At 40.4% G+C, this 144,179-nt stretch overlaps 1 protein-coding gene and 1 long non-coding RNA gene across 3 annotated transcripts; both read left to right on the top strand.

Moving 5' to 3' along the window:
* The first annotated feature begins 28,382 nt into the window (after nt 1-28,382).
* SLC7A11 (solute carrier family 7 member 11) lies at nt 28,383-104,268 on the top strand. Of its 2 annotated transcripts, XM_073341134.1 has the most exons (13): nt 28,383-28,982; nt 31,961-32,087; nt 36,748-36,863; nt 45,958-46,083; nt 53,963-54,062; nt 59,415-59,459; nt 89,995-90,118; nt 91,357-91,460; nt 92,208-92,304; nt 95,352-95,501; nt 97,318-97,495; nt 102,136-102,226; nt 102,640-104,268. In XM_073341134.1, the coding sequence occupies exons 1-12, from the start codon at nt 28,706-28,708 to the stop codon at nt 102,201-102,203; spliced, it is 1,512 nt and encodes a 503-aa protein (XP_073197235.1). In that variant the 5' UTR covers nt 28,383-28,705; the 3' UTR covers nt 102,204-102,226; nt 102,640-104,268. The 2 variants fall into 2 exon arrangements, with proteins under 2 accessions (XP_073197235.1, XP_073197234.1); XM_073341133.1 differs by lacking the exon at nt 102,640-104,268 and having other exon boundaries at nt 102,136-102,616.
* Nucleotides 104,269-123,538: 19,270 nt separating this feature from the next.
* Nucleotides 123,539-125,164, top strand: LOC140909962 (uncharacterized). The gene is made up of 3 exons (XR_012158391.1): nt 123,539-123,723; nt 124,448-124,552; nt 124,701-125,164. It is a non-coding gene; the product is annotated as an uncharacterized lncRNA (long non-coding RNA).
* Nucleotides 125,165-144,179: the final 19,015 nt, after the last annotated feature.

Below are 144,179 nucleotides of genomic sequence, written 5' to 3'. Positions count from 1 at the left end.
AATTACATCTATTTTCAAATTGATTAATATTTATGCCAAAGTAAAAATGTTCTCTCCTCCTCCTAGATACAAAATCGTTCTTTCCCTATGCAGGACATATGGGTGGGCGGTGGGAACTGTGTGTTACTAAATGTGGCAGTGTATTAAACTTTCAGGGCTCCATTCCACAAGGTTCTAAGTGAAGCTGGGCAATCATTTTCAGTGAAAAAATGGGAAAAATAATAATGAAACATTTGCAAAACATGCTTCTATTTTTTGACCAGCTCTGGCTCTGAGCACTCCTGTGAGGCTTTGAGTAACCTCAACTCCCACTGGCTCCTTAACACCAAATGGGAGTTGAGGGCACTAAGTTCTAAGGTTAATTAATAATATTACTTCAAACATTATTAGTGTCTTCCATCTGAGAATCTCAAACTCCTTGACTAATGTTAATTTATTAAGCTTCAGAGCATTGTATCAAGTAGGGATTTAGAAAGGTAATTTTATCCTCCTCTGAAATGCAACAGTCTCTGCAATGGAGTGCAGTAGTTGTTTAAGATTGCACAGCAACACTGGACAGCAGTTTCAGACAGAAAGTGAAAAAGAATATTATATCCACTGCAAACTAGAGGGAGGGAGGGATTGCAATTACCTGAGTAGGATTTTAGCCAGGACACTGGTTTAACATTGCTTCTGTAACAAAATGCCACTGGATCTTTAAGACTATAGTTGGTCAGGACTTTGATTTATGGCACCTTTTAAAGATAAGCTACTGTACGTAATGCTTGTGGTGTGCTTTTCTGAATTATAGATGGTGGCATTTTCGGAGTTTCTAAGGAATCTGATGAGCTTGGATACTTTGTGTGGCACAGACCTTATCACCAGCCGGCCAGTTTCAGTTTTCTGTTTTAATGTGTCACGCTTTCTTCTCTCCGTTTTACGTGGGGACTGCCACTGAGGTAATGAGCTAGTGCCATTGCTAACACCACACAAGTGAGTGGGAATTCAGTAAGATTTTCTTATGACTCTCCACATTCTTCAGGTAAGCAGGCACTGTTTCTTCCTAAATTGCTCCTGTGCAGTAATCAGCATATCCGTGACCTTGCAAAATGAATGAAAGCATACATACCCATTCATCTTCAACAGGCTTCCATTTTCCCACTAAGAACAGAAGCCTTGCTGGGCCCAGATTATAGTGACCAGGTACCATGATAACTCTGGGTTCAATCATTTAATGAGCTGTTCAAGGAGCAAACATGAAGGTTACTTTTTTCTGGACGTGTCAAACTGCCACATTAATTTAGAGTAAGATAGCAGGAATTTGCATTTTGTTGTAGATACACTGTTTCTTTCATCCTCCACTGGGATTTTGCTATCCTTAGATAATAATTTTATTCCCTTATTTATTTTCATGGGGAGGTTCTTTGCATCTTCCATGATACTCATATAAATAAAGTTACACATGTATGTCCAGCTAGGAATTTTTGGAATCTTGTTTTTTTTCTTTTTCTCAGTTAAATCCCTAAAGAGGCAATACCTTTCCCTTGTATCCATGTTGGAAAAACTTGTTAGAATGGAATTACAACTGCAAATCTGAAAAATTACTTTTTACATTGTTACCAGATGAATATTAGAATTAAACTCTTAAAGCTTAGCTTTGGACTTAAAAGGAAACTATGCGTTTTGTTCAGTGCTGATTTTTGAAAATACACAGCAGGAAGAACTTCATGAGTTGTATAGACCACGAAACAAATTTAAAAAGAAAGTCTACTGTATAATTGTTTTGCCTCGGTGAGACTGCTGCTGCCATCGACTGTCTAACAATACACCCAAGTCCTATATCAAAGCAGGATGGAAGCTGGTTGACAGACTCCCAGTAACCTAGGGCTACCAGTATTAGTGGCAGCATTATATGATGTCATTATCTAGCAAGAAAACCATTTCCTAAAAATTACCAAATGTACTAAACACTTTGTAATTAAAAGCTACCCATAATATATAGGGTAAGAAGTGCTTCTGGCACAGTAGTACAAATTGTTGTGCTTCAATAGCTTTCTGAAAGGAAACTTCTGCTTCCATGGAATTCAACTGAGTCTGATTGCCTGGTCTATCACTCATTGTATGCTCCAATTTGCCTTTGTCCTTTACATACTGGATATTTCTTTATTATTACTGTAGACCTAGCACTGGCCACTGTCGGAAGACAGGATACTGGGCTAGATAGACGTTTGGTCTGACCATTCTTATGTTCTTATTAGAATTGCTGAACTTTGAAACTCAAATTGCAATATAGTGACTGAAATTAATCCATCATCTTTTGTGGCTTCCTCTTCTGTGTTTTTGTTTGCCATTCATTCTGAGACTTTCTCACACATTTCAAGGTCAGGGTCACACCCTTGGGTCCTGGCAGCTCAAGAACTATGTGTATGTCCCTGTCAAATGTATTAAAAATGACCAGCTGCTATGCTGCAAAACTGTGAATGGGGGATGCTATGAAAAAGAAAGAGAAGCAGTTGGTAATTAATTATCCCTTGATTGGTAAATAGAAGAGCCACGATACAGATAAAGTGGAGAAAGCCTAGAAAATCAGACTGAAAAGAGATCAATATTGTTTAAATTAATACAGTTCATGATCATTATCAATAATTCAGTAAAATTTTGCTATTGGTTTTAAATATGATTGAATATATGACAAACAGGGAGCTGGTAACTGTAATCTATAAAGCAGTTATAAATAGCTTACCATGTTAATCTTGGCTCTCAGATCTGTGTGGGTATGACTGCACAAAGGAGTGTATAATGCCATCATATGCAGTTTCCAACCAAAAGAACAAGATACAAGATAAATGATGACAGAGAATGTAGTATACAGTTGTGTATCATGTTATGCACTGATCTTGTACCGATTTCCTTCCCACACATCCATTAGAGATTGAGAGAGTTTCCAGCAGAGAAGCAGCATAGAAGTGTGTCATTGCACAGTAGACCTAAAGTGGTGACCACTCTAACTGATCTACACTATGCTGTATTGTCAGTGTAGGGTATCAAAACAGTTAGACATCAACACAGAAGGAACCAAGGTTTAAAGTGAGGATCTACTTTGAAAAGCAACTAGGTAAAAGTGGCATTTTATTACTCAGAACACCAGTTTTATGGGTGTATTCAAAGTCATATGTGCTATCTTTACTGACAAAAAATAAAATAAGATTTTTTTTTTTTTTTACTCCTGCCAGCCTTGCAGAAGCGATACATCTCTGGCAAAGTGAGCTTTTTTGTCACTCATGATCAACCTAACTAAAAAAAGGTTCAGCTTGCCATCTGTACAACCCCATTGTCTCAAATTCTGTGTATACTTGGGTAACTCTACTGAAGGAGATGAGTATAATTGATGGCACAATTTGAGGACAATGAGGTTGCACAAGAATAACTGTTGGAAGAACACTGCTTGATTTTCAGATCCAAGAACTGTTTGCAAGGATGGTAATTAGGAAATAAATATGTATTTTTTGTGTGTAAACTTTGATTTGGAAATTACTGAGAAACAATAAAATTGGAGCTCAATGATGCAATTTTTGTAGAGTTACTTTTCAGAGCAGAGCCACAGTTTAGTTAAGGGACACAGACACAGCCAAAAAAAAAAAAAAGTTACAGTTCTGAGAAGGGTCTGAGGTGGATTGGTCACTTGCAAATAAAGCAGGGTCTATACAAATGCCGGTTGCTTGACACAGATGGAGTGTTGTATCAATTTTTCCCATTCCCAAAGTGTTTTCCTGAATTTTCCTGCAGGTTTTATGACACCATGCTATTAGGAATGGTGCTATAAGGCATCTGAATGGGAGGGGCCCAGAATCAGTAGTAGCAGCTTCTGTATGCATTTTAGGTTGGCCTGTGTCATGAAATAAAAATTCTTCCCTGAACCCTCAAAGGAACCAATATAATATTTTATATACATCTAATCTGCCACTATAGTAATTTCCATATTATTCTCCTAATACTGTACCCCTGCTCTCAACATAAAGGAGCAGTTTGCTCCCAGGATAAATAAATCACATTACTGAGTAGATGATTTAGTCACTTAGCTTCTTGTAGGAGTTGCAGAAGTGGGATTCAGGAGGAATTTGAAAAAGGAGAGGAGAGGATGGTGGGTTTTTTTTGGAGCTGCTCAGGAAGGATGTTCTTTGCATAGGCTTACTCTTGAACTTCCTATTTGCCCTGGCAACTTTTACATGTTGAGCAGAAGTTCTCATTGGTAATGCTGAGCTCGTTTACACTGAGATATCGCAGCTACAGTAGCTTAGAATTTGTCTGTGTTGGTTATAGCTGGCCTTTGCTTACATGGAATTTCATCTAGCATTATGTTACCCCATTTCCTAGTAGTGTTAGGTCCTTGGGAATTTCCCCATACCCCTCACTTGTCATCAACAAATTTTGCCAGTTCAATGTTTGCCCCTTCTCCCCGTTCGTTAGCACACATGGTGAACAACAACAGGCCTATTACAACTCCATGGGCCACTGCACTACTTATAATTTTCCATGCTGAAAAGTGCTCTCTTCATCAGTTTTTAATTCATGATAGGACTTTATGACTCACTTCTTGGTTATTAAGGCTCCTTAATTGCCTCAAATGAGTGGCTTCATAAAAATTCTTTTGTAAATCTAAATCTTTTCTATCTGCCACCTCTCTCTTCTCTTTAGAACCAAATAATTGTAGTCTGGATGATGAAAGAGAACTGCAGCAAGATCTTTCTTATACACTCTCTAATAATTTTCTAGTACCTGCAGCTTTATATATACAATGGCTGTTTTTACTACCACTGTACAGTAGACTCACACTGTATATATACAGTATATGTATATACAGCACTATAAGTTAAATATTTAAAAGGAGTATACTTTTGTTTACTCATTATAACCACGTTCCTTCTTTAAAAACAAAATCTTTGCTGCCATAGGGGACTGACAGTGATGAATTTATTTTCATTATCTCATCATACGTCTTGCCTCTCACTACCTCCTCTTGTTTTTACAAATCACGATACTCGCTTGTGCTAAAACAACTGTGATAGGATTTTCTAATGGACCTAACTCATTAACAAGCTGGTGCAGGAGGGGCAGCTTTTTGTAACTCGGTTGGCTGGTAGGGAGAGGGGAGTTAGAACAATGACTTTGTCTACACTTGGAGCTAAGGGTTGTGATTCCCAGCTCAAGTGGGTATGCTTGTATTAGGTCTCACTGAGCTAGAGTACTAAAAATAGTAGTGTAGACATGTGCTAGCTGCCCCAAGTAAACCCCTCCCCCCAAGGTACCATGGGTATGTACTTGGAGTGGCCAGCTTGTGCTGCCATTCACGAATGCCCATGCCGCTATTTTTAGTAAGCTGGCTCAATGAATGCGAGTGTGAGTATGGTGTCTCCAGCTGGGAATCACACCCCAGCTCCCAGTGTGGATGTAGCCAATGACTTCCCTCCATTGCAACCACTTTTGGGTGGCTTGTGCCCTAAGGTTGGCTAGTTCTGATTACAGGGATAGCAATTGTGCCTGGCCATTATGCAGCAAGGGGGGATGAGAGATAATGTCTTGCACCCTTCTACCTTCTGCTACAATCTGGCCCTTGGTATTAGACAGTGGTGCCATTCTATTGCACAGCGGTACATTTGTGTATTATGAGAGTCTTGCCACAGGTCAGGTTTTTACATCAATAGCATGCTAAAGCCTTGACACACACCAAAGTACACACAATTACTTGCAGTGATATTTAACATCCATGGGAAAAGCTCCTGTTAGAAAGATGGAGCTTAAAAATGACCAGTGACCGCCAATGTCCTTTGACTCTCCATCTGGCTGCACTGAGTTTGAAGCTGGGATGCTTGATTCTTGATAAGAAAGGGGTCTACACAACCTTTTGTCGTGAGCACCCTTTATGGCCCAGAAGGAATTTGTGGATGTGTCTGAAAGGCGCAGGAATGCAGGGGTGGATCAGAAGGACAAAGAGAGGAGGGAGGAAAATGCTGTGGCTTTTAATGGTTTCCTACTTTTTCCTGTGGCAGAAGGGCTATCAAAGCACTTTTCTTCCACCACCAGCAACAGCAGTCAACCTGTTTCATCATTTGTTTCACATCAAAATGATCACTGGGATATTATTTGACAGACTAAACCATTTGGTTTTTTTTTTTTAAAGTACAGTGCATTATTTGAATTGGTGGGCCTGATTCTCATTTACACTACCGCCTCTTTACACCATTTGGGCAATGTAAAGGTGCTTTGGAGTGGGTGTAAATGTGATTCGTTCTCACTTGCCCAAGCAGTGTGAAGGGGTCTTAGTGAGATAAAATCCGATATTTTTTTATTCTGAATGAATATGTCTTATTATGCTCTTGTTTGCGGGTGCGCACGCAAGCACACACACTATATAAAATGTACACTAAATAGGGCTGCTAGGGTAATCATCTTAAATGACAGGGGATAACTGCTGTATTAAATTCCACATAGCTTATCTGCCATGCAAAACTACAGTGCATTACATGTAACTTGTCAGCATGTAAATTACAGCTGCCTCAGGCATCATCTTTTCCAATTTTTAAAAAAATTACTCATGCATAGTTGTATTAATTTCGAAAAGGGCTAGTGGTGAAAATGAGCCAGTTCTTGCTGGACAGCCACTCTGCATGCTCTGGTATCTGTCCACAAAGTTGATCTATCCTCTGGTCATCTCTGATGACATAGATTCATAGATATTAAGATCAGAAGGGACCATTATGATCATCTAGTCTGAGCTTCTGCACAATGCGGGCCACAGAATCTCACCCACCCACTCCTGCGATAAACCTCTCACCTATGTCTGAGCTATTGAAGTCCTCAAATCATGGTTTAAAGACATGTATCTGAAAGAAGAAATACTTTAGTGAATTCTCCTTCTTCAGTCTTGATGCCTGTTCCTGATGGGAAAGAGTGAAATGAAGGGATTGGAGATAATTACTAGGGTCTTGTGCTGGCTGACTATTCACTTTGTTCCATACATTTCGTATCATGACAGACAAAAGTGTGAGTAGCATGGATCTAGCTACAGTTGAGTGCAGTGGGAGGAGAGTAGGAAGTGCTTCAAATAATATGTCACTCTCTGCTAAATAACTGCAGTAGTTTTACTGGGATTGGGATGGTTCATCCTGCAAGCCTCCTCTGACAGGAGGAGATTCTTTATTCTGAATAGTATTTGAAGCTGGACAAAGCAGCTTCGTGCACCATGGGGACTTTTCATCTCCCCACAACTGGATCTCTATAATTTGATCTATGAAGAAGGGCTTTGGGATGGCCAGGAATCAGGCGGCTGGGTGAACAGGGTGACTGTTCTGAAGCTTTGTCCTTGCATTAGTCTATATAATTCATGTTCTTGGGAAATGAACCCTTGCCTAAGAGAGTGGTACACCAGCACTTCAACAGGAGCACCTTTATTCCTCCTGGCATCAAAGGTGCACTAGGGAGAAGAATCATTCCCCTTTTCACTCCAGGCTGCAGGAACAGTGGAATTTACATACTAGACTCAGTCCTTTCTGGGTTCAAACTCCTGACACTGACTTCAGCTAGAGCAAGATGGGATCCTGTGAGCCAGTTATTAATCATGAGACTTAGATATTTAAATGTGTCCAGGACACAGTTAAGGACACACAGCAATATAAAAAACTGCTCCATCAGTGGGTAAAAGTGCATAAATTAGTTTGGATTAACCTTTGCATTCACAAGTATATTAAGGGATTACATTGTTTTCATTCATTCTTGACTAACCTTAGGCAAGCAGCCTGAGTTTCAGGCCTTTGGTGGAGTTCTCAGGTCATCAAGACATTCTGGGAGCTACAGATAGTGAAGCACACACCTAACATTAAGCATGTGATAGTCTTTATTGTTGTTTTTATTATTTATACTTTACTAGTGCCTAGAGACTCAGTGATAGATCAGGGTTCCATTGTACTAGGCAACGTACATATGTATAACTAAAGTCAGTCCCTGATCCAAAGAGCTTACAGTCTAAGTCCCACTAAAATCAAGGGGGCTACTCATGTGCTTAAAGTTAAGCATGAGCTCAAGTGCTTTGCTGGATTGGTAAACGGCTGCAGCAATGGCGTCCTTGACAGTGGCTTTAATGAGAATAGAGGGGAATTGAGAGTCACGCAGGCAGTGCTGGGGACTGTTCTGCAGCCCCACCGGTTCCGGATTCACCTGAAGTATGGTATATATTATTTCCTCATTTAAAAATAAAAAGGAAAAGACATTCTTATTTGTTATTCATTGACTTAAAATGTAATGTAGTCATAGCCGTGGCGGTGCCAGGATGTTAAAGAGACAAGATGGGTGACCTCTGTGACCTGAAGAAGAGCTCTGTGTGCTCGAAAGCTTTCTCTCTCACCAACAGAAGTTGGTCCAATAAAAGACATAACTTCACCCACCTGATTACTCTTAAAAATGTAATGCAGTTTTAAAATTTCTCTATAGAAAAATGACCTATACTCTAAATAGGTAAAAGTTCATTTTAAATGAATGTTTTGTAACCATTTCCACTGCAAACAATTATGCCATAACCATAGGATTGTTTAAGGACATGGACCAAGCAATAAGAGCAATTTATATATAAATAAGTATATTGATCCTAACAGCCAATATGAGATGGACTGCTATCTATGTACAGCACAGCTAATTGCTTGATATCCATGTGTAAATATAATGGCTCGTACTGTACTTAACTCCACAGCTAGACACTAAGATTAACCAATGATTATCTGCGTGGACATGATCCTAGAATTCACGTAGTTGAGTGTACTGAATTTATCATGCATTTATTTATACATGCCCAGGGACTCTGGTCTGCAGATGAGCACAACTATGCTTCCCTCTTCCATTCATGCAGCCTGATTTTAGGGGTATGAGTGTAACATGCTGGCTAAATGTGGGGTACCTCTTTCAATGGCTCATCCACATACAGAATAAGAGCCTGTTACTGCTACAGTTCAGGTGGTCAGTGCTGTGGTCTGTGCTATTGATGCTGAAGGTCACAGGTTCATGCCTGCTGATGACCTATGGTTGAGGTTGTTCCACATCCTTTTGAACATCTGACTGTAACTAGCCACGCTATAAATCTCTCTTTGTAGCCTTTAGCAAAAATGAAGCTTAGTTTTATAGTTCCTAATTAGATTTCTCTGTTCCTGTATGAAGTTCCTTGTCTGGAATACTGTGACCAACAATAGAGCATGTAGTTTTCAATTTACAAAGTACCTGGTTCCAGAATGTGAACCTGTCACATATACAGCCTTAAATGCTTCTGACATATGACACATATCTGGGTGTGATTTTACTATTTTCTCAGTGAACAGGTTGGAAAGGTTCTGGGCTGGTAATCTGGTGAAGTGGTTTCTGTGTCTACAAACTGCTGTCTTTCCACATGCAGATTTAGGATTTCTGTGAGAATTGGAATTGCATTTGAATAGTTAATTAATGCCTTAAGCACAGTAAATCAACTGTCCATTGGAGAACCTTATATCCCACAGCTAAATTCTGAACCCATGGGAATAGCCAGACTACACTCCACGATATGACAAATGACGAAAAGAGAATTAATACATGATTAGAGCTAAAAACAATTTATCAGAAATGCCCCCCCCCCCACCTCAATAAATACCCAAATAAACCAATCCCTGGTATTCTGCCTTTACACTCATACTACCACAGCAGTGGGGGCAGAATTTCACCTACTAAATGTGCTGGTGAAACAGTTGTATTAATGTATGCTGTTATCTGCTGTGTCAATCTCCAGACCTCTAGTCCTTTGGCTTATTATTAGTATGGTACTTTTACATTCCAGCTTTTTTTAATGTTTGTTTTTGTTTCTAGGGCACAATCGCTCTATTGAATGGGTGCTTCCTGAAGCTTTTACTAAGAAGGTAAATAGAAACTTGTTTGAAGTTGTATGGGGGAAGTAGTTTAGAATGTGTAAGCTTTACCAAGGCTTCTTTCTTCAATGAACAACATAGCAGACCCATGGGTCTCATTTACCTTTGACTCTATCTCCATCTGGAGAAACTATTATGTAATGATGATAATGGGGCATACAATCCTCTTCTCACAGGCCCCATTCAGAAATTAATTCCCCCCATGCTCAGCAATTAAATCTGAGCACTACTTAACCGAAGAAATTAAAAGGTAAATGCTGAGATGTTTAAACAGATGCAGGTGTTAAAATACTTTTGTGAAAATATATTATGGTGGGGTTTTGTTTAAAATCAAAAATAAATAAAACTCTTGGTCTTTAAATTTTTCTACCATATCCCAAAACTTTTCAGACGCCCCAGAGCTTTGGGGATTTTTGGAGGCCCTGGGGATTTTTGGAGTTTCATATGCCCTGGAGCTTTATAGATTTTGCAGATTTTCAGAGGCCCTGCAGTTTGGGGATTTTGAGTATACCCGTAGAACCTGCCATAGAATTACATTTGTTCTCTTAAAGTAGTTACAATAATAACATATTTTTTAAATAACTGACTAGAAGCAGAAAAGATGGAGTAAGAATGCTAAAAGAAACTTCTCTTCCTGTATGTGCCAAAGTAAAAGAGTCTTACCTTCTGTGCCACATACAAGGCACACTTCTTCAACCTTGTCTTCTCTAAAATAAACAGCTAGCAACATGTACACTATCCCCCCTCCCCCATGCTCCTCTGCACCCAAAACAAAACTCTACACACACAATTCTCCCCCTGGAGAGGGGATGAGAGAAAGAAGGAACCACACATGACAGCTTGTTGGTCATATTGCTTAATGCACTTCTGGAAGCTGAGGGCAGTAAGAGAGTATGTAGAATAGAATAGGACTGACTCTTCTAAAAGTCCTGGTTAAAAAAGGCTATGCTCTTTGTTTGCTATGTCAGTTTCTTCCCTCTATATTAGTCAAAAGATTGGGGGTGAAATCCTGGATGTATTGAAACCAGTGGCAAAACCCTCATTGATTTCAGGAGAGGCAGAATTTCAACCGTGGACTCTACATGAGTAAAGCATGTTGGGAAGTTATTTGTTTAGGATATGTAATTCAGCCTTATGGACCCTTTCCTAGCAATACCACTGAACAAAAAGATTCTTTCTTTTGGAAAAGTATCAGTGACTCTGGATTAGGATATCATGTATCCAGGGCAGTGTTCTCAAACCAGAGTCCACCGATTATTAATGAAATCAGGACTGGGTCCTCTACCATATTCTTATGGACAGAACATTTCTGATCAAAGAAAGTTAAGGGAAATCATTTGAATGGTTACTAATCCCCCTTAGTCACTCATTTCCCCCTTTCAGTGATTTTAAAAAGTTTATACCTCTTTAATTTTTATTTTAGCATCTTTCAAAGGATTTAGACGGCATTGGACAGAAACTTTTGGATGAAAGGTGTGTATATTATGAAGTGCAAACCTAATTAATGAAACTATTCAATCCTGAAAAAATGGTTAGTACTACTAGTGACAATAGTTATTTCTCCTATTTTGTTGCTATTCTATACAAAAGTGAAATGATATAGCTGATCGGAATGATATTTACAGAAACTTGGCCAAATTCTGCTGATATTAAAGTAGCGTAATTGTAAATTAAGGCAAAAATTGGTCCATTGACTGCACTGGGTAGGTGATTTTGTATATTAGAAATCTTAGAAAGTTATGTTTTCCTGTTCTGGTTCTGTAGAGATAAGATTCTGAAGTTTAGTTTGATTGCCCTGAGACACTTCGGGTTTATTTCTGTTTGAAATGGTCTTGGATGTTAACCTGAATTTGTTCCTTTGACTGAATAGTTTTGTTGACATATTGGGGTCAGCAGAATGTGCAGATAAGCACACAGCAACTGAATGGGGTAAATGAACAGCTGTGACTTAAGATGTTGCAATAGCTCTTTAATTTAATACTATCTTTACTACACGGTACATACTTGTAGTGCACAGTTACATTGTGCTAACAGCATCTATTAAAAACATCATTTCCTTTATGCATTGCTCCCAAAAGGGAAAATGCCTATAGCGGGATGCAAATGAGACTTTATTCCAGAACAAGGAGGGAGAGGGGGAGCGGAGGAGAAAAAAAGAAATTGGAGTTAGCTCATAGACTGTTCATGTTAATCCTCTTTCTAATCACACATGACTTCAGCTGAAAAACCTCTCACATTTTTCAATCTGTTGCAGCAAAACAAGCTTAGTGACAAATCACTGGAACCTCTTAAGAACTTTTAAAGCATTTTCTGACACCCCTCTGTTTCATCTTCTGAATAAGCTGTCTGCCTCTGCTCAGAAGACCTAAGAGTAAATGATAAATGCTAACCCTGCTATTGTATCTTTCAAATAGTCTATTATACCATGACTAACACTTCAAAATTACACGCCAGAAATTGAACATAATTATTTTTTATGTAATTTGCAAAGAGAAAACTACACTGAGTTTTGCATTTTAAGGCCATATTTATAAATTTATGAAGTATATTCTAACGCACCACTAGAATCCTCTGATTCTGATTGCAGTGTTATTACAGAGGAAACCACTGCAGGTTCTTAAAAGAATAAAGTAGGACACAATCTTAAAGACCTTCTCTGTTGTAGCCGTAGAAGTAAGAAATAGAAAAGAACTATTACAGTAGTTTATTTAGTCTATCCCTTTGCCTTGCCCCAGACATTATCTTTTCTAGTGGTTATCCAGTCTAATTTTAAAGGTCTCAAGGAATGGTGTTTCCAATCAGATGTTCAAGGATTGAGACGGAGGGTTACTTCTGTGGCTATCTTTTGTGGGGATGCAGGTTTTTCTTTCATGACAGTTCTCTTAAACGGATCATGGAGGAAATACTGGCTCTATGAACACAGTTTTATAAAACAATTATGATGTATGGCCTGACAGTAAGCAGAAGCTGTGTCACAGTGATATTGCATCTTAAAAAGGAGCTTGTATCTTAGACAATTCATAAGAAAGATCTAATAGCTAGCCTGGAAAGTCAATGTTCAGGTGACTTTTTTCTGTAGTGAATTTCTCTGTCATATTTAAACACCCCAACTGACGAGGAAAAATAGATGGCAACTTTTTGTATGAAATGTTACTAAGAATAAACCTGCACTGTTTCATCATACGAGATTTACTATTTTTTCTTCGAGAGTATTTTGCCACCTGTTTGTGCCTATATTTATAATGCATTGGCATCGATTAACTTAATTGATGATTCATTTCCTGTGTTTGGAATACATAAAAAGTCTGGAAATGCCTAGAAAACCATTCAGCTCTATGTGGTACTCATCAGTTATTAGAACTTGGGTTTTGTTTCATTTGCATATTAGAGTTTGGGATTTGTTGCATATCTACATGGGAATGATGGTGAAACTCTCCAACAAGTGAAACAAGAAAAGTTAATCAGAATGGGTCTTTCCTACATAATTATTTGGGGTGATGTAATGCAGGATCATAGATGGAGTATTATTTCCTTAACATACTATCCTTGAATCTAATTTTGAGTAATGATTCTTATATTCCTTGATTCATCCATACCTGATCCCCGCACCATTGCCAGGATGGGGAGTATAACAGTATTTTAAACACTGCATTTTATAAATATAAATCTGGCTGCTTTTGATGGTTGCACAACTGATCCCTTGTGAACTCAAAGGATAGCATTTACTCATAAAATCCCTTTGTGTTGGAAATGAAGCAGAATTTGATTTTCCACTTTTAAATCTGTGTGTACAAATGACAGTGATCAAAAACATATGCAGAAAGGTGAACATGCATCAACAGAGCTGGCCCTGAAAAGAGGAAAGCCAACAAATGTTCATAATACTTGAACATTTACATGGTATGAAACACTTCTTGTCAAAAACTCTTAGCTGTATTTGAAATGGGCATTTTTTATTCCAGTGATAGATGTCTACAAATAGGTGTATAATTACACTTACATACACCTTCAGATTCCAACAGGTGGAACTTGAATAACAAATGCTATTGTACATATAAGGGGGACAATGATAGTAGAAACACTTAGGCAGGCTGGGTGTGGTCATCTACTTACAAACACAACTGTATTTTCACCATAATTAGTGGTCTAATTGAGCATCCAAATTTAGCTGATGCATTTGAACATGTAATTTATTCAAATGTACACTTGTTTGTAATCTGTTCCTGATGTTACGTTCTTAATTACTGAGTGAGAGGCTTGAATATGAATTCATTTAGAAAGTGTTCTTACGATAAATAGAAAGAGAAGAGAAACGATGTATTTAGCAACCCTGATAATATGGAAACAATTTAAATTTCTTCAGCAAATTAAGTGATTAAAAACCCTGCAGCACTGAGTCTCAGACCCTGGTTCAGCTGACTCAGGCTTATGTGTCTCAGACTGTGCAGGGCTATAAAATTGCAGTGTAGACATTCAGGGTTGGGCTGGAGCGCAGGCTCTGAGACACTCCTCACTTGAGACCCCTGCAGTGAATATCTGCACTGCAATGTTATAACCCTGTGGCTGGAGCCCAGGCTCTGAGAACCATCCCCACTCTACCGTGGGTCTCTGGGCCCTGGGCTCCAGCCTGAGCTCAAATGATTACACTGCAATTTTAGAGCCCTGCAGTCTGATACCACAAGTCCGAGTCAGCTGACCTGGGCCAGCTGTGACCATGCCTTGGGTCTTATTGCAATGTAGATGTATGCTCAGTGGTCACTGTGTGAAAGAAGAGTGCATCCTCACCAATTTAGTCTCCTATACACAGGGTTTGGGATAATGGACAAAGCTGAATGAAAATTTTCAGACAAACCGTTTATTCTCTGACTGCAGTTATGGTTGACCCCAAACTATTCCTGAATTTGACACAAATTTACTGGAGGCCTGTCTTCTAAACTTTATCCTGGTGGTTAGAGCACTCACCCAGAGTGTGGGAGACCTGGGTTCAATTCCGCCTGCCTCATCTGGAGAAGGGATTTGAACTTGAGGCTCTCACATTGCAGGCCCGTGTTATAGCCTCAGGGCTAGTCTGATGTAGGACTGGCTCAATCCTTCCAGTTGAAGCTGTTCCACTTTGAATAAATAGTCACTGCAGTAGGAACTTGAACTTGGTGCCCTAACCATCAGCCTACAAAGTCTTTCTCGGTCCCTTTGCCTGGCCCCACGACTATTCATCGTCATTCATAACATTTCAGTCAATCAGACATGGATTTTTTTCAATGTGCCAAATTGTTTTGTAATGTTTGGATTCAGTTCGACCCAAACCGATTTTTGTTTAAAATTATTGATTTTCTGAGCTGCCAACAAATCGAAAAATAAATTATTTCTCCAGCTCTAATAAATGATCTGGTTCTGCACAGAGCCTCTCTTCACAATTCTGCGACTCCCTCAGCATCGGAGGGATGCAGAGTTTTCTTGTGTGGACTCCCTGCTCTGTAGCACTCTCCCCAGCAGAAACATATAACAGCGACTGTATTTTGGGTGTTGTGTGCTCACAAAGGGGGCTTTAGGAGTCGTTTGCAATGGGTATCCTATTTATTTGTCAGTGAACGTATTCCAAATCTTCTTTTAGTGCTTTACAAAATCGAATTTAATTTTATTGAGCTAATCAACTCTAAACTAATCATACGCCCATGTGTTTGCAAAGCATTTTTATTATCTATATGTGTATACCTCAAGGATTTCCTAATTAGTTACTTGATCTTTTTCAAACTGAAAATAAATTTAAAAATCCCCAGACAATCCAATGCATCATCTGGTCAGCCAGTCCACTTTGTGTTGGACTTGTACTGCTGGTTTTAATCTATTTAAAATTTCTTGGGCTAGAGACCAGGTGTGAAATCCTGGCCCCATAGAAGTCAGTGGCAAAACTCTCATGTCTTCCTTTATGTTCCATACAGTGCTGAGCACAGTGATGACACCAAATAATAATACTAATAACCAAAGAAGCTCCATCAGCAGCCCTGGCTCTTGGCTTTGAAGGCAAAATTCAAGTCTATTTTGTTTCAACAAGCTCCTGCATCTCCATATTTAGATCTTTTCCTCTGTTCTGTTGTTTTTGTATTTAAAATCCACTCCACATCCTAATTTGTATTAATTGGTAATTGATCTTATGTTAGTAGACTGGCTGGAAGTAATCAGGTTTTCCTTTGTGCCAATCAACATGGCAACATATTTGAGCTGGTTGGATCTCTATTTTGATGAGGATGTTTTGTATTACTTTCATTGCAGTGAGCCAGTGCAGCTATCATTTACACAGTTTATTAGAGGAGACTGTCAAAGTGTGCAAAAGCAATTCCATAGCTGAAAATCATGAGTATCTCTACTTTTGCATTCTGTTTCTTCATATTACAGTTGACTCTCTAATTGATGCAGCAAATTCAAAAGATAGTATCACATAAATATGATCAGGTGTAACATTACATAGGTTTACTAGGTTAAAAGGAAACCTGCAATTATTTAGTTCAGTCTGGCAAATAATTCTTGACATTTAAGAAGCACTTTTCAGCAAGAATACACAGTGAAGCATTTTTTCAAAATAAAGGTCCAAATCCTTGGCTACAGCTGAGGCATGCACAAGACAACTCAAAGGGGAAGGTGGAGAGGTGACTTTAGGCCACCTTTTGCTCCCCAGTCCAAGACTGGCTGTGGGCTGGGCCTGTTCCCCAGTGTAATTTAAAGCAGCCTAAGGGTTGCACCAATTTGTACCTGTTCCGATACCACAGAGGTGTTCAGATACCATGGTGACGGGGTGTGGTCTGAGAACCTAAAAAGAAAGATAGCTGCCAACAGCATTAAGTAGCCAATAGGGCAGCCAGGGATTGCTTGACCCTGTAGATCACCAACATGGAATGGGACAGGCCCACGAGCCACTATGCCAGCTCTTCACCTATCAGAGGGTGGCCCATTCTACCAGCTCTAGGTCCAGTATCTGCCAGTGATTCAATAAAAAATAGCCATGCCCCAGGGCAGTATCTGGGTCAACGTTTTTAATGATATATTTTGCTTTTCAGTGCCATTGGGTGGTGGTGTCTGTCATGCTGAAAAGGGCTATTTCTCACCTCCATACTAGAAGTCTGAAATGCACTTGGCTTTTTACCTTTTTATTAATACCCTGAGTCACGCAGTCTCATCACTGCACACCCAGCCAGACACAATGGTCAGCCTGGGTGTTCTAACACTCTCTGTTACTTAAAGTTAAGCTACTGTATATAACTATGCTAACTGCACAATCAGATTTTTACTTAGGTTATTCCAATTTGCATTTCTGCTTCCAGCACAGCATCGTTTCTCACTTCTTAGTTCTTAACAGAGTCATTGTCAGGAGGTCATATTGTGCCCTGCATTGTGTTCAGTAAAGCCTTTATCATGAGAATAGGTATTAGAATGTTAATGCAAATGCATCCTGTTAAATAGAATAAAGCTCTCTACTACTTTGACCTTTCAATATTTTGCATTTTGTTTCATGTTGTTCATTCTACATAAATTAGCAAAGGAAGAGGACAGCTTATCAAAAACTCTCTCTCTTACCTGGCTGCAGTATCTATTGGGCATGCTTTAAATATTTTGACTGTGAAATCACTACAGTGCTTACTTATTCATAGGGGAAGAAAGAGATCTTTCCATTTAAAACAAAACAACCCACTGTTTCCTGTTGATCCTATGAAGTGATGAGCAGCCTCAACACCACTCTGTCTGCTCTTCTAAATAGGAGTCCAGGCTACTCGGAATCACCTGAGAAGTGCTCAGTACCTTGCAGGATAACTCCTATGTTACTTAATTTTTCAAATATTTCAACAGATTTGAATAAAGTCAATAGCCCAGTTCTTCACTCAATCACACTAAGGGAAATCAGAAAATCAATGGAGTTATGCCAACCTGACTTAAAGCAAGATCGGTTTCAGTTGGATTTGTCTAGCTAAACTCCCAGACAATGCTTGAAAAATATGTGGGTAGAGAAGCATTCACTGCTTTAAATAATCTGTAAATAATTCTTTTGCTAAGAAAAAGAGTTAATATTTCACTTTCTCTCAACTGACTGTTTTAGTGATTTACCCAATTACTTAAAGGCGTAATGTTGGACATTTCAAGTGAATACAGAATGAAGAGATCATAATTAGCTGGTCAGAATTTTCACACTGACATGTTTTTTCAACAGAACCCTGCTTTTTGACAAAATGAACTTTTTTGTGAAAAATTGTTTGTTTCCATCTAGAATTTTTGAGGTTTAATATTTTTTATGTTTATGAAAATCCAAAACATTTTGAGGAAAATTTGTTTGGTTGAAATAAATGGATTTGAATTACGATTAAAAATACCCTCAACAACTAATATGATATCTCATCTGAGCCTATATACTGCTGTTCACATGAATGTTTATACCAATTTCTTGTATTTAAAATAAATAAGAGCCCACAACTGCATCACCTGACTGGCAAACTGAGAGAATACTAGATCAGGTTTAATTCTTATTCAGTTTTATTTAAAACTCTGAAGAACAGGTTTTTTAAATAAATTGACCCGTCTTGCTCTAGGATATTTAATATTTGGATGCACCTGCTTAAGGCTGAGAAATCAAAGCTATTGGACTAGATTTATCCCCACTGATACAGGGGCATACTAGAGAGCAGCCAACCTCATACTAGAAGGTCTTTCAAAGAAGATCAGTGAGCAGTACATTGACTGCAGAATGAATTTATTGTGCATGCGTCTTGCATGATGCCATACTCGCATGGTCTTCAGACAGGAGCTATGTCAAATGCACCAAAAAAGAACTGAGTGTTGAGAAGCCCCACTTGGACAATAAGAGAAGTGTGAGAAGAAAGCATTAAGGAAGACTCCCCGCTCTCCTGCTGGTATTAGCTCATCTTAAGTGATCACTCTCCTTACAGTGTGTATGGTAACACCCCGGTTTCATTTTTTCTGTGTATATAAATCTCCCCACTGTATTTTCCACTGAATGCATCCGAAGAGGTGAGCTATAGCTCACGAAAGCTTAGGCTCAAATAAATTGGTTAGTCTCTAAGGTGCCACAAATCCTCCTTTTCTTTTTGTCAATATAGACTAACACGGCTGCTACTCTGAAACCTGAGATGTCAGTGTGGTTTTCTGCTTTTTAAGAATGTAACCCAGCCAGAGGGGTGATGTAGAAAGGGAAAACAAGCCTCTTTTATAACATGTTATATTTGTCCTAACTTATGTATAGTAGGTGGTGGATAGATTTTATGGGAAATAATGGCATCCTTTTCTTAACAGTTATAATGAGGAATGGGAAGAAAGAAAATGGACATCTTTCGATCCAGAGCAATTATCTGTATAGCTGCCTTTCATAGAGACTCAGTTAATTCAGGATTTGCTTAACTGCTGACAATTCCCCTTTTCACAGGCACCAGATTTTTAACAGATTATTTTAATAACAGAAGTAAGTGAACTGAGAAAGTGAATGAATTAAACCTCCCAGCATGTCTATGAGGTGGATAAGTATTATTAACTGTTCTCCAGTTACTTCAGTTGGATTACATCAGGGATGAATTTGAGCCATAATATATTTTACATGGATCCTATGTTTTTACAGGACAAGTCAAATAGAGGGTAAAGTAGGTATGTCCCATGGTTATATCTGATTGTGTAAATTGGCCTGTGATTCTTTACTGGAAGAACAATAAACGCAAACAGAAAAGTTATTAAACAACCAAGCCTACTGAACTAGAAATCAGGAACTTCTGAGTACTAATCCTGGCTCTGCCAATGTCTTTCTCTGGAACCTTTGAAATGTCACATGAAGCCATATTTTCAGAAGTGTTGACTAATTTTGTGTGGCCCAGCTTGGAGGTCTAGGCTCCTTTGAGTTAGATTTCTATCTGCTGGTTGGATATGCATTTTTTTGAAGCATTAAGTTACTTAGATTGAATATTTAAAATATATGCAGTAATATTTGAATTGTCTCTGTCTTTAATTTCTCTGAATCGTAAGGGTGTGTCATTTGTTCTCTTGATTATTTTGCTGTCTTGTTAGTATCAAAAACTAGATATAATTGTCTTTTAAAATTTTTTGCAAAAGTTTAATCCGGAGACGTTGTACTTAAATAGGAACTTATTTAGTCACTTGTTTGGATGCTCCCTCCTCGCAGGGTGTTAGAGTCTCGGCTCTATGTGTACACTGCAATTACACAGCCCCTTAGCCTGAGACCTGCAAATCTGAGTCAGCTGGCACTGGGCAGCCACAGCTTTTTAACTGAAGTGTTGATATACCTGTAGTGTTTTGGACACAGAACAGATTCTCTTGTGCTAGAGTCTGCCCACAACTCTAAGAGTTTGTGGATGAATTTTAAGCTTTCATTTAAAAAGAAAAAATGAAGGGTCTGATCTTTTGAGGGGCTGTGCACCTCCTGAGAGGTGCCATTCACACTCAACTCCCGTTGAAGACTCAGATTTTTCAGAGGGTTTTTTTGGAAGTTAAAAACTTGTTCCAGTCCGACAGACAAAAGCAACAGCAAATTTGTCTGCCCACATTTGCCTAGTCTGACTATTTCAATGCCAAGGTTGTCAAGTGTGACAAAGTGACAAAGTGTGACAAATATGAAACAAATATTAAAATAATTTTTTTAGCCATTGGGCCCTGCCTACTCTGATTTTTTTAAATCAAGTGAGCATGTCCCCAGAGAACTATATCTAAACCTGCAACATCTCTAAATTATACAGGAAAATCTTTTATTAAACAAAATTTCCTTAGTTATCCCCACACCGCCAATATTGAAGAGACTGGGGATTTCCTTGCCTTTTCAAATGTGCTCAGCTTCCCTTTTATGTCTGAATTACACCAGTAACAATTGCAGTGTTGAGCCTAAAAGGCTGGGCTAGTGACTCTTTTGTTTACTTGATGCAATAAAATGTTACACAAATCACCTAGTAGGAGGAACAAGGTGTGCCTACTACACCTAGGAATTAGGCAGATTTCCTGCCTTTCATAGGCATGCAGAGGGGAAAACACAAGTCCAGACTTGAATTTTAGGTCATTTATTTTGTGATATGTGGCTTGTCTCATTCATGTAAATGTTTCTTAAGTGTAGTTATTAGTGTGCCATTATTTGTGAACCCTGTGACTCAGATAGCCTCATTTGCACGTACATCTGCAAAACAGGTTTAAACAGACTATCCTCTAAAGTTTGAATTGACAATGCACCGTACAAATCATGCAATCTTTCTGTTCATGAAGGCCTGTTGAAGTCAATAGGAGCTCAGTGCAGGACTAACCACATTGGACTCTAATTTAGTCATCTTCAAAAATCAAGATTTTAGGCAAAAGTGCGTATAGGATTTGCCAGGCCTGTTGATTAAGAACTCATTGAAAAAGAATGAAAATAGATATATTTATAAATATTTCAATGTTCGTGGTAAGGTTCAGAAGGAAACTACTTTATGTTGTTGGTCTAGTTTATATATTAAAACTTTTGGATGTGAAATTAATATGCCATTCGGAATAAACCGATGGAAAACATGAAAATGCTGGTGCATCTTTCCCATTGCCACTTGGGGTGAACTCTTATTTTCAGAATGTCTCTTTTGGAAGAATGTTTCATTGGTGTAAAAAAATTTCAGCAACTTGATGAAGATCCTGCCTTAAAAAAACAAAACTAAAACCCAAATAAATAAACAAAAAAATCCCTGTATGAATTAAGGGGCTGTGTGAATGTTTTGAGTGATAAGCAATGTAAACCATATGTAGTCCAAAGAGATGAGCTCCCTGGAAAATGTGGCTGCATATAGTGTTGTGTTTGTGCAGTGATGCCATAATCCTTGGTTCACTTAGAACAGTTCAAATGAAAACTGTCAGCAGAAGATGCTCCAGGTGGCCACATCTGAATCAGGATAGCTCTGGCGAACAATGTGAGCTAACAGGCAGTAGTAATGTGTTTGTCACTGTTTCCTGCTATCATAAGAACATAAGAATAACCATACTGAGTCAGACCAAAGGTCCATCTAGCCCAGTATCCTGCTTTCCGACAGTGGTCAATGCCAGGTGCCCCAGGGGGAATGAACAGAACAGGAAATCATAAAGTGATCCATCCCCTGTCGCCCATTCCCAAACAGAGGCTAGGGACACCATCCTTGAAAATAGGCTCAGGGGGCAGAAAATTTGCAAAAAAGGACTAACAAATGTTTGCCAAAGTGGATGAAGGTAATAGCTTCAAGTACTCAGAGTGTGAATTGTGAAGAAGAAGTGTTCCTACATTTTGCTGACTTTCTTTCCTTTTTATAACGGACAGCAGTGAGAAGTGGGGCATGTAATAGCTCCCAATGTGAGTATTGTAAATGGCACAGACATTTAGAAAAGGATAGGAATACTTGTGGCACCTTAGAGACTAACCAATTTATTTGAGCATAAGCTTTCGTGAGCTACAGCTTACTTCATTGGATGCATACTGTGGAAAGTGTAGAAGATCTTTTATACACACAAAACATGAAAAAATACCTCCCCCCCACCCCGCTATCCTGCTGGCAATAGCTTATCTAAAGTGATCACTCTCCGTAGAGTGATAGTGGGGTGGGGGGGGTCCTGCTGGCAATAGCTTATCTAAAGTGATCACTCTCCGTAGAGTGATCACTTTAGATAAGCTATTGCCAGCAGGATAGCGGGGTGGGGGAGGTATTTTTTCATGCTTTGTGCGTATAAAAGATCTTCTACACTTTCCACAGTATGCATCCGATGAAGTGAGCTGTAGCTCACGAAAGCTTATGCTCAAATAAATTGGTTAGTCTCTAAGGTGCCACAAGTATTCCTATCCTTTTTGCGAATACAGACTAACACAGCTGTTACTCTGAAACCTGTCATTAGAAAAGGATGTTTGCTGCATCCAAACTTCCAGAAAAATTGGTGTCCAACAGTAATCCTTTATTCCCATTTCAGGATTTTCAGATATTCTTGAAGAAGTGTGACATGTACTAGATGAAACACTTACAAGCTTCAATAGTTGGCTTGTCAGAGGACTTAAGCATTAAAAAGGGCCCCTGTGATATTTACTCTTACCTGTGTGTAGGAGAATTTTTATTATCTGACTATGCTATCTAACAATGCAACTGAAGATTAGTCAAAGGACTAGATTGTGTCCCAAACTCACAGACTATAGCCTATGATGAGGGATGGCACATTGCTGTATTACCCCTGGAGCATCTCAGGAGGGAATAATTCTCAGCCTATGGAGGGTTTAAGGAGGATTCTAAATCTCACTTCTTTGCATGTGCACAAGTCACAATCTTGGCTGAAGCAAATGCAAGATAAGCAAGACAAATACGTGGAAAAATGTGAAGCCAAGAGCGTAATAATTGATTGTGTATTCTCTCCTAAACAGTAAATGTTAATCAGAGATTCCAGGGAAGGAGACAGAGAAATATAGGGCTGGAGTGGACCTCCTGTGGCAGGACTAAATACACCTAGACCATTCCTGACAGGTGTTTGTCTAACCTATTCTTAAAAATCTCCAATGACAGGGATTCCACAACCTCCCTTAGAAGCCTATTCCAGAGTTTAACTATTCTTATAGTTAGAAAATCTTTACTAATATCTAACCTAAATCTCACTGCAGATTAAGATGATTACTGCTTGTCCTACCTTCAGTGGACATAGAGAACAATTGATCACCAGCCTCTTTATAACAATCCTTAACATATTTGATGACTGTTATCAGGTCCCCCCATGGTCTTCTTTTCTCAAGACTGAACATGTCTAGTTTTTTAATCATTCCTCATAGGTCAGGTTTTCTTAACCTTTTATAATTTTGACTCTCCCCAATTTGTCCTTATCTTTCTTATAGTGCTGTGCCCAGAACTGAGCATAATACTCCCTCTGAGCACTCCCTCTGAGCAGATCAGGACAATTACCCTCCTTGTCTTACTTACAACACTCCTGTTAATACACCCCAGAATAATATTAGCCTTTTTTGCAACTGCATCACATTGTTGATTCATATTCATGTTGTGATCCACTATAACCCCAGATCCTTTTCTTCAGTATTACCATCTAGCCAGTTATTCCACATTTTGCAATTGTGCATTTGATTTTTCTTTCCTACTTGAAGTATTTTGCACTTATTTTTATTGAACTTCATTTTGATCTCAGACCAATTCTCTAATTTGTCAAGGTCCTTTTGAATTCTAATCCTGTCCTACAAAGTGCTTGAAACCCCTTCCAGCTTGGTGTCATCTGCACATTTTATAAGCATACTCTCCACTCCATTATCCAAGTAATTAATGATAATATTGAACAGTACCAGACCCAGGACTCCACTAGATACGTCCTCCCAGTATGAGAGGGAACCATACTCTTTGGGTCTGACCTTTCAACTAATTTTGCACCAACCTTATATTAATTTAATCTAGATCATATTTCTTTAGTTTGCTTATGTGACTATCATGTGGGACTCAGTCAAAAGCCTAATTAAAATCAAGACATATCACATTGACAGCTTTTTCCCCACCCACTAGGCCAGTACAAAAGATGAAATACAATATAAAAGGTATTTCCTTCAATCATGTATCATGTAATTCTAAAGAGTAAGGGCAGTAAGAGACATGTATATTTTGTTATTGGCTGCAAAAATATAAAATGAAATTTGGACTTCAAAATTTGGGAAGCACAGTATGTGAATGAAATAGGCATAGGAATAGTTCGCCTATTCCTGATTCCCCAGGTTTGTTTGCTGCCTGGGCCAATTTAGAGGCTCGAAATCAAACTTCGCCTTGTGTGTCCTCATTAAGGTGCTGTTGTTGTTAGTTAATGTTTATATAACAGGAGCCTTCAAAATGTGGTAGGTGTGGTATGGACATATAAGAATATAGAGTGTTGCAGCTAAGGACTGCACTATACTGCTCTGGAGAGCATGCAAACATGACTTTAAGACATCTTGAAATACTCCTCTACTCTGGGGCTGACTGTGCACCAGACTGGTCCACTGGCATTCAGTTAGATCATCCCATAGGCTACTCTAAATTACTCTGGCTCTAATAACTCCCCAAATGCTGATACAGTATTTGGGGAACCACAATCTCAACACAGGTTATAAATGCTGTTACTGGAAAATCTTCAAAAGTGAAGGCTTTGGTAAAGAAAAATAGAAAATCACCTGAAAGCTTAATTAAAAATAAACCCAAACCAATCAGTATCTATATATTTTTGGTGAAAACTGAAGATGTGGCCACTTTGTGCTGTAATTATGTATAGTATTGCCCTAACTCAGTGGTTGTCAACCTGTAGTCCGTGGAACCCTGGGGCGGGAGGGGGGGCGGGGGTTCACAGACTTTGCCTAAGGGGTCTGCAAAAGGTGACTATGATGATAAAGTTTCAGATCCCAGAAAAGGCATTCTGTTTTTCTGATCAATCAAAAATATGTGAATACCCCCCTACAGGTCAATACCTGGAAGTATTGTCATTACCATAGAAGCCCACAATTTAGTGCCCTTTCTCACGCTGCATCAAATTCCATGGTGAGCACGTGCAACATTTATAGTTGAATTCTGTTCAGTCAGTTTTCAGTCTAACTCTTCCATGGTAGGGGTCTACGGATCACAGGTTGAATTTCCGAAGGGTTCTGCACCTCTGTTAGGAATTGTTTAGGGGTCCACAAATGAAAAAGGTTGAAAACCACTGCCCTAACTCACACATGTCAGCCACAGGATGATCACTCCTGTGAATGGTGAACCTTCATTGATGTACAGTCAGAGATGGGAGCATGGCCAGAATGCTTCTATGACCATTGAATCCTGGCAGTTATATTGCTCTTTTGGGGCTACTGACAACCCATAGAATTTAAATCAGCCTTCAACATGGGCTCTGTATCAGGGTAGTGCAAAGACCACCCTTGCCGACCCCTCTTGAGCTAAGCAGGAGTCTATGAACTGCTGGAGTCAATGTTAGTAGCTAGGTTCCTACTGGCTAGAAGAGCCAGGATCAAATAAATATTGCCCTTTGTTTGACTCTGGCAGAGCAAGGACTTGAGCCTCAGTCTTCCACATCTTAGGTGACTGCCTTAATCATCAGGCTATTAGCTATTCCAGAGTGCTCTTTCTCTCTCTCTTGTTTTGATCAGAAATTCCTTCCTGGACTTAAGAAACCAATTCTTGACAAAAGTTTTGTTGAAATTGGCGCATTCCCTAGAAAAGTTTTAGATTTGGCACGTTGACATGTTCTGACTGAAAACCATTTCGTAAAAAAATTCCTGACTAGCTCTGCTGGTGATTGTTCAATACACAGCCTTTTAAAATTCATTTTAAGTTCATCAGACCAGCACAGATTTGTGGCTAATGCTTTGACCTGGCTTGGTTTGTGGATCAGGTCACTCACTTCAGGTGCTGGGAGAACTGCAGGTACGGCAAGAAGAGGGAACACCTTGAATTATTCTGTAGCAATTCCTCTAGCTCATATGTGAGTGGCATGCAATACTCTTTGGACAAAGAAACATTATGCTGTCTTATGGGGCCTGATCCAATTGACAAATATACATACATATCTTATTTGCATACTAACGTTTACCAATCTCCTAGCTCAGTAGGAGCTCTAAGTTAATTAGTTTGAGGACCCATTGTCTCACACTCCTTAATGTTTCTCTTCCTGACAACTATATTTCAAGAAACCCTTCAAGTAGCATTTCTTTAATGAATTATAATTTCAATATAATTCATTCTACTTTCACACAATGGTGCGCTGAAGAGAAGCATAAACCAGAGGAGAAATCAAATGAGCTGCTGTTGAACACAGGGAAGGGTATGGAGGAAGAAATAAGCCCTTTAAAAATATTATAGCCGTACAAATATATATCCAAATGCTAAAAACTATTTGTGTTTGTTCCTCTGTAGATTAAAAGCAGTCAGGCCTTTTATGCCTAGTTTTATCACAGTGCAAATTATTATAGACAAGTTATAACCCCTGAAAATATGGGGTTTTAAAAGCATTGACTCGGCTTTTACTACTGCAATATAAACAGCACTGTTATGATTAAGCGCTGTTATGATACTCTAATATTTACTGTTTCCAAAATACACTTAAAAGCACAGAAGTTGTGCTTAGAGCTCAGTGCCGCCTTCTGAAATGACAAAACGTTTAGCTAATATCTTTCCCTCCTATTCGGAGCTAATTAAGCAATAACAGTAAAGGGAGCATGCAAGGCAATAACTACTGCTCATTATGCTGATTGACCCCAAAGCCATGAGCAGCTGCAGTAGTTATGCTACACAGGATTTTTTTCCTTTGGCATATACTGTACGGGCTGTCCCGTGATGAGGTTGTAAGTGCTCAAGGACTATTGATTTTTTTTATGAAAGCGTCTTTTTTCTTTTACTTTTATTTTACTTTACTGTTTTGGTTTGAAATCAAGTAACTAGGCTGAGTTAGCAAGAAATCTAAGTACAGATTAGTTCATCCACTCAGGAAGGCACAATTGCAGGAGTGGCCAAACTTACTGACCCTCCAAGCTGCATATAATAGTCTTCAGAAGTTTGACAGCCACAATCCTCCCTGGAGGGCTAGACTCCCCTTTCTGCAGTATGGAAGTCCCTAGTCCCACCACCCCGCCGCAGGACAAAAGCCCCGAGCTCCCCTCGCTGAGTCTGTTAGGTGGAGAATAGAGGGATTGTAGGGGAGAGGGGCTCTGTGAGCCACACTTTAACTGTAAAAGAGACAAATGCAGCTCATGAGCCACAGTTTGGCCATGCCTACATTATTGTGACATGCAAATCAGATGGTGTCTCTGGTTTCTGAGACATTGTGATGTGACGATTTAGTGCTCTGAAATGTTGATATCATTCTATCATATCTTAAAAGAATTTGCTGTAAATATGAGCAAGAGTGCTTACCTGACTTGAAGGGGTATTTTCATTTGTGTGTTATTTACAAATATCCCAGAAACTCTGTACATGTGATAATTACTGTACTGTGGAAATAACCTAGATTTTTCACTAGTCTGATTTGGTTGTTGGTAGGCAACACAAGGTACCAAAAGCTTTATATGTAGTCTTTATGTAAAGGTATGTAGTCTTTGTGTACATTTCCAGGTAAGGGATAGATTTGGGAGAAACCAACCAACTAAAAAAGAAATGTTTAAACCCACAAAACCTGTATTAGTTTAAAAGTCTTTTGAGGAAAAAATTGGAATAGAACCAAAGGTGACACATCCTATTTGATTTTTTTTTCTTTCTGGCTAAAGAACTTTGTGTTTTAAATCAGGCTTGTGCATCCCTCACTACGAGTTCCTTTAAATATATGGGAGTGTGTTGACAGTAATATACTACCTTCTGATTGGTTAAACTTTCTTTCAAGTGAGAGCTTTGTTCTTCCTAAGAAGCTCAAATCAGTTGTGCAACATGCTGTTACTATTTGAAAATGCTGAGTAATGCCAGAGCCTTTTCTTATGGCTGATGCAAACCTGGAGAATTTGCATCATCATTCAGCAGACTAATTTGGTATGACAGGAGCTTAAATACAAGTCCATGAGGAAGCTGAGCTGGTTTCCAATGAGAGGGCAGCACCGGCTAACAACATAAAAGGACAGGTGTTACTAAGTAGTATTTATACAGCAGTGAATATTAAAATACACTTCAGAGTGTTATACCTGTGTGCAGGAGCAGCTTGAAAGGTAACAAAAGGCAGAGAAAGAGAGTGAGAACAGTTAGAAAGAGAGCACAAAGATTGAGGGGAAGAAACTTTGAGTGCTTGCCAGAAAGTTTTTTATTTTGTTTGTCTTGAGTGTGTGGTGGCACAGTAGCATGTTTAGGAAACCTGGTCTCTCCACAATCCCTAATGGAAGTTCTTTGCAGGAGCAATCTATTGGCAGGTTGCCCTCTCTGGACAGTAAAGAGCCAGCTCAAGAAGAAAAAGTGGTGCTGAAGAAGAAAGTAACTTTTCTGAGAGGGGTATCCATTATAATTGGCACTATCATTGGAGCAGGAATCTTCATCTCTCCCAAAGGGATCCTAAAGAACACAGGCAGTGTGGGAATGTCCTTGATTCTCTGGATGGTGTGTGGTATCCTCTCACTGTTTGGTAAGTTGATGAAAGTAAGTTTATAATTGATCCTTGGGGGCAGCTGGTGGATTTTTTCCCCCCTGCTATTGGATATCAAAGACCAATCTGATATGTGAGGACCAATAAGGCTACCAATATTTTTTGTTATTTGATAATGTCTGTAAATGGTACAGTACTATGCATTTGGCATTATCTCTTTCACAAGCATTGTGACACAAAACTGTACCTTTTAAAAAATATTATAAGACCAAATAATGTTTCTTATGAGTCCCTAAAGTAATAGGAGAGGAAGTATCCTTTGTTTCATTTGTGACTTTTTGTTCTAGCTGTAATGGTTCATTTACAGCACGCTTGCAAGGTGCTGGCTCTTGGGGATATGGGCCAATCAGTCTGAACACCTGTGAAATGTACAGACAGCTTGATCCAGTTCCCCACTGACTAGATTAAGCTCTGAATTGAATAGCTTCTGCTGGACAAAATATTTATTGGCAAGAGTGAGTGAGAGAAAACTTTGTTAGTTTTTTTCACTTTATTCACCAATTCACAATATCACTATGAAAGACCATGTCGCAAAAAGTTATGAAACTTAGTAGCTAACACTTACTAAGAGTGTTAGTTTTGACTGAGAGTTTTGACTGCTGCCGTAGATTTTCTGGCAGTCTACTTGTTTTCTGGCAGGTGATCTTGAGAGCAAGCACTGAGTAACACACATCTGCTTAAGACCATGTAAATGTCACCCTGTGTAAACTGGTTGTGGACTTAAAAGAGGCATCATCTCTTAAGAAGGACCATAAGACCCTAGCTAAATGTACAGTTGAAGAAAGTTAGGATCAATTTTGATTAGAAGCTAAACTTCTTATTTTGATGCCAAAGTCCCATGCACAACAAAAATCTACTGTGGAACTTTGGAGGTTCTGCCTTGACCGAAATCCTCCTCTACAAGTGAAGTGAGAGCTGACACATATCTTGGAACCTAGTTATGGGCTTCAGATTAAACTAGAGATAGAACTTGCCTCAACAAAGCACTGTACATTTTAATTTAGGTGAGTGTTATATGAGCAAGTGATTAAAGTGTAGTAAATTATGGAGATTTCCCCTACACTACATACTGTGATAAAATCTTATACAAAGTTCACCTATTTGATCAGTGAGGGTCTCTGTGAAACATGTATTACAACATTACAGTAGTTACCTCAGACTGATTCTATATTGTATCTCTCCAGATGCACTTGGCAAGAGAAAATCTGCCAATGGGTTCATTAAATGTGACTCTAAGTAGATTATCAGGTACCCTGAATAATCTTAAATAAAATTTACCCAACTTTATTTACCAAAGAAATGAGATATGCCTGATATTCTTCATTAAAACGTATGATTTAATGGGCTGCTGTCAGAATAAGAACAGAATGGAAGCCCTTTGAATTACAAATCCATCTCTAAATGATGTATTATTTGGTGGTTTTTGTATTGCAATAGCTATAGCAGATGTATGCATGTCTCTGCATAACCCTGGACATTTAAGGTGCTGTATGTTGTAAATGTGCTTTATATCTTATAATTACAATGGCATAAATTAATTAGGGAACACATAATTGATAACTGCATATATTTTATTGATCATAACACTAGACACCATATCACTTTATCATTGATTCCCAAAGGTTGCTCAAACACTGTGCACACACTAATGAATGGGTTGACTGAATTTGTTAGTGCTGGTAAATCTCTCCTTGACTGATGCTGTCCATATATGGAGGTGAGAATCTATTGGCTTTGTAATTGTGTGATGGCCTATTAAACACCCCAGCAGACACAAAGACTGGAGGGATGGTACATGGCTAAGAATATTTAATACAGGTCCATTGTTTTTCTAGCATGCTGCTCCATAAGGCTGAGGATGCATATTGTGTATGTGGCTACCTCAGGGAGCTTTCTGAGGGTCATCATTGTGCTGTGCAGTCCCTCCACAGTGGACCAAATGACTTTTGCATGACCAGACCTCCTAAAGTAATAACACAACACTGGTTTTCTTTTTATTTGATCCAGTGTAAACATATTGAAGAATGAAAGATTCCTCTTACTAGGGAAATGTGAAGTCATCTGGCAATACAGAAACCCATGAAGCTTCCCAGAGCTAGGAACAAATGCAGTAATGTGCGAGCACTGAACAACTTAATTTGAGGAGTGGGGGTGACACTAGTATGCAACACATCAATAGTCCTGGAGAGTGAAGTCTTGAATCAACAGTGCACACTTCCTGACATTGCTCCATCAATGTGCCTCAGAACTAGCAGTGAATGTGTAGTACAGTTTCCAGGCCCTTGTAATCTCAGCAGAGACTAAACCGATGATATTTCCTAGTGACAGGGCTTTGAGTATGTCTACTTTTGAAGCTGTGGGGGGATTCCCAAGAGATGTACTAGCTAGAATGCTAACAACCAAATGTAGCCACAGCAGAATGAACGTTGGGAGGGGCTCATTGTCAAAGATCCCGTTCCCTCCCATTGCTTGTTCTGCCATGGCTATACTCTGTTTTTAGTGTGCTAGCTCGATGAGACCTAGTATGAGTATGTGTCCTTGAGCTGGGAATCACCCACCCCTCTCCAAGTGTAGACACACCTTTTGTCATTGTTTGGTGGGTAGCCGGACAAGCTAGCATGACAAAGCACTTTCATCTGTCTGTTTGCTAGAGCTGGTTGAGTAATGAGAAACTGTATTAGCAAATTACCTATTCAGTGGGTTACAGAAAAATGTAATTGAATAAATTACACACAAATATTTGGCCACTTACAGGGCTAACTGAACTAATGCAAAACGTATTTACAAATAACGTATTTGAAGAAATATGTCCAAACTTGTCAGAAATAATTACTCAGTAAATAACTTGCTCTATTGTTTAGTCTGTTCCTAATGCTCATGTATCACAAAAGTTTTGAATAAACATTATTGGTTATGTCTTATGATACAACATTTCAATTTTAAATACATTTCCATAGGTGCACTGTGCTATGCTGAATTGGGAACATGTATCAAGAAATCCGGTGGACACTACACTTATATCCTGGAGGCGTTTGGCCCGTTACCGGCTTTTGTTAGAGTCTGGGTGGAACTGCTTATAATACGGTAAGTGTGCTGAGGGTTCTATTTACCTTCTCTGTCCACTGTCAATGCAGTTTCAAATACAAAGAGAAACCTCAGATCTGAGGGGGACAGAAATGTGTGTGGTGTGGTTTTTTTGGTTATTTTTTTAAAAATATTTCTGCTGCAGGATACTTACTGGTTCTATTTTGTTTGTCAGCACTGATTATTTGGTTTCAAGATATTTTTAAGAAAAATGATTTAAAATGGACTGGTTTTCATAAAAATTCAGCAACTTGATTTCAATTCTTCTGCAAAGCCTGCCAGGCTCACTGATGTCACTAATAGTGCTGATACCCACACACCATATTTAAAAATACTCTAAAGGACCTACCTTTTGAACTTGCAGTGTGTCATGTGTTGGCTGCCTACTTAGATTTGTGGAAGTGAACTCTGTCTTGGAATAATTGAGGAGGGATGCAAAGGTAGTTCTAAACTATCTTTCTACCTCCCTGAGAAGAGACAGGAATAGTCTCCTCGGGTATGTCTACACTACAGTGTAATCCAGGGTTATTGGAATTTGAGGTAGCAGACCCTGGTTTTGATAACCTAGGGGCTGAGCATCTACACTCATTTGTAACCCCAGGTTAGGAATTATTGAACCCTGGCTCTCAAAATGAGGCTTCAGCGCCTACCCAGCATTTTGAAAACCCGAATCTAATTACCATCCCAAAATGTGTCCACTCTAGCCCTTTGTTCATGGTGCAGTTTGGGAAAACTTGACTCTTCACCAAACTTGACTGTTCAGAGGACAAAGGCAGTCAGCACGTGGAATTGTGAGATATTTTTGATGGACTCCTAGAACATGAGTCCAGTGGGGCTACATCTGCAATGCAAAGCAATAGGGCTAAATGCTGGGTCCCAGCTTGACTCAGGCTGGGATGTTCCACCCCTGTGGGATCGTGGGATCCTGAGACCCTGGGTCCAAGCCCTGGGTCAGCATGATTTGTGTGTGGAAGGAAGGGGGATTAGACTTGAGCCTGAGTTTGACCCCTGGGCTTACCCTGTGATGTAAACATATCACTAGAGTACTGTTCAGCTGGCCGTGGCTCACCAGAGAACCATGTGCTCTGCTCATGCCCCTACATTTTCCCCCCTGTGAAGGTGTGGGAAATTTAGAGCTGGCTATGGCAGCTTTATACCACTTGGATATTACTCTAAAACAGGAGATTCCCCAGCTGCCCATGTAAAGCAGCTTTAAGGCTGTAAATACTTAACTTGGGCCAAGAATCTGCCTTATTGTGTTGTTTTGTGACTTTTGCTACAGGTGTATATGCTGTTGGAGCCTTAAAGTATAATATATATATATGTGTCTTTATGTCAAACCAAACCCACAATTTTAATCAGTTAAATCAGTTATCATATTCAAATTGATTATAGAAAGTTAGTCCCTTGAAATCTATTTGAACTATTTCTGTGAGTAGCTCAATCTATCTATATAGTTATGACAATTCACCTACATAAAATAAATGTAGGTCATTTGAAATCTGCCTGGCCTTAATAAGACTCACTTCCTCTCATGCAGCAAGCTAATCACAGTGCACATGCTTTATTTGATCTCACTTCCATACTTCCATAAAAATGGGCAAGGATCCAAATTCTAGTACAGACTGAGTTGGCTAAAAGCAATAATAATGCTAAGTCACTCTGAACCCAAAGTTTGTTTAAAATGTGTCAACATCCTGGTGACGTTACGAGAACTTTCATTATCGTCATAGCCTGTCCCACACCCAAATAAATATAAACTGTGCATGAGAATAAAGTCAAACCATCCTTGAATCGGGAATTCTCAGAAATAACTATGGGGGCGTACTTGTTATAACTTGTAGTTATCAGAACTACATTGCTGAAATTCTGTGTAGAGTTTTATTTCTGACTCCTATGGCTGTGAACGAATTGTTTGTTATTGTAGAAAGAACTAGTCCCCCAATATGTATTTATGTTCTAAGGAGTGACTTCTAAGGAGTCAGAAAAGTTACACACACATTCCTCAGCTGTGCCCTTTTTCCTCTGAAAGTCTGCAGGGTTGTGAAAACCACAGACTAGTGGAGCAGCCACAATAAAGAATAAACATTTCCTGCTCCCATATATCATTTCAGCCACAGTATTACAAATCCAAGCGACATTTCAATTCTGTGTGATAGGGATTAAACTGTGCTAGCAACGGTTATGTTTAAATGTGACTTTCACATGCACTTTCTCTAACCAGTGCATTCAGGGATATTTTCCCCTCCTCCCCCCCCACCCCGAGAACCATGTTAGACCTGTGTTATAAAGCCATGTCAGGAAAAAATACTACTTTCTACACAGGTCAGGGAAATCATGCTAGTAACACCCACAATGTTTAAACATGGTGGTTGCTAACAGGGCTTAAACCATAGGTTGGACAATGGCATACTGCAACCTATTTAGAGCTACGGGATGCGCTAGTGGTAATTTTCCTACTTCTATCCGCACATAGTCAGCTACTATCCCTTGTTTGCAAGGGATACATTCTCTTTCTACCTATTACTGAAAGCAAGAGAAGTGCACAAGGTGTATGTACTTTGCCAACTTTTCTTCACATTTGCAATACAATGCAAAGTGTATTCTTACTTTGATCCTCTGCTCTCTTATTTGTGGCCTGCAGCTGTTAGCACAATCCACAGAAAAATGAGAGCATATAAATGTTCATTAAGCCACGGTATTTATTGCAGGCACAATTTAGGAAAACCAGGGATGTAAAAATTATAGTGGTGCAGCTAACATTCACTCTGTCTTTAAGAGAATTAAAAAGAGGTCTGTGTGAAAAAGATTAGGTAAGGCTCTGGAAGAGAGCACTGGAATTGAAGAAGGAAGTTGTGTGTGGATACTCAAAAGATCTGGTCTGATGGTTGATCTATAGCTGTACAAACAACCTGATGCAAACTTACTCCTGTGTAAATTAGAAGTAACTCAGTTGAAGTTAATAGAGTGACATGTAAATGAGAAGAGAATCAGGCCCTGAGTGTCTGCTAAGCCATTAAACCCACATGTATGAGGGTGGGTGCTGGAGCAGTAAATGTGTACAAGAAGCAACCCTCCCTTAACCAGCACAGAACCTTTGTTAACAAGATAGTTTTGGCATTTGCTTGCTGGCAGTTTGATCCAACACAATCTATGATATTGTGTCTGAGTCACAACACTGAGAAAATATTTTTCTTTTCAGAGATGCAGCTCCCTTGTGGAATTTAACAGACAATAATAACCTCTCAATAGAATTTTTAAATTGTCTCATAAAATTTTATGGCAGGGATAATAGCTATTACATTCTAAAGGATGGTTTAAATCCCATAGACAGACTATTATTCTCTGTTTAAATTCTAGAGATTTTTACAGCAATTTCAATACAGTCTTGTTTAATTTCTGTTGGTTTCACCATTGTTATATTCTATAAGATCTCTCTGTAAAGATACTCTGGTAAGGATTGTTGAACAAGTTTAAATACAGAATTACCTAAACTTTCATCTATCCCCTGGACTGAACCAGACATTTACTGAACTTTGAATAAAAAGTATACTTAACTTTTTGTTTTGTTTGAATTTGCAAGCACTTTTGCACTTCCTGGTTTTGACCACAAGAGGAAATAAAAATATTAATCTGTATGGGCTGGGCCTTACTCCAGGGGAATCAGATCAAAGGTATCCCTGGCCCTTAGCTCCTTATTGTTTGTAACTAGGTGATGGAAGCACAAATAGCTGTCTGAGCAGGTAGAAATGATATTTCCGGAAACAGAATTCCTGGAACTCCACTATGTAGGCAACATGACTACATCTAACCTAGAGTAACAGGGCAAACTGGTGTCAAAACCTGGGTTAATGCTAAGACCTCTGGTTAACTTTCTCCCTTGTCTTAAAAAGAAGAGGAGGCACATCCCTTATTAAGCTGGTCTTGCATATATTGATGTGAGCTATCTCCTGCTCTTGAAATCACCTCACCCATCTCTGTAATATGTACTTTCTTCCTGCACATTTCATTGTGCAATAAGTGCTCTCTCACTTTCTTTGGGGAATATTCCCCAGTGTTGAAAAGGACCTGAAGCTTTTGACCAGGACAGGAAGCAGAAATCATTTACAGAAGCCTATTTACAATTACAATTTAGCGACACAGCTTCATCCCGATTAAATACGCTAGGACTTTGATATAAGTATTGGATATTTTTAGGATGCTTATCTGAATAAAGCAGAATCTCTGAACTTTGAAATTCTCTTGTGAAGAATGAGATGCATGCAAACGTTAAAATTCTATCCACATGAACTTCTATAAAGTTGGATTTAAATACCAGTTATCTGGTACCTGATCCAATTTGATTTAAAGAGAATGAATAAAGGACTGTGTCCATAAATCTCCAGTGCATGTCATTTCTGACTGTGCTACAACAGGTAAGTCAGCCCATGCTGATAAAAGTCATGATGATAGTTTAGTAGCACCTGAGCAAAGCATAAATGATTATATACCCCTGAGAACCTCCACTATATTCAGACACTATGATTTTACACAGCTATGAAGGACACACCACAGTTAAATTTATCTCAGTTTTGTGATAATGGAGATGATCCTGTGTGAACATTGTTTATCCACTGGTGTAGATTAACCATCATTTCTTGATTCTTTCTGTTTACCTTAGCCCTGCTGCCACAGCAGTGATATCCTTGGCATTTGGACGCTATATTTTGGAACCATTTTTTATCCAATGTGAAATTCCAGACCTAGCAATTAAGCTTATTACAGCTGTTGGCATCAGTAAGTATCAAATTTAAGTTTTGGAGAAAGGTGAAGGTGATGTTAAAGTAGAAAATAATTAAAATAAGTCAGACATTGAATAGGTAGTGCCTTGATGTGAACCATTACAGAATTACTGTGCATTCTGGGGGTGGGTCTCTCAGTCGCTCCTCTTGGAACTGTTTCATGTTGTATAAATAATTAAATATTAATTGTATGCAGTGGTGTTGTAGCCATGTTGGTCCCAGGATATTGGAGAGACAAGGTGGAAGAGGTAATATCTTTTATTGGACCAACTTCTGTTGGTGAGTGAAACAAGCTTTCGAGCTCACACAGAGCTGTACTTCAGGTCTATTTATTAGCATATGGGAGATGCAGGTTCAAGTCTTGGGTAAGTGCCCTAACCATCAGGCTATAGCAGTGGTGGGCAAACTACGGCCCACGGGCCACATCTGCCCCACCAGCCGTTTTAATCCGCCCTTCAAGCTCCTGCTGGCGAGGAAAGTCTGGGGCTTGCCCTGCTCTGGCGCTCCAGCCTGGGTGCAATGTCAGTGGCTGCGCGGCTTTTGGAGGCAGCGGCATATCCCCCTCCAGCTTCTATGCAGAGGGTAGCGTGAGGGCTCCACTCTGCATGGTGCCCCCGCCCCAAGCGCCACCCCAGCAGCTCCCATTGGCCAGGAACCATGGCCAATGGGAGCTTCAGGGACAGCAGCTGTGGATGGTGCAGTGTGTAGCAGAGCTCCCTGGCCATGTCTCTGCGTAGGAGCCAGAGCGGGGACATGCTGCTGCTGCTTCCGGGAGCTACTTGAGGTAAGCACCGCCCCGAGCCCGCAGCCCTGAGCCACACCCCTGCATGCCCCAACCCCCTGTCACAGACCTGATCCCGCTCCTGCCCTCTCTCTGTCCACTGAATATTTAATTAATTACACAAACTGGAACAGCTGCAAGAGGAGAGATTGAGAGAGACTCACCCCAGAATACCCAGTAGCCTGGCAGTCAGGACACAGCAGGGACTTGAAGCCTCATCAGAGGTGAGTGCCGTAACCAACCGGCTCTTCTGGGGAGGATCTCTCAAGCTCATTTTTCCTGGTGAAAAACTTTGGGACAAAACTGTAGCCTTTCAATATGGAACAGGACATTTTTTGAAATCTCAAAGTTTTTTGGGACAGGAAAAGCATTTCCTGCCCAGGTCTAGCCGGTATTTCAGTAAGCTATGAACCCAACCATCTCTTATCACAGTGGGTGCAGAGCAGTGTAGGTATTAATGCATAGCACTGACACAAATACAATAGGAACAGCCCCTCTTAGTCTTTTTTCCTATTATTCAGCTAGCACATAGGTAGCCCCTACATTACAGTGTTCTGTTTACTTCTGGTGGAATGAGGTTGGCAGTTCCTTAGGAACAGTGCTCTTTTTAATTTGGGCAGCACATATATTTCAAACAATATAAAAGGAATGAAAAAGGAGTTCAGACAAAACAGTGTAAAAAGTCACACAGGAAGATACTTTTGTTTTGCATAGGTAATTGAATCCGATGACTTTTTATTTATATAGGGAGATAGATTGAACTTCCAGTCTCCAGTATAAAGAAACAAGTTATTTGTAGAAGTGTTTGTCCACCAGTATTAAAAAAAATCAGTATCTGACCACATTTACTTCTATTTTAATTATGCAGAAACCATATGAGTAATTAAATTAAGGTCTTGAGGTTTTTGAGGTTAATGACTTCTTTTATAATTACATCTGCCTAAAATATTTCAGGAAAAGATAAGGGTAAGACAGATGTTCAAGAACTTCAAGGTCACTGAGACAGAAGGAACATTATGGGGTGACTCCATTAAAGTGTTTTGTTAAGTGCCTGTAATTCTAGCACCAAGAATGAACAATTTAAAATCGTATTTTTATTACTTTTAATTTAATTGAAAATCTGTCTGATAAGCCGGGATTTCACAAAATAATTAAGCAAAGAAGCAGCGTGGCAGGAGGGTGGAGTTATCCTGAAATAATGACCCCCTGAGGGGAGTTTGGAGTCAACAGCAAATTGTTGCTATGGTGACCAAAAGAGAGTTTGTGCAGAGCAGGTAGGATGAGTTACTGCCTCATTGAAACTAGAGATTCCTGGAGAAAGTCTTGTAAATATGACCAACAAAGATGTCAAGGGAAACACTGATGGATGGCGTTTAGTTTTTACTTTTCTGTAATGATGTAGCATTTTGTGTATTGTATCAGATAGTGCACATATATCCAGGGATCTGAAAGTCTGACTGTGACTCTTATATGAGCAGAATTATCTAGTGTATTTATTATTAGTAGTCGTAGTAGTATGGTTGTATACAAAGTTCCCTATCCAGACTGGAGTCTTTGTTTCCTTTCGAGGGTTTGATATAGCCAAAGTCAAACTGCAAGTCAGCTACCTTATCTCTTGCCTTCTCACCCACTTCTGTGTCTCTCCTTTCTGTCTGCCGCCATGGCTGATTATGCAGAATGATAAGACTGCTCTTTGCAGCTCTCTGGCTCACCCAAGTTATCTTTATTATCTCAGATGGGAATAAAATAATTGGAAGCATCATGGAACTATGTGTTAGTAATACGAGAGATTTTGTTCTGTAGTTTTACCATCTTGCTCTATGATCTTCTCAGCAAGCAAGATTTACAAGATGATAAGGGTTGGGCTGGATTAGTATTTGGATGGGAACATTCCCCGAAAAGTCCACAATTATGTTAATGGTTCAGAAAGTGAGGTAGTTCCCTTTAGAGCAGTACTAAAACTGTGTTCCTATATTGTGTTGGGGGCACCGTGCTGCTACAGTTCTCATATTTCAGATGAGAGCTAAAGCTGAGCTCCTGGACAACGTATCAATTTTAAAATTCCATTATTTATTTATGTATTTATTTATTTTATAGCTCCAAAGAGCATGCTAGACACAAAATACCCCCTGTAGTCATACCAAACCTTAGCAATTTTGGGCATATTTTGGAAGCAAATTACTTGTATCTACCAACATAATCAATTACTGCCCACCATTATCAGGCCTCTATGTGCAGGGCCAGCCTAAGGATTTTAGTGATGTTAGTGAAACAATTCTTTGGGAGAACACCGCAAATGTAACCAATTCATTATACATAAAAAGTGAACGTATGGGGGATAATCTTTAGATTCTTCTCTGGCTCTACCCCAGTCGTCTGCTACAGAAATGGAATCCAGCTGTCTCTTCCTTTCAAACTTAGCAATAATTTTATGTCAATTTGTGTTTTTCATGTTGACCTTTGCAAGAAGGAGGGCTAGAAACACACTTTTTCTTGTTAAATGAAAGCTGAGAGTCTCCTTCATGTTTGTATTTCCCCCAAATCACAGGTCCCTTGACTGCAGACTTTGCAGGGCCAAAAGGCCTACATTACATGCAGTTTCAATTCTAGCACAATCAGAGAGCGAAAAAATGCTATATACACACAGTGTGTAGTGGTCTGTGTGTGTATGTATATATATAATGCATTCTTTGGGATAAATTACACTACATAAGTGTATTGAACTGTATTATTACTATGTAACCTGAGTAGAAATGGCACAGTTTACACTGTATATGCAATCACTTCACTTCGTCTCCATATCAGATGAGCAGTTAAAGAGGCTTCAGATATATAAAGCTATGAGTCTGAGAACAGATCAATTGCTCATGTATGATTTAAGTGTTTTTAATTTGCTTATGTGTATTTTGGGGCTACTCCCAGTATTTGACACCCTAGAGAGGACTCAAATTTCCCTTGTCTTTGAGTTCTGCCCCATCATCAAATACCCCAGATATAGACCCCTTCCTAAACACTAGTAATATTGTTCTGGGAATGGCAGCCAATGGGAGCTGGGAGCTGCAGGGCTGGTGCCTCAAGGCAGGGACAGCACGCAGAGCCCCTGGCACCTCCGCCTAGGAGTTAGAGGGACATGCCAGCTGCTTTTGGGGAGCTCCCCCCGCCTCAGGTAAGCACTGCTCTGCACCCCAACCCCCAGCCCTGAGCCCCCATCCACATCCAAACTGCCCCATCAGTGGCCGGTGTGACTGGCCCAGGGGTTGCCTGATCTACTTGGGCAGCCCTGGAGCCAGCTGGACTGGCCACTGCAGAGGTCACGGAAAGACATAGAATCTGTGACTTCCGAGATCTCTGTGACAGACACGCAGCCTTGGTTATGACTAAATCAGTTCCTTTGGCAGATAAGCAGCTTAAATAAAGACTTTTCTTGGCTGGGCTGCTTTTGTATTCCAGATCAAGATTTAGGCCTTCTGTGCCTCCTTTTCAATTGGTGCACACAGATGTGCAAATAGCAACGTATTTAGGCTAATGTGGGCTGTTTCCTCTCACAAGCACTTAGGCCATAAAAGCCTGACAAGCTGGTGTAGCTGGCTCCCTTTTGTTCCCTACTCTCTGTGGAAAATAGACCAGGATCTAACTCTACTGCTGCTCTCCTGTTGGCTTTTATTATTTTATTGTACTTTTTATAGCGATGACAGTGTGAAGGATCAGATTGAGGCAAGCGATAGCTGACAAATGTCACCATCACATTTGATTGTATATTCATGCCATTTTTTTTCACCCTCCATGGTCACCTACTGTGCCACAGGTGCCTGCTATACCCGGGCTGGCACTGCCTGCTTCTGCCATTCACTAGCATTACCTCGGTCCCGTAGCATAGCCTCTGCAAACAGTTTATGGTGGTGTTTCTCAAGGTGTCTATGCCCTATGAACCCCCAGGCCGCAATTCATTGTCATGGTGGCAAAGGACAGCAGGATCAATGCATGGAAGCAAACCACTCTGATGCTGCATAATCACCCTTGTTACAGCTTCTATCTTGATAATTGGCACAGTTGTTATATCCTCTTCCACATCCTGCTCAGGTATTCCTTCATGGCTTCTATTCTCCACTATCTTCTCCCTTCTCTCCTCTAAAATAACACTGCTGTTATAAAACAAGGTACAAAAACCACAGGTAGACAGACTTGTGCTAGCTTTGCTAAACCTAGTATGCTAAAAATAGCAGTGTGGACATTGTGCCATGGGCAGCGGCTTGGACTGGTCACCTGAGCTCAGACCCAGGGGTCAGGTGGACTTGGGTGGCTAGCGCGAGCCAGTGCCTCAATGTCCGCACTGCTACTTTTAGTGTACTAGCTCAAGCAACGCTAGTGTGAGTCTGTCTGTCCATGCTGAGAATCGCACCTCCTCACCGCAGTATAGATGTACTGTTAGGCTCGTGCAGATTGCCACTGACTTCACTCAGGCTCTGCAGTAGCATAAGTATCTTCTGTGCCTGAACAGATCTGCTTGCAACACTGGAATCATGCATGTTCAGTCTTTAATTGCATTTTTCTCTCTCTCTCTTCCTGTTCAACTGCAAACCCACAACTAAGCAGCCACAAAGTAGCTAACTACCCCATTTCTGGTTTTGCCTTGGCTGAGATCACAAGAAAGATCTGTGAGTTTCAAATGTGGCCACAAACAGAGGAGATTGTGTTCAAGAAAACACGACCCACCTACGAATTTATGGCTTGTGCATGAGCTAAACCAGGAGGTACATCTACACTGCAATAAAAAATCTGCAGTATTGAGCCTCAGACCCTGTGTCAGCTGACTTGAGCTCATGGGGCTGGTGTCACAGGGCTATAACGTTGCAATGTAGATTTTCAGCCTTTAGCTGGAACCCAGGCTTGGAACCCCTCCTTGCTTGAGACCCCCGCCAGTGAATGTCTGCACTGCAACTTTGTATCCCTGTGGCCCGAGCCCTGCAAGCCCAAGTCAGCTGACCTGGGCCAGCCACAGCCATACCACGGGTCTTTTATTGCAGTGTAGACATAACATGTGTGAATTGAAATTATCATTCTCTCAGCTCTAGTACTTACTAGCTGTTTGCTATCTGATAAAAATGTTACTTACTCTGTGCTGAGTTGTGTAACTGAATGTTCCTGGCATGGAACTTGAACTCTACATGAGCTGAATGTAAGGTTTACAATACTGAGCTGAACATTTCATCTTATATTTGTATTGTGCCCCCTGCCTGTGCTTTGTCTTGTGCAAGAGCCACAATACAAATATAAGCTGAAATTTCTAGAAAATATGAAATAAACCACTGAATAGCTCCTGGCATTGGATTTCTTAGTGACTTACACAGTGCAGGTATATTAGCTGTTTAAAATGTATTTTGGTGAATTTTCAATTAAATGCTTAAGGGTAGCTGCGAAAATTTACAATATAAAAGAGTATTTGATCAACAAACAAGTCAATCCAACATATGTAAGGATTTACGGCCTGATTCAGAACTCTGTTACTCCACTTTAGAACTGGAAGAACTTTTAACACTTAAATCAACTGAGTTATATCAGGTTTCAGAGTAGCAGCCGTGTTAGTCTGTATCCGCAAAAAAGAAAAGGAGTACTTGCGGATTTGTTAGTCTCTAAGGTGCCACAAGTACTCCTTTTCTTTTTGAGTTATATCAGTGACAAGTGTCACCGAGGTGAATCAGTCTCCCAGCACGTTATATGTGTTGCCAGGTCAATGTATGCACACAAGAATTATAAAGCAAAACACAAAATATTCTGACTACAAGGAGATTTTGCAGAAGTCAGACACTTTTGTTTTTGTGGTAACCCAGAAGAGACTATCTCAGTTCTGAAGTACAGTAAAACCCTGCTCCGTTTTGCTGGTTAAGCATCACCTGAAGCCCTAGAGCTGACTTGTAAAGACACATGATGAAACAGCAGTTCTAGCATCTGGAGAGTCTGTACAGGGCCAGACCTGCAGCACCTGCATTCATATTTGCTAAGCTCCAAGTTTCAGGCTCTGGATGGCCACTCCTGAGTTGTGATTTTATAAATCTAGCGGTGTGTGAGATATTTGGTAATCCAGATAAACCAGGGCTCCTAAGAAGGCTTTGAAGTAAGGAAGCATTCTGATGTAAAGCTGATTCATTAGGCCCTCTAAATGGAAACAGAGAGAGGATCAATTGATAGGCTTGCACTGTCTCATTAACCCCTTTCTCCAGCAAGGGATTAAAAACTGAATTCTTCTTTTGGCTAGCAATAGGTATTTGTGCTCTATAATTATTCATTTACTAATAGTGCTTTATCTCCTCTCTTCCTACCGGCATATCATTACATAAGCTAGAATAACTGGGATAGAATTAGATGCTTCATTGTTCATCTTCTGCGTCAGTCATTAAGAACCAGAATGTACTTGCCATGACGTGTTGTTCCTTGATTTTAGCAAAGCTTTTGACACGGTCTCCCACAGTATTCTTGACAGAAAGTTAAAGTATGGGCTGGATGAATGGACTATAAGGTGGATAGAAAGTTGGCTAGATTGTCGGGCTCAACGGGTAGTGATCGATGGCTCCATGTTTATTTGGCAGCCAATATCAAGTGGAGTGCCCCAAGGGTCAGTCCTTGGGCCGGTTTTGTTCAATATCTTCATAAATGATCTGGAGGATGGTGTGGATATCACCCTCAGCAAGTCTGCAGATGACACTAAACTGGGAGGAGAGGTAGATACACTGGAGGGTAGGGATAGGATACAGAGGGCCCTAGACAAATTAGAGGATTGGGCCAAAAGAAATCTGATGAGGTTCAACAAGGACAAGTGCAGAGTCCTGCACTTAGGACGGAAGAATCCCATGCACTGCTACAGACTAGGGACCGAATGGCTTGGCAGCAGTTCTGCAGAAAAGGACCTAGGGGTTACAGTGGACGAGAAGCTGGATATGAGTCAACAGTGTGCCCTTGTTGCCAAGAAGGCCAATGGCATTTTGGGATGTATATGTAGGGGCATTGCCAGCAGATTGAGGGACGTGATCGTTCCCATCTATTCGACATTGGTGAAGCCTCATCTGGAGTACTGTGTCCAGTTTTGGGCCCCACACCACAAGAAGGATGTGGAATAATTGGAAAGAGTCCAGCGAAGGGCAACAAAAATGATTAGGGGACTGGAACACATGACTTATGAGGAGAGGCTGAGGGAACTGGGATTGTTTAGTCTGCGGAAGAGAAGATTGAGGGGGGATTTGATACTGCTTTCAACTACCTGAAAGGGGGTTCCAAAGAGGATGGATCTAGACTGTTCTCAGTGGTAGCTGATGACAGAACAAGGGATAATGGTCTCAAGTTGCAGTGGGGGAGGTTTAGATTGGATATTAGGAAAAACTTTTTCACTAGGAGGGTGGTGAAACACTGGAATGCATTACCTAGGGAGGTGGTGGAATCTCCTTCCTTAGAAGTTTTTAAGGTCAGGCTTGACAAAGCCCTGGCTGGGATGATTTAGTTGGGGATTGGTCCTGCTTTGAGCAGGGGGTTGGACTAGATGACCTCCTGAGGTCCCTTCCAACCCTGATATTCTATGGTGGGTAGGGCACACAATTGGGGGTGAGGATGAAAGGATCCTTCCTTCCCCTTCTTCTGTCTTTGCATATGAGCTGGACACAGGCCCAAACTTGGCACTGCAAGGCCTCTGTGCGCCTAGCACCACCAACAGTGCTAGAATTCCCAAAGATGGCTGGGAAGTTCTTTGCATCCTAATCCCCTTGTGTCTGTTGTAATATGGTCCTAAAAGAGGATAAATAGTGAGAAGAAGAGTAAGTGGAAATAAAGGCAGAGATGAAGCAAGGGGCAAATTTATGCAGGGCCTAAGTGAGAGTGAGAAGCCTTCATTTTATTATTAATTAATGTTTTAAAAATGCAAATCTACAATCAAGCCAACATTAACACTGAGGCCCAGAGCGATGGGATGTGCAATTAATTTTTTAATAAAAAGCAGTGTTATATCAGCCCATCCATTACCAACAGTTAACAATTCTGACACTGAGTAAGTGATGAGCTATAATTTGAGGTGGAAAGAGCTAGGCAGATAGTGAAGAGATTGATGGTTGGAGCAGTGGGACAGAAAGATGGGTTCAGCAGAGGCATTTAGCGTAGGATGGGGAGGGGAAAGGTGAGGCGGTAACAGAGGGAAAAAGTTATTAGGATGTTTGTGTTTTCTTTCATGTGTAAGAACCCATTGTTCAGCGTTGTTCAGTTTCTTGTTTACGATGCCTTCAGTGAGATAAGCACTTCTGTTTAACTCTCCCCTCTTCTTCTCTTGCAGCAGTGATAATGGTCCTGAATAGCATGAGTGTCAGTTGGAGTGCTCGCATCCAGATTTTCCTTACCTTTTGCAAGCTCATAGCAATTTTGATAATTATAGTCCCTGGAGTTATGCAGCTAATTAAAGGTATGAACTGAAAAGTAAATGCTTTTTAAATTATTTTTCTCTTCCTTCCCCCACCCTCACTGCCACCAAATAGTGCCTATACCAGCAAAATCTCTTAATTAGTCTCTGCTTGTTTAACTTGAGCTCTGTACTGTCATGCAATTGATTGGAAGTGGAACTACACTGGGATGAACTGGTATTTACAGCAGCATGCCAATGAGAGTATTGAGTCGAGATCCAGCATGTTAAATTAAGAAGCACAGAATTGCTCCTTTCAGTATCCAAACTTCTATTTGAAATGAAAACTCTCTGTAGAAAGGACAGAATCAGTTTTAATGGCAGATGGGCATGTCTTGTTCCTCTAAATGTTTTAATAAATTGGACATTAAGAATCGTCTGGCCTAGATAATTTGTTTTTAACTGCATTAACGCTTAGCCCTGTTCACTACTATATTATGAATTAGCAACAGGAATGTTCAGGGTTCATAATTTTCACAACGTTATGAGCATATCAAAATGTGCACTGTAGCTCCCAAATGTTAAAATACTTGTTTAAAATATTGTGGTGATTATTCATTGAATCTGCATGGGAGAAAGATGTTGTTCCTGATGTTGGCCTTTGCAGATATTTAAACTAGCAGACTTGCCCATATGTGATTGTATTTGATGCTCATCTACATGCACGTTACTGATACCAAGTGAAAGAATAAATATAAAACCAAGACAGCAGGGCTAATACAAACCCAGTGAAGGAAATCTGAAGAGTTCACAAGCCTCTCCATATTGTCATTGTTTACATGTTACAGTAACAAAGCTCATAAAAGTCATTCAGAGTAGGGGAGACAGAAGAGCTGTTGATTTTAATAAGCTCATTGGTAGATCCTATCTGGCAAGAATTTCATATGCTATCAGTTCAGGAGGATACTTTTACAATATTCTGCATAGCCTCAAACCTGAGTCAAAACCACAGTATGTCTGTCCATCATATCTGTCATGGCATCTCATGTATTCTCTTGTGGCTGTATAGTCTAATTTGTGAGGAGCAAGGTATTGAGCAGATCTAGGAATACTGCTGAAAAACTTGGCATGATGCTTGGCCCTTTTTTCAATCTGCTTTTCACATCTGTCTTTCTCAGAATGTTTACAATATTTTTTGATAGTTACTCTCCATTCAGGTGTGTCGTTGGCTGTGTCTTCGAAGTCATCCATATTTACCTACCTATGAGTTCATATTCTGCTTAAGGTCATCTTTGAAGCATTTATGTTGACTGCCTTTCCTATACTTTCCTAGTTCCAGCTCACCATAAAGAACTCTTTTGGGGGAATCTGTTACCACCCATTCTGATAATGTGACCCGCCCATCCTAGCTGAGCTTTCATAATCATTACTTTGATGCTATTTGTTTCGTCTCTCTCAAGGATGTTGATATTTGACACTTTGTCTTGCCAGCAGAACTACAGAATAGAACAAAGACAATGCATGTAAAAGCTTCCAAGTTGCTTGATGTGTCTGTAGTAAACTGTCCATGTTTCACATCCATATAAAAGGGTGCTATCACTGCAGAATTGTATATCAGTTCTGGCAACAGTTTGAAGGTAGGCTGGTTGAGTACACTATGGGAAAGTCTTCCAAAAGACTGGCTTGCCTTTGTATTCTGTTTGATATTTCTTGACCCAGGGAATGATCGTCTGAGATACTACTGCCAAGATATGTAAAGTTACTGCCATTCTTTAGTTTTGTACCAGTGATGCTGATGTTTGGCTTAGTGGTTGATGGGGCTGTTTGGAAGAGGACTTCATTTTTTTCCAGGCTGATGATGTGTCCAAACTGTTTAGTTGCTTCTGAGAACCTCTCAAGGATGAGCTGGAGGTCACTTTCACTGTGACTAAGTAGAGCACAAACATCTGCAAAAGAGAGCTTCACAAATGAGTTCCTCAAGGGCTTTTGTCTTTGCAGCAAGTTTTCAGAGATTGAAGAGTTCTCCATCAGTTATGTACCTTATGTATATGCCTTTTTGACAGCTATCATTTGCATAATTCAGAATGGCTACAAAGAAGAGACCACAGAGTACTGGTGCCAGTATGCAGCTGTGTTTCACCCTGTTAGATATGGGGAATGATTTAGAGAGGTCACCATCTGAGAGTTCTTGATCAGACATGTCTTCATGGAATTGACATATGGTGTTAATGAATTGGGCAGCCAAACTTTTCTAGAACTTTCCAGAGGCCATTTCTGTTCACACTGTCAAGCACTATTTTTAGATCTATGAAGACAACATACAGTTCCATGTTTTGTTGAATGCATTTTTCCTGAATCTATCTCACAACAAAAATCATGTCTATGGTGCACTGACCCAACCTAAATCCTCATTTGGTCTCTGATGGAAGCTTCTCTGACACTATTTCGACAAGCTGATGGAGCAAAATGAGAGCTGATGATATAATGCTATCAATTTTTTCCTTTGAGTTTTCCCTTAGTTTTTCTTGATGAAATGGATGTCTCAACTTTGCTATATTCAGTTGTGGTTTGATCTATTCCGTATTGTTTCAATGAGGGGCAATAATGTGTAAATTGAAAATGGTTCTGATCATACTGTGGTCAGTCCAACAGTTTGCTCCTCACATTGCTGTGGTGATCTTGATATCCCTGATGACTCTGCCATGTAATGACATAGTCAGTCAGGTGCTTGGATCTTGGATGCATCAACAAAGTTTCATATTTGTCAGCTTGCCTGAAGATTGTGTCCATAATAACAAACTCATGTTCAGTACACTTGCTGAGGAGACCACACTTGTTAATTTTTCTCTTTTCCAACTCTGGCATTAAGGTCTACCAGATGTATGAGTTTGTCTTCACTGGATATAAATTTGGTTATGTCATCCAAATCAGAATAGAACTGTTCTTTTAATTATTCATGGCTGGAGCACAAGCACTGATAAGAGTCACAATATCATGAATTTCCAACAGAAAATTGTAGAGTAATTAGGTGGGTTTTTTTGCCCACAGGTAAGTATCTCAGTGATTTCAGGAGGCTATATTTAATGGCAAAACCAGCACCATCAATTGTCATCTTCTGCTGGTTTCCCTTTTCAAAAAAAGCTGTAGCCACCTTCTAGTTCATTATGGAGCCTTCATCTTCAGGTTTGGTTTTGCTGAGGGCAGCTATGTTGTTGCTATTTCTAGCAGGTTTTCTTGCAAGTAATGCTGTACGTCTTTCAAATCTTGATGGGCTATCTTTGTCCATTAGGGTCTGTATGTTCCATGTGACCACAGAGAGAGCTCTTGTTTTGTAGGAAAAACAAGAGAGATGTTACTGAACATCCTTGCTCCCCAGGATTCAAGGCTGAGCAACCAAAGTCCCAGGTCACCTGTGTAAAAGTTTGTGATTGTGACTCCAAGTGTTCAGCTACACCTGACACTTCACCACTCACCCATCGTTGGAGACTTTTTTTCTTAATGATTTGTGAGGTTTTTTAGGTGAGAAGTCTGTTGCATATGGGCAATCACACTCTTTGGGCTGCTGAAGTTGGAGAACAGTGACACAAAAGGTCACGATGACTGGGAACTACATAAGATGCAGGGGATAGTCATTGACCTCTTTTGTGCTTTATCAGGACTTATGTATTTCACAATACAATGATGCAGTGCCTTTTTAGAGGTTGGACCTAGAGGTTTCCTCCACTTGGTGCACCAAAGCAGATTTAACATGTTGAGGGTCATCAACACAGTAGTCATTCTATAAAGAACTTGATCCTGAATCCTGGGCAGCAAAAATGTTCAGCAATGCCCCAGGTCAATGAGAAGCTCTTTTACAGGACAGCAGTGCTCACCCGAGCAAGTGAAAGGGCTAGGAAAGGTGCTCTAATCATTGCCTGCCCAAATGTAATCTGAACAATTCATCACAACTGGTGGATCATTCGTAAAACAGTCATTCTATAAGAGCTCAACAACACTGTTCCCCCCCACCACAAACACACACGCTCACAGAGCAGTGGATTCAGATTTTCTCAGGGCCATAGATGGCTCACTTTTTTAAAATTCTCTTTAGCCAGTGACTGTCTCTTAAACAAAAGTTTCCCACTCTAGGTCTCTGTCTAATCACTAGACAGATTCCTGATCTCATGTGTTTTGTTTTCTCCTTCACAGCTGCTCCTCCTCCTTCCTCTCACTTTCACATTAAAAAATACTCATCTCTTAATATCCTTGTAGCGGACCAAATCCTGAGCTCCTCGCTCAGGGCTAGATCCAATTACCCTTACTTATGTTGAGTAGAACCATTGATTTCCCCATGTGACCCACCCCCATCATTGGCTTCCCATGGTGCTTTTGTCTTGTGTATCAAACCAGCTATGCTAAACTGTGTCCCCCTGAATCACTCCTGTCCACGCTATCCTCTCACAGCCCCACGACCTTCTCCCTCCCTATGCTGTTAGTTAGGCTATCCACAGAATAAGGTACTTCTCATTGTGAGTGAGGCTGGCAGAATCTTGCTGTCAATTTTTTTCAGTCATTACTCAGGCAAAACTCACATCAGCTTCAGTGATGTAATGGAATGCTAATTATTAAATTATTATACCATGTACTGTATTATACCATTCAGCCACTAGGTGGCGCTGTGTGAGAAAATACGTTATTTAAAGCTATCCTCAGCCATACCTGACAGAGTATTAAAGTATAAACACATCTAGTGTGTATAAGCAAGTGCTGTAGCCAGTCCATATCTGCGACAGGAACATGACAAGTGAGGAGTTTGAAATGAATAAAGACAGAGTGAAAACTGAGTAAGGAGTTCAGGATTTGTCCCTTTGATAATTAGGAAACTGAACAGAATACTGCGTAGGCTTACAACTTCCTAGAAAATGTAGCACATAACAATGGGCTAGAGCTACACTGAACCTGGTAACATTATAGCAGAGAATGAGAGTGAATGAAGAAGAATGAATTCTCCTTGAGGGGAATTGCACAGATACACACATAAAGCTTGCTATTAGTTACAGCACACATTTGCAGTGCCAGTCTCCCCCAGCAGATTCGGTTACAATATTCCTGTCCCGATAGAATCGATTGATCTATAAGCAAACCTTTCTTTCTGTGTGCAAACTCTTCACCGCATCTACCAAATGTGAATGTTTGTGAAGTGGGGAGTAGCAAAACCCTGCATTCCTGAGATATGAATGTACATGTGCCTACAGGGAAGAACTTGTTTTGTCAATTTCTCCCCTTCCCTATTATCTTTTTAAAATGAGCAGAAGTACATTCAAAACAATCTGTACAGGAAATTGAGTAGGGAAAATCTTTAGAACAATCTGTGGAAAAATATGAGCACACAGCCTATTACGATATGTCTGTAGTCACCTCCTGGGTACTATTTTCAATATGTTTACCCGCAAGTGTTTGGATAGATAGCTGTATAATTCTTGCTTAGTATAATGTGACTCATGGTTATGAATATTATGTGGTAGAAATCTACTGGATGCTAATAGCTTAAATGCTGGACAGATTTTAGCTATCAATTCAGTTTTCCAAAAAATGCTGTTTATAAGTGAAATGCTGGCAGTGTTCTTTGTGATTTAAATTTTAACATATAATTACAGAGAATAATTAGGAAAAATTAAGAGCCTAATTCTGTTCTCATTTGTGTTAGTGTAAATCAGGAATAGCTCCACTGAAGTGAGTGCAGTTAAGGCACTGTGAGTGCACTCAGAATCAAGCCCAAGAAAGAAAATAGAATAAACACAGAAGATCAAATTCTGATGTTACATGACTGTGTGGACCTCCCATTGAAGCCTCTGAAAGCCTCCTGCAGCCAGTGGCAGAATTTGGCCTGAGCCAGACATTTCAAATCCAGAATTTGAACCTTCTCTTTCCCGCAAGTGTCAGCTCGGGGGAGGAGGGAGGGGGGGAACTGCAACCAGATAGCAATTTATGCTGACTCCTGTGTACTTATCAACCCCAAATTACCCACATTCAAAATCTAATTGGCTACAGAAAATAAATAGGCCTAAATTATACAAATAACTAACAATTGGACATAAAAATTAATTACACATCAACTATACAACTAGGGCAACCACATAAACAATGTGGCCCACCCTAATTGGTTGGTCTGTTCTAAAACACGGCCGTTAGACCAGATAAAAAGGATGAAGGCACGGGACTGTGTGTGTATGTGTATTTTCGGTCATAAGGAAAACCTGACCCACACCCCCTGAACCGAAGGGACGTGCACTTCTCAACTGTCTGTACCCGGCCAGTGCAGAAAACGGCCGACTGAAGGGTAACATATTTTTGGACGAATGCAGGGTAAGTCTACGGAGTAATAGAAGTCTGGTCTCTCAAGCCAAATTGATCACAGTCGTATCAATACTGTAGTATAAAATCAATAGTAGGTGGCTAATGCATAATAGCTTTGGATGCATTTGTGCTTGTCTTTTAAGTAACCCAAGCAGATGCTGTAGTGCTGTCGTTCATTAGCTCCTTATACGTATAGTTCTGTTGCCTTTAAAATATTTTGTCACCAGGAATATAAAACTGGTGTGTCATAAATATAAAGGGAAGGGTAAACACCTTTAAAATCCCTCCTGGCCAGAGGAAAAACCCTTTCACCTGTAAAGGGTTAAGAAGCTAGGACAACCTCACTGGCACCTGACCAAAATGACCAATGAGGAGACAAGATGCTTTCAAAAGCTGGGGGGAGGGAAAAACAAAGCCTCTCTCTCTGTCTGTGTGATGCTTTTGCCGGGGACAGAACAGGAATGGAGTCTTAGATTAGTAAGTAATCTAGCTAGATATGCGTTAGATTCTGATTACTTTAAATGGCTGAGAAAAGAAGCTGTGCTGAATGGAATGTAGATTCCTGTTTTTGTGTCTTTTTGTAACTTAAGGTTTTGCCTAGAGGGATTCTCTGTTTTGAATCTGATTACCCTGTAAGGTATTTACCATCCTGATTTTACAGAGGTGATTCTTTTTACTTTTTCTTCTATTAAAATTCTTCTTTTAAGAATCTGAATGCTTTTTCATAGTTCTTAAGATCCAAGGGTTTGGGTCTGTGTTCACCTATGCAAATTGGTGAGGATTTTTATCAAACCTTCCCCAGGAAGGGGGGTATAAGATTTGGGAGGATTTTGGGGGGAAAGACATTTCCAAACAGGCTCTTTCCCAATTATATCCCTTAGATGCTGGGTGGTGGCAGCAATAAGTCCAAGGGCAAAAGGTAAAATAGTTTGTACCTTAGGGAAGTTTTAACCTAAGCTGGTAAAAGTAAGCTTAGGAGGTTTTCATGCAGGTCCCCATATCTGTACCCCAGCGTTCAGAGTGGGGAAGGAACCCTGACATGGTGAATAAGAGCTTTACTTATGCTTCTCTTCAGGGCTTTTATTATAACCTGCCAGGACCAGCATATGGAAAGTTACTGTTCAGGAACTCGCAAATTGTCCACAATATTACATGTACTTGCGCTTGTCTTCAATATAATCTGCCTTTTGTATTAATCCTTATTCAGTGCTGGTCTTTGGTTTTCCTTTTCTTGTTTTGCTTATGCTGTTGTTATAGTCAAAAATCATTCAAAGCCTTTCTTAAAGAATAATTAGTAGTTCTTACTTATTTTATACGGACACCACTTAACCTCATTACATCTGTGTTGGGTGGTGGGAAGTAGCAGACACCCCGGGGTAAAATAGGGCCCCAAGGCGTGCCTCCTTCCAGATAGTCCCATTGATGTCAACAGCAGAATCTGAAGTCAGTTGAACTATCTGGGTGAGTAACTTCTCCATGATGTGATTTTTTTTTTTTGAAGAGGGAAAGGGAGAGTAGATGGTCACAATGCAGTAGTCATGGGTAATTTTTTTTATTGTCTAGTGAATATTTCAGAGGTTATATTTAAGTATCATTTCTATTGCAGGAGAAACACAGCACTTTAAAGATGCATTTGCAGGGAATGATGCCAGTGTTATGGGATTACCTCTTGCTTTTTATTCAGGAATGTATGCCTATTCAGGCTGGTAAGTAGTCCAAAGATGTCCACTTGTATTCTAGATTGTATGCTGTAACAAAGCCATGTATCTAAGTGTAAAAAATGACTGACATGTCCTGTATCATGGAATCATAGAAGATTAGGGTTGGAAGAGACCTCAGGAGGTCATCTAGTCCAACCCCCTGCTCAAAGCAAGACCAACCCCAATTAAAACATCTCAGCCAGGGCTTTGTCAAGCAAGGCCTTAAAAATCTCTAAATATGGAGATACCACCACCTCCCTAGGTAACCCATTCCAGTGCTTCACCACCCTTCTGGTGAAATAGTTTTCCCTAATATCCAACCTAGACCTCCCCCATGGCAACTTGAAACCTTTGCTTCTTGTTCTGTCATCAGCCAACACTGAGAACAGCCTAGCTCCATCCTCTTTGGAACCCCCCTTCAGGTAGTTGAAGGCTGCTATCAAATCCCCATCGCTCTTCTCTTCTGCAGACTAAATTAGCCCAGTTCCCTCAGCCATTCTTCATAAGTAACGTGCCCCTGCCCCTAATAATTTTCATAGTCCTCTGCTGGACTCTCTCCAATTTGTTCACAACCTTTCTGAAATGGGGGGCCCAATACTGGACGCGATACTCTAGATGTGGCCTCACCAGTGCCGAATAGAGGGGAATAATCACTTCCCTTGGTCTGCTGGCAATACTCCTACGAATGCAGCCCAATATGCCATTAGCCTTCTTGGCAACAAGGGCACACTGTCCACTCATCCAACTTCTCATCCACTGTAATCCCCAGGCCCTTTTCTGCAGAACTGCCGCTTACCCAGTTAGTCCCCAGCTTGTAGCAGTGCATGGGATTCTTCCATGCTAAGTGCAGGACTCTGCACTTGTCCTTGTTGAACCTCATCAGATTATTTTTGGCCCAATCCTTCAATTTGTCTAGGTCACTCTGGACCCTATTCCTACCCTCCAGTGTATCTACCTCTTCCCTCCAGCTTAGTGTCATCCGCAAACTTGCTGAGCGTGCAATCCATCCCAACATCCAGATCATTAATGAAGATGTTGAACAAAACCGGTCCCAGGACCGACTCCTGGGGCACTCCACTGGATACTGGCTGCGAACTAGACCTGGAGCCATTGATCACTACCTGTTGACCCCGACAATCTAGCCAGCTTTCTATCCACCTTATAATCCATTCATCCAATCCATACATCTTTATCTTGCTGGCAAGAATACTGTGGGAGACCGTATCAAAAGCTTTACTAAAGTCACATCCACCACTTTCCCCATCCCACAGAGCTAGTTAACTCATCATAGAAGGCAGTCAGGTTGGTCAGGCATGACTTGTCCTTGGTGAATCCATGTTGACTGTTCCTGATCACCTTCCTCTCCTCCAAGTGCTTCAAAATGGATTCCTTGAGGACCTGCTCCATGATTTTTCCGGGGACTGAGGTGAGGCTTAACAGTTTGTAGTTCCCTGGATTCTCCTTCTTCCCTTTTTTAAAGATGGCCACTATATTTGCCTTTTTACAATTGTCTGGGACCTCCCTTGATCGCCATTTCAAAGATAAAGGCCAATGGCTCTGCAATCACATCAGTCAACTCCCTCAGCACTCTAGGATGCATTGCATCTGGTCCCATGGACTTGTGCATGTCCAGCTTTTCTAAATAGTCCTTAACCTGTTCTTTCACCACTGAGGCTGCTCAGCTCCTCCCCACACTGTGCTGCCCAGTGCAGCAATCTGGGAGCTGACCTTGTCTGTGAAGACTGAGGCAAATAAAAGCATTGAGTACTTCAGCTTTTTCTGCATCATCTTTCAGTAGGTTGCCTCCCCCATTTAGTAAGGGTCCCACACTTTCCTTGATTTTCTTCTTGTTGGTAACATACCCGTGGAAACCTTTCTTGTTACCCTTCACATCCCTTGCTAGCTGCAACTCCAATTGTGCTTTGTCCTTCCTGATTACACCCCTGCATGCTTGAGCAACATTTTTATACTCCTCCCTAGTCATCTGTCCAAGTTTCCACTTCTCGTAAGTTTCCTTTTTGTGTTTAAGCTCACTGAAGATTCCTCTGTTAAGCCAAATTGGTCGCCTGCCATATTAGCTATTCTTTCTGCACATTAGGATGGTTTGTACCTGTGCTCTCAATAAGGCTTCTTTAAAATACAGCCAGCTCTCCTGGACTCCTTTCCTCCTCACATTAGCCTCTCAGGGGATCATGCCCATCAGTTCCCTGACGGAGTCAAAGTCTGCTTTTCTGAAGTCCAGGGTCCTGGACTCTCTGCTGCTCTCCTTTCTTCCTTTTGTTGGGATCCTGAATTCAACCACCTCATGTATATCTTAGTTTGAATTACGTGATGTATTAAGAGACAGATTCTGTTGGTTTTACTTATGTTCAGTAGTTACTCTGTGGGTAGCCCCATCAAGGAAAGAGAGTATTTTTGCAGAGTAAGGTGAGTAAGCATGGACGAATCTGGCTCAAAATAATTATTGATTTACATTTTTGGCCTCAGGATGGAGCTGAAGTGAACAAGGAGGACTATACTTTAATTCTCATAATCCATTTTAATTAAAAGCAAAGCAGGAAAAAACATTCCCTTTGTTAAATATATGGGTAATTGCATGCACAAATACTGTTTTATATGGGCAGTTAAACAATTTGCAAGAGGAATTGTGTTTCCTCTGGACCTCGGTCTCTAATTTTAAGAAAATGTAGCCCAAAAGACAAGTAAAAACTGAGTGCTTAGAAGGGTATATTAATAACTTTAGCTAGGTCACAAAGTAGTGATATAAGACCATTTTGCACTTGTGGACTAGCACCTTACGTCATTTTAGTGGGAGTAAAGTACTAGTCGGTGTGAACTATGGTATCAGAATCTGGCTCAAAGTATCTTACTCAGAACTTTCCTCCAAGTTCTCTCTCTCTCCGTGTCACTAATGACACTATTGTAGGCTGGAAACAGGTTGGTGTTTTTAGCTTCTTCCTTATAATTTATTTATGCTCTATAGGTGTTCCACAGTGTGCAATATCTATATACTGTGCAGCTGGAGTTTAAAAAGTACTGCGATGCACAGACAGGGTTTATTTTGAGAACTGTTTGGAAGCCTTTTTTCCCCATTTACACACTGCTCACAGGCACCAAAACACTTTGCCTTATACAGAGGATGAGGCTTGAATGAGAAGGGTTTGTTTTTTTTTGGAGGTGGGAGGGGTGGCAATGGGTAGAGTCAGATATTTGAATTCTCTGCCAGCCTGTAACTCCCCTTTTGTAGAAGGGCATTACAAACATGCCCAGTGAATTACTGAACAAAACACATTCAATTGTGTGGGGGGCACCCTAGAGAATCAAGAGGTTCAGAAAATAGAGCTGGCATTTTGAAAGCTGAAAGAAATCTTCCTGATTATATGAAATCTCTCTTCCCTTCCCCCCCCTTTATTTCTTTCTCTCATTTACCTGTGAAATGGACTCTGGCTTAAAATACTCCCCTTAATGATAATTTTTGTTTTATTGCTACTTTTGAAAACCCCTTGTTTGGACATTACTCACCCTTGAGGCTGTAAAATAGGTTTTAAAAATATTATCTTTATACCTCTTAGACCTAGGTACCTCCCTTTCCCAACCAAAACACTGAGCTCCTCAAAACGTACATTTAAAATAAAAGTAATCACTTTTTGCCTTGCCTTTCCCAGCTACCGACTTTTAATCCTAGGTCCTTATTTGCCCTTTACAAAATTAGTAAACAGAATCAGATCTAACTTTTGCCAGTGCTTCTTCCAAGCTACCTCTCTCTCTTTGTCACTAGCTCAAACTGATAGCTTTAGAGCAGAACAGACCAGAGCACTAAGAGGTATGTCACACACTAGCCTTGCTGGGTTAGTCACATGTGGCTAATTTAATCCAATAAAATAACTGTGAAGAAGCAGGGCAAAATTTGGTGTTGTGACCATAGGTGCTGACTCCGTAGGTGCTCCATGGCTGGAGCACCATGGGGAAAAATTGGTGTGTGCTCTGCACCCACCAGCAGCTCCCTGCCCCACCCAAGCTCACCTCCACCTCCCCCCATGAGCACGACTTCCCCGCTTCTCCTCCCAGTGCTTGCAGCTGTTTCAGGATGTAACAAGCTGTGGGAGGGAGGGGAGGAGGAGCGGGGAGAAGGTGGGGGAGAGGCAGGGGCAGGACGGGGATTTGGGGAAGGAGTCCAATGGGGCAGGGAGGGGTGAAGTTGGGGCGGGGACTCTGGGGAAGGGGTTGGAATGGGGGTGGGGCAGGAGTGGAGTTGGGGCTGGGGGCGGGAAGGCACGAGTACCCACCGGCACCAGGAAAAGTTGGCGCCTATGGTTGTGACCCAGGTTACTGGCTGAATTTAATATGCGCCCTAAGAGGCAGTAGTAAAATGAAGAGCAGGGATGTTTTATTGGCTATGTCTGGAATTTTATCCTGCATAGTGCAGGAGCAGAGTATTGTGTATATCAGTGGTGGGTGAGAAGCAGAACAAAGAATGTAGGGAAACACGATCTTGCATTACTGAGAGAGCTGCTGCATGGCCACCAAATTATTTTTGTCTAGCAGCTGGAATGAGAGTTAAGAGATGATCACGTAGCTAACTGCTTTACTAGGTATAAACCAACATCCTTACGTTACTCCCCCCTCCCTTTTTTTACTCTGTGCATTTGCAAGTTAGGGAACAATTACTCAAGAAGTTTGAGACTTACTAGTGCTCAGTGTGTAGGACTATGGCCTCTGCATAGCCTTATGTATGCAGATACACAGCTTTGTCTAGCTCTTACACTGGAGTGCAAAGGCCTCATTGATCATGCAGTGGTCAGTGTCATAGCTCGCAGGATTAATGACCTTGGTTACTGGCTATATACATGACATTAGCCAATACTGGAAAGTTGTAGTTAAAGTCTGAGATGGATTCTTTTGAAATTGCTTCTATTCTGGTTGCTCCAAAGGCCTGGTCAAGGTCACTGATATAACATTTATAAGACATTCTCTCAAATGCAAGCTTAAGGCTAGGGCCTAAGACTGAGATTTATGTGGCTTAAGGGGGATTTTTGGCCACACTTTTTTCAGTATGTGAGCTTGGGAAAAAACCCTAAGTGCAATGTCAGTCCACATTGGCATTGTGTAGGATTTTGTCTGGTGTCGTATTCTCCTTGATAACTAGCAAGCCAACTTTTCCTCCAAAATGGAAGGAAGGCAGAAGGATAAATAGGTGTGATTTACTTCCTCGGTATAATTGCAAAGGTAGGTCTCTAAAGAAAATGTGATAATGGGCAGGTCTGTTTAATGAATTAAGAACATCTACATGACTGTTGGAAAATTAATCTAGGATGAAAATGCACTAAAGTTTTGTAAAATTTTTCTCTCATTTTCTAGGTTTTACCTCAATTTTGTTACTGAAGAAGTGGAAAATCCTGAGAAGTAGGTACCTTATTTCCCCCCCTTTCCTTTTAAAAATGATCATAACATTAAAATGCTGTAGAAAAAGCAATGATCCCTGGAAACTGCATGCTGGTCAAGTTGTTTTTTCCAGCGGATCTGGTATCTATTTGAATTGCTGTTGCTTGAAGATTTGCTCTTTCTGGCCCTTGGTGACCTCAATGTGCATTCTGCTTTCATATGCAGAGAAAGCAGAAGAGTAAGTAGATCTCCAGAGTTCTGAATCTCACCTTCAGGATACGAATAACTACCAATGGTTTCATTCAGTGGAAGTTATTTGTGTCCTCCTAGGGAGAATCAGGCCCAAGAATGTTTCTGAATGTTATATTATGTGACAATTTTTCTGTTGTTTAAATAGTGATCTAAACAGCTAATTCTACAGTTCAGCAAAAGAATAACTTGATTTAGTCACACAGGGTATATCTACAGAGCAAGTAGCAACCCACTGCCGTGAGTCTCAAAGCTCATGTCTACAGATTTGGACTTGTGGGACTCATGTTATGACGCTACAAATAGCTGTGTAGACATTTGGGCTTGGGTTGAAGCTCGGGCTCTGAAGACTAGGGAGGGAGGTGGACTTCAGTCTCCAGCTTGAACTGCAATTTCTACACAGCTGTTTTTAGCACTGTAGTCTGAGCCCCACAAGCCTGAGTTTGTAGACCCAGGATCTGACACTCATAGGGTTATCTCTGTAAATGTTATCCACGGAGTAACACAACAAGCAACGTGAGCGTGTGTCAGTCTTTCACAACCAATATGAGCTTGTCGCTCTGGTCACCTGTAAAAAAACTGTATGGATTTCCTTTTGACTCTTATTGGTTGTCTGCCCCTAATAATTACAAATGAATATGCTCCTTAAAGAAAAAATGGCTAGATTCTGAAAATAAGTCATTTGGCTTCTGAGCTGTGAAAACCTGGGAAAAGCTATGTAAAGATGGTAAAATGGACACTTGTGGGCTGTATGCTGTCATAAATATAAAGGGAAGGGTAAGCACCTTTCAGTATACAGTGCTATAAAATCCCTCCTGGTCAGAGGCAAAACCCTTTCACCTGTAAAGGGTTAAGAAGCTAAGGTAACCTCACTGGCACCTGACCCAAAATAACCAATGAGAGGACAAGATGCTTTCAAATCTGGAGCGGGGGGCAAAGGGTTTTGTCTGTCTGTGTGATGCTTTTGCCAGGAACAGATCAGGAATGCAAGCCTTACAACTCCTGGAAACTTAGTAAGTAATCTAGCTAGAAAATGCATTAGATTTTCTTTTGTTTAATGACTTGTAAAATAAGCTGTGCTGGAGGGAATGTATATTCCTGTTTTTGTGTCTTTTTGTAACTTACGGTTTTGCCTAGAGGGATTCTCTGTGTTTTGAATCTGATTACTCTGTAAAGTATTTATCATCTTGATTTTACAGAGGCGATTCTTTTACCTTTTCTTTCATTAAAATTCATCTTTTAAGAACCTGATTGATTTTTCATTGTTCTTAAGCTCCAAGGGTTTGGGTCTGTGTTCACCTGTACCAATTGGTGAGGATTATTATCAAGTCTTCCCCAGGAAAGGGGATGTACGGCTTGGGGGGGGGGGGATATTTTGGGGGAAGATGTCTCCAAATGGTTTCTTTCCCTGTTCTTTGTTTAAAAACGCTTGGTGGTGGCAGCATACTGTTCAAGGCCAAGGCAAAGTTTGTACCTTGGGGAAGTTTTTAACCTAAGCTGGTAAGAATAAGATTAGGGGGTCTTTCATGCAGGTCCCCACATCTGTACCTTAGAGTTCAGCGTGGGGAAAGAACCTTGACATATGTGCATGTGTGTGTATGTGTGTATACACATACAACACACACACATATTCATCAGAACAGTATAATCTTGTGAGAAAGAATGAGAGAAGTCTACATTTCGTTTGGTGGGGGAAAAGAACCTTTTTCTAGCAGTTTTTTTTATTAGTCTTATTGCTTATGTTCAAGTGTCTGGAATGCTACTGTAAGTCCTGGGGAGATGCATTAGTGGGCAGAGTGCAGGTGAGGTGGTCAAGGGTTTGTATTCGACACTATTCCTCTCCTGGCTCTGTAAGTTATATGGCTATTATCAATATAGATGAGGTGTTCTTTTAAAAATGCACATGTGCACGCACACAAAATCCCCACCAGACTTTCCACACAGTTAAATCTCTTTGAATCATAGAATCATAGAATATCAGGGTTGGAAGGGACCCCTGAAGGTCATCTAGTCCAACCCCCTGCTCAAAGCAGGACCAATTCCCAGTTAAATCATCCCAGCCAGGGCTTTGTCAAGCCTGACCTTAAAAACCTCTAAGGAAGGAGATTCTACCACCTCCCTAGGTAACGCATTCCAGTGTTTCACCACCCTCTTAGTGAAAAAGTTTTTCCTAATATCCAATCTAAACCTTCCCCACTGCAACTTGAGACCATTACTCCTCGTTCTGTCATCTGCTACCATTGAGAACAGTCTAGAGCCATCCTCTTTGGAACCCCCTTTCAGGTAGTTGAAAGCAGCTATCAAACCCCCCCCTCATTCTTCTCTTCTGCAGGCTAAACAATCCCAGCTCCCTCAGCCTCTCCTCATAACTCATGTGTTCCAGTCCCCTAATCATTTTTGTTGCCCTTCGCTGGACTCTCTCCAATTTATCCACATCCTTCTTGAAGTGTGGGGCCCGAAACTGGACACAGTACTCCAGATGAGGCCTCACCAATGTCGAATAGAGGGGAACGATCACATCCCTTGATCTGCTCGCTATGCCCCTACTTATACATCCCAAAATGCCATTGGCCTTCTTGGCAACAAGGGCACACTGCTGACTCATATCCAGCTTCTCGTCCACTGTCACCCCTAGGTCCTTTTTCCGCAGAACTGCTGCCTAGCCATTCGGTCCCTAGTCTGTAGCTGTGCATTGGGTTCTTCCGTCCTAAGTGCAGGACCCTGCACTTATCCTTATTGAACCTCATCAGATTTCTTTTGGCCCAATCCTCCAATTTGTCTAGGTCTTTCTGTATCCTATCCCTCCCCTCCAGCGTATCTACCACTCCTCCCAGTTTAGTATCATCCGCAAATTTGCTGAGAGTGCAATCCACACCATCCTCCAGATCATTTATGAAGATATTGAACAAAACCTGCCCCAGGACCGACCCTTGGGGTACTCCACTTGATACCGGCTGCCAACTAGATATGGAGCCATTGATCACTACCCGTTGAGCCCGACAATCTAGCCAGCTTTCTACCCACCTTGTAGTGCATTCATCCAGCCCATACTTCCTTAACTTGCTGACAAGAATACTGTGGGAGACCGTGTCAAAAGCTTTGCTAAAGTCAAGAAACAATACATCCACTGCTTTCCCTTCATCCACAGAACCAGTAATCTCATCATAAAAGGCAATTAGATTAGTCAGGCATGACCTTCCCTTGGTGAATCCATGCTGGCTGTTCCTGATCACTTTCCTCTCATGCAAGTGCTTCAGGATTGATTCTCTGAGGACCTGCTCCATGATTTTTCCAGGGACTGAAGTGAGGCTGACTGGCCTGTAGTTCCCAGGATCCTCCTTCTTCCCTTTTTTAAAGATTGGCACTACATTAGCCTTTTTCCAGTCATCCGGGACTTCCCCGGTTCGCCACGAGTTTTCAAAGATAATGGCCAATGGCTCTGCAATCACAGCCGCCAATTCCTTCAGCACTCTCGGATGCAACTCGTCCGGCCCCATGGACTTGTGCACATCCAGCTTTTCTAAATAGTCCCTAACCACCTCTATCTCCACAGAGGGCTGGCCATCTCTTCCCCATTTTGTGATGCCCAGCGCAGCAGTCTGGGAGCTGACCTTGTTAGTGAAAACAGAGGCAAAAAAAGCATTGAGTACATTAGCTTTTTCCACATCCTCTGTCACTAGGTTGCCTCCCTCATTCAGTAAGGGGCCCACACTTTCCTTGGCTTTCTTCTTGTTGCCAACATACCTGAAGAAACCCTTCTTGTTACTCTTGACATCTCTGGCTAGCTGCAGCTCCAGGTGCGATTTGGCCCTCCTGATAACATTCCTACATGCCCGAGCAATATTTTTACTCTCTTCCCTGGTCATATGTCCAACCTTCCACTTCTTGTAAGCTTCTTTTTTATGCTTAAGATCCGCTAGGATTTCACCATTAAGCCAAGCTGGTCGCCTGCCATATTTACTATTCTTTCGACTCATCGGGATGGTTTGTCCCTGTAACCTCAACAGGGATTCCTTGAAATACAGCCAGCTCTCCTGGACTCCTTTCCCCTTCAAGTTAGTCCCCCAGGGGATCCTGGCCATCTGTTCCCTGAGGGAATCGAAGTCTGCTTTCCTGAAGTCCAGGGTCCGTATCCTGCTGCTTACCTTTCTTCCCTGCGTCAGGATCCTGAACTCAACCAACTCATGGTCACTGCCTCCCAGATTCCCATCCACTTTTGCTTCCCCCACTAATTCTACCCGGTTTGTGAGCAGCAGGTCAAGAAAAGCGCCCCCCCTAGTTGGCTCCTCTAGCACTTGCGCCAGGAAATTGTCCCCTACGCTTTCCAAAAACTTCCTGGATTGTCTATGCGCTGCTGTATTGCTCTCCCAGCAGATATCAGGAAAATTAAAGTCACCCATGAGAATCAGGGCATGCGATCCAGTAGCTTCCGTGAGCTGCCGGAAGAAAGCCTCATCTACCTCATCCCCCTGGTCCGGTGGTCTATAGCAGACTCCCACCACTACATCACTCTTGTTGCACACACTTCTAAACTTAATCCAGAGACACTCAGGTTTTTCTGCAGTTTCGTACCGGAGCTCTGAGCAGTCATACTGCTCCCTTACATACAGGGCTACTCCCCCACCTTTTCTGCCCTGCCTGTCCTTCCTGAACAGTTTATAACCATCCATGACAGTACTCCAGTCATGTGAGTTATCCCACCAAGTCTCTGTTATTCCGATCACGTCATAGTTCCTTGACATCACCAGGACCTCCAGTTCTCCCTGCTTGTTTCCAAGGCTTTGTGCATTTTTATATAAGCACTTGAGATAACCTGTTGATCGCCCCTCACTCCCAGTATGAGGCAGGAGCCCTCCCCTCACAGACATTTCTGCCTGTGCTTCCTCCCGGTATCCCGCTTTCCCACTTACCTCAGGGCTTTGGTCTCCTTTTGAGAACTTGCACACTGAAGAATATATTGTAATTAAGCAATATTACTACTTGCACACTGAAGAATATATTATAATTAAGCAATATTACTAATTATTTTTGTTATGGATAATTTTGGAACTGTCCTGCTTCTGTTTAGGTCAGCACAAGTTTTTTGCGATTGGGTTAAATGAGTGTGAGATCAGGTATTATGTATTTCTGAGCATATTGCTGCTCTGCTGGTTAGAACATAAGGGACACTATTCTTTCTTTAAAAGTACAAATAAAAATAATATTACCTCCAACAGAGTATACATATAGTGGGCTAGATCCTTATCTGCAGCTGAGGTGTACGCAGTACAACTTGGGAAGAGGGGAGCATGAAGGTGGCTTTAAGGCTGCCCCAGGTATACCCCCTTTCTCATGGGAACATCCATTGCGGGATTCCCCTTAGTTATGGAGAATCTTTAGAGAGCTGGTTAAGGTGGTATTGTGGCTGCTTTGCACAGCTGGAGCAGACCAAAGAATTGTCTGTATTGTTTCAGAACTCTGATAGTCCAGCTGATTTGATGTGTTCCATTAAAAGATAGTTTCAGAAAAAGGGGCTCAGCTTTACATGTGTAGGGTTGCTTCCTCCATGCTACAAAGCTGCTGAAGCATCAGTTTATCACTCTTCCTAGTCAGGGTGCTTTTTGCATGGGAGATAAAGGAAGGTTTACTATGTTTACTGTGCATCTGATGGCACATTCTCCACATGAATGTAGAAGTACATAAGAAAAAGACAAGGGTTTCCAATGCATTATTTAATAACTATCAAAACACAATTGGACTAAACAAATTATTACGTGCTATGCTGAATGCGGCTTTTTAGACTCCATTAAACAGTCCTGAAACAGAAGTAATTAAACAATGGATGTTTTTTTAAAATTCGCTTGCTGCATGAAGGCTGAATTGTAAAGATGCTGCTTGCTGTTAAGCATACTGAGAGGAATTCTACATCTGAAATTTCTCCAGAGATAGAGTAGAAAGATACCATTGCCTAGCTATTGTGGCAAAAAAAAAGCGGGGGGCTTTTGAAGATAGCTTTGACTAATATTAATAGGGGCTGACTCAACAGCCCCTGAAATAACGGGAGTGTTTCCATTGACTTCAATGAGCATTGAGTCTCAGGCCCCTAAACAGCAGCTGGTGATGGGTATTTGTCAGGCCATGCTGTTATTTATAAAGTCTTCGAGCTGTGATGCTGACATTGCTTAGAATCCTTTCCATCAGTGTTATGTTAAAGATCACACATAGTATGTCAGTGTTGGAGTGGTATTACATGATGGGATTTAAACAAAAACTAAGGGTGGTGCCTTGAGCTAGTTAACATTTGTGACTCCTCCAGGTGTGTAATTTGTAATATATTTGTAAATGGCTGTAGATGTAAATTACTTCAGGAGCAAGGAAGTTTGCGGTGATTCCTTCTGTGTTGTGATGTGCCAAGGTAAATGTTTGCTTCAGAATCAGTCACAGTTGTGCATTTCTAGGTGTGGCAGAGCATGTAAAATAACTGGCAGCTGGTACTTGGGTGAATGATCAGCTGATTCTCAAACAGTGTCAACCAGCTTTCTGCCAGCCTGCAACAAAATGTGCCTAAAGAGTTTTGTGGAGAATTTAACTAATTACATCACTAGGAATAGGGAGATGTTAGGGCACCTACCGTCCTTATAACAAAGCTGTCAAATGCCCATATTTGGTGCATAGTCCCCTTTTCAATGGCTCATCCTATGAATCCCTCTCCATATCTGCATTATGAAGTGAGTGGAACGGACCAATACTTTAGAGTCCATGCTAAAGAGCACAGGGAGATGCAGACAGCTGCTTGATTGTCTTCTAGATTATAAACTCTTCAGGTCATAGATTGTCTTCTCTTCTGTGTCATGTACAGGACCAGGAACATTATTGGGGTGTATCAAATATATTAGAAAATTCTATGTAATAATTAACAAATAACTCCAAAACGTGCCACCCCACAGCTCCTCCAGCTGGGAACTGTGTGTGTACGAGACAGTCTGCAATTGGTTGTGCACGGTTAGGCCCGCTGCACCCACACAAACCCCCTTAAAGTCAGCAGGAATTTGTGCAGGGGGCAGCTGTCTGCACTTGGGCAACAAATTGCAGGATCAGGGCCTTAAATAGGTTAAATCCTCTGAGCCTGAGGCACTCGGATACCAAGTTGATGTAAAAACCCAGATAGACAGAAGTGATAGAGAATACACAGGTGCTGAATAGGAGGGGGGAAAGATACTTGAAGCTACAGAAGACACAGTGGAAGAGAAAATAAACCAAAAGAAAATGCGTGATAATCCTTTTTTTTACTTTTTAAAACTGAAAATACTATTGGCCTTGGGATGGAGGAGCATTGAGTCCCACTTCAGACACGGTATATACCCCTTATTTACTTTGAAAAGTGCATTTAAAGATTTAAGGGCAGGTGTGTTTTTTATTTCCTAGTGAAACTCTGTTAATTACCTTATTCTCAAGCCTGGAGTTTCATTCTTTATTTGTTGTAAGCACAAGTGTAAAGAGCAAAGCCCCTAGTGTACTAATGGGACCTGAAGTAACATGGAGGTTAATGATCGCTTCATGCAGACTTTGAGGTCACAGTGTTCAGCTGCTCAACTATGCATTTTTTAATAACTTGAAATAATTTTGTTAACCAAGAATATTTGGAATTGCAGTGAAATCTTTTCTTTTTCTGCAGTGTAAAATTAACTTCTACATATATGTACTGGGTCAATAAGGATTCTTATTCAAGATAAAAATATTTGAATAACCCTAAAAGTAAAACTTCATTAAAAATTACATCATGCAACCATGCCATCTGCAGCTGTGTTCTCTTCATTTTTTCATACATGATAAGGATCAGGCCTTGTCAGGACTGAAAAACCGGTTAATGAGCTAACAACCGGTACTCTGAAAGCAAGCAAGCTTGTTACTTTAAAAATGACAGAGGAAGCAGTATCAGAAAGTAAAATGTAGAGGACTGGAAATTGGGCACATTGAACCTTCAGATTAATCTCATATATGGTCTTTAGGTTTATTTTGTGCTTTGCGCTAACTTATACTGCCTCATAGTCTTTGGCCAAGACCTTAACTACAGATATCCATCCCTTCATTGTCGCCCTTCAGCAAGGATTGGATTTCAGGATCAGAACCCTAGTTTGTAAAGAACGTTTACGAGCCCTTGGGATGAAAAATGCTATAGAAATTATCAGTCTGTATTTGCATTAGAGTTGTGCCTTGAGGGCCCAATCAAGATCAGATCCCCACTCAGTCAGGTACTGCACAAACAGATAGTAGGTTGGGAGATGGTCCCTGTTCAGAATTGTTGATAGTTTAAAACCCCAATCCTGCATTACGTATGTATGTAAGTGGACTGCCGAGCCTGCACGAGTCACAGTGCAAGATTAGAGTATGAATAGTAAAGACAGAAGAAAGTATTATTCCCATTTTACAGATGGGAATCTGACTCAGTCATTAACTACTTGCTCAAGGTCAAATAGGAAGACAGTGGTGTAGCTGAAAATTAAATCCAGATCTCCTGAGTCACAATCTAGTTTTAACCACAAAACCATCCTTTCTCTTTGGAAATATACGTGGTTGTTTGTTACTATTGTTATATTTTAAAAAACAAATCTACTGCAATGCTATCCAATATTAGCAGCATCAAATGATGAAGAAAAGAAGACATTTGTTTAGTGTCCTGATGTGTAACAATATGTGAAGTTGGTAAAATCCCTGGAGGCATATATATTAGGAAACTTCTATGCTCTAAAATGGCACAATTAGCCATTGTGATTAACTATATTTGGCATACTTCTTTTTTTAAGGGTCATTTTGTTGCAAATATTTTGTTTCTGTTTGTAATATAACTTTGGTTCAACACAGGCAATCTATCATTGTTTAAAAAGTTACACAGTGCAAAGGATGTATTATTGAGATGTATAGTGTTTGTAAGCCTGCTCTCAGATTGATAAATCATGTCTTGTGCTGTGGAAAAGCCAAGAAATGAATTGCTTTGCTATGACCTTGGGGTCTGAGATTAGTCAGTTTGTCTATTAGACTTTTCCAGTGTTCTTTTCACTTCATTTATTCCTTCTTTTCTAAGGAGCCAAGAAGCAGTAGACTTATAGCAAGTTACCAAGGCTTGATATTATCAGTCATTTTGGAAAAGCAGGGTACCAAAATGCTTTGTATAATCTTGATTTTTGTATTGGGTTTAAATAATTTGAGTGTCATGTTTAATTAATATATGGTCTGCATCCAATTTGTATTAATTAACACTTGAATGTCACACCTAGCATCAATGAAAACTGAAAGGGGAAAAACTGTCCTGGAAATTTTTCAAAAATGTCTGAGTATGATATGGTCACAGATGAATGAAACGAGAGAGGTCTCAAAAATGTGTGTGTGAAATTACAACACATGTGTGGTTTGTGGCCTTTTAATATTTGACATGGCACAGTGTGATGCTCCAAAATGTCAATGTAAGTCAATAACTTGAATCACGCTGTCACCAACAAGTCAATACCCTTGATGGCTTGTGGGCAGCAGGGTTCAAACCCAGAAGTTCTGAATCTAAAAGTATGAGTCTCTACTACTTGAGCTAGAAAATGCAGCTGTTACTGCAAAGCTGTTGCAGGTCCATTAACCTCTCTCTGTGGCATAACCACAAGAGAGAAAGAGAGATAAAAACACTGTGTAAGTCTGGGTTACATGGAGCACCCACAATTCCAATTGACTTCAATGTGAGTTGTTCATGCGCAGCATCTATGAAAATGAGGTACCTAAAATGGAGTTTTTCAATTTAAAAATGTTGGCTTTAAGCTCTTTGTTTCTCAGTTTACAGAGCTGTGAAATGGGGATAATATCTTACTTCATGTAGGTTTTAAAAGGTTTAGAGCCTGATTTGAAGCCCATCGAATCAATCTCTTAATGCATTAATGTTTGTAAAGTGCTTTGAGATCTTCAGATGAAAAATGAATAGTAGTACAAAGCATTATATTTATAAACTAGCTGCTACTTCTAGGTTTGAAAAGTCTGGATTTTGAAAAGCTGTGTTCAAATAATTTATACAGTTTATTCACAAGGAGATGGCTCCTCCTTTATGCACTTTAAGACCCTGATCCTAGACTTGTGTTCAGTGATGTAAGTTGGGTGACTCATAGTCTATGTAGCCACATGTGTGAATCTTTGCAGGATCAGGTCGTAGGGCTGTGGATGCAATGGATGCAATTTTCTTTTCTAGTAAAATACAGCAGAGCTATTCTCAAACTGCAGTTAGGCAGCTCTATTTTTTTCCCTCTCTTTGGAAGTTTGTACCCAGATTAATATATCTTGCACGGAGGAACACAGTTACTGTTCCTTGGGATCAAAATCCTTCTTGCATTAGTCTGCTTCAGATAAGCATAACAGATACATTTGGCTCCAAGTCACTTTGTTCATGTACTGCCAAAGTGCCAAATAAGTGGTACAGAAATTATAGGATTATATTGTAATATTTTATCATGAGGTAATCAAAGGTGACCTGTATTAATCTTTCAAATGCTTTACAAAGCCCAGTGGATGGTGTGAATTTATAAGGTGTCCAGCTACCCTCAAGTAAAAATTGAAGGGCAATTTTATATTTTCCTTCATTTTTCCTCAGTATACTTTTTTGTGTCTTGTGATATTTTGTTTTGGAATCTTTAGTCTTTATCTCAGAATCATTGAGAAAAAAACAAATATTTCTACATCATGTTTTTCTCGAAATTATATTTCTAAAATTTCACGTAGAGCCCTAGAATAAATAATGCAAGGTGATCAGGACCTTAAACTCCCATCAACTTCTGCAGAACTTTGAGATGCTGCTCCTGATTCGATGCCCATTGAAATACCTGGATTCCTGGAAAGTCTCCAATTTACTTCAGTGAGCTTTGGATCAGATCCATAGTCTGCAGCATAACTCACTTCCTATAGCTTCATTAAAGGGGCACTTCTGTGCAAAAATGATACATAATAATCATATACTGAGCTAAGCTGTACCAAGAGCTCTGAACGGAGAGAGATACTAAATTGTGGTTCAGATACTTCCTGCCTTTCTGACTCCAGATGATATCCAGAGGTAGGACCTCTACCTCATTTGCTGCTAACAGAGATAGAAGCTGAAGGGGTGGTCTGCTGTTGTCTTTAAGATTACAATGCTATTTTATCCATGAAGAGTCTGGAAAATTGAAGTAATGGTTTCACAATCAAATCTTCATGTACCTGTAACTCGTTAACTAGTAAGAGAATCTGCTGATCATGGCAAACAAAGCAGATGAATTTAACTGGTGGAATTTCCTGCCTAGAAAGTAAACATTGGTTTTGCTCCTGATGAAGCCTCTGAAAATGCATACAACGAAATGACACATGCATGTAATTCAGTCATGGACTAGGTATTTATCATGATTGCTTGAGGTGGGAGAGTTGGTTTGCCAGTCTGAGAATCTGTCTTGCTAAAGTGAACTTTCCTGTACCTTTGCACATTTGCTGAGAGTGTTGGCTGGCCCCATACAGCTAAAATTATGTTTGCATTTGCATTATATCGACCAATTTTTAGGTCTTCCTAAATTACCTATAAATTCCTTTCTGAGACTTGGCCTTTCATTCCTAGATTGGGGGGGAAATCTGTTCAGCTCTTTGAAAATTGAGAGTGCAATTAAAAATAAAAATCCTGACTCATTTCAGGTGCTTTCCATAGCTTCTGAAGCTTCAAAATGCTTTCATTTTTGGACTAAATTGCCTGACTGTTGTTAATTTAAAATGCAGGCCAGTTAAGACTTTGGGGCATTTTTTAAAAAAGCAGCTGAAAAACAGTGATTTGTGTTTTGCAATTTGCGACCCATATGCATGAATTGTGACAAGGACTGACCGTACTCCTTATGGCTCAGATGTGAGGAGTTCTAAGAAGAACCTTTGACATCCCTACCTCTCACATGGGTGATTTGAGGTGGGGAAACAGGGCAGCTGTAAGTGGAGGCTACTAAAGGAAAGAGCAAAAAAGGCTGAAAGCTGGAATGGCCTTGCATTCTAAGTTGCTTTGTTCTTATTTAGTATCCTTTTTGTATTAATAAAGCAGCTCAGTGGAAAGGGACTTGAATTGAACCATTGTTTGAGGCTTTATTTTATGTGTCCTGGCTGAACTATCTGCCCACTGGCTTGAATATATATCGGTGGAATATTTCTCAGGTTCCATGCTCATCTAGGCAGTTGAATAATTTTCTGGTGAAAGTGTCTGTTCCATTCTGTTGAGTCAGTTAAAAATGCCTTTCGACATATTCAGAGTTGGGCTGCCTGGTCATCTTAATCCTCCTGCTACAAACGTTTGCCCATTGCAGCTGACTAGGGTTCTCAGAACACTTTGTGGCCTGGCATAATGTGAGCTACGATACCTATTATCTACAACATGATAAATTAAGGATGCAAACTCAGCCCTCTAACTCTGAATTCCCTTGCTTTTATCTGTTTAATGCAAAGCCTTGATATTATGGGACAAATCCTGCTCTCTGCTCTGTGGCTGTAGCAGAGCCCACTGCACTGAGGTGTTGCCAGTTTGGGAGAGGTCAGAGGCAGAATTTGGGGAGCACAGTTTGCGTCATGCAGTTCAACTCCTGTGGGCCCAGAACATGTGTACAAAAAAGTTTTTTTGGTTTGGAAAGCAATTCCTCCACCTCGGCTATTATGACACATACACATGATAGTGATATGAGTCCATCTGAAGGTGATGTGCTGGGAGAGAGCAGGGACAATGAATCACTATATGAATGCCCCTGTCATTTTCTCCCCTCGAGTAGAGTGCAGGCAGCATAAAGGCTACTGCAGCCTCAGGCCACAGTACAGGCTGCAGTTCGGTGGAGGATGATTCTTCTTCCTTACCCCATGAAAAACCCCAGCTGCTGGGTCAGTGCACTGCTTTCCAGGATTTGTCCCTTTGTGTGTATATTTAAATACTGCACATTTAGAAACTGATCAGCCCAATAATTATTAGTTCAAACTGTAACATCTGTGATGGTTAATCGCTTCTGCATGGCTTTTCTCTTTTCCTCCAGTTTTCCAAGTCATTTTTACAGCTGGTTCGGAAACATGCACAGAGAGTCATTTCCCATGCCATGGGAAATAGAAATTATCTCTAGCTGCATCTTAAGGCATTAGTAATCTCTGCCACTGGCTGTTTTCCGAAAACCTATGTGACTTCTGAATTGGTTTTCTGAGAAGACAACCCACTAGTACTTTAAAATCAGATGACTTTCTGGCCTTCTGCCTACTATATCCACTTCATTGTCTCTCTATTTTAATGTAAAAATTCAGAAGTGTGATGCTCTGTTTAGTAGATTGGCTGCCAGTAAGAGCTATTTGTGACAAAGACTCAGCTGATATGCCAATCAATGCATGAGTGTATCAGTCAGGATCGAGGCTGATCTAATCTGTGGCTTCTATAAATGTTGCAGAGATATGTTTTAACATGGAGTAGAACAACAGGGATGCCTCATAAAATTACAGTGAAATAGGTTAAATGCACCAATTCACTATCAAATAGCAACATTAGATCGCTTCTCCAATTATAATAGGGCAAAATGTCAAACAATCTTTGTGTGAGAAATCCATCCACACATAATAATTCCATTTAAACATTAGTAAAGACTGTAGGATTGGATCCTTGGGCTTTGAAGACCTAACCTTATCTGACTGTTTAGATACAACTATTGTTTTATAGTTAAAATTATTATTCCTGTGCAATAAGACTTAGCATGAGGCACCTACCATGTGTGGACACATTTGGAGGAACAAAGGGAGTATGAAGGGATATCAAAAAATAAATGTGATAGGCTGAGGGTTGCTTTTATCAGTGTTGCTGTCATGTATTTACATCTGTAGATATGTGTATCCTAATAAAAAGAGAAGTTCTAGCCTGGTTATTACTTTTTCACTCTCTCCTAACTGACTGATGTAGGATCCAATCATAAGTCATGTCAGCTTGTTAGACTTATGAGTTTGCACATTTTAGGAAAGCAATGCAGATGTTTTAAAAGGGTATAAGCATGGGAATAACAAAGGCTGTTGGTTGTCCAATGAAAAAGAGGGATAGGGCAAATGTAACTGGGGGGAAAAAGAACAGGAGAAAGGGACAAATGAATTGCTAGGGAGAAGGCCATGATATTGTATTTGACATTGGCCAAGGTATGTGTTTCTGTTTGTGGGGTACAGTAACCAGGCCCAGCCACTTTCCTTTTGCTCCCTCATGACCAACGGTCACATTGCAGGCAGCCTGCATCAGCTTCCCCTCTTGGAATGTGTAGGCCTTTTTCTGGGTCAAAAATACCTCTCCTTGAGGACGAGGTTTATTAATATAACATAAATTGCAAATAAAACTCAGAATACCAAAGTCCATGCATGGTCCTCACAACACAAGGTTTCTCTTCCTCCTCTTTTCAGGCTCTCCCACCTGTCACCTTTGCAATTTCTCCCTTGCTTGGTCAAGGTCTGTCCCAGGCCTCTCTGCCTGGGACAACTCTCCTGGTTTCAGGGTCATCCCTGACAGAGCCTTTCCTCATTCTGAAAACTCTGCCACAACTCCCCTCCCCTTCATTGCAACCTCCTGCTGCTCTTTATAGGATAATCACCTTACTCTCTCTCTCCCAGATGTGGCTCATTCTGTAACCAGAGTTAATGAGCCCCAGACTTCAAGAGGTGAGCCACCCTGTTACAGGTACTCTTGTTTACATTAGTGACTCCCAGTCTATAGTCTATCAACCACTGATGACACATGGTGGTGGTTTACACAGAGATGGCTGGTCACATGATGCTGGCTGTCCTTGTTTCCAGATGCTTCTATGGGAGTCTAGGGTCTTCATTGCAAAGCAGAATGTGGATGCCTGTAAAAGCATCTGGATTAAGCAGAAGGAACTGCCTGTCCTACATAGTTGCTGCTACGTAAGAGGAGGAGGAGCAGAGGAAATGAGCTGCCAGCTATCATTGGTGAGGAATATACAGGGAAGAAAGGAATGAGGCTGCCCGATATTATGACTTCAGAAGCAAGGAGAGAAGAGGATCAGATGGTTGGGCAACATGTCTGGGGGCAGAAGGGAAGCAAGAAGTGAGGAACATGTGCAGGGGAAGAAGAGGTGAAGTGGACCAGGCAGCCAAGAAGCTTGAAGAGGGGAGTAGGTGGAGACAAAAGATGGAATGGGTATGGCGGGAAGAGCAGAAAGCATGATTAGCTCTTTTTCAAGGAGGGTGCAACAGTTACTGCATTAGAAGCTGATAAGTCTTTTTCAGTATTACTTTCCCACAGAAGTAATTATTGTAATTGCCACAAGGATGTTAAGAGATTGTGAATGAGCTGGTAAGTGATCTGTATAATCACACTGGGAGAGGAGGCAGGCTGTGAGAACAATCTCTTTGTTAAAAGAAAAGGAGTACTTGTGGCACCTTAGAGACTAACCAATTTGAGCATAAGCTTTCGTGAGCTACAGCTCACTTCATCGGATGCATACTGTGGATGAAGTGAGCTGTAGCTCACGAAAGCTTATGCTCAGATAAATTGGTTAGTCTCTAAGGTGCCACAAGTACTCCTTTTCTTTTTGCGAATACAGACTAACACGGCTGTTACTCTGAAACCTCTTTGTTAAGATGTGGTTAAGATAGATATCAAGAATTGGTTCCCATCTCTGTTTAGATATCTTCATCTGCTGAGGGTAAATGGCATAAGCTGAGATGGATACGGGAATGATTGACCTTCCGGGGAGCCACATAAATCCTGAAGCAGATTCTGAAAACAATTTAAACCATGTAAAGATTTCAAAATTATAAGTGAAAGTAACTCTAATCTGGTCAGTGCAGTTTATTTAGGGATACATTTGCAGAACAATGCATGGAAGCTTAGAAATGTAATTTCCATTAGGTGAGAAAGGCATGATCCTACTGGTTGGCTAGTGATACAAGTTGTCAAGCAGGAGCATGCACTGTAATAAGATACCAAACTACTGTTTCTGGTCAGGATAATGATGGAGTACCAGGAATCAATGGCTATTTTCTGGGATGATCCCCCTTGCCCACAAGAAAGGGGGAAGTGCATTGTCCCTTGCACACCATTCTGATTTCAATATGACAGTTCCATTGAGGCTTTATAATATTTGAAGACAATCATGGCGTGATTCCAGCATGTGCCACGCTACTGGTGGAAGGTAAGGCCAACAGGTCCAGATGAGTCAGGTGCCCATCCATGAAGTTCTGAGTGGTAAGACCTAACATCCACTGTGTTGGGAGGCTTTTCCCCCTGCCAAATCCATAAAGCCCCAAGCTCCTTCCCCTTGAGGGGACACTATTCTTAAAAACTCAATACAAGGAAACTCAGTTTCCCCATCCCTCGATCTCCACAACTTCTAAGTTTCTCCAAAGGTGGGGACCAAAATAACTCCAGGTTTGGAAGTAAAGGGACCACTTGAGGGGAAAAAGTTTACACCGAACAGTTTATGCTGGTTTAGTGGCTCAGAGATGTTGCTTGTATTTATTGTCAGAATTGTCAGTGGCTAACAGTTCTGGCTTATCTCTGTATTTCATGTTTTGTTTGCATTGTGATGTGGTGCATCACTGTGCCTCCATTTACTTTGTGTCAAGCCCCAGCGTTTCATCTACTGATGTGCTAATCTGCTGAGTGTGTGGTGTGTTTGCTTTTCTTTTGTTTGCTTATGTGAAGCATAGTTACAATAAATCCACCTTGCTAAGAGAAGTAAAACCTTTTACCCATAATCCACCTGGGTATTTGTCAGGATTTCAATCTTAGCTTTATTTTACTTAACATCTAGAAAGTTTCACTGTTACGTTTTCATATACCTACATCTCGCCCCATTCATGCCTCTTTGACATCTGAAGTCCCGTGACAAGTTGAAGATGTTCGTATATTTTCACAGTTTTATCTTTCACTGAGGTGAAATCCTCAAGCTTTATACTGTTACCATTCGAGCAAGAAGATAGTGTCCTTTTTTATAGGAACTCAGAATTTCTTACTGGGATTTACACTGAAAAACTAGAAATCTCCTGCAGGACAGGTGGAAAGTTAAAGCTCCAGAACTGTGAGAATTTTTTTGTTATATAGGAGAGAACATGGCCATTGTGAACTCTCATGTAAATACTGGGAGCTAAATTCTTTCATCAAATGTGTTGAGTGTATCTTAGTTGAATGGCTTGTATCTTGGACGCTGTGGAAATCCTCTGGAGCCTTCTGTACACTTTATAGTGTTTTATGCCCTGCTCCATTCTTGTCCTGTGTATCTGTCACAGCGCATGTGGTTTGACCAAAAGGCTCTATCAGTTTGGTACCTTTCAAAGCACTGAATTCACTTAAACTAAGATGGGTTCAGAGATGTGTAATATATGCAGTCAAATCAGTGGGAGTTTTGCCTGAGTAACGACTGCAAGATTTGGCCCCTTTTGAAATCACACAACATGGTTTTCTGTGGAGTGGAGCAGCTACAACAAGTATGATATTAACATTAAAGAATTCCAGATGTGTACATCTGATTGCCAGTTGTGTCTGATCACATTCTGAACTAAGAACCAGGCAAGTTATCTGTAATAAAATGCAAATATTTATGAACGGTTTTATAGAATATATATTTGCATAACTTCCATTCAAAGGGCACGCTCCAATGTCCATGGAAGACAACGGGAGTTTGCAATAGCTCCATCTGAAAAAGGTAGTTTTTCTTTTCTCTCACATTAATGTTTGTGTTTCTATTCTTAGCAGACCTGTACAGTAATGGGGGGCTTTGATTTGCAGTGATTCACAAAAGTATATGGAGTTGGTTCATGCTTTGGCTTTAAATAAAATTAAACTCTCAATGTGATACCCAACATGATCTACCCAGCAAGTTCAGCATGATGCTGGGTAGATCTAGTGCACACTTTCCACACAGACAACTAGGGAACCTTGCTTGGGGAAGCACCTTGCTGCTGTTTTGACCAGGATTCATTGAAAACATCCCTATCTCCTGGTTAACGCTTGCTTCTGATGGTAGTATGTTGATAGCTAGGTTGGGGAAGGTGGTGTGTTAGTTGAATCTGTATTTTAGTGTATCAAAGTGTGTTGTGGAGGAATTATTTCCTACTGGTTGCATGTGAGGGATAGCCTCCCTACACATACAGAAGAAAAGAAGCACATATTCTACCTGAGTCAGCAGTAAAGCTAGCTGAATAACTTGATCAATTAATTTCACTTTTTTTATCTGAATGAAATATACAACAGATGCGTTCATTATTCACTCTACTTTAATCAACAGCTAAGTTATTTTTAAGTTACATTGTAGTCTTATCAAAACAAATGTAATTTGAATTAGTAGATACTGCTTTCAGATTTACATATGCATTGTATACTGACCTTTTTTAAGCTCTTAGTTCACAGTTTGACTGATACATTGGTAGTTTGGACTTCAATATTTTGGAATCTTAAAGAAAGGAACAATGATAGAGGCACTTTAAACAAAGGGCTATTGTTAACTAACATTACATAAGATTTTTATCTCTGAAAGTCATTACCTTACATTACAGTCTGTGTCCATGAACTGTGAATTAAGTGGATTAATATAAGACCTTAACAGCTCCAGAAGAGCTATAGAGTGAATAATCTGCATTTACAAAAATACCTAAATAAATATAGTATTTGCAAGTTATGCTGCTGTGATCTATTGTATCTATTCTCATTAACTTATGGGACTTTTGGGTTAAGTACTACTATTACTTGCATCTTTATCATGTCATTATTTTTTGAGTGCATTACAATAGTATCTAACTCGTCTTTTAGAAGTATTAAAAGTAGTTCTGATTACCCTATCTTGACAAGGACATAGCAAAAAAACAAAACAAACAAACAAAAAAAAAAGGCGGCCGGGGTGGGAAATTAGAGGGTGTTCGAAGAGAGGCAATGAGAATAATTAGGGCATGTAAAACTCTTAAATGAATAGAGCTTGAACTGTTGACTGGGATTGGCTTATCTTAGAGACGAGGCAAATGGGAGGAGACACAATAAAAGGATATAAAATAAGGAATGGTATAGAGAAAGGGGACAAGGTGATTTTATTTACCCTGTGTCAAGATATGAGAACAAAGAGCTACTGTGTAAAATTGAATAGTGACAGATTCAAAAGTGATAGAAAGCAAATAGTTTTGCAACACACAAATGGCCCAGGGATCTCATTGCTACATGATATCACTGAAGTCAATATATCAGCACAATTCTAAAAAGGATTAGATATTCATATGGATATGAACAATATCCAGAGTCATCATAGTAAATATATTTTTTATGTTTTGGAATGGATATAAATCCTCATGCTTCAAGGGCTTAAGCCAATGTCTATCTATTGAGAACTAGAAGGATTTTTTCTGTAAGAGCAGTTATCCTGTAACTGTCTACAATAGGGTTTCTTAAACTGTCCTCTGACGCTTCTGTGTTGGCTACTGTTGGAGAAAAGATACTGGACTGAACGGCCCTTGGTCTGTGGGAACACTTTTTCTCACCAAGGCCCCAGTTCTGCAATCTGCTCTGCACTTACTCCAATTACCTAAATTGCTTGTAGGATCAAAGCCAAAGTTTATCCTTTTCCATCTGCTTAACATTTTCCCCGTTCCCCTCCAGTAAGTCCAAATGTGTAACTTGTGCTTCCTGAAGTCTATCTGAGTAAGAGCTGTTTTGTTATGGAGCACTAGAATGTGTGCTATGTTCGTGTACTACTTTGTATGTTGGCTTCACAAATATTTGCACATTTTTGAGAGACTTGATTTTTATTTTTGGTGTTCATCTATGCTAGTTCTGAGGCAGAATAGCATGACATATTGTGGATCTTAAAGAGGAGTTACTCTTTTTTTTGTTTAAGTTTTGGTGTGAAAGAGCTGTGGATCATTTTGTTTTGCCATAAACATGGGTTAACCAGTGGACAATCCCCAAAAAGATTGTAACTTTTGTTTAGAAATACTGTAGGTCACATTTGGCTCTTACTGACAGTATGGCCAAGACTTTCAAAAGTGACTAGTGATCTGGCATGTCTTCTCTTTTTGGATGCCAAATGTGAGATTCATTAAAGGGGCCTGACATTCATAAAAGGTTAAAAGCAGAATAAATAACCCCTTTAAGATCACTCAGCTTGGTCACCCAAAAACTGAGGTACCCAGGATCACTGGTTGCCTTTCAAAATTCAGACCAGTATCTACCTCTTTCTCCTGTCATTAAAATATGGGCATATTCTACTCTCTATTACACCCATGCAACTCCAGTTGAAAAGTGGAGCTGTACAAGTTTAACAGAGCAGAATTTAGTCTGTTGTATTGAACTGATGTTATCTATACACAAAAGTCAAAGCAAGGAAATTCAAAGATGAATCTTAAGTCCCCGTTAAACTCATTTCAGGGATCTCCAGTCAGTCTGCAGCGTGCACGGCATATCATACCATATATGCATGAGCATATTTCAGACCACACTTGGAATTTTCTGGCTTTGGTGTGCTGTGTGAGAACTCGATCATTTCTTACAGTACCTATTTCTAGGTGCTGCATAAAGCATGCAGTGCACATAGTAAGTTTGCTGCAATATATCTAGCAAGATCTCATTTCCTTGCTCTCTTGGGGGAGAGTTATTTACATGCTAGATAAGCCCATTCGTCACAGTGCAATACTGTTAAGATGTCTTCCTTTAATTTTCTTTAAAATTCTCTTATTTTTGAAAAGTGCTAACTAATTAATGTCCCTCAAGGCACTTGCATTACCATTTTTCTCATTTTAAATTCCTATAATAGAACAGCCTTTGTTGGTAAATTATATTCCAGTTTCCATGGCGCTCTTTGTTACAAGTAGCTGCTCTTTTCATCACTGAATAGTGCTATTTCAATTCATGCTGAAATATCAATGGTAACATACAGCAGCAAATTGTTCCTTTATGATCCTTGTCATTGTTGAAACTCTCCTGTTAAGAATTAAATGTCAAAGAATTTAATGAATATGAAAAGTCTGATTCCTTTTTTCTTTTTACCTTGTGAACCTAAGATATCATCCTTTGTTGTTACCAAACGAGGTTATTAAAATGCTAACAACGATGATTCCTAAAAAGCTCAGATGCAAGAAGCAGAGGGCACCGTTCTCCTCCACCTCTGCGGTAGCATCTGAGCGAAGTGTTTTGTATTCACTCTGCTTGTTACAAGACTCTGAACTTCAGCAGTTCATTTTCAGAATGGTAGGAGCCTAGCCAGTCTGCTCCATTACATTACTTGAGGTATTAGTGTGCAATTTGCTATTACATAAAACAGAAACATGTGTCCTCAATATAGATAATAGATATACATTCAGATCAGTGCATGTGAGTTCCCAAATCCTTTCACAGTCAAGATGTCCCAATCCTTACTATGACAAAGACAGATGATTTGACAGCTAATGTATTGCTAAATGGGATACTCCTCTCTTACCCGTCCCCTGCCCCATCTCTCTTCCCAGGCAATGACATTATAGTTATACGGCAATTGGTTTCAACTGGCTCAGACATCCAGAGCAACTACTTTCCCAGCTCAGATCCCCTTGTTTGTACCTCTGAGTTCCATGCCCGTGGCTGCCAGTTCATTGGCTAGTGTGATCTTCATGATTTATGGGAAAGCACTTGAATATGGCTGCTGCTATGTCAGTGGCATTGGAACAGTTTTTATAGTGGGGGGGGGGGTGCTGAAAGCCATAGAACAAAACTGTAAACCCTGTATATGATGGAAACCATTTCAAGCCAGGGGGTGCGGCAGCACACCCAGCACTCATGTGCTATGTTTGATATTAAATCTGACTTGAATTTCAGGAGACTTCTCTTTATTTTCTTTTCATACTAAAAATGATTTTGGCTGGGGGCAGTACGTCCTGCTCATAAATCAGGAGTTCAGAAATTCAATCATTCTGAAGTCATATGAGAACCTGGTGCAATAAAATATTTTTCTCTCTCATTTTTAATATATAATTGCCCCCCTCTATTTTTTTAAGCCTTCTATTGGTATGTGTGTGTTTATGCATTTCCTGTAGCAGCTGAGGAGAAGATAAAACTGAGACCTAGGGTTGTAAAATCCAGGTTGCAAAGGGGTCATGGCCAAGGCTTTCCCTCTAGACCTGTTGGCAGATACGGAAATTTAGGGCAGCCTTAAGGACAGTCTGTCTGAGGCTGGAAGACCAGGCTATTGCACAGTCTGCTCAGGACCTGGGGAGTACAAACATGGTTCAAATCCAGTTTTACACACTTGCCCCACTACACACATGCACTCCGAAGATGTTCTGTGTGCTGTTCACTCACAGCTGAGGATCTGGGCCTTAAATTTTAATATATCATTTACTTCTGATGTTTTCTTGAGAATACCAGGAGTGCTTATCCATTCTGTGCAGGAAGATGAGGGATTTCATTATGAACATGATATAAAGCCGATTAAAGTGTAAATGTGCAAAAATGTCAAAAGTTGAACAATTTATCATTACTGCCTTCTATGGTCTAAAACAATAAAAAGTATGAACCCTCTTTAGTTGGTTACACCAAGCTTCAGCTGAACGAGTTCATTCCATTCCTCTGTAAATTTTTTTTTTTTAATGGAAGATACCACCTTTACTAGATGGCAGCCAGGGCTTGAACATATTTAGAATCGTGTGTTCTAATGTGCAACCTGGCCAGCCAACTGCGTTAGAACATGGTATGGCTGTAGTCAAGTTTAAACCATGTTAAAAATAACCAGTGTGAATGGGGCACTTGGCACCAAACCTGCCAAAGGCTTTTGACATGTTTACTTCTGCTCAGTCCTGAGATTAAAATGTTTGGTTTGGACAATATGCTGTGGAGATCAGTGTTTAGCCCTTACAGCTGGTACCATTATAGGTCTTGAGTTCTGGCTGTGAGAGCATTTTAAGCCACAGCTGTAAAACAAATAAATAAATAAACATTCAGAGTAGTGAATTAAATCCACTGTTTTAACATTGTTTGACCTGTCCAAGTCAGTTAGTCATGCAGCAGGCCCTTTATTAAATGAAACCAATTATAATCCAAGTGAGGTGAGTCAAAAAGCAAGTAATTAAAAGCATTTTCCTTTCCTTGCTAGGTGACAGAAAGTGAGAAGGCCTGATTCTCTACTCTGTTACATCTGTCATGCTGGTGTATCTCCATTGATATCAATAGCATAAAACTAATACAGTGAAGCAGAGAATCAGGTCCTTTAACTCTCATTCTAGCAATAACTTCTTTGGCACATGGGGTGGTGCAAATGAAATTGTGGCTTAATGGCCTACCCTTTCTCTCCACAGAAAGTCATGATCAAAAGACGATGAATAGAGCTCACTTGATTTAAGATTGTCTGAGCTGCAAGACCATAAATAACCATCCTAGTTCAGAACATATGGATGCTGGGAATGAAACATATTAACAGGCATTGAAGGGAAAAGAGCTGTGATTTTCTTCACACAATGTTCCCTACAATAATCAAAATAATAATCACTTATGGCTCAAGGCTACAAACCTAAAAATTATTGCACATGTTCCCATTAGTATTTTCAAAAATGCTCACTCAGGATCTGAAGCAGTGAAAACTGGGGTTCTAAACCACACAGTACAAAAAGTTCACAACTTCAAGCCCATTTGTGCTCGATTGCCCTGGGAGGTGGTACTCTTTTTCAGTTCTTTGTGTCCGTTTTACATCCCCACCCCCTTTCCTGCTACAGAAGATGAAGATGGCAGCCTTTTTAAACTTTACAGGACAGGTGTGAATCATTTTGATTTCTCCTTCACCATAATGGGTTATATTGTATGTCCCCCATTCTTCATGGGAAATACCAACAGATCTGTGGATGCAGACTTGCAAATGTTACACATCCTTTTGTTCTGTCTGTGGATTTGATGCATTCATGCATGCAGGCATAGGCTGAAAATCTGTGGATACAGACCTAAGACCCCAGAGATGTTACTCCTAGCCTGTGCATCCTCTGTGCTTCCACTGAGTTCCTGGCTCCTTCTGAGCTCCTGACTCTTTCCAAGCACTAGTCACATGTTTGCTCCCTTTCTGTGCTGCATTTATTTTCTTCCATGACTATTATTTGGGGGAAACCTGTAGCACAAATGTCTTCTGGATGTCTCCCACCATGAATGTGGCCCTACTACCCATGTAATAGACAATTTTTAAATTGTCCAAATTTGGAAGCAATGCACTTACAGAACTGTTTTTAAAAGACTTCAGTGATTCCCTGAGGAAATATCATTGCACAAGGGTAATTCCTATAAAGGAACCTGAATGGCCTATGATGGTAAATTTTCAGCACTAAAGAAATAAACAGTATGTACAGTACTGCATAATGAAAACCAAACTTCATGTCCTGCCATAATAACTTTGTAGCCATGTTGAAAGAAGTTAAGACTTCTGCTCATTAGGGTTTACTCAGCAGTAATATTAACTGCTTTCACCATTATTACAAGATAGTACATTTATTACCCAAATGATAATAAGTAATTTGCTTTGTTTTTTGTTTATTTTGGTACACTGGACGAGTTGCATTATGTTTTGCAAACAATGGATCTGATCCGGCTCCCCTGAAAATCAAGAACTCAAATCCAATTGCTTTCAGTGATAGGATCAGGTCCATAATTTATATTAGCTTTGAAGAGTAAAAATCTGCAATTTTGCTGGACTATGTAGGAAATTTGACTTATCATGTTCTTATCATATGAAAGGGAGAGCAGAGTTCTATGAGAGATTGTGCCTTTTATCAATGAATTTAATATGAAATTGCTGCAGTGTAAGGGTAATACACTCTCATTAGACAGATAGGAATTTGGCAGATAATGGCTGTTTGTTGCATGCATTACTGAAGACTGAAACCTTCATCTCATTTCAGAATTGCCTTTGCTTTCATATATGTTATCCACATTAAAATTTGCACCAGTTAAATTAAACCGATTTAGCTGAACCAGTGCACACCCCGAGGTGGACATTCTTATTTCTGTTTTAAGAGTGACATACTTCAGATCAGTTTAAACTTGCTCCTAAACAATTTAAACTGTATTGAAATAAATCTGGTTTCAGCCAAACTAAGAGGGTTCACATAGCCTTTTGCACTAATTGAACTAAATACAGTAAGTAGGTTTAAAATCCCACCTGAAATTGAACTAGTACAACTCTGTAGGTTGGATAAGCCCATAAGTGAGCTCTTCTCTTTTCCTGGGCATTATATTCCACCAAAGATATGTAAGGGAGTATGAGCAAATCATTGATTGCTTAAGATCCTGCATTTCCTATATTCTGTTTACTTTTTTTCTCTGTGTGTGCCTGTTTTACTGTAGTTTTTCTCTTACTTTGCTTTTTATATTTGCTCCTTTGCCTTTATTCAGCTGCTAATCTATAACTGCTCCTTTTTCACATCTTCTTGCAGGCCTGTAGCCTCACTTTTTTGTGTACGGAGTTTTTCCCTGGACAGTGGGCTGAGCTAAGGCTTTAGTAAAATCTACATTTAAAGTGAATACAAGGAAATGACTTTTTGCTTGGCTGCGGAGCTATACGGTGTGCGGAGACGCACCATATGTTATGATTGTGAACTCAGCTCAATCTGTTGAGCATATTTTGACTGTATGACTGTCATTTCGTGGAAAGAGCAGCCTGCAGTGGTCTCAGCTCTGACCACTGACAGTTTGTTGTTATAAAGCTTGTCATTAAAGCTGGGATATGAGCTGTAGACCTCTGGGAATGTTCATAACCTGACTTATTGAAGTTGCTCTTCCTATCCCCAGGTTCTCATCTTTTCCTTACTGTGTCTTCCCTGTATGTTTCTCTTGAAAATATTTACAGTGAGTAATGCAGTAGCAGACCAGATTGCTGGATGAGCTATGATTTTGCTACACTTAGGATCAAATCCTAAACCCAGTGTATAGCCTGAGTAACTGGGCTGTGACCTAGGGAGGTCCGCAGAATCCAGGAAGGAAGAAATTCTCTCCCGGTCCATAACTAAGTAGTGGAGCTCTGACAGTAGGGAAGATGAATGACTTTTGCATCTATACAGTTACAGGTTTACCAACTCCATTCCTACCCCCTAATTCTTCTGGGATGCAGGGAGCCTCTCTCACTTGTGTTCCGTGGAGCACATGGTGTGCACACCCCCAATTCAGACTTCCCTGTTCCTGCATTGGAACTGCACCATATGTAGGGCAGGAAGGTGGGATTTGCCCCTCAATAGTAACTAGTCATGGGTAAATCTTAAAAAGTGTAGAGGCTTGGTTTGGTTGGGATAAGCACCCAGATGTTTGAATGTTCCCTAAATATTAACTGGCCCACAGAAAGAGTGAGAGTGACACTATAGTCCAGTATTTAGGGCAATCACCTGAGAGGTGGGGAAGCCCTGTTCAAATCCCTACTCCTGAAGCAGAGAAGGAATTGAACCAGGTGAGTACCACATCCTAGGTGAGATCGATACTTGTTTGCAGCCACACCTTGTAAGAGCAACTGCCGCTTACAAGCAACATATCCCCTGGGAACACTTTCCCTACTGTGAATTGTCGACACTACCCATAACAGCAACAGCCACTTTGGAACAACATAGCAAAAGGACACTGATATGTTGCTACTAATGAGCGTCTGCTGTATCCTCACCATTGGCCTAAAGGCTGTATCAGAGGCTTCCTCCTCCTCCCCGGCTCTTTTGTAAGGAGTCAGGCATGCTCTTAGCACTCCTACTGGCTCAGGCCCCATAGGCAAGATAGATGTTTCCCTGCCTATAAGCACCTGGTTTGAAGATCATGCTGGGGCTTAGTTGTGAAATAGGTGTCCTGGTGCCTGTGCCAGGCAGCATGCCCAGAAGCAGAAACTTAGGTGCCAAAGGGACTTTTACCCTGAAAATGTAGATACAAATGAATTCAGGTGCCTTCAGCATTTGGTGACAGCTGAACAGGGGTTTTGTGGATCTCAGTAGTACCTAAATTTGGATTTTATATGCGTAAATTCCTTTGTCGATTTAAGTTTCATAAGCTTTTCAATGCCTTATAGATAACAATTATGTCTCTCATATGACCTTATGGATAAATAGTACATAATGGGTCCTGTTAAATGCAGTGTAAACAAATGCCCAATAATATGGAGTATTAATATGGATCCAGTGTATCCGGAGTGAATTTACTTCATTGAGCATGCTCACTTGCACTTGTTTCGTAACTCCAGTTTTTCTTCTGGCATTATAGCTACTCACATAATGGTGAAAGGATTAATTTTATGAGATAGAGATGAATAAAGGTATCTTATTGCAGGCTGGGAATTCTCTCTCCAATTTGACCAGTAGAAAAGACTCTTTTAAAGCTCCTACTTAGTATTTTAACATAGTGTTCAAATCTGGCTTGATGTGCTATACAATGATTAAGTCACAAAATGCAATTCTGAACTGATGCGTCAATGAGAAGTCAACCAGGGCTGGATTACTCATCAGTTAAATCATGAAACTGGATCGTCATTTTTGTCAAAATTTGCCATTGCAAGCAGCCATCTAACAAGCAGCACTCACTGGTGTTACATGATAATGTATTGCAACCCCCTAAGGGCCTGATCATGTTGGGAGAGAAAAAAGAGGTATAGATGAAGCACTTTTACATAAGAGCACTAAGAACTTAGAGGTCACCAAGCCTCTTATTCTGCTCAAGGCTTTTGGGAACATGATGATTCCCAATCTTCAGGCAATGTAATGAACGGCACTTGCTGACTAGTTATGTTTTGTTGTTGTTGTTGTTGCTATCAGCAGAGTTTTTAGTGGTACTCAGCATAAATAAGCCAGGACTCAGTGTGCTAAATACTCTCAGGTTTTAAAGTGCTTTTTACTTCTTTGGTTTTGAACTGCCATTTTATTTTAGAGGACATTTTATTGAGATCTGAATTAGAGGCACCTTGTAGTGCTAAGGTTCTTTAAGGGTTGATAAGTACTCAAGATGAAGAGCAGACAGTTTTAGCTCAGGTAGTTGAAGGTTTTGGCTGCCTGAACTCAAGAAAGTCAGAATAGGAGATTATACCAGCAAGTAGAGGACATATATATTGGTAACAATGCAGTAATTTCATGGCTTTCCCACCAGTACTCGAATTCTGTATTGTGTGCTATCCACCCCGCCATTGTGTCTTGCATTGAGTGACATATACAACCTGATGGGTTCCCTTTTTCTATAGTTACCTGAGACTGTGGGCCTCTTCCTGTAATAGCATTGGGCTTATGCAATGCCACAATGTCCATCATATTGCAATCATTGCTACATGATCCTAATGATCTCTCTAGTTTCTATAGTACTCATCACCATGGTTTCTAATGTAGTTAAGATGGGGAACAGTGTACACCACCACTGCATTTTTAACATCTCATTCCATAACCTCCTTTCAACTTGAAAGGTCTGTAAAGGTACCTGCAACAAGGTGCTCTGCCCCTTTAAAGGCCAGGGGGCCTAGAGCCAGCCAGTCCTGTTTTCAGGCAGACCCCTTTAAGGACAGGTGTTTGGGCCTGGTAGAAGGGATTCTTAGACCCAGCTGGAAGGGCACGAGGTAGTTATAAGAGCCAGAAAATGGCTCAGATGGTGGGAGAGCTGCCAGGAGCTGGGTGGTGATGGTGATAGTGGTAGTGATAGGAGGAGGAGGTGGAAGTCCCTGGGCCAAGGGAACAGCACCACATGAAGAATGTTGGTTCCTAGGGTTATCAACCCTCCAGGATTGTCTTGGAGTCTCCAGGAATTAAAGATGAATCTTTAATTAAAGATTATGTCATGTGATGAAACCTTCAGGAATACATCCAACCAAAATTGGCAAACCTATGGGTTCTTGTGGTAGGCACTGGAGAGGGGGCTCCAGGATAGCTTATAGGAAGACTGGGAATAACTTTTTTTTGTGTTTGTGTTTTGAATAATAAATTAAGCTCTGAGAAAAAGAGCCTTTGTGGAAGACAGGCCAGCAGCCTACAATGTTAAAGAAGGTCCTTATTAAATTCTTACCTAGGAGTGGCAATATAGTTTGCAAGAGTTATGACAAAAAACAACACATAATGGGTCAGTGTGTTGAATCCCAAAGGCGCTCTTTGAGGGAGCTGATTTTATTTCTTCTGGGATTTGTGCTAGCAGGTTCTGTGGATCATCCAGAACTCCTGATCTTCCCTCTTTCCTCCCATAGTTGACCGTGTCCATTGTTTTTCGTACAGAAGATTGCTACATGTAACAACCTTTTGATCCCATCAAAAGTAAAGCGTTGAGATCAAAATGTTTTGTTTTGCCATTTTTGAAAGAATGTTTTTTGTTTGTGTTTTTGGTTCAAAACAAATTTTTATTTCAAAATTTTAAAAAATCAAAATAATCAAAAAAGCTCAAAACTGAAATGTTTTGTTTTGAGCCCAATAGGATGTTGATTGGACACACAATTATATTTTTTCTTCAATTTGCTGAAAATTTTTAAAAATATTCCATTTCAGGTTAACCCAAAACAAATTCTTCCCTGATTTTTAGAATTGCCAGTGAACTTAAAAAATCTGTTTTCACCTAGCTTTACTCCTGACTGAAGGGAATAGCCAAGAAGCAGGAGCAACCCCTTCTCAAGGCAATGCATATCCTGTATCTACCATGCTGCTTCCTGTTAACTTGGATTGATTAATTATTTCTCAAAGCTGAATCCCTTCTTGGTCTGAACCAGAGGAGGTCATTTTAAGGGAGGCAGTGTTGTTTACTGAGTAGAGCACTGGACTGGGATTCAGGAGACCTGATTTCTATTCCCAGCTCAGCCATTGGCACGACCTTGGACATGTCATTTTGCCTCTGCACCTTGGTTTCCCTTAATTAAAAAAAAATAAAAAAAAGGATAATGACACTGGCTCCTTTGAGAGCTTCGGATCAAAAGTGTTGTAAAATACAAAGCTCTTATTATTGTTTATTAACATGTTGTTCCTTCTCCTATATTGATAAAATAGCAAGGTTTTTCATGCTTATTGCTGCTATTTCTGAGGCAAACTCAATCTTCAGTTATCTTCATAAATTTCACTCCTGGGTGTGAATGCCAGTTGGCACATGGTAGAGCTTTTGAGGGCACTGTTGCATATGCCTGACTGAGGGCAGAATATGCCCGACTATGTATTATTTGAATAGTTGATTCAAATTAGAGACATGGAACATAAATTTATTTATTTTTACCTGTAGCTTCTAGTTATAATTATTTAGATCACCAACTGCTCATCTGTTCATGCCAATCATAGATATAGGGATACAAAGACCAAATGGCTTTTTCTCATGTTCTTATTTGCTTCATTTTCAGGGAATGACTAGCAGATTGCAACTAATGAGCTTCTTTGTGTATTCCAGAAACATACCACTTGCAATATGCGTTTCAATGGTTATTGTCACAGTTGGCTATGTGTTAACAAATGTGGCCTATTTCACTACAATCAGCCCTGAGGAATTGCTAAATTCAGGGGCCGTGGCAGTGGTAAGTTATGGAGGAAAAATACAAATGTATAGATCTGGCTACAGTTAAAGTGGATCTGCTGCTGTTAAAGATGATCATTTCCCCCTGAAAATAAGAATAAAAAAAGTGGGACACTTATAATGAAGCACAAAAACACCCTTGTAAGGCCCCAATTTAGCAAAGCACTTAAACATGGGCTTAAGTCTCATTGACTTTATTGGATTCCTTATTGATGCATAGGGATGAATTTAAACTTGTGGATAGCATTAGCCCATCCCTATTCAGTTGACTTTTTAGAGTTGCTGGGACTTAAGTGCATGCTTAAGGTCAAGTACGGGTTTAAGTTTTTTGCTGAACTGTGGTGGTGTCAATTATTTTTTTGGCATCTGTCTTGCAATAAACAAGTGTAAAACCACATGCCAATATTGATACAGCTAAGGGTTTTTTCAACAGGAGAATCTGAACACCCTGTTTTCAAATGACTAATTCTGTAACATTTATAAAATCTAGCAGCAGAATGTTTCGTGGGACCACAGAAAATCACGGGCAGAATCTGTGTGATCCTTCAAACCATGAGGATAAGAAACAAAACTCTTATAGTAATGACCTAGGAGAGTGAGATGTGACTGGCTATTATAGACTGTAGGATGACGGAAGCTAAGTATTCAGAGTAGCAGCCGTGTTCATCTGTATTCGCAAAAATAAAAGGAGGACTTGTGGCACCTTAGAGACTAACAAATTTATCTGAGCATAAGCTTTCGTGAGCTACAGCTTCATCGTTCCGATGAAGTGAGCTGTAGCTCACAAAAGCTTATGCTCAGATAAATTTGTTAGTCTCTAAGGTGCCACAAGTACTTTTTTTTTTTTTTGGAAGCTCAGTGTGGTGATCATTGTACAAAATATTATGCATGTTTGTATATGTATGACAAATGTGGATTAGACATCCATTCTCCTTCATAGAATGTAAATGAATAGTTGATAGCTGACAGTATTTAAAACAAATATTAGGGGCAGAGTCTACCCCTCTTCCATGAAATAGTACCTTAACTGATAAGTAGCCACACTGAAATAAGGCTTTGCTGTCTGAATAAGGTGCTACCCACTGAGTATGAGTGGGAGACACTTGTCCACAGTAAGTTGGATCCCACCAGTGAAGAGAAGATGACAAATGTGCAGTACAATGTCACAGAAAGTTATAGAATGGGATCTTGTAGAAACTATTATTTTTTCTGTTAATTCATGTTGCTCTCTTTTACCAGACCTTTGCTGAACGATTAATGGGAAATTTTTCATTAGCCGTTCCAATATTTGTCGCCCTTTCCTGCTTTGGATCTATGAATGGTGGTGTCTTTGCAGTTTCCAGGTGAGAAGATCCAGGTATTATTGGAGTGTGTGGGGGAGGTGGGTAAGACCATAAGAACAGCCATACTGGGTCAGACCAAAGGTCCATCTAGCCCAGTTTCCCGTCTTCTGACAGTGGCCAATTGCCAGGTGCCCTAGAGGGAATGAACAGAACAGGGAATCATCAAGTGATCCATTCCCTGTCACTCATTCCCAGTTTCTGGCAAACACAGGCTAGGGACACCATCTCTACCCATCCTGGCTAATAACCATTGATGGACCTTTCCTCCATGAACTTATCTTGTTCTTTTTTGAACTAGTTAAGGCATGACCCAAAACCAAGAAGGGCAAATGAAGCCCGGATTAATTCCTTTAACTATCAGGAGAGGTTGACTACAATAGTCTTTTATCATGTTTGGCATTACTATCACATTGCTAAAGCCCTGTGAATTGCTTTAAAATTAATCCTTTTAATGTAATACCTAATGAATTGATGCTTTATTTCTATGGGGTAGGGTAAATGTGAGAAAACACTAATATTAACTGCTGGTAAAGACTGATAATGTCGGGATGGGGAATGGTTATAAGCCTTTTGCTTTGGTTTCTGAGTATGGGCTTCTGTTATCTTATAAAATCTGAATGTCTTCAATAAAAATAAGTAGAGCTGCTGAGGATAACTTTGAATGTGTTCTGCATCTCTAGTGAACTGCTTTGACTTCTCTTTGTAATAGAGTGTATTTAAAGTCTGTCCACATTTACTTCTCACCAGGATGTTCTACGTTGCATCCCGTGAGGGTCACCTTCCGGAAATTCTCTCCATGATTCATGTCCGCAAGCACACTCCTCTGCCAGCTATCATTGTTTTGGTAAATCATATAACCAAATGTTCCTGCGCAATATTCTGTATTACAGGCTTGCACAGGAGGATTCAAGCAGAACTTGGGGGCACTGCTGGAGTCTCATTTATTTATTTAGATTTTGGGGTTTGGTGAGGGGCAGAGGAATGTAGGCATTGAAGTGATCTATTCTAGTGCCTCCTCCTCTGTGTTTCTGATGGTAGCACTTAGCTCTTTGTGGCTGCTACCTAAATCCTGTCTCATTACACTTTATTTCTAAGGATTTGGAAAGTTGAAAGAAAGTGATTAATTGGACCCCTTTCAGTGACATGAATTCTCATAGAAAAAGGAAGTAGAGAAATAAAACTCAAATTCACTTAATTGGAAGCATAGCTAAACAGTAGTGTCTGAGAGCACCATAATGTGAAAAATGCAAACTATGATACACAAAGGTAATGTAGGAGGGGGGAGCCCTGAGCAGTGCAGTGATTGCTTTTTAATCTTTGTGAGAACGTGTCTGAAAAGATGGGGAACAGAGAAACAATTGTGAAAGGGCTATGAGAAGAAAGGAAAAGCACAAGGTAGTATAGTGATGGGCCAGTTACCAATTCCTAAGACAGACTCACAGCTAAAAGTTGGCTCTGTGTTCACACTGAAGACTAATTTATACAGGAAAGCATTAGGAAAAAAGAAGAGCAGTAACTCAGGCCCTAATTTTCAAACTCAGTTGCCTAACGTTATGTCTGTAAATAAATTTCCATTTAGGACTCAGTCTTCTGTGGGAATTGGGGTACTCAGCACCTCTCAGCATCAGGCCCTGAGGAACCAATGGCCCTGCTTCAGATGGCTTGACCCTTGTATACATGTGCAATCCCACTGACCTGAGTGGGACTCCATGTTGGTGTAGGGAGTCTGCTGATCCAATCAGATAGCAGGATTTGGGCCTAAATAAACACTTACAATAGGTGCCTAAATACTCACTTTAAATGTGCACATATCAGTTTAAGGGTCTGTTTACACTGCAGTCAGACACAGGTGTGGTTATAGCACGTGCTGACACACCCAAGCTAACTTTAGTCTAGCTAGCGCAAGTGCTAATAGCAACGGAGCTCAGCAGGATGGGCTAGCTACCTGATTACAAGCCTGCTAGGGAGGCTGGGTACATATTGTGCTGGCTTCCACGCTGCCATGGTTTCACTGTTATTGGTACCTGCCCTAGCAAGATTCAAGCTAGCTCAGGTATGTCTCCATGTGCTGCAATCACACATCCAATTGCAGTGGAGCCATATGCTAAATGTTTAATTTTAAATTTATTCATTTATTCATAAATTTAGGTGCCCAAGTTTGAAAATTGGGTTCCCTAAGTGGGGGCGGGGGGGGGGGAGAATGTTTTAATGTATTTGGTTTACCCTGCAATCTTCCATTTGTTTTGCTAAATATTTTATTGACTCTTTTGTGACTTACATTTCTGTTTAGCACTTGGCACGGTGCAGCTTTCCTGAGTTCCCTTTTATTGTGTTAGTACCAGTTACACACACTACTTTTCCTTCTAGAAGCAGCATGCTTCTATATGAAGATGGCTTTTATGCAGACTCTTCCTGTTGTTCATGCCATCCTAGAGATAAGTGCAGTTGTTACAAAGATGATTTTCTGCCCTGACCCTTAGCATCTCTGCGTTTTCCTGTTGTGTGTTATGTAGAGGGCTGAGCTTGTTTTGGGGAGAGGAGGAAAATGAGCACATTCAGTGCTCGAGGCTCAGTACACAAAGTGAAGAAAGGAAGATATTGCTTATTACATGCCAGCTTATTTGTGGCTAGGGGAACTCTTAATATCAAGATGTGCATATAACAAGCTGAAGTAACCATGTGATCCTATCTGTAGCCTTTTTTGTGTCTTACCCCTATTTCTGTCCTCCACCATTGGTTTCCCTGCATTGCAGCATCATGCTTAAAGTTAGATTTTTAGGGGGGCACGGTCTATGGGTGAAATCCTGGCCGCACTGAAGTCAAATGCTGAATTCCCATTGATTTCATGAGGTGAGGATTTTATCCTGTATCTTTTATTTGTAAAAAAAACTAGCACATTTGGGGGACTGTGGAAATGATAATGGGCTGGAAGTCAGAGGGGGTGTTCAGTGGGGTAAGCCCCATGTTTGAAATATTTACACTTCCTGTCCAAATCCCAAAGAGGTCTTTACTGCCAAAAATCTATGTGTGGTGCATTAGTTTTTTTCACTGAAAAACCAAACAAGTTAATTATCTCACTGTAAAATCCTAGTGGAGACAAGGTAGAGGTAGTTTTTATCACAATTTAGCTAGGCAAGGCCAGCCTTACATGCCTCCACCTCCCACCCAGGGTTGACCTTGCCTCACTACATCTCAGTAAAAACTACACAGCCTGTCTCCACTAGGATTTTTTACTTTTTTGTTTGGCAGTCAACACATAGCCTATAGCCAGGTTGACCTAGCCCTTCATTCCAAAAAGGATAAATTGGCTGTGCCTTTTGAATTAGACCATAAAAACAGAGAGCTGGTTTTCACTAGACATTTTTACCTTGCGTTATTGTGATACTTAACATGCTTGTAAAAGCGAGTGTGGACAATCCCCAGCCATTTGATCCAGGCTATAAATGTTTATTCTTTAATCTAGGCTGATCCCTCTGATTAAAAAAAAAGTTTGTAGCCTAGAACAAATGTGTGTGGAGTTTCTACACTAGTTTTTACAAACATATTAGGAACTGCAAATTTAATTAACTGCCAAAGTGCAAAAGTCTAGTTTAGACATAACCTGAGTTCCTGTGTGCTCTATGTAGACATTAAAGATCTCAGGGCACTTCTCATAAGAGTAGGGGCTTTCCTGGTGTTGACCAAAATTTCCCCTTCCCCTGCTGTGTACATCCTTCTGGGTGACAATTTAGCTGCTGTTCTCCACTCCAGAGGTGATTGCATTTCAGAGGTGCAGTATGTGTGTAGTTTGTGATTGGTTATGGGACGAAAGTCATACTATAAATACAAGATGATATAAATAAAAGAAGTGTGTGCATTAAGTCTCTCTTATGCTCTGAATTTCTTTTGCAGCACCCTCTAACAATGATAATGCTCTTCACTGGGGATCTGTACAGCCTCCTGAACTTCCTCAGTTTCGCCAGGTGGCTTTTTATTGGGCTGGTAGTTGTTGGGCTGATTTATCTCAGATATAAACGTCCTGATATGCCTCGTCCTTTCAAGGTAACTTCAGCAATCTGACTGTTTTTACATAAATCTCTCTCCCTGTACTTAACCCTTGCCTAGTCCACAGACTGATGTTAAGGGAACAGATTTTCTGGAGTAAAATGTTAGCTGCTGGCAGGCAACCGATGCTAACAGAATTGATTCTTTTACTGTAGTTTAAATGTTTAACTTTAGAATTCCCAGCTTGTTTCGCTACAAGATCTCTGATGAAGAGCAAATATATTAATCTAGCCATGTTTCTCTCTAGAGAAGAAGTCTTTCTTGTTCACTGTTGATGGGGTTTGGGGAGAAGCAGTTGTATGTTTATATTTAGGTTCGTGTGTGAAAATGAAGGTGTTTGATCGATTTTGCTCACACCATGTTGAGGAACTAAGGTAGTAGGTTCTGACTGCTCTGTAATCTAACAAACTGTTTGAAGATGCCTCCTAATTGTACACAGCTGTGTATCTTTCAAACTGCCAGTATTTTGGGGGCATTGCAGCTGGGCCTCAGTCTGGCCTTTGGTTTGCAGGCCGAAACAACGTCATCTACATTTTGCAACCAGAATTAATGTCAGGAACAAAAATTGGTAATTAGACATCAAGAAGGTATTTTTTAAATTTTTATTTTCCTAATCTCTCTGCAGAGCCTTATTTGGCATTAATCACCAATTTCAGGTACAAACAGGTCATTAGACATTAAATTACTGGTATTTGTACCCACAACAGTTACTTTTGAGCACTAAATTGCACCCAGAAAAATTGCTCCATCTGGCCTGCTAGTTATTTCGGCCTTGATTCTGTCACATTTATTTATATTAAGTAGTACCTTACTATGTGAATATTCCCAGTGAGGTTACTTGTATAGCAAGACAGTACTTAGCATGAGTAAGAGTAGCAAAAACCTATCCCTATTTAAATATGAGGAAGAAACTTATCTTAACTTAGAAAATAATTTGCCTTGTTGCATTCTTGTAGGCGTATAAATGAAGGGTAGCTGCTTAGCACATTTCTCGGTGATTTCTTTTTTACAACACTTTGACAGGGTACAATAGAGAATTGGTAATGTCTAAAGGCAAGGGGATCATCTCTTGAGAATTCTCCATTACAGTAGGCTTCTAGTTAGCAGCACCATCATGCACCTCCTTCAAAGAGGTGAAAAGACAGTTTACAGCATCACCCTCGAAAGTTGAGAGAATTAATTGCTATTTTTTCTGCTTTCAGAATGGCATTGATAACATAATCAGTCATGCTGTCAGAAGCACAATACTTCTTCAGTAACTGTCAGTTACCTAATGCTATCAAATATCTTTTATCCGTGGTCAAATGACAATTTAACTTGCGCTCCTCCAGCCAGATTTTGTTTTGTACCTTAGGAAGGATATCAGTATGTACTTAATAATTTTACAAGACAGCTGGTGACTTGAGCGCTTTGCTTTATTTTAAAATAGAGTGTAATAGGTAATTATCAAAGAAGAAATCTTTACTATAGTTAGTGCTGCTTATCTAAGAGAGGACTAGAGGAAGGACTTTTGTAATATAACATATTTACGACTCTTACATTTTAAAGGATGTAAAGTGCTGTGGTGTTTTAGTGTGTAATTAAGAGACTGCTGTAGAACTTACTGTGTCACACTGTATTTAATTTATATTCTTTAGTTACTCACATTTCAAAGACATGTTCCAAAACACTAGTATTTCTGCAGAACCATAGTGTGCTGCTGTGTTTTATCCAATTTATATTTCATGGAACATTAAATACCAGTGTCATTCAATAACCAAGGTCAGTGGAAAGTAATAACGTTTTTTGGGGTTTTTTTTGGCCTGTGTTTCAGGTGCCGCTATTTATTCCAGCTTTGTTTTCCTTCACCTGCCTCTTCATGGTTGCACTGTCACTTTACTCTGATCCTGTCAATACGGGAATAGGCTTTGCAATAACCCTGACTGGTGTCCCCGCCTACTACCTCTTTATCATATGGGACAAGAAGCCAAGGTGGTTCAGAAGGCTCTTAGGTAAGTCCACATTAATGTGGGACTCTTCCTTCTCTCTCAGAACTTTTCAGTCGATCTCTGTAATGGGGTTGCCACCCCCAAAACACTCTCTCATAGCATGGGGTGGCCCTTATCACTGGGCCTCACTCCCCCCCTCCCCCTTGTTAAGACTGCTCAAAAACTCCATAGCCCAGTTTGGCTGCTGCTGTGATTTAGCCCTCCAGCTAAGTAATTAACAAAAACACCACCCTTTCCAGGCTATACCAGTACAAACATAAACACAAAGCCAGAGTCGTCTTGCCAATATCAAACAGTGCCCAGCCCCTTCTTTCTTAGGGTCTGGTCCAATTTCAATAACTCATACAACTTGACACACTTCAGCTTTCAGCCGTTCCCAGGCTGTTTCCAGTTTCTCCCTCTTAGTCCTTCCTGAACTCCTATGGGATGGCTCTCTAATGAGCAGCAGCTCCCAAGACTTGCTTCTTTCCTGGAGGCCTCCCTTCTCTTTCCATCTCTCCTCTGGCATCTGAGTATCCAGGCTTCTCCCTTATCTATTCCAGAGGCCTGATTGAGTCATATGACCCATTTTCCCCTGGGGTGGCAAGTTAAGTATGTCACAGATGGGGCTGAGACCCAACTCCCCTTAAAGGGTCAGCCACACTGTGATAAGCCCCAAACTGGAAAGGCCTTTCGATTCTTGTCACCACTCTGTTCCAGGGACAGCAGAACCACTTGCTTTTCACTCAAATGCTGTAACCATTAAACTAAACTCCGGCTAATTAAATGGCCATGTCTGCAGCATGCTTATTCTTTAAACCAATCAGACAGACAAGCATTTTTTAAACAAGACATTTCAGATTACTGAACCCCTGTGCACCTACCACACAGGTATCTGATCCCAGTTAAGTTACTGACCTTCCTCCTACAGTCATTTGCCTGTTCTAATAGATTAAATGTTTCCTTGAGAGGACAACAGCTTCTGACAACTAAAGCATTGCCCTAAATGTAGGTCTGATTCTGCACTCACTACTCAAACCAAACACCTATGGGCTGCAGTAGGACTTTGTTTAAAGTAAACTGTGCTGGATCCTTTAATTAATCCTTCATTAAAACGGATCCTAGATGGTGATGTGATTCTTAATGACAGGTTTCAGAGTAACAGCTGTGTTCGTCTGTATTCGCAAAAAGAAAAGGAGGACTTGTGCCACCTTAGAGACTAACCAATTTATTTGAGCATAAGCTTCATCCGAAGAAGTGACCTGTAGCTCACGAAAGCTTATGCTCAAATAAATAAAGGTGCCACAAGTCCTCCTTTTCTTTTTGATTCTTAATGGTTACTAAAAAGCAAAGTTATGGGATAAAATGCTTTATGTTTGACATATTGTCATGATGGTTGTTTACATCTTTTCTGTGAATGACTTCCAACATATTTTCCTGAAGTAACTTAGCTGTATTTTTTCTTTTTTTTTACATCTGAATCTAATTGAGGAAAATTGTTTATATATTATTTTTGGAATTTTTTCAAAAACCTGTGAAACTTTTGATGTGTTGGGGAAGAGCTGTCTGAATCTCTTTTGATTAGAGACGAAAAAACAGTACAGTTAATTTTAAAAAATGCTGTCCCACTCCCTTTTTAATTTTTGTTACTCATCCCTATTTTGTGAGGTTTTATCATGAGACAGTTTCAGTGCAAACAGAAATATAGGCAAGATCTCCTAAGATATTTGAGAAACGGTGGGCAATTTGTTAAACAAAACTGGGTGAAAAGCTTACCTTATGCTGCAGACACTTGGTGAAAGCTAGAGATTTGAATAGAAGTTGGTTTCCCCACTACAGTTTATTAAAATAAAAAATCAAGGGCTCTCCCCAACTCCACACCACTGGGCTTTACTGGACCTTTAAAATGAGCTTGTCCTAATAAAGTAGCACAAGTACCTTGTGTGCATGCAACATGTACTTCTGCCAATGACAGGCCAGTTTGTGCCTCCCAGCAGCAATTAACCAGCCCTATTCTGAGTCGGAGATGTCCACATTAGTTTATGATTTCTTTGACTTGACGTTTAGGAACTAGAAAATATTTTCTTAATAAACCAACAATATTTGTTTGCATTTTCTGGTGAGAAGCTCTGAGGTTTTGCAACATAGTTACTTGAAACTCTGCGGCCACAGGATGCCAGTGTTGAACTACATTACTCAGGTGAAAGGAAAATATTCTCTTTAAGGGAGATTGGATATACATTATGCTTTTTCTACCAGCTGTGACAGTGTGGCTGATTCTTCTAGCCCTTTGGAGAACACCGGATCCTCATGCAGGAAATCAAGCCAGATGCCTGTGTAACACATACAGACGCACAGTACTGGCTCAGAGGGGAAAGCAGCAGACACCTGTCAATATGGGTGAAACAGCTTGTTCAGCTTCCCTGTGTTATTCCTATAGTAACAATAGTAGTTAGAGAAAACTGATGCTGAGAGTTTTGAGGTGGGGAGGAGGTGATAACCCACTCATTAAATAAACAGCTTTGTTTCAGAGTAGGCAGTGAGAAATATCCCTGGAGTCATTTTTTAAAAATGATATTACTTTGCAGGAGTTGATACTGCTGCACTGTCGAGACCAAAGAGCATTTTTCACATGTACTGTTTCAGAATAAGTCTATTTAGGATGCTTCTCTGAGATCTGAATAATGCATTTAGCTGATCTCCCACAGAGACTGCAACATGAGCATTCATCTTACTTATCAAGTTACCGTATTTCATAAAAATAACTTCACTTACTGTGAAGTTAATATGCCTGGCCAATGCAGGTAGCCAGAGAGATGTTTGAGTTCACTTTCTCTCTCTAGCTCTCTCACTCCCAAATGGCTTTTAATCTTGCACCAGGCAGTTAATATTTCACTAGTATCAGACACTTGTGAGACATAGTTTTACACAATGTGCTTGGACAAATCATATCTGCACCTGGCTGTTTTCTTACCTTTGACAGAATTAACCTGAAACCAAAGATCCAAGAAAAGGGGCACCCTACAAAAGTAGATTCATAATGAAAAGAATGTAGCAGAAATCAGAGGTGGAGCTGAGCCAAAACACATGAATTTGGGGGTGTTTGTTACACAGCCCTAAATCTGGATCAATGTCTCTTTATAATGGGCTGAGCATCCCCCAACCTTTGAGGAATTTAAAATTCAGCAATTGCTCTGAATGTTGAGGGCTGAGCTCATATCAGGGTAGAGATATGCTGTACTTGTAAAATCCATCCCATTCTTTACCTGCTATTTCTAGACATTAGAGGGTGCCATGTGCCCATTCAAGGTGTAGCATGATATGTTCAGTGCTGCTCTCCTTGTTGAGTTAATGAGGTTGGGCTCCACAGGAATTCATCTCCGCTTTATGCTAGAGAGCAGCAGCAGGCCCCTTGTCCTGTCATCGACATGTCCAGTGAATCACTGCTGTTACTGTGAGGTTTCTTTCCCATTCCCAGCCTTTATTCTGTGGTTATAGATAACGACTCCGAGCTCGCCTATGAAGGCAGTCCAGATGAGCCTGACTTTCGTTTATGCTCAGGGTCCTTTAAACTGCCCTGGAAGCGCACAAAGGGCTTTACAATGGATACAAAGATAACTTGCGGTGCCAGAGTGGTATAAAGGGCCTTAGTGTAAATGAGAATCAGGCCCAATATCTCTAGCCACTGCTTAAAGCACAAAAGTACCATGGGTGTTTCAGTGCTTGCAGCTTCTCACTTCCATAATCCAGGCTACAATGCAAAGTATTTCTTCTGAAAAAACTCCTCCCCTTAAATATTGTATGAAACCTCTGCGCCCCCCTCCCCGCCCCAAATAAAAAGAGCAGAGAAGAAGAGCTGCACAGAGAGAGATTCTCCATTGTCTTGCACCTTGTGTCATTTACCAGTGCAGAGTGAGTGTGAAACACTAACAAATCAGAATGGTAGTGTGTTACCCCCCCTAGTGCCCTCATTTTGCCCTGGTGTAAATGACTACACAAGGTGCTGGGCAGCGGCGAATCAGGCCCTTGAGTGGCAAGGATGCCTTTTAGTTTAAGATGAACTTTGAAGAAGTGAATCTTTCCTTGGTATTCAATATTTATGATTGGTGCCCACATCAACAGTGTAAACAGGCACACCACTCAAAGGACAAATCCCACTAATCCATGACTCTTCTCTTTAATAATAGCAAAGGTCACAAAGAAAAATATAAAATTGTATCTGACTTGTAACATGTTTAAACCAGTGCAGAGGCGTTACATGCACATATTTAATATTTTATTTTGGTCAAGCAGATTCTGACACAGAATATGGGTGCATCATTCAGCATATTTGGACCTTTATTGCAACATTAACTATTTTGTTTTGAGCTGAACAACTGTAGAGAGTCAACTCTCTAGAGATAATGTCTAAATAGAAGTCTCTCCAACAAATAAGAACCTTTCTATACCTAGTAATTGTCCCTTTTTGGCACAGAGCTGAGCAAAATGTGGTTAGAAAAGGAACACAGTGGTAGGGCTCTTTAAATGAGACACCTTATGATGCTATGACTGGTACATCTAAATACTTATGAACACACATAATTGGTGAGTTGAAAGCTCTTCTAGGAAAATCTTCCTTGATTGCTTCCCACATATCTCCAGTTTCTTTACTTTTATCTTTGCAGACAGGGTAACTGAAACATTGCAAATCATCCTGGAGGTTGTCCCAACGGAAGATGGCTTGAAATCGTGATCACTTACATCATGAAGAAGCAGGTGTTGCCTGAGTGCCCCATTTCACCTTGGGGCATTGGGATAGGGAGGTTTTTCCCCCTCCCTGGAAGTTCAGTGAATTACAAGAGCAAGTCACAGTTAAAATTAAGCCTGGAAAAGAATTGGTTACTAGAGCTGTAATTTCTTTTTACATTTTCAAACTTTTGTACAAGGAGTTGATATGTAGAAAGTACATCTGCTCTGTGCTGTAAAATAACAGAAGCCACAGCACTCATGTGGACATCGATCCCATCTTGTCTCTCTAGGAGAGTGGGGACAAGTAGGAAAAAAAATGAAAAATCTCATTAGTATTTCCCTTTTATAATATTATATTTTAGCAAACCTTAGGTTCTTCAAATTGGGGATTTTACTACATTGTCAATGAACATTTGTTCTGGAAATGTTTTTGTAATCAGATATACTGTGAACAGTGTATCCTGCACCCTGCTCATGAAGAACCTAGCCTTCGCCGGAAAGCAGGGCAAGGTAAAGCTCCTTAGCTAAAAGTTTGGGTCAACATTGTTCTTTCTCTCCCTCCATTCTTCACCCATATCTTACTTCTCTTGTCTCAACTGAAGCAGCACCTCAGTTCCTCACATACAAACAGGGTGGCTTCACCCACCTTTGTGGTGGCCTAGTAGGATTGCTAAATTACCTGAGTTTTTTTCAATAGAGTAATTGAAAATAGATTCTGATATTTAATATTGATTTTCTGCTAAAGGGAAGGCAAATTTTAGGTTTGAGGCAATAATTTGATGCATTTGAAAAGTTTCTACAAGCCTGAAAGTTATCATTGGTTCTGCCGGTATTCCACAGTATATATGTAAGAAATATCTCTCAGTCCAGTAAATACTTTCAAATCAGTTGAGACATTTGAAATTCAACCACTGAACATACATGGATATTTGTAGTCTAGGAAAATGTGGATCTGCAGTCCTCATTTAGGCAAAGCTCCCATTAAAGACAATAACAGTTGGTTAACAGATGTGATTGGAAGTACCACCAGTTATGGAATCAATGGGAATTTTGTCAAAGAAAGGACAGCTGTTTTGGAATAAGCATACTAAGTGAAAGGTGAATTAGAGAAGGTTTGGAACGTTGAATTGGATATGTACACAAACCGTGGGATGTTTTCTTAAACACAGCAAATCTCAGCAAATTATGTTCTCCTACAAAACCTACTTCCTGGTTCCCAGTTTCAACTGAAACTAGAAATTAGGGAGGAAATTGGGTTGCAAAAATTGAAGGCAAAACTTGGTTCAGAATCAAAACAGTTTGGTGCGTTTTTTTTTCCAGTTTGTGGTTTGGGTTAAGGTTTGGCTCAGTTGTGACTTAGCTTGCCCTTTCCTATTAATAATACTTTGCACAGTAGGTGAACACTGAAATATTTTAAATGCTCAAGAAAGTGGTTCTATATTTCAAAGACTACTCCAGCCTTAGGATAAGATGTTACTGTTAATATGTTAGAAAAAAAACCCCGTAATTAAATATTTAAATATCTACTTTTAAAACTGTTGCCTATTAGAAGATAAATTGTTTCTTCAAAACCTTCATGAAACAGACAGAAATCTTTTAATTTATATATATGGAGGGAAACACTAGAACTATCTAAACTTCTACAGTTAAAGGGATGCTGTCAACTTGAAGTAATCAATTTTTAAAAAGAAGAGGTTTAAAGTCTGTTCACTGCACATGCTTCTGAGGTCTCCTGCCAGTTTTTGTGGTCTTACAATCACATTTTCCTGGGTTTTTTTGTGCAGTTTTTTTTCTCCTGTGTTTGTGTGAAAGACCCACATAAATAGGGAAGGTGCACTAATTGACTAGATTGTGTGCAGTTAGTATTACTGTTTCCTCTAAGTGCAGTCAAATGAACAAAGTAAATAGAGAGGACAATATTTTTCCGCTGATCTCTTTCAGTTATAGTAACCTTAAGTATTGTTTGCAACTACAATAGACAAATATTTTCAGACGGATTTTTAAGTTGACTGGGTTCCTTTAAGTTTACTATAGTATTATTTTTGTTTTCTTCTTACAGAGACTGAAATTTAGAAGTGTTAAGAGAGCCTGTTTCAGCCATTACTTTTCAGTAGCATTAGTTTCACACAAGCAGGTACTTTGTCTTAAGAGAAATCATTGAATTTACTGCAATTGTATATTTAAAAGAAAAATAACATGTGAAATAACGTAATGATTTTTAAAATGGCACACAGGTGCTTATGATTCTAATTAATGATTCAATTCCATGAATATGTGCAATGTTAATGCAAAAATATTTTAATCAGATGTCCATTGAGTTACAAAAAGTCAGAATGAAGGACATGTATTGGGTCCTGAAGCAATGGGTATAACTGCACAAAGCAAAGGAAGTAGACAATATAAAGAAATCCTTGGAATGCTGCTTTTGACCTTTCTAAGATGTCATCTTCAAGTCCTTCAAGAAAGATCCCCTAAAATAGCATGCTAAACTTACGTTGTGACTTTTCTCATTTAGGGCCCAATTATGTACCCATTCAAAGCAATGGAACTAGTATTATGGTAAGGATTTGCATCCTACTATTACTGGTGTGGATAAGAATCAGGACCTTCAACTTTTATCCTCCTTTTTTTACTCTCAAACCTCTTTACCAACCAGCTACTGTCAAAACACCTCTTGCTGGGAATATGGGATGTGCTTTTTCTTTCTAGTGTTGGTCTTTTCAGGCTCTATCTGGTATTCCCTATGCAGGCAGACCTCGCACTGAAGTCAGTGAGAATGATAGTTTTTTCAGCATAGAGGACTTCAAGGGAGATATTGAGTTGCATCCCATGGAGGCACAGCATATAGCTCACAGCCTAGGGAGAGGGGGAACCATGGTGATGGTAAGCCACCTTTGCACCCACTCTATTCCAGATTTTTCTGGGGGCAGAAATGGCCCTGGAGGCATGTTTAAGATACAGCAGCCTGCCCAGAGCTGCCTATGGGCACCAGTGTCATCCAGAATTTCTGCAGTGCTCCATGCTGCAGGTCCACCTCTGACATGTCTCTCCCATCCCTAGCCTCTCACCGTCTGTACCTGACCTTGTGAAGGGGCTCTCATATAACAGCCTGAGACTGTCTTACTACATTCATGCACTGGAGATATTCTCTCCTGTTCAGATCCAGGGCTTGTAGATCCCCTTTTATGCTGTTCCTTCACCCAGCATGCAGGAGCTGGACTGGTTGTGATAATCTCACCCTTCAAGAATAGACCATTAGGGCCTGAGCACCATGTGTTTTTATTTACACCGATGCAAAGTCTGTATAAATCACAACCAGATCAGAACAGCAGTGCTTTGCACAGATGTAAATGATTACATGGATACAAGCAATGAAGAATCACCTTATATTGCAAACTGTGACTAGCAGCTGCAAAATCTTAATCTGCTCTTTGATACTACCTCAGTGCAGGGGGCTGGATTAGATGACCTCTTGAGGTCGCTTTCAACCCTACATTTTTATGGTCACTTAGGATGCACTAACCAGGAGAGGAAGTATGTGAAGGTTAATGTCAATTATGAATATCTGCATGTTATTTGTTACGGCATTGTCTCCGGATAATGAGGTGCCGAAAGTCCCCAGTCAAGGATCAGGATCTCATTGAACTAAGCATTGTTCAAACACACAACTATAAGACGGTGCCTACCCCAAACAACTTACAGTTTGAGTATAGAGATGTATGTGACTGGTGCTACAATTCTAAGATAAGGGCCAAATAAATTCCTAAAGAGATTATGTAGCTACTGCCACCATCTATGAGTAGTTATAACTTCTAATACAGCATAGAGAATAGGCTCAGGAAAGATCGTTTTTTATTAGCTAGTTTTACAGAAAATAGTAAGTCCATATTTGAAATGAAAAAACAGATTCTTTCCATATTTTTATAATCAGTTTGCATGTGTATATGGAATCCCTCATTCACATCTAAATATTGTTACTACTGGACTGTGAATGTTTATAAATGTTGACAAGATGTTAAGATACATTTTTATCTATGTAAACATGAAACATTGTAGCATTTTTCTGAAATAAATGTAAAAACGTATTTCTATATATTTTCCAAATACCTAACACTTCTTATGCAACCAAAATCTTGACCGCAACACAGCTTATGGATATGTTCAGTTCCAAAAGCATATAGTATATACTGTATATGTGTATATATTTCCATAATTCATGTATTCAATGAACAAACTTTTAAATACTAACAATGGTGCTACTAGACAAATGAAAATGTCTGTGCTATATTTTTGTAAATATGTAGAGATAATTTACTTTATGCACAGAGATTTCCAAATATTTTACTTTGATTTGTGCAGATCAAGTAATATCTTTTACTAATACATAGTCACAAAACCCATTTACAATTATCTGATATAAATACATATCTGATTTGACATAATCAATTAAGGGTCCAGCTGATATTAGCAGGAGTTGTGCCTGAGAAATAACTTCAAAACAAGGCACTATATAATTACAGACAGTATAATAAAGGATTTGAAAGCATTTCCATTATAAACTCCATTTTGGCATTACCCGTCACATGATATATTTAATCTTGAGGGCTGTAATTAGTCTGTAGATATTTTTGTATACAAAATGTGGCATAAGTTTATTTTAACTGGAACCAGTTAAATTTTTTGAATTTTGTGACTTCAATAAAAAAAAAAAGGAGTACTAGTGGCACCTTAGAGACTAACCAACTTAAGGTGCCACAAGTCCTCCTTTTCTTTTTGCGAATACAGACTAACATGGCTGCTACTCTGAAACCTGTAACTTCAATGAAATTTCTTTTTTTTTCTTCTTTCTTTTTTTTTTTTTTAAATGAACACAAACTTAAATGAACTTTTCCTGAAAACTTTCTCCTGGTTTTTTTTTTTTTTTTTTTTTTTGGTCACCAACTATGGAGCAAGTTCACATTTTAAAAATGTTGAAATTTTGCATTTTGAAAAAAAATGGAGTTTTGAATTTAGAAAAGGAAAAATATGTTTTAAACAGTGATTCCCTCACCCTCAAACTCCACACCTTTTAAAAAAGCTTCTGATTTCTTTTAACTTCAGAAAGAGGCAAAGAAATATAGCTCTTCTGGATGGTTGTATGTGCTTGTTTGTTTTTATTTCCAAATACAAATCATCCCTAATTTTAACCATGAAGTTTCTAGTATTATTTTTTAAGGGGAAAGATTTTAAGTTATTTGTGTTAGTATGATGGGTAGTTAATTTTCATAACATTCAGTGAGATGAAAGGGACTTTGCATATTATCTTATGGCTTCATAATTTGCAATGCAAACACAGCCATTTTATTAGTATATAGTCTAGCTTTGGTCAATAAGGTGGTATGTATTTACGAAGTAGACATTCCAGCTAAAATGTGTCATGGTTTGTGAAAAGTCCATGTCAAACATTGTATCCAATGATCTTTACTTACTGATTTGAGTATTACATAGGGTAGGAATGGACTTAAGAGGTAGGTAGAAGACATTTGATCTTGTTCAGTTCTTGTGATTAGAAGTGGGTAGGACAGCTAACTGAGAGCTAGAGCTGGGCACTGGGCAATGAAAGGTCACTTCTGCTTTATATGTTTATTGGAAGACTTCCCTGCTTTCTCTCTCTCTCAGCTTTTTGTAGTGATGGTGTCTTTGTAATGGTTGGCCTTGCCTTAAATACCTTGTTACTGATGTTAAGATAGGACTTAATGAACTGACGTTGGCATTTCTGACTTACGTTCAGGACTGTGATTTTTTCTTTCTTTCAAATGTTGGGATATCTTTTGGCGCAGGATATCTTAGCTGTCATATCTGGCATGACAATTGTGTCATGAAGCTGAAAAACATGAATGATAATGTCATTTGACTTTATGCTTTGTGGTTCGGAGTTAGGGTTCAGCCCTCTGCAGACATTGGGTCATAATTGAATGTATTTTCTGTTCACCTAGTTTTTGTTAAAGTGCAATTTAGTAGCGTGCTGACTTTGATTATAAATTTTTGCATTGACCAATGGACACTCTTGTTACCAAACTTTGCTAGTCCAAGACTGGATTTTGCTTTATGTTTTTTTTTTTTTTGGCAAGGAACTCCAGGAAAGTATAATTACAGTTGACTTGCCAATTCCTGTTTACATTTTTTGGTCTTGTTTTTTATTGAAAGGAATTTAACCTAAAATATTTTAAGTTATTTTTTCCTTCAAGCACAATGGGGTGGGGGTTCTTTTGATTCTTTTAAATGTCCCAAACAGCTAAAATATAGTTCTCAATAAAGGCTTATATTGCAAAAGAGTAGGGAGTTTCAATTCGCTTTAAACACTTTATGAATGCTGATAATATTATGTTCAAAAACTGGTCTTTAATATTTTCAGTCTGAGGATCTAAAGTTGCTACCAAAACATCTGTAACTAGCCAGTGCTCTGTGCCTATAACACATTCTTCTTGTGCATTCTCTCTCTCACATGGAGAGCTACAAAATTTTCCAGCTGGCAGGCATTTCTTCAGAGCTTTTTCCACTCCCAAGAATTCAGCTAGATCTTTGAAGTAGGAAAAAACCCTTTCCACCCAACCCCATTGCTTAATGTAGCCAGGATCTCACCACAGTGGCGTTGGAACACTTTTTAGAGTGTGGATGCTGAGACAAAACTATAAACCCTGTATATGATGGAAACCACTTCAAGCCAGGGGGAGCTATCGCACTCCCAGCACCCCTAGTTCCAGGACCCTGTCTCATCATTTAGAATGAATACATCTGGAGGTGTATGTAGAGTAAATGAACCTGAAGTAACATACCCATAACACATCTCTGAGCCCACGGTGAACTCTATTAAAATGGATTAGATTCCTGAGTTCTAAGATGCAATTGGTTTTTAAAACTAACAGTTATGATTGCATTTTAAAAGTTCTGTACAGATTTGTGTGATGAACTTTTTTCCATCAAATTATTGATTTGAGTATTACGCCCTCAGGGATGGGAAGTATGGGTTTAAATGTTCTGGGACAATTTTTATTTTTTTCTGATGCCATTGGCTTTGCCTCAGGGAAAGCCATTTGAGGCAGTTTTAGCTGCCAGTAACTATCTGCTACTCAGTCATTACTGTGTAATTGGATCTAAAGTACATTGTATAATTTACTAGTAGCAAGATTTGCTTGCCTAATTGTGGTATCCAGCTGACTTCTAGGGATACTAATCAATGCATATGCATAGCACAGTAGACGGAGAACTGTATGGATGAGTGAATAAGTCTTGAAGTGAACTTTCTCTTTCTCAATCTCAGCACATTTAATGGTTATAAAAGTATCAAAAAAGATCTTGGATTTAAAGTGAGCACAGTGTTTATAAAAGGTGCCAGATTGACATAGCCTGGAAACTGTGCTCTATGTATAGACAAAGTGAAGTTCTTTAGACTGTGGATTTTTGTATGTGTTTCTTATTTTATACCTGACACAGCCGTTGTAAGAAAAAATATGTAAAGTTTTTATGGGTGTGATATCCATTGAATATGCAGCAAACATTTTACTCAGAATTTTCCCACTTCTGTAAATATGGAATCATTTTATTGGGGGAAACACTTCAATATTTAGAGCAAAGCCAGGTAGAAGCAATGAATTTTGTTGAATGTCATGGGCATTATTTACTCATTTACAGGCTTGCTGTGTAAGAATCTCAGCAGCTGTTTTGTTGGAAAACTATGTGATTTTTTTCAAATCGAGCCTTTGCATCAGGCTACATTGTTTACATCCTGTGGTGGTCTGTTTCTTTCTCCTACATTCTCAAGATGCACCCTGACTTCACTTGGAGATTACAAGTATCTAGCCAGGGAAAGCATCTCCTTTTAGTGGCTCTACTGCAAGTGAACATTTTATGAGATCTGCCGTTCGTTTAAACCTGTGCACCCACCTCCTATAGGTTTTAAACATTTTGCGGCAGATAGCAGATACCAGCTGAAATAGTGTTTCTTCCCAAACTGAAATATTCCTGACTTTCACATAACGACGTGATTTCAAGCACTTCCATAACAACTCTTCCCCAGATACTGCAAACAGAGGCTTCCAAGCCTCTGAAGAGTATCTTGCATGTGTTGCTACACTTCTAATTCATGACCAACGCTAGCCCATTTCACTTATGAAAGATATAAGGACAAGGATAGACCTCAGCCTAGTTTTTGCCACTTACACACATTCATTTTTAAATGTGCATTAGGAAATTAGTAAATGATAAAACTATAGTTATGGTCACATTTTTAAAATTAGCTTCTTAAGCTGGGCATGGATACCATTACACTTGCCCATGCAAAATGGGCAGTTGTGTGCATAAGATCCAATTAGCCGGCTCAGCCTTGCTTTTAGACCAAGCTAACCATTTGCATGTGAAAATGTAGGGTTTGGTGCATTGACTCAGGCATGTTTTCAAATATCATGGGCTGCATTGGAGACATTTTCCCTTCATTTTTAAGGAAAGAGGTTTAGAATTTTTTGAGACTTGGGGCATTGCATTCAGTATTTTCGAATCTTTCAGGTATTCTGACTATTGGCTGCTTGGGGCAGGGAAAGACGTTTCTAGGGAGTTCTCACTATATTTTTAGGTGACATACTGCATAGTGAAACTCAATATTTATAAATTACCTTGGTTGCTGTTCATATTTCATAGCTCTGTTTGCTAATTTATGTGCAAGATATAAAAATAAATCATTAAATGTCATGAGATTTGATGTTTGTTCAACATACAACAGCACACCAATGAACAAAACTGCAGCAGTTTTTATTGATGCTAAAGTCTAGCTACCTGGGATTTTATAATAAATATGAATTAGAAAAAGGCAGGATAAATCAGTTCCTGTACTGTCAGCTTGCCAGAGATGATTTATCTTACCTTTCTGACAAGGCTGGGTTTGACTGAAAACCTCATACAGCTTGGCTTCTGCTTCAGATCATGCAAAGGCACTCTGGGTGGTGAAAAGCAGGGTAGCTTGCAGTATTGTACTGGTGCCATATTTATGTGGCGATATGTGAACTCTGAAGTGCTTCAGGTTGTAGCTCATGATAATTCTTACGAATTACAATGAATCTACCTGAACCCATTTTATTCCTTAACCCATATTTTAAACAAAAAACAGTTTCAAGTTTTTTTCCAAAATCTAAAATAATTTTTAGAGCAATCCAGTAGGTGGGAAATATAAAGCTTTATCTAAAGTGGACATGTGCGGGATAAAATGCCCATTACCCATGTTCACCTATGTCACTACTTTTAGAAATGGAATGGCATTACCCACTGGCTACATAGTGAGGTGGAAGCCCAGCACTCCTTCTACCTGTTGTTTAGAGATACTTTTCTCGGTGAGTAAATATCTTAGACAACGCTGTCCCAATTATTAGGTTTTGCTGTGTTGCTGGTGGGCTCCTGACAATGATGTCTGCACCAAACTTCAATACTTGAAATAATAGGTTCTGCAGCTAAGCAACTGCCCTCAACAGAAGGTGGAACAGGAACTATGGTGTCAGGCTTCGTGCCTGTGTTTATGTATGGGTGACTTGTGTAACTGTAATACTGTTGCTCATTTGGTAGATGTGCTCATATTGGAAACTGTTATGTACGTGCCAACATATAGATGATAGATTGGTGCAATATGATCTCTCTCACATGTTTTGTTATGTAATAGAATTTGAAATGTATGTATACTCACTCTGTAATGCTTTTAGTTGGCTTCCTCTTACACTGTATATGTGGTTTTATGTGTGTGTGTGTGTGTATATATATATAAATTATAATTATAATTTGTTTAAAGCTAGTTATGTAGAAACGCATTTCTGTGTTGGAAGTTTAATAAAAAATCAGTAAAGTATCCTTTAATGCATTGGTTTCATTATTTTAATAATATTTCTAAGGCAAAGCTTGAATGGGGGCATTGTTGATGCGCTATCCAAGTTTCCATCCCTGATATGCAGGAAAAGACGAGCAGAAAGCATATAACCACCAGCCACTTAAAAAAAAAATGGGGAAAAGGTATTGGGCCCGAATCACTGGAAAGCTCTGTGCCCCACTCCAACAACACAAAGCAGACACAAACCTAGTTGGCAGTGGCATATTGCAACTAATTTATAATCCAGACAAACACTTAAATGCTTTTAACAATGACATTATAAAACAGCACAATAAAGCACTGATAGCCCCCTTCAATCTTTCTCTCAATACCTTTTTAAATATCCCCTATTCCTCAAAGTAAATGGGCAAAATAAGATGGGCCCTAATTTTCTCATACATGACTAGAAGGATCATAAAAATAAATGCCTTTCCTTTTTCTGTGCTAATAATAATAATAGTGTTAATAATGAGATACCCCTAGAAAAGGGTACTTCTTGGCCATCAGTGGCTTGTGATACTTTCGTCCATTAGAAGAGGAATTCAAGGTGCACAATATTGCACTGCAGAATGAATTGATTTGCTAACGTCTTCTATCCAGCTGTGCGGTTTGACTTTGTAATCCAGTTGGTGGTTGACTGGATCATTTTCACTGAAATATCCGTGTTAAACCAGTTTTGCCACACTGAATATGCCATTGTTTTTGCAGAAAAAAATGGCCATGGCTAGACATAAGGATGCTTGTTATAATCTTAAATTAGCAAGCAATAATGGCCCATCAACCTTTGTATTGATAATTTTAATAAAAGGGAACTACTAGTAAAGAGCCAAAACAACGGTGAGTACATGTTCAAAGGCCTGCAGGTAAACCTACCTTTTACCTCTTCAGTAATATTTAATAAAACTGATTAAACAACTTTATGCTTAGTTCCACTAAATGATTTTGTTTAACTTTAAGTGAAGCATCCAGCAATGACAATACAGCATAGGAAGGTTCACACTGGCTGTGGATAGTTTTGGTGATACTACAAACACCAGTTGGTATTGTTTGCACCTGTTTATCTCTACTGATAATGAACTGTACCAGCTTCTGGTGAACTTACCAAATATACTAAATCATGCACAAAATGTAGGCCTGGGATTCTGAACTTGGTGCAACCTGACTCAAGATGGCAGAGAGAATTGAAAAGGTTACAGAAAAAAAGAAGTAAAGGTTGCGTGGGTTTTTGTGTGAATGGCTAGGGCCAAATTTTCAAACCACACAAATGTGCACATGTGTTTTATTCATACAAATGGAGGCACTCTCAAAAAGTTAATTTGCATATCAGGTAATTGTGAGCCTAACTACTGGATGCAGAAATCCTGATTCTACTTCATATAGATAGATAGATAGATAGCTGTGGATGCATGTTCACAGATTCTGAGGCCCATTTGAAAATTTGGCCCTTAGGGACCTACCAAAGTCACGGTCCACTTTTGGTCATTTTCATGGTCATAGGATTTTAAAATAATAAATTTGATGATTTCTGCTATTTAAATCTGAAATGTCCCGGTTTTGTAATTGTAGGGATCCTGACTCAAAAAGGAGTTGGGGAGTGGGGGTCGGGGTGTTGCAAGGTTATTGGAGGGGGGTTGCAGTATTGTCACCTTTACTTCAGCAGCGCGGAAGTAAGAGTGGCAATACCGTACCGTGCCCTCCTTCCTTCTGCGCTGCTGCTGGCGGCGGCGCTGCCTTTAGAGCCGGGCAGCTGGAGAGCGGCAGCTGCTGGCCGGGAGCCCAGCTCTGAAGGCAGCACCACTGCCAGCAGCAGCACAGAAGGAAGGAGGGCACAGTACGGCATTGCCACCCTTACTTCGGCGCTGCTGCCTGCAGACCTGGGCCCTCAGTCAGCAGCCGCCGCTCTCTGGCTGCCCAGGTCTGAAATCAGCAGCGCAGAAGTAAGGGTGGCAGGGTGTGATATTGCTGCTCTTGCTTTTGCGCTCTTACTTCTAAGCTGGCCAAGAGCTGACGCTCAGGTCTGAAGGCAGCACAGAAGTCCGGGTGGAATACTGCAGCCCCCCCTAAAATAACTTTGTGACACCCCCCCACAACTCCATTTTGGGTTAGGACCCCCAATTTGAGAAATGCTGGTCTCCCTCCCACCCCCCCCTGAAATCTGTATAGTGTAAGGTAAAAAGCACACACAAGATCAGATTTTACTGTCGTGACGTGATTTTCGTGGCTGTGAATTTGGGAGGGCCCTAGTAATATACATATTCGTCTACATTTTTTTCTAGTGTAGTACAATGCAATAAGTTTTGTATGCTGTATGTGTACAATATTTATCATATTTTTCAACATTAGCAAATACTGTATGACAACCATCTGCTAACACCTCATTTCTTTATTTCATTTCACAGTTGAAATTAAAATGGATGAAATCAAGGACTAAACTGTTCAGATAATATAATGAGGGAGCTTTTTGACTCTAGATCATTGATTTGAAGCCAGACTATGGTGGCAGCAACTGAAAGTCATTACACTACCTTCACAATTGGCACTAAGTGGCATCCATATGATAGTTGCAGCAGAGACTGGCTGGCTATACATGACCCAATCCAGCATATGCTTAGCCTTAAGCCTGTGAGTAATCTTATTGAAGTCAGTGGGAATTCTCACATGCTTAACTTTAAGCATGAGTAACTGTTTTGCTAGATCAGAGCCAGAATCCCTACCAAATTACAGCTGAAGCCAATCTTTCCATGAAAGCTTTGTGGAACATTGGCAGGGCAGCACTGCAGAGTTTACCTTGCCATAGCTTGTGCTAACTGTGTTCTGGGCCTAAATCAAGCCATCAGTCTCTAAGGCTATTCAGTCTGGGCTCTTTCATGAATACTTATTTCATTTACAAATATTCAGAATCAATTTCTGTAGGGTAAGCAGCAGTGTTAGGAAGGCAGCTGAAATATGGGTTTTGTATTCAATTCTTTTTGCCAGATCACATGCATGTTTCTGAAGTTCTGTTGTAAACAGTTAAAAATAAAACTCAGTTCTCCAGGCTGATATAAAACCTTGTTCTCCAGCAAAATTGGATGTGTGTGTGGTGGGACAGGAGAGAGTTACAGGTGGAGGAAACGTACAAGTATCAGCATTCGGTAGACTAATTGTGAACTGTAGGCTACTGTCTACAGGGAAATAGTGAATGAAATGCAGCTAGAGAACTTTGCTGCCATAACTTTGGAGTGAAGGCTCTGATATTAACATCTTCACTGCTGGGCTGCTTCTTGAGTGTCTGTGCAGGGGCAGCAGCAGGCTGTTAATACAGCAGTGAAATCAGAGTAGATTGTCCAATCCTGACAAACGGGGTAAAACTGGACATGATATATGTAAAGTAACAGCAATCCTGTACCCACTGAAATCAATCCATTGACTTCAGAAAGTACAGGATCAGATCTTTACTTTCATTAGATGATGGCAATTTCTAAAGTGCACAGTGTTGGCTTAATTCAACTCTCAGTGGGAGCCTTACTGTTGGATTCAAAGAAAAGCCAAGGTAGGCCAATGTTGAACACTTTTGAAAATCCCATTCTTGATGCATATGCACCCAGTGCACTAAAGTTTGGATTCTTTCGGATTCTGTTGGGGGCCCTGAGAGTCCTTCATGCTTCCAGCTGAGGGCACAAAGTCAGGGTGACCACAACTGTCTCTCACAGTCTGTCTACACTGCAGGAGAAGGTGTGATTGTAGCAAAGGTAGGCACACTCTGCCTGTAATCTAGCAAACACAGATGACAATAATAGTGAAATAGGGAAGGTATCACCAGTTTGTTTTCTGGGGTCTAGATATTCAGGCCAGTGCACCCTAGGGAAGCAGTTGAGGGCTTATCCCTATTATCCTAGACACAGGAGCCTGAAAAGGGAAACTACTCCTTGGTATCCACCCCCTCTTCTCTTCAACCTTACAAAAGGATATTACAACTGGCCCAATTGGCCCCACTACCAGCTGACCAGACAGTGGTTCTGATGAAGAATCACAGGCAGAAGAAGACCGAACCCCAGCACCCATCTTATCATCTCTTGATGAAGTTATGAGACCTGCAGCATCTACCTCAACCTCTGATGACTACAAAGTGTCCCAGCACTACTATGAAGAATGGCTGACACATTGGAGATCCAAATGGAGGTGGTCCAGGAAAAAACTCACACAAGCTCCTGAACATCTTTCACACATCTGTTCCTGAGCATCTTGCAATGCCCATGAAGATCTAGGTAAATTGCTTTGGCAGACACCTGCTTCTTTGGCACCAACATAAAAAAAAGGGGGACTGTTACTACCAAATGATATCACAGGGCTTCAAGCAATTTTACATTCATCCCATGCCTGGATCAATGGTTGTTTCAGTGGCTAAAGCTAGGCAAAGCCAACAGAAAGCAACACCTTGAGACAAGGAACCCCAGAAACCAGATTTATTTGGAAGGAAAAATGATTCTACATCAAGTCCTCAAATAAGAATCACCAATGACTAGGCCCTGTTGGCAAAATTGTGATGATCTGAATTGGGACTCCATATCCAAGTTTGCAGGCAGGACTCTTCAAGATAACAGAGAAGGGTCTAAATCCTTGATTGCTGAAGGTTAAATTGTAGTCCACACATCTCTCCAGCCTTTGATGCTGCTGACACAGCTCCTAGATTCATGGCTACCTCAGTTGTCATGAGGAGGTAATCTTGGTTCCAGTCATCAAGGATCTCTAACAAAGTACAAATTATAGCTGATGATCTTCCATTTGAAGGATATGAACTGTTCAGTGTGAATACAGGTGAAACTACACTCTTTGAAGGACGCTTGGGCAACACTGTCTAGTACTAGTGTGTATGGTACCAATTTATTCCTTGCCATGTTTCATCATAGCTATGGAAGCAAATAACTCAGAATAAATTATTTGATAGAATTATCTCTTTTTTTCTGCTCATAAAATATCTGTGAACATATTTTTGCTGCCTGGAATTTACCTGTTATTCAAATTTATTTAATATCTTTTTGAATTTTTTAATTTGATGGCAAACATTCTAAATATGAACAGTGGTGATTGGTCAAATAAGTCACATGATATAGTTTCTATTCCATGAGTTGATGAGGGTAAGCCACTTTTTGTAAACATTTGCTCAAATGGTCATAGAAAGTGAATTCACAAAGTTTTTGCATGAGTCATCCAGCTCTTGTCATGACATCTCAATTTTAAAATTTTACTATGAAGTAACAAAGCTACATTTTCAAAAATGGCCATTGAATTTGGTTGCTTCTGTTTTTGGGTGTTCAACGTCAGATATTTTGGCTCTGATTATAAGTGGTGCTACGGACCACCACCTTTAAGTGGAGCATTAGATTCTCATTTTTCAGAATGAAGCTTAAGGTCTCAAAGTGCACACTCAAAAGCTGAGTCTGCTGACAGCACTTTTTAAAGTTTTGACGATGCAGTCTGTCATTCTAAGTTTAATCTGTGGAAAGTATTTCTGTTTGATACTGAAAAAAATGAGACTAGTCTTTCTCTAACTAGTGTACTGGGTACCATTTATGCCTTGGTAATGTTCAGTAGACCAAAGGTTATAATTACAGAGACAGTTGTCTGAGATATAAGCATAAGTATAGATTTTACATTAACTAGAAACTCCTTTCTCTTAATTAATAAAACTTAGATCTGATCGCTACCGTAATACTCCTGCTTTTTTAATGTTTGTTTCTGTTGTTTCAGGAATTGATTACTGTAACTCTTGTGACAGGGTTAGGCCGGATGGCTACAGGAGAGTAATAGAAAGCAGATATATTAGCCCCAGGTTAAGTAGGTCCCTTTTCCCTGGGTAAGGTAACAGGGAAGGTTCCAAAACAATCAGGAACCTTCTGGAGACAATTAATACAGACAGGCTGATTAGAACACCTGCAGCCAATCAAGAAGCTGCTAGAATCAATTAAGGCAGGGTAATCAGGGCACCTGGGTTTAAAAAGGAGCTCACTTCAGTTTGTGGTGCGTGTGTGAGGAGCTGGGAGCAAGAGGCACTAGGAGCTGAGAGTGAGAATGCATACTGTTGGAGGACTGAGGAGTACAAGCATTATCAGACACCAAGAGGAAGGTCCTATGGTGAGGATAAAGAAGGTGTTGGGAGGAGGCCATGGGGAAGTAGCCCAGGGAGTTGTAGCTGTCGCACAGCTGTTCCAGGAGGCACTCTAGATAGCTGCAGTCCACAGGGCCCTGGGCTGCAACCTGGAGTAGAGGGCGGGCCCAGGTTCCCCCAAAACCTCCCAACTCCTGGTCAGACACAGGAGAAGTTGACCTGGACTGAAAACGACCAAACTGAGGGCTGTCTTGAATCTCTGAGGTGAGCAAATCTGCCACTATGCGCAAGACCCACCAATGTAGAGGAGGAACTTTGTCACACTCTGTTTTTGCTGGTTTTGCCATATATTATAATGTGCCACATCTAATGGGTTTTCCAAGCAACAATTCCCATTCAGCTGAGATGGTCCAGGAAATTTTATCTCTCTTCAATTTTGTCTGGCCCTCATTATCTCCATGTTTATCAATTGGTAATGTTTAAAATCCTGCGTGTGGTTTCCAGTTGTCTTTCTGTCAGATATTCTCAGTATCATTCCAAGTTGCTTAGTAAGTAGCCTCCTTTCATATTGTCTACAAGTTTTTCTTAGGTATTGCTGTATAGTGGAAGAACTCCTTCTTCGGAAAAAAATTCATTGAGAAATCCAACTTCTGTGTCTTCTAGCTTGGTTTTTAAACCCGACACAAATTTAACTTAACAAATTATTATTCTTAAAATAATATTTTATATTAACAATTTGAAAGGGCTTGATATTATGCTTTGTTAAAATCTGAACTTTTAATATTGTTGAATGTATTGTATGTTAGTTGTTAGACGTGCTAGTGACAATGTAGGATTCAGGCCTATAGTTTCACCTGAGATAGAAATTTAGGTCTTGTTTGCCTGTTTGATTCTTGATACACTTATATTCTTACTGATATGTGTGGACAAAGGGATCCTAACTCATATGTGTAAACAAAGGACAAAGACACTGTGTATGTTGCTTCTGCCTAGCCAGATGTGTTTGTTAGTATAATGGGAACAGAAAAGAACAGTTAAAGTTCTACTGAGCATAGTAGGAGGATAATTTATGAGTGCACACTTTAAGACTGCCTCAACTCCTATCTCATGGCAAGGTCAAGCAACCAGTTGGGAGGGCAAGTGGGGTTTTGGGGGGGAAGGTATAAAACACTAAAAGGCGAAAAAAATGCCTGTCCCTGACCGTTGCACAACCTTATCCCTCCCATGGAATACAAAAGAGGAGGGACAAAGACCTCAGACTCACAACCCCTCAAAATGGAACATGACCATAAATTGTACGGGATGGGACTGAGGGCATGCATTTCAGGTATAATTATGCCTGCTAAGGAGTGGGGGAGAATGGGACACTGCGAAACAAGGCTCTGCAGCGTCAGAGTTATGGACATGCTTCCTGGAAACTAACCCCAATAAACATCGTGTTGCCAGCAACTCAGACTTCTGGTCTTCTGCTTTCTGTTTGCGTGACAAGAACCAGGGCAGAGGGTGAGGGGAAAGCCCTCTAACATTAATATTAAAAGTTTCCCACCCTGTTATTTTTATATACATAGATCTCTTTGGATCTGAATGTCTCTATACAATATAATCCTTTGGCTTCTATGGCAAAAAGCATAGCAATTCACTGCAGAATGTATTGGTGTCAAAATTATTTGTGGATTCTAACTGACATTGTGCCATAACAGCTTATAACAGAAAGCCTGTCCTGTTCAGGAAATCTAGAGAAGTTATATGCAATGAATTCGAATTTGTCAGTATAAAGAAAAATCCCATAATATTGATGAGTTTAAATAGTTATTTTTTTTTATTTCTAGGTATAAACCCTTTTATGGTGTATTGTATCATGTTTTCTTATGACTGAAAGATTCTAATAGTTATCACTTTAGCATTTTCTCTTAACGTTGTATGACTGCCAGTTGGAACAGAGAACAGGTGAAGCTATGCCAGATCTGTTAACATACTTAGGTCCCTCCCTCCCGGATAGGTTTAAAATAGAAAGCAAAGAAAATAAAGATATTTTTCCTCTTCTTTGGATGCCACTATAGGTCTCTGTAAACCAAGAAGTAACACACCAGCTATGTGCACCAGCTTCATGAAAGTTGTTGCGACGAGGAAATGTGGGACATGTCAGAGACAAGCCAACGTACAATGTATACTACCTTGGAAACACATTGTCAACTACTACAAAAATTGATAGCATGTTAATGATCTGGCATGAACTTGCTATTTACTAAGATTTGCATCTCAGTATGGCAAAATACAACTCTTTTGATGGATGTCTAAGCATAAAGGAGCCATCTGGGTGGGTGGTTCCTGATTTCATTTGGAGTGGAAGCTGTTTGCTCAAAGCTTGCTATATTTTTATACGCTGTGTATCATGACTACAGAGTCTGCCATAGGTGTAGCAGTGCTGTGTGCTTCCTTAAAAGAGTATTTCGTTTTAAACATCTCTTCACTGGGTATATTTAACTAAAGGAAGCCCAATGCTGGTCTCTACAACTTGCATTTGTCTTCCAACTGACTTAGTTACAGAAAACTTTTAAAATGGGCTTCTTGCAATAACATACCTGATTAAGACTCCAGTATTTGGTTTGAGGCAATTTTTCACACTTAGGCCCTGATTGGGGAGATCTACAGGGGAGGAGGAGGTGGAGAAGTGGGGATTTCTCTTGGCTGGGGGAGGTGTGAATGGGCTGGGGCAGAGCCAAGGGAGCTGCATATATTACTGCAACTCCCTGGATAAGATACCATAGCTTCAGACAAGTAGGTTGAAATATTTCAAATTTATTAGGGGCAAGAGGCCCAACCTTGAAAAAATGGCAAAAGCTTTTGCAAATCCCGTTTTCTTTCTTTCTTTCTTTCTTTCTTTCTTTCTTTCTTTCTTTCTTTCTTTCTTTCTTTCTTTCTTTCTTTCTTTCTTTCTTTCTTTCTTTCTTTCTTTCTTTCTTTCTTTCTTTCTTCCTTCCTTCCTTCCTTCCTTCCAACTCTGGGCTATATTATCTTTTCTTTTGAGCCAGACTGCAAGGGCCCTGGGGATAGCTGCAACCAGGAGAAATGGGATGGAGTTGTACTGTCACAGAAACGGAGAAGCCCCAACAGGACAGAGCTGGTGTAGAGTCACAGAGAGATGATATTCTGACCTCTTCAATTTAGGCACACAAAGTAGAATGTGTCTGGAACAGGCAATATTATAATCACACATTAAAAATATATTCAGACAGAGTTAAGATTGAACAATGGACTACAATTTAAAAGGATATTATTAAAATGTTTTTGTTTAAGGTGTTCTAAATAATAGAAAGTCAGGAAATGTTCAGTTATGAGTTCAATACCATACATCTTTTTCCTGGTACATATTCACTGGGGCTGAATGAAAATTTTCATCAACATTTGAAATTTTTAGGGGGAAAAAAAGGGGACACAGTTTACACAAAAATGTTTGTGACATTTTCTTCTCCATTTACAAGCTTTAATTCTTGCTCACCTGGCTACTACAAGTCATGCTTGGCAATCCTCTAATTTTGTGTAGCTTTTATATCATCTAAATATTTTATACAACTAAAACATTATAACGGAATTCATATAATCAGCTGGGCAGTGGAAAGGTAACCTCTAAAGAAAATTTCTGTTTGTGCCTTTTGTTATTCTTTCTAATGTACAAAGAGGGACTTTTTGGTATGAGAAATATTAGCCCTCTCCACACTGTGCTGGAATGGAATATAGGAAAATTGATAGAGTCATCACAAAATGCTACAGATTCAGAAGTGAGCTATAGAGAGGAGAATTGATTTTTGAGAAGAAATGGTTGGGGATTTTCCATCAAATTGTTTTTTGAGGAAAAATGCAGCTTCCACAAAATCAATATTTTCTGCATGAAAATGTCTATTTTGGTAAAAATGTTAAATTTCCCATTGTGAAAATCTAAATAAAATATTTTATGTTGAGTCAGATTGACTTGAATCAAAACATTTTGATTTATTGAACCAAATTGAAATGTTTTGTTTTAGGTCAGTTCTTTATAAATCTGTGGCTGCTTGAGCTTCCATAATGCCCCATGGATGCGTTATGTCCCAATTCTCCTCTGTACACTTAGCTCCCTGTCTGGATTACATTTCCCATTTTGCACAATTGTTTTGCCTCTGGTTGAACCACTGTGGACCCACATGACCACAGCACATAATGGAAAATATAGTCCAACCCTAAGAGGGCCTAAGGAGCTTCTTGTCTCCATCCCAGGGGAATGGAGGTGGGATAGAACCTCTTCCCGCATTAGGGAATCTCATTAGGAAACCTCTGGAGAATAAATCTTTCTGGAGAAATGTCAAGGTATAACAGAATCCATAAATGCTAAGTCACAGGATTTAGATCCAATGCGTTACAGCGTACACAAGCCCCAGGGTACACAATATTACCTTCATCCCTGGAACTCTATTTGTCAAATGGAAATATCAGGTGCAGTCTTGCACTGACTTGCCTCTGTAGGTTTGTATGCCAATCAACTGTTTGCAAATGTTAGAACTCCTTAAAGGGCATCTCAGTCACTTTATATACGACTTACCAAACTATACCTCTGTGCAAATGGGTGAAATTACGGATTTAAAGATTTATTATTATTTTTTTGTGTTCCTTATGTCATGAAGTCAGTGAAGCTCTGCTGATTTACAGCAGCTGGGGAGCTGGCTCATTAAGTAGTGCCTTGCTATGCCAGTCGTCCAGTGTCAAGTACTACTCATCGTAAAGCAGGGCAGAACCTGGCACTTAGTTTGTCTTCTGAACCTACTGAAGTAAATGTATTGGGGTGGGAATCATGCCATGGAAAATTTTTATATACAAATCCCTCACTAACCAAATTACAGAATCACAGCATTCTGAAACATTTCTACAATGCCATTATTTAAAGTAGCAGAAGGAATATAACATGAAGAAGCATACAATCTATAGGAATAAAAGAGGAAAACATACTCTTTGTACAGAAAGGGGATGCTTTACAGCCTTAATCCATTATTAAAGGTGACCATTCATCCTTGGTAATCAGATCAATTTGTGCTAAAAATTTAGTTCTATACAAGTGAATTGGAAGTCATCTTATCAGTGTTTTACTACATCAAGTCTGATAAGCTCCCCAATTCATTTCAGTTAAGCTTCTATTGATCCACTTAAGAGATCAATTTGGCTTGGTTTGATTATTTTGTTGGGGGATTTCATTTGTCTGGAATCTGAAGTTATGAGAAAAATGTGATTTAGCATTGTGTGTGTGTGTGTGTGTGTGTGAGAGAGTGTGTGTATTATATGTAGGCCAGAGCAACCCAGATGATGATTTGATTTTGAACTCTTGATTTTTTTTTTCAGTTCATTGCGAATGAGTCTGTGTACAATAGCTGAATTGTAAGACATTTACAGAACAATGGAGTCAATGGGAAACTGAGACAGTGCTGAGTGTGGTTGTGATCAAAACTCCATCTGGAAGAGAGGAAACTGAGGTACAACTGAACGGTGCTGTAAATTGAAACCCTACCAGTAGAAAGGAACCTGAAGCTGGTAAACACTATTAACAAACATAATATACCTGCCAGTGGGAGGGGGGAAAGCCCAAGATAAGTGTAAAGCAACTTCTTGGAAGACTGCAGAGAGAGCAGCAGCTAGGAGAGATGGGAAATTCTTCCCCAAATCTATAACTGTATGATGGTCAGTGAAAATGTAAATGGCCTACGGAAGGGTGGGGTGTCCAACAAAATATGTCCCAAGGGAAGGTTCAACCCCACAAAAATACGTGTATCCCCCATCTACCAAAGGCATTGCATGATTAAACGTGCTCTGCATAATGCCAAGACCCTGTGGTCACCCAACTAATCAGGAATATTGGAGTGAAAAGAGCATTTGGGAGGGGGGAGATATATTCCCAAGTGTACCTCTCCCATGGGATCCACAGGAAGGCACTTTGTAAAATGAATTTGACACTGGGCTGTTATGTTGTCATGAAAACTGTTTTGGTGTAATTATTGGGAATGTTTACTGTATGAATGGATGAAGTTTAAATCACTGACTACATCTTTGTTTACCTTTCTCAAAAAGGGGGGGAAGAACATACCTGGGGTACATGGGAAGTTCCCCCTGCTCTGTTCTTTTTTCTATTGGGGTACAGATGTGATGGATTAATATATATAATCTATATCAAACTACAAATTCCATTTTGTTTTGTGAACTCTATTTTGATTGTAAAACTGTACTGTACCTTCACTGTTGCCTTTTAATCTCTAAATAGAACTGGGATTCCTGGAAGTGTTGGCAGAGAGCTAACAAAGGAGCAATCAGGAATCATTAACCAAAGGGAACCATCCTAGGACAATATGCTAGTTGCAGCCCAAAGGTATGTCTCCTGGGTAGACCAAGCAATGTAACCAAGCAATGGATCACCTGGTGAGAGACTTGCAGACACTGAGGAGAGTCATCAGATGGGGGATGGGAATCTTTTAAAAGGAACGCTGTCTCACTGTTTTTTTTTTTTTGAGAGACAGAGAGAGAAGAGAGCAGAAGCAGAAGGCAAGGCCATGCAGGAGGACAGGAGGGTCCAAAACCTAAATGGTGGGTCACTGGAAGGAGAGTTTTACGTGCAAGTTTTTGTTATGTTTCCATAGATCTGTATATCTCTTGTGCTTTGTCTGTGAGTAAAGTGTGACTCATTTAGAAATTCATTTGCCATATCTTTGTGTCCCTTACTTTCATTGTCATGTAGTCCCCAAAAGGGGAAACAGTTACTCAGAGGATCCACCACTACTGTAGAGGTTTTGGGGGAGTTGGCCCTACTTTTAGGGGCTAGGCAGTCGGAATGTGAATTCTCACCACTAGTGCTTTTTTGTGTAGCTTGTTGTGAAATTAGGCAAATATCTAGATGGTTGACGTACTCCCTGGAAGACCTCTGCCTACCCCCTGGAATACACATCCCCCTGGATGAGAACCACTGTGCTAGATAGTTATCACTTTAGTGCTCCCTGTCCAACTGGCTTCTCCTCTTGCTGCTACTCCCCTGTTCCTGCAAAATGGCATCTTCAGAAGTGCTCGGCTCCAGGCCGTGGCTCTGCTCCAGCCTTTTTGCCATAATTCTGGCTCCACCAGAAGCTTGTGGAATCCACACAACACGGATGTTGCAGTCTGAGGCACAGCATTCAGGGACAAGGACTGAGCGCATGGCTGATTAATTTTAGTATATCCCAACCTGATCCTTATTTCACTGCCATAAATTTAAACAGCTGGCAGTAAAATTTATATGCATTCCATTATTGATGAGCACACAGAAGGTTGAGATTTATATATTTTTAGTTAGGGTTTTGTGATTGCTCATTTTAATGATCGTTGGAGTTAAGTGTATTAATAGTTCTTGGGTCATATTTTTCAATAAAAACAAACACTCTGTGGAATATATTTATCTCTGGAATGGCTCTAAACAAGCCAAGAAGTATTGGGTTGACTTGATTTTATTTGCAACTCAGTTTTATGTTCCTGTTGTTAATCTTGGAAATCCAAATATTCCATTTCAATTTCATTTTAGCAATAACGCTAGCATGTGCTTTTGAAAGGCATTATTCTCAGTGAGGGATTTTCACACTGCAATAATGTATTACATTTAAATATTAAATGCAAATACCCTCACCTCCTCCCCAGAAATAAATGATAAAAACCCTTGGGTTTAAAACAATGTTAAAATTGCAAAGATAAGCACCTAGAGTCAGGCAATACAAAGTTAAAGCTAAACACAGAACTTTAATGTCTTGCAATGCAGGAGAAAATGCAATGGGAGGGAGAGAAAATGGAAACATGTAGGAAATCAAAGCACACCAAATTATAAGATAATGTGTACATAGACATGTTCACATAAACATCCTAATTTATTGTGCATATGCTAGCTCTTAACTCCATCTTATTTCTTTTTAACTGGGAATAATTTATGATGGCAGGAAGAACTGCTAACTTAGCTTGACTGAAGTTCTGGTCTTGGGGCCTGATTCAAAGCCTAGTGATTCAGCTGGAAGACTCTTATGGTCTTCATTGGATTTTGGATCAAGCCATAAAGCACCTCCAAATTGTAGCCCCTAAGATTTCAGCTTCAAAGGTGAAAGTTTCAGACAAATATAAGCAATTGAAAATAGGCCATTATTACGGAAACTTTTTTGCAACCTTAGTTACAATGTTTGCTCCCATGACAGCTATAACAACTCCATTTATCTTTCTTGTACCATCTAATAAATGTTTTTGATATTTTTCTCTATTTATTATACTTTGACTTATTACTAGGGTTGACTTCATTGAAACAATAGGTATGCTGTTGGGTTTGTTGTGAGATGCAGGGGGAAGATGGAGGAAGGAGATGGGGGGAGGAAACTAAAGCACTTGGAATCTAATACTCAGTTTTTTCACTTCTTAAAAATGGGCAGTTTCAAATTATTTTATGAACATGACTGTGAAACCTGCAAAATGACCTCTAAGTCCTTAGGCCCTTTTGCAAAATTCACTGACATTGAAAGAAGTCTTCCAGGGGAAAAATGTTTTGCAGCATTCATAAAATGTGTTTAGATTTCTGATGAAATTTCACAAAGCAAAAGCCAACTCTAGACGAGTTCATTAATTCCAATCCCTCTTCGCTAGGGGATAAGTTTAAAAACTGGAATGCAGGCGCATAGCAGTATCAATTATAATAGTAAGATGACTAAAGAGATCAGTGATATTTAAATGATACTGAGGCTGAAAATTATACCTTTCCTGCAGAGTAAAGGCTGAAGGAGATCCTTGCATTCAGTCTATAATTTCTCCTATATGGGGACTATGTGGCTGTTAGACCTTCTATTGATTTTTTTCTTTGACAATCCAGCAAGAGTTCCCCTCTCCCACAGCTGCTGTGTGTGGCTTATCTCTGTGTAGCTTTATAATGGCTTTTTCCTCTGTTATGTTATTCTAATCTGTACCTTTTTGATAAGTAAGATGCCAGGTTTGCAAGATTTAAATGTAACTGTAACACAATAGTATGATGCATTATCCATTTTGGCTGGTGTCAACATGATGTCTTGCGCAAGGAAAACCAGAATTCTACCCTCAGATCTGGAGGTGTGAAAGGTTGCACCTGAATCTCTGAGGGACAGATATATTGTGCCCATCATTTTGAATGTAAGAATGTTTTCTTCTGTTAGGCTCCAATTCTGAAAAACATTTAAGTGTGTGCTTAAAATCATCCCTAGTCAGCAAAGACTTAAGTACATGCTTAACTATTAAACATCTACTTAAGTGCTTTGCTGAATAGGGATGGACTGCTGAATTGGGGGCTTAACTTGTCAATTACATCTATTAATGTCTATCAATATTAATTATTAATCTTTTAAAAAGTAATAAGAACTATTTTATTCCTATAATAGCCACAGGACACAAATGGCACAGTAATTGTAGAACCACTGAAGTGGGAAGTATAAATGGTAGCAACAGTAATCACAAATTTTGTTTTTATCAATGGAGATGATGTGTGACTACTATGAAATGCACCCAATAGCTTGGTTTGAAAGCCTTCCTCAAGCAGGTTAAAATACTGCAGTTAGAAGTTTCACAAAAGCCTGTAATGCAAAAGGCTAGCATGTCGTATTGCCTTTGTACACTCCATATGAAGGCTCAGCACATCTTTCATTCAAGAAAAGAAAGAGAAATGAAACAAACAAACAACAAGCTCTAATGCAGTGTTAAAATTGAAAAATCAAGTGCTCTAAAAGGTAGAACATCCTAAAAGTTAAAGTTGCACCCACAGTGTTGTTATAGTGGGAGTCACAGATGGAACTAAAAAGAAAAGGAGTACTAGTGGCACCTTAGAGACTAACCAATTTATTTGAGCATAAGCTTTCGTGAGCTACAGCTCACTTCATCGAAAGCTTATGCTCAAATAAATTGGTTAGTCTCTAAGGTGCCACTAGTACTCCTTTTCTTTTTGTGGATACAGACTAACACAGCTGCTACTCTGAAACAGATGGAACTGTTACACATACTCTTATTGGTTCTATTTCTTAGTATTCAGTCTTGGAAGAAATACTGTATTGTTGTAAGTTTTGTGCTCTGGGTTCTTTGGAAGTGTAAGGAAGATGTTGTGAACAGCAAGATCATTTGCTTTCTGCCTTAATCTCTCTAAGAAGAGTCAGTTATTGGGTTAGAGTGTGTTCTGGGAACTGGGGGCTGGTGTGTGAGTTAAGATTTCTGAGAAAGGGGATTTGCCTGTATGCTGTTTGACTACTGTTCAAGGATTGGTGTATAAAATGTAAATAAACAAAATGCACAGAGAAAATACCCAGTTTCTCTGTCCCTGATTTGTCCTCTTTCAGGAAACCAACCTGGAAGGCGCTGACATCTGCTACCTCTCAGCAAAGGGATGATAATATTAACTCAAATATGTGGCACAATCCGGTCATTCTCTTCCATGCAAAATGAATATGCAATACTCCCATTTTGATATGACAGTATTTATCATTCATTTTTGTGAGAACCAGAGAATAATTAGGGAGAACTGGTCACTGGGATTAATGTTTCTAAATCACATAGTCACTTTTGAAAATCTCACCCACTGTGCCAGATTTATCAGTACATTCAGGCTGTCTTGCATCAGTGCAAAGTAGCCATAAACCTGGCTTAATAAACAAGATTTATGGTTACTTTACTTTTCCAGAGTAGTGCAAAGCAGTCAGAGCGTGCTGGTGAGTCTGGCCCATAGGAAGTGCAATCTGAACAAGTTAATATTATGGGAGAAATTTTAATTTTTGAAAATTCCTCACTTTTGATGGGTTTCAGAGTAACAGCCGTTTTAGTTTGTATTCGCAAAAAGAAAAGGAGTACTTGTGGCATCTTAGAGACTAACCAATTTATTTCAGCATAAGCTTTCATGAGCTACAGCTCACTTCATCGGATGCCTACTGTGGAAAGTACAGAAGATCTTTTTATACACATAAACCATGAAAAAATGGGTGTTTACCACTACAAAAGGTTTTCTCTCCCCTCACCCCACTCTCCTGCTGGTAATAGCTTATCTAAAGTGATCACTCTCCTTACAATGTGTATGATAATCAAGTTTGGCCATTTCCAGCACAAATCCAGCACTTTTGATGCTTGATTTTCAATTATAATATTGCATTTAATGTAGGTTATTTGATATATCTGTCTAATCTATCTATGTATTTTCATTTTAATCAGAAGAGATTGCAAGGAGACTGAAGTGAATCTTTGAATTTCATACTTTCTAGATGGGATTGCTCTGGTTCAGTAAATTCCAGGAGAGTGTTTAAAAAAAAATTGAAATGATTACAGGTTATAGTACATTTGGCAGCTCTGTTGAAGAATTCTCTTTGATGTGGATTATATTAAGAAGTTTTCTTCATTATTCTTTTAAAAGTATGACTTTTTTCTATCGTGATGTTAATTGCAAGGTATTGGGGATTGTCATAAACATACAGTTAAGGGTAGCATAAAATCCCTCCTTTACCTGTAAGGGGTTAAGAAGCTCAAATAACCTGGCTGGCACCTGACAAAAGGACCAATAGGAAAGAAGATCCTTTCAGATCTGTGTGTGTGTGTGGGGGGGGGTTGTTTGTGCTCTCTTTGTTGTTCTCTCCGAGACAGAGAGGAACCAGGGTAGGAAAAAACCATCTCCTAAAACCCTACCTGAAATAAGCATCCAAGATTAGAAAAAATATAAGTAATAGCAAGGAAATGCATTAGCTTATCTTTTGTTTTAGCTTGTGAATTTTCCCTATGCTAAAAGGGAGGTTTATTTCTGTTTTTTGTAACTTTAAAGTTTTGCCTAGAGGGGAATCCTCTGTGTTTTAAATCTTATTATCCTGTAAAATTATCTTCCATCCTGATTTTACAGAGGTGCTTCTTTTACTTTTTTCTTTATAATAAAGTTCTGTTTTTAAAAATCTGATTGGTTTTTAGTGTCCTAAAAACCCAAGGGTCTGGTCTATGCTTATCTTGTTTCCCTATTTGGTTGGTATATTATTCTCAAGCCTCCCCAGGAAAGGGGGTGAACGGGCTTGGGGGGATATTTTGGGGAAACAGGAACTCCAAGTGGTCCTTTTCCTGAATCTTTGTCTAACTCACTTGGTGGTGGCAGCAATACCGTCCAAGGACAAGGAAGAATTTGTACCTTGGGGAAGTTTTTTTAACCTAAAATGGTGGAAATAAGTTTAGGGGATCTTTCATGTTCAGAGTGGGGAGGGAACCCTGACAGGGACACATACCAAAATCTTTAAATATAGCATCGAGGGAATGAAATAATTTATTTAGTAATCTTGTGAAAATGTCCACATGCACCTGATAGGGAGTGCAGTGGGTTAAACATAATCGGACATGAGCCACTCTAGAAACAAAATGCTGTTGTACATTTCAGAAACTGAATACAAGTTTCTGCCAATTGCCTTCTTGGTTTATCAAATATGAGATTCATTTGAGAAAGGAAACTCTACTTTGTGAATTCTTCACTTGTGAATGGCATTACTCTATTTTCTTGTAGGCTATAAATTAATTTATCATGATGATTTCTTCATTGTTTGGTATTTTCTTCCCTATGTTTTATTTCATTTTCCAGAGCAGAGGCCCTTTTAAGATGTTACACATCTTACTTGCATTGATCTTTTCTAAACAAATGTTTATTCTCATGCCAGCAGCACCAGGGCAGTCAAGGCAAAGAATATCTAGGCACATGGGGACAAGGCTTGCGAACCCAAGGAAATATCCACTCATGCATCCATCCTGAAACTCAATTACACTGAATGTAATGCTATTGCAACACAAGCAAAAACAATGTTGATTTCAAACTATGATAAAAGGAGACCGTACATTCCAGAATATCCAAAAGAATCCCGCAAATAGCCATAATGCACCAGGGGCTTGTAGACCTGGCTATTGTACAACCTGTACTGTATGTCCTGTTTTAAAATACTGCTGGCTTTGAGGCAGCTATTGTCAAAGGGCTGAGTTGTTAGAAGACCAGGGAACTACATGTCATGAATCCAAGGAGGAAAAAATGACACCCCTATATAAAGCCAACAAATTGACTAATTTGCAGTGCAATGTGTAGTTTTGGTTGGCTAGTTTAATACTAATAGTATGAAGAAGGATCTTTAAAAAAAGTTCAGAGGAGGGTAAAAAGATTAATGTGGGGAATTAAATGAATATATTATGTGGAAAGACTTTGAGACCATATGTCACCGTGGTGCCTGGAGGGGCCACACTGAGAGTGCTTACTCAGGGCAAACTGCAAGGAATAGGGCAGATAATCCCCCAAAATGATAGTTTATTCTATAATTAGATTTCACCAAGCGAGTAACCAAACAGCTTCCGTAATACCTTACTGGTTACCAAGAAACCAAAATTCAGCACCTTGAAGCAATCCAGCCCACCCAGACAGCCAAGGCTAATATAGTGAAGATTACTAAAAACCTTCTTCAGACACATTATCCACCAGGTCAATCAATATTTCAGATCTTACCCAAATACACACTTACAGCCAATCTTTACTAACTAAATCTAAGATTTATTAATTAAAAGAATGAGAGTTGCTATGGTTAAAAGATCAATATACATACAGATATGAGTAAAGTTTTTAGGTCAGTTTCATAGCAGAGATGGTGAGGCTGCTGATTTATAAAAGTCCTCCTGGAGTCAATTTAAAGGAATAGTCCAACAGGCAGTCCATGTGCAGAGTTTGTTCAAATTCTTCCATGAGAATCCCACAGTGGACCCAGAGTAAATCTGGAGAGCTCAGTCTTATGGGCTTAGACTTTCTCTGTCAAGGTCTAAGCAGATCTGAGATAAAAAAGGATCAGGCCCAAAGCCTTGTTACAGTTGCAGTAAGTCATCACCTCAGCAGGGCCTTTCTTAGATGAAGAACAGGTAATGTATTTTATTGCTTTGAAGCTAAGCTCTGTTTCCTAGGCATACATGGGTAACGAGTTCATTAGAGGAAGGCAATTAACCATCAAACAGTTCACAGGGAGTTTACTACAATTTTCAAAAGAAATGAGGACAATAACATTATTCTACCATAAGTCCAATCTAAATGATAATATACCCTTTTGTTTTCTGAATCAATAGAATACAATAATGAAACATTATAGATAGGAACAGAAGTTTAGTATCTCAAGCTAATTAGATCTCATTAAACTTCTACCAAGATATAGGTAAACACAGGCAAATACAATTAGTATCTACTTTTGATCTTCTAACAATACAGGCCTACATATCAAGGATTCTAGTCTATTTAACATGGCTTTGATAACTATCTACAAGGAATGAACCTGTTTACCATTTCAGTCTCTTCTAATATACCCTGCTTTTAGGTCACTCAGCCTGCTGGTTGCTTAACCCTCGCTGGTTCAGCGTCACACCATAATATCTCCAAGCCTAGAATGAAGAGGACAGGGAGATCTGATGACTTTATACAAGTCCCCAAAGAAATTTATATAAAAATCAAGGGAGGACTATGCTCACACTTAAAGGGACTGGATAAATAATCCATAGATCTAGTTTAAAACTAAGGAAGGAGAAGTTCAGACAATACATCCATGATATTTCTCTCAGTGAGTCAATGGTACATGAAATCAGGCTAACAGATGAATTAATTAGGGCAGGAAACATAACAGAGCTTAAGGATAGGATTTATTTAAGAAGAAGAAAGAGTATCCTTTGCTATCCTCTGCTAAATCCCATCTATGTGTGTGTGTGGTTTTCTTTGTGTACATCAGATCTATCTAATATATGTATGAATGAATTTCCTTTAAGTGAGGAAGTTGTGCAGAGAAGGTCACCCCTTTCAGATGACATGAGATTTCATAGGCCCATCTACAGTACTCTAGTCTTCTGTGCAATGTGCAAGAGACAGGAAGGGTTATAGTACTGTGCAGAGGAACAGTGTAGATATGTGCTATCATACCAACACCTGCTCCCCTCCTTCATGAGACCAATGTATGATCTCTGCTCCTCATGACTAGGAAGGAGAGAGCACATGGCTAGCAGACAAGCAAGCATGGTATGTTACAAAGGAAATGGACCCTAAATCATGCAGCAAATTTCTATATAAACTAATGCAGATTGTTTCTCTATGAACATCATCTCCATCTCCAGAGTATCCAGGGACTAGATAAGGGGAAGGAAGAGAGCAGGAGCACACAACAGGTGATGGAAAGCCAATGTCATAATGGCATGTCAGCCAGCATTCTGCCAGTTACTTCAGGAGAATTGTGATGCGTGCAGAGGGAAATTGGCTCCCACTGTTTGGTCAAAAATCAGACACTTTGGCACAAGTTTTGCCATAGATCCCTGGACTGGGCACCATCCCTTAACCCATCTACATCTCCACCTGCCCTGCACTGTAGAGGGGAAGATATTGCGGACCCAGGACTTCCCACATGCTGTGAAAGGTTTTTGATAAGTGTCTCCTTTCTCTTTCCAGGTAATTTAACATGTGGGAGGTGAGATGCTCATGAGGATCCTAAATTTAGAGCAGTGATGGCCACTCCAGTGTTATGGTTTAATTGAATCAGCTACTACTTACTGGAAATGTTAAGAGCTCCTTTGTTTTGCAACTGAGATCTATAAAACAGTTCTGAATTTCTACTGAAAATATTCAGTTAGGAAAGCCACAGGATGTGTGAAGTGGGCATAGTAGATAGGTTAAGCTATCAATAGAACTGTATCCATGCTGTACAGCTCTCTCTCATAATCTTATTCCCTATAGTCTAAAAAACAACTGCTTGGATCTGACCTTTGTTGAAATGCGTTGTCTCCGTAGCACCAGTCACTTTCTGGTATGCACACATCTTCCATGGACAACCTGATAGAGAGGTTAGCTTGACACCACCGACACTAACAGTCTTTCTGGTGTGCCAATAAATCAACCTGTTAAATGATCTTTAGCAGAAACAATATGGACCAAATCTTAAACTCCTTAAACACCTTACTCAGGTAAACCTCACATTGGCTTTAATGAGGTATTTGCCTGAGTTTGAAGAGAGAATGAGGACCTCAGGATCTGGCCTTAGATTTTGTAAAAGAAAAAAGTGTAGAATAACATACTGTGATAGTAATATTAATAATAAAACCTAGATCTTATTTAGCGCTTTTCATCAGTAGATCACAAAGCACTTGACAGTTTGTAATGTATTTATTCTCACAACATCCCTAAGAGGTAGGGAATTATTATTACTGTAGTGGGAAAATGATATACAGATCCCACCCCTTGGAATTTCACAGTTTGTGTTTTGGCTCCCCAAGATAGATTGACTACAAATATGTGTATTTCCCTCTGCAAAGTGTGAGCTTGAGAGGACTGAAGGAGCCTGGCATATGTGCAGCATAGAGCTGGCTCACACTTCTGGAATAAAAGTTGGCACATGTTAAGTAGTCCCTGCTGATACTAATGGTGTTGTGCATGACTAGCATGTCCAACAGGAAGCAGGGAGGCTAGACAGATTACTGAAAGCCAGAGCAATGCCAAGAGCTGCAACACAGGGCTGATTTCAAAACTCAACCTTGTCAAAGAGCTTACTTTTGTTTCAGTGCAGCTGTCTCTTAAATACTCAGTGGAATGTGGACTTTTAACCCCCAGTCACACCCTACCTGTGGGACCATTATTTCTCTGTTAATCTAATTATAATTATTAGCCCTGACAGTGGTCTCAGGGAAGACACAGAAAAAAGTTCAGTCACTTTCATGAGTAACTTACAATACAGTGGCTTAAGCACATAACAATCAAGGGTAATAATCATGGATCAGTCTGGTCCTGTTTCCACCAAAAACCGTGGCCAAAGTTCTAGTGGGAGCTGGACTGGGCCCATAATAATGGCTTCACCCTTATGAACTTTTCAATTGCCTTAATAATGTAAAATTGCTACAGCATTTGTCAGAGATGTTCTATATAGAGACGATTCCGCTTATTAGCAACCCCTCAGCTGCCAGCAAACAGTTGTCATTTTCTGGCAGTTACTAATGAGCAGAATGCAGGTTTATGGGGCTGCAGCCAGGGAAGAAAGCCCTGGGACCTGCCTTCCCTGGCTGCAGCCTGCAAACCTGCCTGCAGGCAGCATAGCAGCAGGGAGGGCTTCTTAGGCTTTCTATGGGAAGTGGGGGTGCTGGGGGCACTTGGGTTTGCACCATACCTCTCCCTGTGCTCTTTGGGGGTTGGGGCTGAGCACGTCCCAGGCTTTTCTTCCCAAGGTGCAGTCCCTCAGCAGGGCACAGCCTGGAGAACTCAAGGAGAGGTAGAGGATGTGCAGTTCCAGCATCCAGGCTGCTACAGCAACCCCTCTCCCCATTACTGTCCCTCACACAGCCTCCCTCCCCAGCCCACAGCACCTTACTTCCCGTGCAGTGCCTGTGCATGGGCAGGTTTGTGAGGCTGCTGCCCCAGCAGGAAGCACTGGGATGGGCTGAGCACCAGCCACAGGCCAGTTTGTGGGGCTGCAGTCAGGGTAGGCACATTCCAGCACTTCCTTCCCTGCTGCAGCCCTACAAACCAGCCGGCAGCTGGGGGCCTTTCTTCCGAAAAGTGTTGTTAATAAGTGGCATGCCCATGCCAATATCCAAATCCCCTTAACATTACTGGGATAAGATTGGTTCCCAGCAACATGATGCTATTAACCAGCAGTTGTCAATATCTGAGTTGCTATTAAGCAGAATCCAGTGCTCTAGGGATAGATAGGAATAAGAAATATTACAAATTCAGCAGTAGCACTGTCTAGGTTTTCTATCTTGGAGATTTGTCCTGGTGTCAACTACCAGCATAACTGCACCAGTGGAAACCCTTAGGATAGAGAGGGTAAATATCTATAAGCTGTGATTTGCGCCAGTGAAGCTTATCCCTACTTGAAACTGGGGTGAGCTCCACTGCGACTGCAAATTTAATTGGCCTTGTCTATAGTAGGGGTTTGCAGTGGTTCAGCCACATTAGTGTCTGGGTGAAATCAAAGGAATTCTAAACTATAGACAAGATCCTAGTGAAAAAGGCAAAATTGAAAAGTATTTTGCACTTTAATAATACTTTCCATCTGAAAATCTCAGAGGGCTCTACTAACAGTGGTGAATTAAGTGAGGTAGGGATGTGTCTGTTAGTCAGACTAATGGGTCCTACCAGTATAAAATACCCAGGTTATTAGTGAGCATTGGTACACAGTCTCCCAACTGAGATTCCCTTGGATTATTTTAAGAAGACAGCAATGTGTTATTGTTTAGTTTATTATTTCTACAGCACCCCAAAGTGTGCTAAACTGTTTACAAACAAACAAAAAGGTCACAGTCCTGCCTCAAAGAGCTTGCAATCTAAAGAGTGAGAGCATTGAACAATGGGTCTGGATGTGGAAAGTGGGAAGAGGGGAATGAGAAGACATGGTAATACAAAAACAAGGTGGTGCAATTACTTAGCTATATCATACTTATGAAGTAGCTGTGCTGAAGCATCTTTGGTCTGTGGCTGAATTGGCAGTGTTAAGAAGCAATATATTTCTTTTCCTGTAAGATGTTTGTTTAGGCAAAGCAGCTGAAATGATGTCAGAACAATGTGATGTTATCAAACAACTACTATACTGTACATCTCTGTTAGAAAAACTCTTTCAGAATGAGTTCATTGTGAGTCATCGTCTATCACGGTGCATGTGACAGAATGTGTCCAGATTCTATAAGACTGTTAGGCATTATAATGTCAGAAAATTAACTTTTCATCACAAAGTTTTAAATATTGCTTTAAACATCAAATAGCTTCCCATTCTGACAACTGACACTTGGCCAACTGTTTCTGAACTGCACAAAGAGAAAACATGCCTGGCAAGCACCATGCCGATGGGGTTTAAAGTCAAGTAGAAGTAGTGTATGTTGTATTTGTTTGGCAAACTAGAAAGTGTCTACAGTTCTCTTAATGATTTTGAACATCAAACCTGAGTCAGTGCACTGAATAAGGGTGATTACTTAGTAACACACATATTTAGCAATGCCCTGATTACTATCTAACACAGGATCAGGCAAACTTTTTGGCCTGAGGGTCACATCGGGTTTCCGAAATTGTATGGAGGGCCGGTTAGGGAGGCTGTGCCTCCTCAAACAGCCAGGCGCAGCCTGGCCCCTGCCCCAATCCGACCCCCACTGCTTCTCACCCCCTGATGGCCCCCCCCGGGACTCCTGCCCCACCCAACCCTCCCTGTCCCCTGACGCCCCCCCTCCCCCCCCGGGACTCCTGCTCCCTGTCCCCTGGCTGCCCCCAGACTCCCTGCCCCTGACTGCCCCCTGCTGCCCCATCCAACCCCTCCTCTCATTCCCGACTGCCCCCCGGGATCCCTGCCTCATCCAACCACCCCTTCTCCCTGTCCCCTGACCCCCCCTCCCTTCCTGACTGCCTCTCCCTGGGACCCCATCCCCATTCAACCCCCCGTTCCCCGCCCTCTGACTGCCCCGAACCCTATCCACACCCCCGCCCCCGACCACCACCCCAAACTCCCTGCCCTCTATCCAACCCTCCCTGCTCCCGACCCCGTTACTGCACTGCCTGAAGCACTAGGACAGGCAGCTGCGCTGCCCGGCTGGAGCCAGCCATGTCCCTGCGCAGCACAGAGCACCGGGTCAGGCCACGGCTCTGCAACTGTGCTGCCACCCAGAGCATTGCGCCGACAGTACAGTGAGCTGATGCTGCCGGGGAGGGGGAAGGGCAGGGGAGGGGCCGGGGGCTAGCCTCCCGGGTCAGGAGCTCAGGGGCCAGACAGGAGCGACCCACGGGCTGGATGTGGCTCACGGGCTGTAGTTTGCACACCTCTGATCTACCAGAAAGGAGAGAGAGAGAGAGAGAGAGAGAGAGAGATTTCTGCATAGGAAACACTATTCCCATGTTTATTTTTACTACACCAGTAGTTAGACAATCATCAGCCCTTGAAGGTAAGAGCAATCAGGCCCTAAAATCCTTAGATTCACAACAGAGTGGGCACAAATATCATCTATGATTTTCTTTTGTTTAACACTTGGCCATTGCTGTGAAGTAGGTCCATGTTCTTGCTAGCTGGCTGGATTTTAAATGGAGAACCCAGGTTCCTTTGGTTACCTCCTACTTTTGTGTTATATCTATCAGTGTCTTCTATAATGTCTGCCAAACTTGGAGAAATAATATTAAAAATTTGAGCAAATAATTTGAAAAATAACAAGCTTATTAAGAGCTAAATTCAACCACATGAGTAAATTGAAAGAGGAATGTTCCCACTTGTTCCAGAATCCCCTCACACTACCCATCTCCCAGCAAGACAATGAGAGACAATGCACACTCAGGAATGAAACACAGACAAAAGCATTATATCAACAAATTGCCATTTACTGATTGGTGATCCTGAGGGCTGCACACTCTTAGCCATAGCTGATGACAGCTGCTTAACCCTTTTGTGGGCTCACAGACATCTTTTAGAACCTACACTCATTCATGAGTCCAGCTGAAGTAAATACACTAGACATGGCATATGGAACAGGCAAACATTATCTTTGGCTGCCAGTTGGAGAAAATCTTTCTCCTTCATAAAAAGTGAAAAATCTTCTTTGCCAGCATGTTTGTTGATATAAGAACCATTTTGTTAAACTAAAGCCAACCATTTTGTGGCACTAAAGACAACAATTCATCTGAATTTTCTAATTATATTTTTTAGTAGAACTAGAACGCGTAAAAATATATTGGGCCAGACCTACAGCTGGTGTAAACTGGCTACGTTCCATTTAAAACAATCTAGTGCATTGTATCTAAGCCACATAGCATCATTAGCTATATTATGTATTACTGTAACCATACTGAAACTGCCTGCTGGTGTGTTCTTTGGCTCCTCTCATGAATATAATTCTAATTCCTTACTGTTCCTTTATAAATAAGTGCTATTCATTTCTACAGACCCTTACACACTGGGCAGAAATGCCAGTAATCTCGGATTCTGTCTCCCTTTTGAGGTCCCAAAAATAAAAGTGGCACCACAGAATGGCTTTGGCAAAAAATGACTGTGTGTGAGTGTAAGAGAGAGAGAGAGTTGCTTACAGACTGCTTTGGCTGTGTCCATAACACACACCTTTCTATCCTTGGGAATATGTTATCCTATTAGTGATTGAGGGCATAATCCCTATGCACCGAAATCCTCAGGCTTTAAAGGAGTAAATCAGGAGTCATTCCACTAGTTTAAGTGACAGCAGAATCTTCCTGCATGAAAGCTAAAAATAAACTAATAAACAAAAAGACCCAGACAATTATTCAGAGTCACAATACCAGCTTCTCCAGGTAGCATTTGCAGTGTAGACACACCATCAAACTCTGGCAATGGGGAGGTGTTCCAAGGAGATGGTGATGAGGGCCGTATAAATACCTGGATAGATAAAAGTACTTAAAAAAAAAAAAGGTATAGCAAGTACAATTGCAGAGTAAGCAGAGCCCAGTTCTCCCTGAGACCTTATTGCTGCCTCTGTCCCCCAGCACTGCAAGTGCTAACATCCTGCCCCTTCTCCCTCCCTAGTTCCCCTGTGAGTCTCTCAGCCATAATGTAACCTTTAGCCCTGGTCTACACAAGGACTTTAGGTCGAATTTAGCAGCGTTAAATCGATGTAAACCTGCACCCGTCCACACAATGAAGCCCTTTATTTCGACTTAAAGGGCTCTTAAAATCGATTTCCTTACTCCACCCCTGACAAGTGGATTAGCGCTTAAATCGACGTTGCCGGCTCGAATTTGGGATACTGTGGACACAATTCGATGGTATTGGCCTCCGGAAGCTATCCCAGAGTGCTCCATTGTGACTGCTCTGGACAGCACTCTCAACTCAGATGCACTGGCCAGGTAGACAGGAAAAGACCCGCGAACTTTTGAATCTCATTTCCTGTTTGGCCAGCGTGGCAAGCTGCAGGTGACCATGAAGAGCTCATCAGCACAGGTGACCATGATGGAGTCCCAGAATCGCAAAAGAGCTCCAGCATGGACCGAACGGGAGGTACGGGATCTGATCGCTGTTTGGGGAGAGGAATCCGTGCTATCAGAACTCCGTTCCAGTTTTCGAAATGCCAAAACCTTTGTCAAAATCTCCCAGGGCATGAAGGACAGAGGCCATAACAGGGACCCAAAGCAGTGCCGCGTGAAACTGAAGGAGCTGAGGCAAGCCTACCAGAAAACCAGAGAGGTGAATGGCCGCTCCAGGTCAGAGCCCCAAACATGCCGCTTCTATAATGAGCTGCATGCCATTTTAGGGGGTTCAGCCACCACTACCCCAGCCGTGTTGTTTGACTCCTTCAATGGAGATGGAGGCATTACGGAAGCAGGTTTTGGGGACGAAGAAGATGATGATGATGATGAGGTTGTAGATAGCTCACAGCAAGCAAGCGGAGAAACCGGTTTTCCCGACAGCCAGGAACTGTTTCTCACCCTGGACCTGGAGCCAGTACCCCCCGAACCCACCCAAGGCTGCCTCCTGGACCCAGCAGGCGGAGAAGGGACCTCTGGTGAGTGTACCTTTTAAAATACTATACATGGTTTAAAAGCAAGCATGTGAAAGGATTACTTTGCCCTGGCATTCGCGGTTCTCCTAGATGTAGTCCTAAAGCCTTTGCAAAAGGTTTCTGGGGAGGGCAGCCTTATTGCATCCTTCATGGTAGGACACTTTACCACTCCAGGCCAGTAACATGTACTCAGGAATCATTGTAGAACAAAGCATTGCAGTGTATGTTTGCTGGCATTCAAACAACATCCGTTCTTTATCTCTCTGTGTTATCCTCAGGAGAGTGAGATATAATTCACGGTCACCTGGTTGAAATAGAGTGCTTTTCTTCAGGGGACACTCAGAGGAGCCCATTCCTGCTGGGCTGTTTGCCTGTGGCTAAACAGAAATGTTCCCTGCTGTTAGCCACAGGGAGGGGGGAAGGTTGAGGGGGTAGTCACGCGGTGGGGGGAGGCAAAATGCGACCTTGTAACGAAAGCACGTGTGCTATGTATGTAATGTTAACAGCAAGGTTTACCCTGAAAGAGTGGAGCCACTGTTTTATAAAATGTGTCTTTTTAAATACCGCTGTCCCTTTTTTTCTCTCCACCAGCTGCATGTGTTTCAATGATCACAGGATCTTCTCCTTCCCAGAGGCTAGTGAAGCTTAGAAAGAAAAAAAAACGCACTCGCGATGAAATGTTCTCCGAGCTCATGCTGTCCTCCCACACTGACAGAGCACAGACGAATGCGTGGAGACAAATAATGTCAGAGTGCAGGAAAGCACAAAATGACCGGGAGGAGAGGTGGCGGGCTGAAGAGAGTAAGTGGCAGGCTGAAGAGAGTAAGTGGCAGGCTGAAGAGAGTAAGTGGCAGGCTGAAGACAGGGCTGAAGCTCAAATGTGGCGGCAGCGTAATGAGAGGAGGCAGGATTCAATGCTGAGGCTGCTGCAGGACCAAACCAGTATGATCCAGTGTATGGTTGAGCTGCAGCAAAGACAGCTGGAGCACAGACTGCCACTGCAGCCCCTCTGTAACCAACCGCCCTCCTCCCCAAGTTCCATAGCCTCCACACCCAGACGCCCAAGAACGCGGTGGGGGGGCCTCCGGCCAACCAGCCACTCCACCACAGAGGATTGCCCAAAAAAAGGAAGGCTGTCATTCAATAAATTTTAAAGTTGTAAACTTTTAAAGTGCTGTGCTTAAAGTGCTGTGTGGCATTTTCCTTCCCTCCTCCACCACCCCTCCTGGGCTACCTTGGTAGTCATCCCCCTATTTGTGTGATGAATGAAGAAAGAATGCATGAATGTGAAGCAACAATGACTTTATTGCCTCTGCAAGCGGTGATTGAAGGGAGGAGGGGCGGGTGGTTAGCTTACAGGGAAGTAGAGTGAACCAAGGGGCGGGGGGTTTCATCAAGGAGAAACAAACAGAACTTTCACACCGTAGCCTGGCCAGTCATGAAACTGGTTTTCAAAGCTTTTCTGATGCGTACCGCGCCCTCCTGTGCTCTTCTAACCACCCTGGTGTCTGGCTGCGCGTAACCAGCAGCCAGGCGATTTGCCTCAACCTCCCACCCCGCCATAAACGTCTCCCCCTTACTCTCACAGATATTGTGGAGCACACAGCAAGCAGTAATAACAGTGGGAATATTGGTTTCGCTGAGGTCTAAGCGAATCAGTAAACTGCACCAGCGTGCCTTTAAACGTCCAAATGCACATTCTACCACCATTCTGCACTTGCTCAGCCTGTAGTTGAACAGCTCCTGACTACTGTCCAGGCTGCCTGTGTATGGCTTCATGAGCCATGGCATTAAGGGGTAGGCTGGGTCCCCAAGGATACATATAGGCATTTCAACATCCCCAACAGTTATTTTCTGGTCTGGGAATAAAGTCCCTTCCTGCAGCTTTTGAAACAGACCAGAGTTCCTGAAGATGCGAGCATCATGCACCTTTCCCGGCCATCCCACGTTGATGTTGGTGAAACGTCCCTTGTGATCCACCAGAGCTTGCAGCACTATCGAAAAGTGCCCCTTGCGGTTTATGTACTCGGCGGCTTGGTGCTCCGGTGCCAAGATAGGGATATGGGTTCCGTCTATGGCCCCACCACAGTTAGGGAATCCCATTGCAGCAAAGCCATCCACTATGACCTGCACATTTCCCAGGGTCACTACCCTTGATATCAGCAGATCTTTGATTGCGTGGGCTACTTGCATCACAGCAGCCCCCACAGTAGATTTGCCCACTCCAAATTGATTCCCAACTGACCGGTAGCTGTCTGGCGTTGCAAGCTTCCACAGGGCTATCGCCACTCGCTTCTCAACTGTGAGGGCTGCTCTCATCTTGGTATTCATGCGCCTCAGGGCAGGGGAAAGCAAGTCACAAAGTTCCATGAAAGTGCCCTTACGCATGCGAAAGTTTTGCAGCCACTGGGAATCGTCCCAGACCTGCAACACTATGCGGTCCCACCAGTCTGTGCTTGTTTCCCGAGCCCAGAATCGGCGTTCCACAGCATGAACCTGCCCCATTAGCACCATGATGCATGCATTGGCAGGGCCCATGCTTTCAGAGAAATCTGTGTCCATGTCCTGATCACTCACGTGACCGCGCTGACGTCGCCTCCTCGCCCGGTATCGCTTTGCCAGGTTTCGGTGCTGCATATACTGCTGGATAATGCGTGTGGTGTTTAATGTGCTCCTAATTGCCAAAGTGAGCTGAGCGGCCTCCATGCTTGCCTTGGTATGGCGTCCACACAGAAAAAAGGTGCGGAACGATTGTCTGCCGTTGCTCTGACGGAGGGAGGGGCGACTGACGACACGGCTTACAGGGTTGGCTTCAGGGAGCTAAAATCAACAAAGGGAGTGTCTTTACATCAAGGAGTATTTCAGGCAGGACTTCACGGAGGGTTCCAATAAGAAATGGTGCACCTAAGTTATCGTTCTTATTGGAACAAGGAGGTTAGCCTGGCCTCTGATTGATACATGGCTAGATTTACCTCGCTCCTTCTCTGTGAGTGACTGCAGTATGACCTAGAGGAATGAGTCCCCTAGACAGGGGAGGAGGCAAATGAGTACAAAACAAATCTGGTCTATTTCTTGTTTTGACCCACTCCATCTATCTTTTACATCTTTGGCTGGCAGCAGACGGTGCAGAAGGACTGCATGCCATCCACATCTGATGGCTGCTCGGCAGAAGATGGTACAGTATGACTGCTAGCCATCCTCATCTCTTGCCTGCCTGGCAGAAGATGGTACAGTATGACTGCTAGCAGTCTGTATCACCTGCCCGCTCACCATAAGATGGTTCAATAGGACTGACTGCAGGACTAAAGAGAACGACCTGGTCAAGTCACTCCAAATTTAGTCCCTGCGCCCATGTCTGCCCAGGCGCTCCCAGCCGACGTGGCCAGGAGCATCTCGGACATGACGAGGACGACTACCAGTCATATTGCACCGTCTGCTGCCAGAAGGCAATGGGTTGCTGCTACTATGTAGCAAAGCCGTACCGCATCTGCCAG

This window comes from Lepidochelys kempii, chromosome 4 (genome assembly GCF_965140265.1).
Source record: "Lepidochelys kempii isolate rLepKem1 chromosome 4, rLepKem1.hap2, whole genome shotgun sequence".
NCBI lineage: Eukaryota > Metazoa > Chordata > Testudines > Cheloniidae > Lepidochelys > Lepidochelys kempii.
This window is presented reverse-complemented; position numbering and strand designations above follow the sequence as displayed.

Excerpts from the sequence above, each read along its gene's own strand:
- SLC7A11 (XM_073341134.1), top strand. The coding sequence starts at position 28,706 with ATGTTTAGGAAACCTGGTCTCTCCACAATCCCTAATGGAAGTTCTTTG. Across the intron at positions 59,460-89,994 it reads GAAGTGGAAAATCCTGAGAA|AAACATACCACTTGCAATAT; the intron begins GTAGGTACCTTA and ends TGTGTATTCCAG. Across the intron at positions 90,119-91,356 it reads ATTCAGGGGCCGTGGCAGTG|ACCTTTGCTGAACGATTAAT; the intron begins GTAAGTTATGGA and ends CTCTTTTACCAG.